Raw genomic sequence first — 144,179 nt, 5'->3', positions numbered from 1 at the left:
CCTTATTTCTAAAAGCAAAACAACATAGTTAAAAGAGTACCAACTCACATCATAACATATACGTGCTTAGCAGTGTGATGGGTGTGGTCATAGAAGACCCCTTGGGAAGTTGGCCACAAAATTTTGAGGAGAAAAGGGACTTCGAAGTTGCCCAGGAACTTCAAAGTCCTGGCGGGTTAGCCGGAGTTACACATGAGCCAACACTTCGAAGTTTAACACTTCGGAATTGCTACAGGGGAGAATTAGCTTAATGAAGTGCTGCATATACAGAGCACCACTTCATTAATAATCTCCTGACACGCTATGTACCATCCTCCCTTCGAAGTAGGTAGGTAGTGTAAACAAGCCCTAAGAGACTTATGGCACACAGATTCTTACCCTAAAGAACAGTTCTCATGTCAGGTAAAATCTTCAAACCAGAGCCATTCCTTTTCCTATGATTTGGGGTCAGCAGCCTTTCATAGCCCCCCCTTTTTCTTCATAAGGTATGTCAGGTAGATTCAAATGCAGGCTGAAGACAAAGGAGCTCAAAAATGCCCATTGCTTAAGTGGACTCCTCCAGGGTGGTAACCCTTTCTTTTAACATTCCCTTTTAGTGAAAAAACATTGAATTTCAAAAATGAACACCTGTACCAGTTGGCATGGTCACATGTCTTTCTAGACCAACTACCGTCCACACTTACAGAGCAAACTTGACCATTTACAAGATATTAGATGGACAAACCAGTAATCAGGGCCCCAGAGACACCATTAAAGCTATAAATTTAAAACATTTAAAACTATAAACAGACATATATTTAATATTCCTAATGTCACATACTAGAATGCACAAAACTAGAATGTTCATATCCAGCAGGTTACAATAGGTATTTTGTCCAAAACATCTGCAAATTATGCATATTTATATTCATAGCTCATTTTCTCTAAAGCAAAAGGTGTGAAATCAATTAAAAGCAGGTTAAACTGCTGTCTCTGTAATGATGATCATGATTTACCACAAACACGTACATAAAATTGCTCTAGATGGACTGCTTTACAGCTAATCCACAAAGTGGCTATGTCTACATGCAACCCTAAACTTGAAATAAGATACACAATTTGCCCTATGCAAGTTACACATCTCACTTTGAGCTTATTTCAAAATAGGTTATGTTGGCATTTATCACTGTTTAAACAGCACCAAATGGAAAAATAATGCTCTATTTCAAAGGATCCTTTATTTTTCCTGCAACTAGGGGTACAGGGATGCCAAAGTAACACACCCATTATTTTGAAAAATATTTTGAAATATTGGATGTGTTTCAAAGATGCAGAGTAGCTATTCTGGGATACCAAAATAACCCTGCTATGTAGATATAGGCAATGTGGCCCCGGTCTGAACTATTAATACATATTAGGTTGCTTGTGGTTTAAAGTTATCTTACTTGTTAAATTGTTGATGCCTTCATTCAGCCTTTTATCCATGGCTTCAATAACTCAGCATTTTTTTTCATCCATTTGACTGTACTTTTTTAATCTAACCAGTAAGAATTCTAATTTAATATAAATATTTATACCACAAACTGACATTAACTAAACACACAATACACATTTTAAGTGAGGAAAAATAGGTGGTTAAAATATTTGAAAGCATTCCCTTGATATTTTACCAATAATCCTGTATTTATTATATGCTGCTGTTTTATTAAGGATATAATGAGTGTATTTGCATGTGATACCTTGGGCATGCTTTTAACATCTCAGCTTTGAATTTTGGAAAGTAAATATTAAATTTTCTCTACACTAATATTTTAGAACATGTGCTATAATAGGCTTATTATAGGCTAAAATTTAAATTAGCTATTATTTAACTTTTCCTATTGACTCATAAATTTCTGATATACTTTAATGCCCACATTTCCAATAACCTAGAACAATTTGACACCATGAAAGTAGTACCATCATTTGTCTACCATGGCAATCATTATTATTATAATGACAGGTATTGTTTCTGGGCTGGAAAAGCCACCTTATACTTTTTTTTCTTTTCCAAGTACTGTTTGTTGAAAGATCCTCATTCTGAAGTGATTAATATGTCCCTGGCCATGGTCTGCGGTGTCTGTGTGGCTCTCCCCACATCTTAACGAAATAGCCTTAGGAACCAAGCATTTAAAATAAAAATCTACACTGTTACCAGTGGTGACTTTATTCCCTATCAAACCCCACTAAAATTAAATAGGATTCATAAGAATGTACTTCAAAAAACTTGTTTTAAAACACTGTATAGGGATAGGTAATACAAAGTATATAGGTGTAACCGTTTGAAAGGTCAGTTAATATGAATATTTATGAGAAACATTAATATTAATAGATTCAGGTTTAAAATTCTATAAGCTGATTGGTAGACTTAGGATGCTTCATTAATATACATAAAGGAATGTTACCTGGTTGTGGACCTGAGCTGACAGGTTTTCAAACAGGTCCGGACTAGCTCTATAGATTTGAGAGCAGACCCCAGGGTCAGTCAGTTGCACCGGACCAGCGGACTGGAGTGGACTAAGAAGAGCTGAAATCACTGAAGACAGAAGAAAGAAGGTGACAAGCATTGTGTCAGTCATTGCTCCCCAGCCGTCGTGGGACGCCGAAGACCAGAAGAGGACACGTGGAAGAGCTCCTGTTTGTCACCAGCTTTGAAGGCTCTGGTGCTTTTTACTGGAAGGTTTGTCCTGGCAGGTGACGCCGCTTCACAAGCACGTGCCCTGCACAGGGACAAATCAGAGCAGCGGTCCTGCCCTTCCCCTCATTGACCATAGCCAGTGGCTGGTGAGAGGAACAATAGGACGTTTTGCCACAGGAGGTTTTTTGTGTACCACGTCGGCCTATTTTCCTCCTGTCTCTCTTATTTTTCTCCTCTTTCTGTCAGGCCTTGCACAGCGCCATAAAAGCGCGCCTGTGCTGGCCATCTTTTCCTAGCTGCTGTGCCAAGAGACCTGCAGGCCCAGCGCCTGGACACGTACTGGGACAGAGGAGGTATCATAGACATACAGACTAAAGCCGTAGTAATTGAATTATTGTAACACATAATTATAATGAGTAATTTAATGTGTATATTCTACTTCTGTTGTTGTATATTCGCATGCTGCTACATGTGTTAAGTATTTAAATAGACAGCTGCACATTAGAGAATAGAAGGCTGGGACTGCCCCAGGCCTTATTTATTGCAGCTTATATTGTGTAATCCTAAACACTCTAGTTTTATTGTAAAGCACAGGGGGCTGTGTTTAAACACCAGCCAGAAGGTCTAAACATCCAACATATTAGAATAGTGAGTTGAATTATTAGCCCTTTAAGGGGATAGAATTGATAGTGAACTAAACAAAGCATATAATATTTATTAGTAAGATCTGCTCACCACTTTTTCGAGAGGGAGGTTGAGCAACCAGAGAAAACCCAAAGAGGAAGCTCCGGAATATTATTTAATTTTAAGATTTAACCCTTTAAGTGTATATAGGGTGCTGCAATAAAAGGCAATTCCAATAACAGAGGGTTGTCAAAATAGGCAGTACCAGAATAGGAGAAAACCCCCAGAGGGAAAACGCCGATTAAATAGAAATAGGGCTGTGCCATAAAAGGTAATCCCAAGAATTAATAAGGTCCTGCAGTAAAAGACTATTCCAAAAAAAGGAGTGGTCAAAATAGGCAGTTTCTAAACAGAAGTCACCCTTAGAGGGACTCCAAATTAAGATCTGCTCCCCCCTTTTCGAGAGGGAGGTTGAGCAACTGGAGAAAACCCCCAGAGGGCAAACTCCAGAGAAGAGGGTAGAGAGCTATAAAGTTCTCCCCAATTATTATAATATTATCATAAAGCTCTGTATTTTAATGACTTTCCCTTCACAGCATTCAAAGACGATACCATGAGAATCCAGGAGTTCTCCTTAAGTAGAAGGGTTTAGTTTAAGTTACTGCTTGTTGCAGTGTTGCTGCTTGTTGCAGCTTTCCAAGCTTAAAGGCTCTAGTTTTTAAATAAAAAACCTTGTGCTAAAGCTAGAAGTGTGAAGGAAATATCTTAGTCTGTAGTAATTTAGAACAACCAGCTCGTTAGCTCTTTGACTGCCTAGTGCAACTTCAGTAAATTCTTTGTGGCTCATCTTTAAAAAAGCCTTGGTTTTTTCTTTCAGGGGAGACCTGTGCTATGCAGCACCAGATCACACACCTGTAAACCCCATTGTGATTGGCCACCGTAGATATTGGCCAGAGAGGTTGGCTAAAACTCTGGGGGCACTCACTTAACTCCTTCTTTGGCCTTAACGGGGTGCCCTGAAGCGTTACCATTCAAAAAATTTTCATTTTTACAAAATTTTTTGTCGTGCCTCAGTTTCCCCACTTGCGCGACATATCACTGCTTTGACCGATACTGTTGACCCTCACTTCCTCTGCCATGTATGCAGTTTGTTTCCATTGCCTCAGCCTATACTGTCCTTATATTTCAGTACTAGGTCATTTGCTTCAGTTTAGGATTTCTCCAATGCAGAATGATTTTTCCTTCGCCAACACATTTTGTGAGGGTCATACACCAACACTTCTTAATTTTCCTTACCCTGATGTGGAATTCCTAATATCCAGAAAAATAAGATGATTATATCTTCTCTTCATATCCATCACTCTCATTGTTTGGTTCGGACTATCCACTCTTACTTAGTCCCCACAGCCACCATTCCCCACTAAGCTGATTCTCTAGCACTGCCTCAGTCCTAGAAAATCAGCTATTATTGATCACACACTTTAAAATCCTTTTTGACATTGAAACATTGTCTGGCTATACCAAATGAAGGACAGGAGACATATGATATGGACTTTCTCATGTTGCAACTTTATTATTAGATGTCTATACATGGGATAAAAATATGTAATGCAGGCAACACCATGTTCGTTCACTAGCACCACTTCATTATCCATCTAGGTCCACAGCTGGCCCTTGGCTTGGATCTTGCCATTCACTCCCCCTTAGAGTTAAGATGGACGATAAGAAAAGAGGGGTCCCTGCCAGATTAGTTATAGAAGCACCTCCTCACTCTTGTATTCCATTTGTTTAGCCATTATCTCCTTTTCTGTCCATTACCAGGCCATTCAATTGCTCACTGCATGTCTTCTCTATGAAGTATCTACACTGGACAGCTACCCCACACTCAACAAATAAGTTGAAACATAGAATATAACCCCTTACCATAACCAGTCCTCCCTGGCACCTGCTGTAGGAAAGACAAAAAGCAAAAACAAAAATATTTCACCTAAAACAATACAACAGTGAGAGAAAACTTCCTTCTCAACCTCCTTTGGAAAGGAACAACTGGTGCAAGGACAACAACAGGTCCTAGCTCAGCCTCCTAGAGAAGGGGATTCTAACACCAAGACTTGCACATTTTAAAACCTTCTGCCCTCGCATTTCCAGGGGATGAGTCACCAGAAAGGATAAAATAATTATTATTGTGCCTAAAAAAATACTAAGAAATTTAGTTTCACCATTTATCCTACATCCAGAGGTACCAGACTCTTTTCCTTGCATTGTTTGAATTCAGATTTCTCCATCTTTAATTGATATTAAAATAAACACTGACCTTTATTAAATAGCGAACTGCACCCTTTACGTGCAAATAACTGATGTCCAGCCAATCTATCGAGGAAAAAATTTCTGGCTCAGCAGCATAACCATATGGTGCCCGTCATCCCCAAAAGTGGCCCAGAGGAGGCAGCACAATGCAGAAGTTTCCTGTTTCAACTAACCTTAGGCAAAGAACAACTGCATTGTAACCTGCCTACTCACTCATGAAGAGTGTCTGATGAGACTTCTGATACACACTTAGCTTTCAGTGGCAGTGTTGTAAAGTCATGTGATTTTTTTTGTCAAAAGTCTGTCTGCTTCATTTTTTAAATCCTAATCTCTGCCGGGGTGTTGGGGTGGTGGTGGGACAGAGAGAGATTAAATTTTGTTGGCATTCTTAAAAAAAAAGACAGTGAAATGTACCAAAAAGTGAATAACAAATAAATACACTATGAAACTACACCATCTACTCAGGACACTCCCTACACAAGCACAAGAACAAATTTATACCAACACACCTCTACAGTCCCCTCCGGGGCTATTCTACCTACTACACAAGATCCACAAACCTGGAAATCCTGGACGCCCCATCATCTCGGGCATTGGCACTCTCACTGAAGGACTGTCTGGTTACGTGGACTCTCTCCTCAGACCCTATGCCACCAGCACTCCCAGCTATCTCTGAGACACCACTGACTTCCTGAGAAAACTGCAATACATTGATGACCTACTAGAAAACACTATCCTAGCCACCATGGATGTAGAAGCTCTCTATACCAATATCCCACACAAAGATGGAATAAATGCTGTCTGGAACAGTATCTCTGATGATGCTACAGCACATCTGATGGCTGAGCTCTGTAACTTTATCCTCACACACAACTATTTCAGATTTGGCGATGATATATACCTTCAAATCAGCAGCACAGCTATGGGTACCCTTATGGTCCCTCAATATGCCAATATTTTCATGGCTGACCTGGAACAGCGCTTCCTTAGCTCTCAAGTATCAGAGGGGTAGCCGTGTTAGTCTGGATCTGTAGCAGCAACGAAGGGTCCTGTGGCACCTTATAGACTAACAGAAAAGTTTAGAGCATGAGCTTTCGTCAGTTAACTCACTTCTTCAGATGAAGTGAGTTAACTCACGAAAGCTCATGCTCTAAACTTTTCTGTTAGTCTATAAGGTGCCACAGGACACTTTGTTGCTCCTTAGCTCTCGTGCACTAACACCCCATCTCTGCTTATGCTACATTGATGACATCTTCATCATCTGGACCCATGGGAAGGAGACTCTGGAGGAATTCCACCGGGACTTCAACAATTTTCACCCCAACATCAATCTCAGCCTGGAACAGTCCACACAGGAGATCCACTTCCTGGACACCACGGTGCTAATACACGATGGCCACATCACTACCACCCTCTACCATAAACCCACTGACCGCTACGCCTACCTTCATGCCTCCAGCTTCCATCCCAGACACACCACACGATCCATCGTCTACAGCCAAGCACTAAGATATAACCGCATTTGCTCCAACCCCTCCGACAGAGACAAACACCTACAGGATCTCTACCAAGCATTCTTGAAACTGCAATACCCACCAGAGGAAGTGAAAAAACAGATCAACAGAGCCAGACATGTGCCACGAAGCCTCTCACTACAGGACAAGCCCAAGAGAGAAACCAACAGAACACCACTAGCCATCACCTACAGTCCTCAGCTAAAACCTCTACAGTGCATCATCAGGGATTTACAACCCATTCTGGACAACGATCCCCCACTTTCACGGGCCTTGGGAGGCAGACCAGTCCTTGCCCACAGACAACCTGCCAACCTGAAGCAAATCCTAACCAGCAACTATACACCGCACCACAGTCACTCCAACTCAGAGACCCATCCATGCAACAAACCTCGTTGCCAGCTCTGCCCACATATCTACACCAGCAACACCATTACAGGACCTAACCGGATCAGCCACACCATCGTGGGTTCATTCAGCTGTACATTGACCAATATCATTTATGCCATCATGTGCCAGCAATGCCCCTCTGCTATATACATGGGACAAACTGGACAGTCTCTACGTAAAAGAATAAACGCACACAAATCAAATATCAGAAATGGCAATATACAAAAACCCGTAGGAGAGCACTTCAATCTTCCAGGCCACACAGTAGCAGACTTAAAAGTAGCTATCCTACAGCAAAGAAATTTCAGGACCAGACTCCAAAGAGAAATTTCTGAGGTACAATTCATCTGCAAATTCGATGCCCTCAGCTCAGGCTTAAACAAAGACTGCGAATGGCTGGCTAAATACAAAAGCAGCTTCCCCTCCCTTGGTGTTCACACCTCCAGATCAGTTGCTGGTAGTAAGCCTCACCCTTGCTGACTGAGCTAACCTTGTTAGCCCCACCTTTGCTCTGGCTTATTTATACCTAGCCCTGCAGATTTCCAAGACCAGCATCTGATGAAGTGAGACTGTGCTCACAAAAGCTCATGCTCAAAACTTTTCTGTTAGTCTATAAGGTGGCACAGGACCCTTCGTTGCTGTTACAGATCCAGACTAACACGGCTACCCCTCTGATACTTGACATATAGTTGACATATATACTTGACATATATATTTCCGAATATTCGGTTCCTATTATAAAATGCGGCAGTCTGACATTATGTTTCCTGAGCTATTCTCTGTTGACAGAGGACATGAATCTGCTTCACACCTAATTAGAGACTCTTAACTCTTTACTTCAAGCTGTAGCAATTCAGACTTTTAGCTCTGGAGGTCCCCAGTTTAGTTTGTTGAGCAAGATGGCAGATGTCACACTTGGGCCACATCTACTCTAGCAAGTTCCTTCAAAATATTTTTCAAAAGAAGGGTCAATTTCAAAATATCCAGCACTCTTTCAAAATTAAATCGAAAAAATGCAGTGCTCTTTCAAAAGCACTCTTTGGCTCTAGCCTACTTGGCCAAAACTCAGAAAGGACCATGCTAATGGCCAAATCGAAGAATACTAATGAGGCACTGAAATGAATATTCAGCACCTCAATATCATGCTGCTGCTTTCAAACATGCGTGGCTCAGCTACATCGGGGTCTTTTTCAAAAGGATTATGCACATTTTGAAATCCTCTTATTCCGACCAGCTGACAACTAATGTTTTGATTCCTGGCCTGTTCTTTTGAAAGAACAGGGACAGCGTTGAAGCTCTCTTTTGGAAGAGCAGATCACTCTTTTATCCACTTTTTTGTGTGTGGATGCACTCTTTTGAAAGAAGTTCTTTTGGAAGACATCTTCTGGAAGCAATTTTTCAAGAGATAGCTGTGGTTTAGACGTAGCCTGGGCATGCCAGAACAGTCCAGGTTGCTAGAAGCCAGTTACAGGGGCTGATACCCTAATAGCTCTCTGTCCGCTTAGAACAAATCTCTATTTTTCATATTGTTTTTGTTAGTGGCTGCATTTCCTAGTACAGTAATAACAATATATCAATATTTCATTATACAAAGAAATTTAGAATGAACAAAGTGAAAGTCCACCAGGGACTGCTAATATTGTTTGCGCACACAGTTGAGATTTAAATTTCTGTATCTGACATATCAGTAGTTGTTTTTTCTTTGATTACACCCAGAAAAACAGCACATGAAGAGCATAATGTTAGCTGTTGAATCATTGAATTCCATGTTTGATAATGGTCAAATATAATCAAATTGTTTTTATATTTTTCTTGTAATTTCCACTGCATAATGCTGAAATTAGGGCATATGAAATAACATATTTTTATGTTTCTTTGAAATGCAGGAAAACATACAAATACCACATGCTGAGATGAGTCAAGTATTTCACTATATTAGCATAAACATTTCTTTTTTGAAAACAAATGCATAAAAAGCACAGCAGGGTTGTAAATCTGACATTACCATGCAACACAGGGCTTTTGCTTATGTAGTATTAACATTTAACTTGGGCTCTGCAAACAGAAAGTCACTGTGGCCTTATACAGGTCTGTCTGCACAGACTCCATGCAGGATCAGGTCCTTGTTCCTTAATAGCATTTTCTTAAAATAATCTGCTTTTAGAACCATTTGGTAACATTAATATTCATTGTTGAGAAGGCATTCTGGGATCTATGTACTTCCCTCCTTCCAGATAATGCCTCTTTTGTACTTTGTGTTTGCTATTGCTCTGTGCATTTTAATTTCAAGTGTATTGCAGATTTCCTAATTTGATTGCAATAGGACTTCAACCCCTGTTTCTGGGACGCTGTTTCATCGTCCAGCGGATCTAATAGTCAAAACATGGTTTTCCCTTCATACTCCATCCAAGTTTTTCCTTTCTTAATTTAATTGCATTTGTGGATAATCTACACATCTCTGATAATTTTGAGGGGATATCTCTTAAAAACCTACTCTTTTATTGAAGTCTCTGTTTCTGGTCTTTTTTAATTTTCCCAGATCGGTTTAAGATACAGTTCTTCTGTGAAAAGTGGCTATTTAAAAATGACACTTGTTTTGTACTGCTTCTGGCATTTCAGACCCCATACAGGGTACATGTAATGGATTTTCCAGTCTACACAGTGTTAAAAGGAGTTTTATTTTAAACTTGTTCAGTACATTGAATTAAAAGTACAAGGAACTCAATTTTAATTTCAGAAATCCTATTGGCAATGCACAAGCAAAAATTTCAACAATTACAACCCTCCGAATCCTCCATCTCTAGAAAACACTCCAACAATAAAGCTAGACTTTCAAATTCTATGCTGAATTTGAGTGCTGGTAAGAATAAAAATAACATAATTTTTACTAATAAGCTGAATTGATTAAATTTGAAACAATTGACAGATAATAAGTGTAGAATCTCCATTTTTAAAGTTTTCTATCATCATTCCAGTAGTAACAGAAATATGACAAGATCAGTGTTTGGAGAGATGGAGTTATGCCAAAAATTAACTTGTTGTGATATTAAAAATGAATGCCTTTAATGAACAAGCTAATCAAAAAGACTTCAGGTTCTTACATCTTGGGCCATAACAATATAATTTGTCTTTAGATGATAGAGATCATAGATTAGCTGGTTTTAAGAGATTTCTGCCATCTTGGCCATGTCTACACTAGCCCCAAACTTCAAAATGGCCATGCAAATGGCCATTTCGAAGTTTACTAATGAAGCGCTGAAATACATATTCAGTGCTTCATTAGCATGCGGGCAGCCGCGGCACTTCAAAATTGATGCGCCTTGCCACCGTGCGGCTCGTCCCGACGGGGCTCCTTTTCAAAAGGACCCTGCCTACTTTGAAGTCCCCTTACTCCCATCTGCTCATAGGAATAAGGGGACTTCGAAGTAGGCAGGGTCCTTTCAAAAATGAGCCCTGTCGGGACGAGCTGTGCGACGGCGAGGCACATCAATTTTGAAGTTCCGCGGCCGCCAGCAAGCTAATGAAGCACTGAATATGTATTTCAGTGCTTCATTAGTAAACTTCGAAATGGCCATTTGCATGGCTATTTTGAAGTTTGGGGCTAGTGTAGACATGGCCCTTGTGAGCCATTATATCGTATTCAGAAAAATATCCCTTCCAATTTTGAGTCCTACTTGGAATTAAAACACTGGGATAGATTCAGATACAAGGATCTACATGTGACAATTGGGCATACACCTGCCTTTATCTCTTTCCTCCATCTAACCAACCTCTTTCTTCTGAGGGACAGAATATTCATTTACAGTCTGATAAATGTTACATCTCTTCCTTTATTCTGTTGACTTCTTACATATTCTCAATATTTAGCTCATTTGATCCTTCCATTTGTCTCTTGATGTATTTTCTCTTTGTGATTTATTCTGATGGTGCGTAATGTGCAGTCTACAGACCAGTTATGAGTACTCCTTGGAGGTCTGTAGAGAGTCAGCATGCCATCTGACTCTTCTTTAGATGCTTCTTCAAGTGCCTGCATATTGTGTAAAAACATTTAAAAAGCAAGATATAGTTTTCTAATATTACTTTTCTTATTAAGCAATGAGTTGTCACCAGGATACTTTATTATCTAAAATCAGCACATGAATATTTTCAGGAATTTGAGCTACCTTTGAGTAAATAATCCAGTCTTAAACCCTGCTAGTAAGCGACCAGGGAGCTTTGCGACCGGGTGCTCGCGACCAGGGTGCGTGCTAACAGGAGGGAGTTTGGAGAGGCTCTCCTGGAGGAGGAGAAGGAAGGAGCAAACTAAAGCACCTTGGGGTAAGTGGCTGCTTATATTTGGAGGTTTTGGGCTTGTGTGTTTGTTTGTTTGGAGTTTGGAGTTTGTTTGTTTGGAGTGCTGAGCTGAGTGTTTGTTTGTTTGAAAGGCCATGTGCTCAGGCAGGCAGGCAGGCAGTTGGAAGCTGATTAGGTTTGAATTGAAACACCGTGTGCTGATTGGCTGAGCTGTAGGCAGAGGGAGGAGCTATCAGGGAGGCCGAGCACTTTAACCCTGCTAGTAAGCGACCAGGGAGCTTTGCGACCGGGTGCTCGCGACCAGGGTGCGTGCTAACAGGAGGGAGTTTGGAGAGGGGAGTTTAGAGTGGGAGCTTGGAGGGAGCCAGTGACTTCTGTTGCCCTTAAACTAAATCCTTTATAACAACCTCTATCTGAAACATTTAATTAACCCTCATATATAACTAGAGTAGGAAATGGAGGCAGAAGCCCAGCAGCAGAGTGGGGGCTATCCTGTTTATTGTGTCGAGTGCAGTATGTATGACTACCTACCCTGTGGGCGGGTGGCGTATGTGTGCGCTCGATGCAAGGAGCTCCTGGCCCTCAGAGACCGAGTGCGTGCTTTGGAGGCCAGGGTGGCTGAACTGGAGGAGCTAAGGAAGGCAGAGGTGTTTGTGGATGAGACTTTCCGGGACATAGTAGGGCTGTCCCACCTCCAATCTGACAGTCCTGAGGCTGTTACGGAGGATGAAAGGCTCAGGGAAGGAGAGCAGTCAAGGGGAGCAGAGGGAAACCATCCCATATTTGGGACCCTCCTTCCAGAGGGTGATGTTGCATCCTCTCGTGCCGAGGATACTTCTCCGGGGGAGGGAGCGCCAGCTGTTAGGAAGAAGCAGGTTTTAGTAGTGGGGGATTCGATCATTAGGAATATAGATAGTTGGGTTTGTGATGACCGGGAGAACCGTATGGTGACTTGCCTGCCTGGTGCGAAGGTTGCGGATCTCTCGAGGCATCTAGACAGACTTATGGGCAGTGCTGGGGAGGAGCCGGTTGTCGTGGTACATGTTGGTACCAATGACATAGGGAAGGGTAGAAGAGATGTTCTGGAGGCCAAATTTAGGTTACTAGGAAAGAGACTGAAATCCAGAACATCTTTGGTGGCATTCTCTGAAATGCTTCCAGTTCCACGCGCAGGGCCAGATAGACAGGCAGAACTTCAGAGTCTCAATGCGTGGATGAGACGATGGTGTAGGGAAGAGGGGTTTAGATTTATTAGGAACTGGGGACACTTTTGGGGTAGGGGGAGCCTATACAGGAATGATGGGCTCCACCTAAATCAAGGTGGATCCAGACTGCTGGCATTAAACATTAAAAAGGTCATAGAGCAGTTTTTAAACTAAGAGGTGGGGGAAAGCCGATTGGTGCGGGGGAGCACCTGGATCAGACGGAGACTTCTCTTACACGAGGCTCCATAGACAGGGATTCCCTAGAAGTTAGTCAGATAGGGAACGTGGGAAATAATATATGGGTAAGATCAGATGTGAAACAATCGTGCATAAAAAAATCCAACGCGTCTGTGAAAGGCGGACATATAAATAGTGGTAGTTTTCTAACATGCTTTTACACTAATGCTAGGAGTCTGTCTAATAAGATGGGTGAACTGGAGTACCTCATATCAAAGGAGGAAGTTGACATAATAGGCATCTCAGAAACATGGTGGAATGAGGACAATCAGTGGGACACTATCATACCGGGATATAAATTATATCGGAAAGACAGAACAGGTCGTGCGGGTGGCGGAGTGGTACTATATGTGAAGGATAATATAGAATCAAATGAAGTAAAAATCCTAAAGGAATCAAAATGTTCCATAGAATCATTATGGATAACAATTCATTCCTCTAATATGAATATGGCATTAGGAATATATTACCGACCACCTAACCAGGACAGTGATAGTGATGCTGAAATGATGAGGGAGATTAGAGAGGCTATCAAAATAAAAAACACAGTAATAATAGGAGATTTCAATTATCCCCATATTGATTGGGTGCATGTCACCTCAGGACGGGATTCAGAGATTAAATTTCTTGATGCCTTAAATGACTGCTTCTTGGAGCAGCTAGTACAGGAACCCACAAGGGGAGAGTCGATTCTCGATCTAGTCTTGACTGGAACGCAGGATCTGGTCCAAGAGGTAACTGTTACTGGACCGCTTGGAAATAGTGACCACAATATAATAACTTTTAATATTCCTGTGTTGGGAAGAACACCGCAGCGGTCAAACACTCTGGCATTTAATTTCAAAAAGGGGAATTACACTAAAATGAGGAAGCTGGTTAAACAGAAACTAAAAGGTAGAGTAATTAAACTAAAATCTCTGGAAGCTGCATGGAAACTGTTTAAAGACACCATACTAGAGGCCCAACTTAAATGTATACCCCAAATAAAAAAACACAGTAAGAGACCTAACAAAGAACCACCATGGCTAAACAGCCATGTTAAAAAGGCAGTGAGAGAGAAAAGGGCAGCTTTTAAAAAGTGGAAGTCAAATCCTAGTGAGGAAAATAGAAAGGAACATAAACACTCCCAAATTAACTGTCATAATGTAGTAAGAAAAGCCAAAAAAGAGTTTGAGGAACAGCTAGCCAAAAATTCAAAAAACGATAGTAAAATGTTTTTTAAATACATTAGAAGCAGGAAGCCTGCTAAAAAAGCAGTGGGGCCCTTGGATGATAAAGATATAAAAGGAGCGATCAAGGAAGACAGTGCCATTGCGGAGCGATTAAATGATTTCTTTGCTTCAGTCTTCACGGCTGAAGATGTTACAGAGGTTCCTAAATCTGAGCCAGCCTTTTTAGGCAACAAATCTGAGGAACTCACTCAGATTGAAGTGACATTAGAGGAGGTTTTGGAATTAATTGATAAGCTGAATAGTAACAAGTCTCCAGGACCAGACAGCATTCACCCAAGGGTTCTGAAAGAACTCAAATGTGAAATTGTGGAGTTATTAACAGTGGTTTGTAACCTATCCTTTAAATCCACTTTGGTACCAAATGACTGGAAGACGGCCAATATAACACCAATATTTAAAAAAGGCTCTAGAGGAGATCCTGGCAATTATAGACCGATAAGTTTAACATCAGTACCAGGCAAATTAGTAGAAACACTAGTAAAGAGTAAAATTGCAAGGCACATAGAAGAGCACGAATTGTTGGGCAAAAGTCAGCATGGTTTCTGCAGAGGGAAGTCGTGTCTGTCTAATCTATTAGAATTCTTTGAAGGGGTTAATAAACATGCGGACAAGGGGCACCCAGTGGACATAATATACCTAGATTTCCAGAAAGCCTTTGACACGGTCCCACACCTAATGTAAATTATGTAAATTTATGTAAATTAGGTGGTCATGGGATAGGAGGAAAGGTCCTTTCATGGATCGGGAATTGGTTAAAAGACAGAAAACAAAGGGTTGGAATAAATGGTAAATTTTCACAATGGAGGGGGGTAACTAGTGGTGTTCCCCAGGGCTCAGTCCTGGGACCGATCCTGTTCAACTTGTTCATCAATGATCTAGAAAATGAGGTAAGCAGTGAGGTGGCAAAGTTTGCAGATGACACCAAGTTGTTCAGGACAGTCAAAAGCAAAAGGGATTGTGAAGAACTACAAAAAGATCTCAGCAAACTGAGTGATTGGGCAGCAAAATGGCAAATGTAATTTAATGTGGGTAAGTGTAAGGTAATGCATGTTGGAAAAAATAACCCAAATTACACGTACTACATGATGGGGTCAAATTTAGCTACGACAGATCAGGAAAGGGATCTTGGAGTTATAGTGGATAGTTCTCTGAAGACATCCACGCAGTGTGCAGCGGCAGTTAGTAAGGCAAATAGGATGTTAGGAATTATTAAAAAAGGGATCGATAATAAGACAAAAGATATCATACTTCCCCTATATAAAACTATGGTACGCCCACATCTCGAGTACTGCGTGCAGATGTGGTCTCCTCACCTCAAAAAAGATATATTGGCATTAGAAAAGGTTCAGAAAAGGGCGACTAAGATGATTAGGGGCTTGGAAAGGGTCCCATATGGGGAGAGGCTAGAGAGACTGGGACTTTTCAGTTTGGAAAAAAGGCGATTGAGGGGCGATATGATAGAGGTGTATAAAATCATGAATGGTGTGGAGAAAGTGAATATAGAAAAATTATTTACCTTTTCCCATAATACAAGAACTAGGGGACACCAAATGAAATTGATGGGTAGTAGGTTCAAAACTAATAAAAGGAAATTTTTCTTCACACAGCGCACAGTCAACCTGTGGAACTCCTTGCCCGAGGAGGCTGTGAAGGCCAGGACTCTATTAGGGTTTAAAAAAGAGCTTGATAAATTTTTGCAGGTTAGGTCCATAAATGGCTATTAGCCAGGGATAAAGTATGGTGCCCTAGCCTTCATAACAAGGGCAGGAGATGGATGGCAGGAGATAAATCACTTGATCATTGTCTTCTGTTCTCCTTCTCTGGGGCACCTGGCATTGGCCACCGTCGGCAGATGGGATGCTGGGCTTGATGGACGTTTGGTCTGACCCAGTATGGCCATTCTTATGTTCTTATGTTCTTATCCAGTCAGAAATAATACCATGTGGGTTATGGTAAGTGACCTTCACAGCACATGTTTAAAAGTTCACATATCAAATATTGGTAATTCAGTATCCATGTGCTATTTACATGGGGATAAAAATTTCACAAAGAAACTTGCAAATAATATAAGAATTTTGCAATCTGCTTATGTAAATTTGGGAAAAAGTGGAAGAAGGCATAATGGAACATTCATATGACCACTCAGTTCTGCTATGGTTTATCCAGTAGCTGCTCTGTGTCTCATTTTAGTGTTTTACTAGTGATGTTCTCTGTTCTGAGTCTTTCTTTGCTGAGATTGTTGAACCCTGGCTATTCCGTCTGTCTCAGCTCTATCTCCTCGTTTGTTCTCACCCACAAACCACCTGTGATTAACTTCCTTCCTTCCTTATCTCAGTCTTCCCAAGAACACTTCTATATACCTTTCCACCCAGCTATCAAAATAATCAATTCACCAAAGTACATGATGAATTTGCCTCTAGAAAATATTCATCAAAAATTTGTCTGTACCTCTACCTAATAATTAGGGTCAGGCACAATCCTGAATTAAAGGAAAGCACTATTGCGTTCCCAACATTTAAAGGGATCTTGCTTAGCTCATGCTGATTCTTTTGTAAGCATCATGGCAGCTTCATCCTCCCCTCATCAGTGCGGGTTTGTGCAGAGAGCAGAGAAGGTAAATGATCTTTTCTCCTTCCCAACCCTTTGACGTGTTGTGGTGTCTTTGGTGGAGCAGATACACAACAGTGTTCCATTTTCAATGTATCTACACTGCACCTATTCAAGGATGAGTCAGAATCTGACCTCAAGAAAGCTCCCCAGAGCCAAATCCTGGATGTAGTAGACAGTCCACGAAGCCAGGCTGTATACTTGGGACTATTTTATTTGATTTCCAATAATTCCCTCCTCTTCTTATCTTATCTCATTCAAGTGCAACATTAGCAATCAAATGAACTATGCTATTAGATTATGATTTATATAATGTACACATAGATCAGAATAACCTACTGGATTACTTTACAGAAAAAGTTTAGTTAGGTCAATAAGAGTTCAAAGATTAAAATCCACCCCCCATTTAATTTAATAAAAATGGCTGAAACATTCACATCTCTGACCACATAGATATGGGTCAAGCAAAAATATACAACAATAAGCTATCCGTATCAGGGAAAACATCTGTTTCTCCATAGACTTTAGAACTTGAAGGTACAGTTACCTCATCTGGTCTGACCTGTGTTTGGGTAAAGCATATCTTCCAGAATGACACACATTCTCTGAAATACAGGCTTCAACAGAAGGTGAATCCATTTCTTCCCTTGTCAGCCTTCCAGCATAATGAGGGAATATCTTTGACTGACCTAAGATTTCTGTTCTTATTTTTGTGGTACACTTTACCCAGATGCCATAATGTACAAGTTCTACACCTAATTAATCCTTTATTTTTCACTAGTATTTTTTTATAGAAAATAAGTCCTCTTGTTCTATTCCACCATCATTGCCATCATATTTTTTAGTTTATCTTAAAATCATGTGTTTAGATTGAACTGCAAATAAAGGAAGCAGGGAGTCTATTTTACCTGTTTTCATAGCACTAATCAATACCTAAATTTCCCCAGACAACCCCTCCATTCAGCTCCCACTAAGGCTTCCTGGTCTATGACCATCTTTTCCAGACTCCAGTCCCCACACACCTTAGACACATGAAATTCACTAGAGGGAGTCCTATCTGTTTACCTGGTGAGTTATGAGCAGCTTTCTAGTAGATGTTAATTTCACCAGTTGGAGAAAGAGCCTCCCTAGAGGAGCTCCCTAGAGGAGCTGCGTATTCTGTTTCCTAGGGAATATGTGCTGTAAGACACATTGTTCTTTCCTTTTTCATGCCAGCTGATTCTAAGCTCAGAGAAGGAAAGAAACCCAGCAAACTGTAAAAGAAAACTGTCCAATGTGTTTCCGTTATAACAGGTATGATATGCATATGCATTAAAAATTATTGGACTTGACTCTCATGTTAACGCTAGATTCAGTGGAGTTGCATGTTAGAGGTTTTAAACCAAATCATACCAGATTCCTTTATCAGTTCAGCAATCATAAATAGGATTGTTGCATGTTTAATGAGGGTTCAGTGGTATACGCTGTGGCATTCATTAATGAGATAATTTAATTATCAGACAGTATCCTATAGTGATATTTTAGCTGACTTATCTTTCAAGTGGAACAGAAAGTTTTGACTGTTGGAGCACACTACTTCCACGTCAGGAAAGAGATGAGACGACATTTGCTTGCCTATTTTAGTCTAATCCATTCATGCTGTACACATAATTTTGTTATTCACCTAAATAAAGAAGGATTAAAAGCAAAAGCAGCAGCCAAGTCCACAAGCAACAAGCCCTACTTCAGGATGCTGCTGCAACAGGACTCTAAGCTTGACGTGCCATCACCCTGAATCCTGTGCAAACCATGAAAAACATACTAACGAATCAGAAAAGTAGCTCTTTGCACTAGATTTATAAAGATGTAAATGTAGACACAAAATATGCAGTGATGGTGAATCACTTTCTGTTCATTCAGAGATTCCAAGAATAGCTGCTAGGTCTGAAAGCTGGGGTGCACAGAGTTGATGTGGCTTGGATGTGAGAGCGTATGACACTTTGATACACCACAAGCTTCTTAAATGTTTTAAGTATAATTATATGTTGACTTTTTGGAAATAAAATAGGATTATGTATCTTAAATACTTCTGAGACCTCATAGGAAGGTAATCAGACACTATATTTTCAGCCATCCCCAGTGAGATAGTGCAGTTCTACTATCTCCACTTTAGAGAGGGAGAATTGAAGCAGTGAGCATCTAAACCAATCACACAAAGTCCTGCCAGAACTCTGTGGTGGATCTGGAAATTAAATGTGGGTTTCCAAAGTCTCAGCACAGTGCTCAATTATTGGCCCATTATTTAGATTTCTTATTATAGAAACAAAAAAGGTTATATCAAGCAAAATTTATTTGGGAACATTGATAATAGTATAGATCAGTTGTTCCTTGTATTGCTAAAGAACTACATAGCTATTGAATGTATGTAGCTACAGAGATCTTTGTGATCATTATGGCACAATTTCTTGCATGACTATAGCTAGAAATTTACCCACTCAAAGACCACAAATATGCGCATCCCTGAACTTTGAAAAAATCCTGAGTCTGAATTCAGATTCAAGTCTTCTGATGGCTGGACAAAAATTGAAGATCTGAATTAAACCTAACTTTGGGACAGTGTAAACACAGGCTCTGACACTGCAGTTCAGGCATTTCTATAATAATGAAATTTGCACTTTAACTTTGCATCAGGTATGTTTCTTCTTCTTACCTTTTTTCTTACTTCATGGTTGAAGAAGGGAAGGTTCTTGGCCTTTGGATGGAGGAACTGGCTTGTAAATACAGGTTACCACTCTGTTCTTGTTCTCCATACAGTGATGAGAGCTCTCCTGTGACAAGCCACTTGCTTATGATGAAACTCATTGGCTTCACAAGAGCGACAGATGGTGTTTAAAGTCCTGAGTGTAACTTTAGAGCCACAGGCTAACTGTCACTCAATTAGACAGTAAAATGTTTTTAGAATAGATAAATATTCTCAGTTTAGGAGTGGTATCCGTGTCAATCTGTTTCAGCACAAACAACATGCAGTCCAGTCCCACTTTAATAATTTTTTAGGGCATTAGGGCATAAGCTTCAATGAGATGTAACTCACTTCCTCAGATGCTGAAGAGAAAAGGAAGGGATACGGAGGTAGGAGTGTGACAGCAGCACCAATAAAATCCAAAGTGGATGTGACATTCATCTCCAGTAGAGATGATGTATTAGCCTCTTTTTGGTGTAATATATCTTATCTCTTCATTTAGCAGCAATAGGTTTGATTAGATTTAGTTTTCCTATTTTCCATACGCTTCTTGGTCTCCACAAGCATTTTTGTGGCTCCTTCCTACTTCTGAGGTTTTAATGTGAGATCAGCTTCAAACCAAGGGTGCCTTTTCTTAAATGTAATTGTTTTCCTTCGTGTCTTACTCAGTAAAGGTGAATGATAAAGATGAAGCTTCCAAATGAAGATCATTGTAATTTCTGAGCATATGAATATTTATAATATATTAAATTTTATTATTTTATGTGAAATATTAATTTTTTAATTATATCAACATTTGGAACAGAGGCTGTTTCTACACTTGCACCCTCCCATTGTAGGTGGCGTGTTAATGAGGCAATTCTAAGCACGCTAATAATGTCCTAACACGTATATTCAGCACCTGGTTAGCATAATAGCGGCTGCACAAATTTTGACGTGCAGACTTCGAATTGCAGATTGACACTGTAGATAGAGGCAGCTTGGAAATAAGCTCCCTGCTTCGACATTCGCTTACTCTGATCTAGTTTTGTGGGAGGCTGCATCTGCACTATGAGATAAAATCATTTTTATTAAAATCAATTTCTTAACGCTGGGTTTTATCCATTCAGTTTTGGGCATCTTCACCTTCCCACATGATCCCCACAAAATCAATTTACTGCTGCCATACACAAGTAGCTTAAATTGAGCTTAATCTGAGTGCTGCAGCTGTATGTTGTGGGAACTTATCCCACGGTTCTTTGAGTCCTGTAGCATTCTAACTCCACAAGTAGATGTGGGTATATGATGAGATCTTCCCACATTTCATTGCCCTCTTTTCTCTATACGTTAAATATGTTTAAATAGGCATGAGTGCAACACTGAAACTCAAATGAATCAGTCAAAGTTACAGCTTGGGGCGGCTAATACACCCCAGACTACACACAGGTGTGGACCTGCCAAAGAAGATCCTCAGAACAAGAATATTGCTGATTGCAAGCCTTTCTTTGAAAACTGTGGTAATTTTATAGCTAGTAGATTGCCTTCATTGAAACAAAACAAAACAAAACAGCAGAAATGTAGCATTTTAAAGACTAACAAAATGCCTCATGTGACAGAGAGACAGCCTTGTTAATCTGTATCCTATCAAAACAAAAGTGCTACCTCGCTACTTTTTTGTTATGATAAAATGCCTCAAATGTTTGAGGCATAAGAGACTGCTGACAGATGAGGGCTTAGCCAGCAGAGGCACACCCACGTGGCCTCTGCAATGCCAGCACCCTCTTCTGCTGACACCAAACTCTCACGTGGCTATGGTAATGAGCTTTGGGAGTATGCAGATGGGAAGCGATTTGCAATCCCGAGAAGCTCACTTTGCATAGTTTTGCTGGCAGCAGCACTGGGCAAAGCACTGTGTATACCCAGCCAAAATGAATAAAGAAACCTTGTGTCATATTTCCAAACCTGAGTTAATATTTAAAACCAAACTTGAGACCTTTCTGAAAGAGTTTATACAAACTTTGGGGTGGGGAGGGTGCATAATTGAGTTAGGAAGAGATTATTTTTTCTTGTAACAAATTGCATTGACAATGTTCAACAATATTTGATCAAAATCTCCTGGTATTATGGGATACATCAGCAAGTTAATGAACTTGGAAGAGAATTACCATAGGTAAAAAATTCTCTCCCTTCCTGGCAGTGCTTCAGAAAGATTGGCTGTTAAACACAGCAGTGCCAGCTGCACATCAGTGGCATATGTTCTCTCACCACAGGATAGGATGACTGAGGCGAGTCAGCCACAGCACAAGGAGGAAAGAACACTGTTATTCCTTTGGAAGAGACCAAAGTTCCTTCTTGCTGTTTTGTAGATGATCATATATGCACTAGTATGTGAAGGAGCTTGTTTTGCCCCTCAGCTGGAAGACCAGCTATCCCCCTTTGTACAGTGATACAATGACCAATGCCCATTCTGTATTTCCTCTTGAGTACTGGGTTAAAATAGGGCCTTTTAGTTGTATGGGAGGAGTGGGGATCTAGGCCGAAACACATCTACATGGGCTCCGATGGAGCATCCCCTGGGCTGCTCCCTACCTGTACCTCCACTGGTGCAGTGTTCCACTCTGAGTCCTCTGGGAGATCAGGTAGTTGTGGGCAGTTCTGGCTGCTCTGGCATTTTCACATTGTTGGGGTAATGGACTGGAGACAGGCCTGTATGCTCCAGCAGGTCCAAGGCCTCTGGGTAGCTGGCTGATGCCAGTCTCACAGGCACAGGAAGGTCTGGGCCCTCGGGATAGCTGGCAGCAGGTCGGGTCAGAGGCATGAGCAGGTCTTGGCCATTGAAGTACACGGTTTGCAGCGAAGCAGAGGGCTCATGTGGATCCGGGAACTCTGAGTAGCAGGCCAGCGGCAGGCCCAGCTGCTGCTCTGGGCATTGGTCCGCATGGCTGGTGGGCCGATGTGGCCAGTATGGCAGTCTGGTGTGGTCCCTTTGGCTCCTGCTTGCAGGAGCCCAGCCAGAAGCCTCAGCTCGGCTTGGAGGCTATCCTTTTAACAAGTTCCCAGGCCCTGCCTCTGGCATTTCTGGTTGCAGGTGCCGCTTCCGGTGGGGTCAGGCACAGGTGCTCTGAGTCCACTCACCAAGATCTCTGAGAGGCTTCCTCTGCCTCAGAGTCAGGGGAAGGCCACTGCACCTCACTACGGATGCAAATCCCAACTTGCCCAAAGCTTGGAGGTATTTAGATCCAGTTGTCTTGTTCCAGACCCATCTGTAAGTTAAGTCACAGTTAATCAGAAGAAACTTGGAAAGGTTTAAATATGCCATATACAGATAGACCATTATTCAAATAACAAAATGTGGAACGTCCTCTCTTTGTCTCCCCTCTACCATATACTTCACTGAGCATATGTGTTCTGCTGTTCCTTTGTGCTTATTTCGTTTTGATTAACTACTCTATATAAAACATACCTTTTTCTCTCTCTTTTTATTGCTCTGTGTGCACATACACACATTCTTAATCTGCGTTTTTCTCTGAACAATATTGCTGGTGCAACACTCCTATCCAAAATACACATCCATGTCTTAATATTTGAAGAGCTGGATGATTTTTTTTTATATGTACACACACCCCCTTTGTTACAATGTGCATAAAGATACATAATTACATAATTACATAAAGATAACTAAGTCCTCCTAATGTAGAGGAAAGTTGTGAAGAGAATCTGTATTATGTTGTTTTTGTAGGCTTCTGTTTTGGCCTATTCAGGTCAATATTAGAATGTCCCATTGATTTCAGTGGTACATTATTTCACCATAGAACCTAGTTCTGTGTGTCAGGATGCACCCTGAAGTGGTAGGTAAACATAAAGGCTATGTCTACACTACTGCAATCCTTCAAAAGACATTTTTCCTCTTCTATAAACCTTCTTTCAAAAGAGCGCATCCACACCTAAAAAGGCAGATTGAAAAATTCATCTCTGCTCTTTCAATAGAGAGTGTCCACATATCCGCCAATCTTTTGAAAGAATGTGCCAGGAATAAAAAAATCTGGTACCATGAAGACTGCTCCTCCGCAAAAAAGGGCTCTTAGAGCATCTACACATGCTTTCTTTTGAAAAAAGCTTTTGAAAGTCGGCGATCTTCCTGATCAGGAAGCAGAAGAGGGCTTCTGGAAGAAGAGACGCATTCTTTTGATTTTGAATCAAAAGGGTGCATTTAATTTGTACATGCTCTGTGTATCAAAAAAGATCCATATTTTCCAAAAGAACGTGCTATTGTAGATGCAGCCAAGAAGAAAACATAGCTTCATTTGTCGCATAGCTCACTCCACTTGCCTGATATCAAGCAGTTCTTTAGCACCTCAGAGACTAAAAAAATTACTAGGTCATGAGCTTTCGTACGTCTCACAACCTAATAAATAAATTAATCACCAAGGTGTTTGTTGTTTGTGAAGCTATGGACAAACACAGCTACTCCTCTGCGGCTTGACTGATATGAGAACAAATGAAGCAAATGAATCTGATGACACAACAGGAAAATCTGCTTCCTGATTTAGGAATTTTGACCTCCTTAATCTTCCCAATGTACCAGTAAATATGGGACCATGAAAAAGTACATATCAGAAGATGACACTTCCAGCTTGGAGCCCTTCCTGACTCATAACTTAGTGTTAAATATGTCATGCAAAATACAGAGTGAATGATTCATGTGTGGGTGATTGTGGGTATTACTTCTCCTTGTTCCTTCAAAAAATGCTAATTAGATAAAAATAATAACAATACACCCCCTAAGCAGGCTTTTAAGGCATGTAACTTCTTTGGGAGAAAGGTATTATAAGAATAGAGAGCCAAATGCATTAGCTTGCTTGGTGGTGGGAATTAATTTGAGCACCTTAAGAAACCAGTGATGCTCTGCTGTGGGGATAATAGGATAGTGAGTTAGACAACCTCAATGTAACCAAGGCCTTGCTACCGTAGAACAGATGAGGAAAAGAGGAGTTGTCTATAGAATGGTGATCAACTTCTTTTTTTTGAGGCAAGCATTGTGTGGGGACAGCACAGAAGCTATTTGTGTATACTTTTGAAAGACAGGCTTATTGAAGGGAGTATATAGATTCTTATGCACTGGTATATAAAAAAACAGGAAGAGCTCAATACATGAAATGGGACTACTGGCAGTATGCAGATTGGCAATTCAGGTTGAATCTCTCTAGTCCTTCACACTCTCATCTGACAACATCTGTAATCTGGCATCACTTTAGTTTGCACTTATCCTGGGTGTGACCAAGTGTTCTGTGATCCTGTAAAGTTACATTACAACCAGCAGTCCTGGCTCTCAGTGGTCTGTGCTATTATTTACCTGTAATTTACCCCTGAATGACTTCCAAGAGTGCAGTAATCAGTGGACGTTTTAGTAATGCTTCTAGGTAATATTGACCTGTCACAGTATGGCAAATTCTCTCGATCGATATTGGTCAGGTCCCAAGGGTGCTGGACTAAAGAGGTTCAACTTTTACCAGGAAGTCCCAGCTCTTATGGTTAAAAAGTCTAGCTTGCAGCAAAAGAGCAGGTTACAAGCAGGCTATTCCATGAGACAGAACATCAGTTTTTTGAACCACTCCAGTTTCATCAGGGAATCAACTATGACACCTTTAAACTGCAGCTCCATTCATCCCTTAAGTTGTATCCTGTTTTCCACACATTCTGCCTAAAGCCTAAAATAGAGGACCCCTTTCTGAATGGGTTCCAACTGTCTCCCTTGCCAGTCCAAGTCCAAGGGCATGAAGTGAGTGCATATATAGCCCTCGCTATCCTGTGTTCTAATCTGCATAGTTTGAGATTCTACTATCTAACTATCTAGTGAGAAGTGTATAGGCCTGAAGGATGTTTCTGGGAATGCACTGATAAGGTTCAAATCGATGCCCCAAATCTAGTAAAAAGGTTTAATCATGACCACCCAGATAAACCAGGCCCAGTAACTGCCAGGAGAAAGAGTATGGATGAAGAGGGTGATAATGTAAGAGTCAGAGATTATAAAATTGATCTGGAGAGTCTCGGGTGGCTGACAGTCCCACAGTGACATCAGGAGGCCAGGTCGAGCCACAGTCAGGGAGACTAAGGCTGCATCTATATTATGAGATAAATTCAAATTTCACGGCTTTAGCTCTATATTAAAACATGACTGTCTTCACGTGTAATACTGTTAACTCAATTTATTAAGCCGCAATACTGATTACAAAATATCAATATTACAAGGTGTGTATAGCATCTATTTTGAATTTAAAATCTCGTGGAAGCACCATGTTCACGAAGAAGGTCAAAGTAAGCCTGTGAAGTTGTGATTGAATTTGAATTTGAATTAAAATTTGAAATGGGATTTAGCAGCCCAGACCTGCAAATAAAAAGAGCATCCATTATGAAAAAATCCTTTGCCCATCCTGTTTCACCACATCGGTAACCATCGCTCCTTACTGGTAGCAATTATCGTTAGCCCTATATAGCAGTCATGAGCACTTGGGGTTGTGATCTGACTAGCACTTCTCAGGCTCGCAAGAGAGCCCCCGCTTGGACCCACCCAGAGATTCTTGATCTCATTGCCATTTGGGGAGACCAATCGATGGTGAAGAGATTTCAGGTGGCAAAGATAAACACAGCCATCTATCACCATATGGCACACAAGATGCTGCTCCTGGGAGTCTATGCAATTCTGGGTGAAGGTTAAAGAACTCCGCCAAGCCTATCAAAAAGTCTGGGAAGCCAACCAGCAGTCAGGGGTGGCTCCATGGACCTGCTGCTATTATCAACAGCTACACATGCTTATGGGGAGCAACCCCACCACGGAGCCTGGACCGAACTATGAGACCTGTGGAGGCCCTGGTATGGAGTTCAGGGAGATGCAGGAGGAGCAAGGTGGCCTGGAGCAACAAGCAGGGGACAGAAAAGTTGTTTCAGACAGTCCAGAGCTCTTCACCATTGACCTGGAACCAGTTGCCTCCATGGCGGACACCTCCACAGCATTCCCCTCGATGACAGAACCCTCTAAGGCAGTCCCCTCCACACTGGCTAGCTCCACGCAGTCCCCTAGCTGCCTGTAGCAAGCAGTTCAGGTGAGTATTTATTCTGCATGCTAGAAGAGGGTTAGGAGTGGATATAGCTATAGGGTTGTGTATAAGTACAGGTCTGCTAACTATGCTTCCGTGCCCCTCAGAACAACATAATGTTTCTTGGGATGGAGCGCTTCTCCTTTCTGGAGATCTCCTTACGGGCCTCATCCAGGGACTCTTGTATTTTTTTCATGTGATTCTTGGGCAGGCCTGACTTGTTGCAGCTGCCGGGGAAGCACATCATGTCACGCCAGGCAACCAGATAGTGATCTGGTGTTATGGCACCACACAACATTTTAGCAAATTTTCCAGGCTTTTGGTCACGCAGCAAAAGTGGTGATACTTTTTCCATAACTGTTAGTTCTAGAAGAGTGATGCCTTCTTTGGCAATCTGAAGAAGCATGGGAATTTTTTTTTTTTGTAATATTCTTCCTTTCACAATGACCTGCAGCAGTTGGTGGGAGCTCTGTTCCCCATCTCACAATGCAGTTTGCAGGCTCTGTGGAGCTCCCCCCAACCAATGTCCCTTTTGAACCATTTTTTTTTTATTTTTCATGACTTCCTCTTGCCACACTGCTGCCGGGGTCTGATTTGCTTTTCCTATCCCATGTCCCCTTCCTCCAGCATTTATTTTCCACCATTTCTTTTTGTTTTTCAGGACTCCCCTGCTGCTGGTGTTTGCTGTGTTTTTCCCATGCCATATCGCTTTTCTCCTGCATTTCTTTGTATTTTCCTGGGCCCCCATGGTGCCCTGTAGCTGACAGGCTCCATTGTCCATTTCCCTTCCCAATCCTACTTCCCTCAGCTTTTTTTTTTTTTTTTTTTTTTTTATGTTCCAGGACTCCCTGGGACCACACAACTGCCAGGCTCTGCTGGCTGTTTCCATTTCCATGTTGCCTGCCAAGCACCATTATTTTCAGTTTCCAGGAATCCCATGTGCCACGTCCCATATCCCTTTACATCCAGCCTTTCTTTGGATATTTTTTTTCTTTACATAATTTTTATTGTGCATCAAACCCCCACACTCACCTGTCCATTTTTCACCGCCACAGTACACCCAGCCAGGACAGCTGGTGGCTGCCCCTGCTTTGCAGACCTCCCCATTCTCATCCAAAGAGGACAATTGCTTCTAACTTACCATGTCCACAAAGCAATGTACTGGGGAAGTGATGGCAAGTGACTGTATTGTGAAATGAATGCTTACTGTCCCATCCTTAAGAACCCATGTGTCCTTCGAAAGCATACTTTCAGTGATAGTACACAGAGGCCCATTCAATGGACTTCAAAGCACGTTATGTGAATTGTACCTTAATTTTGACCTTCATTTTCCAGACCCAGTGCTCAGCATTGCAGAAGAAACCAGAAGAAGCAAGAAATGCAAACAAAATCTGGTCCTGCAGCACATGAAAAACACTGCGGCAGAGTGCAAGAACCTGACAAAAGACACCGGTCAGTGGCATCACTGTACAGCTGAGTGGTGTCAGAGTCACGTAAACTTTAATGACAGAATGCCTGACCTCGACCTGCAGTGATTGTCAAAGATGAATGAAACTGTGACAAAGCCAACCAATGTTGCAGCAAAGCTCAAAAAAGGACATTACTGAGAAGATGGAGGTCCTATGCTGCCCTGCTGCAGCTGCAGAGGGACTTCCAACCCAGAAAGACATCAGCTGATACCCGTTGGCTGGAGTCCCCTAAGGAGAGGTCACCCACCCCCTGTCACTGCGGGAGGGAGGGCAAGGCTACCCTGCTGTTCCAGCCCCAAGAGCGCCTTCAGAAGGCTCTTCATACACCCTTGAAAAGGTTTCTGTTCCCAGCCACTTACACCTCTCGTCCCCACAAAATAAAATAATTCCTTTGAGCTTGGTGTGATTTCTTGTCCTTCAAGACTGTTGGGGGGAACACAAATCAAACCGGGCAGGTGTGGGGGCAGGCGAGTGCCACTGAAGGTATAGGTGGCCAGCGATGGTCCCTGGTCCACAATAGGCAATTGGCTGAGGGAACTGGGGAAGTGCAGGGAGGGTGAGTTCTGGGCAGTGATAGTCATTTGTCTGCAGCAGACACACAGCAGAGGATACCCAGCGGGTGTGGGGGAGGCTGAGTGCTGCTGAAGGCATAGGTGGGCAGTGAAAATCCCTTTTCCACCACAGATGCACACCTGAGGGAACTGGGTGGTGGGCAGGGGAGAGGGAGCTGAAGGCACAGCTGCCTGCAACATGCATTCTAGTTACTGCAGCTTAACCCCATCCCACCAAGTCAGAGCATTCATTCATTATGGCACAGCATGACTAATTGGCGTTATGGCAGAGGCATACATAGGTAGCATGTGCATTACAGATCATATTTCTTGAAGTGTCCCTTATTGCTGCAGCCTGAGTGTGGCTACTGGTGGATGGTACTGTATGCAGCTGCAAGTAAGCCTTGCCTATTGCCTCTGCTTCAGAATTCCAGATAGACGGGAAAGTCTCCTGCCTTGATTCACATATGTTGTGCAAAATAGCACATGCTGTAATAATGGTGGGGGACAATAGCTTCACAAACATCCAAATGGGTCAGAAAACATCTGAACCTCGCTTTTAAACATCCAAAGCCGCATTCCACAGTCATTCTGCATCTGTTCAGTCTATGATTAAAGTTTTTCTTGCTGGGGTCTAGGGTTTCATGAGGCAGGGAAGCAGACGATAAGTAGGGTCACCCACTATAACAATGGGCATCTCCACATCGCCAATCTGGATTTTCTAATCAGGGAAAAGAGTCCCATCCAGGAGCTTTCAGGTATAGTCTCGAATTTTGGAATATGTGCATATTGTGAACCATCCCCGACCAGCCAATGTTCCTGTCAGTAAAATAATCTTTGTGATCTACCAATCCCTGCATGACCATGGAGAAGTACCCCTTTCGATTAATATGCTCCGAGGCCAGGTAGGCCGGGGCCATGGTAGGGACATGCGTACCAGCTATTGCCCCACAGCAGTTAGGGAAGCCCTGGGCAGTAAAGCCATCCACTATGGCCTGTACGTCTCTGAGGATCACAGTCTCAGGAAGAGACTCTGACAGATGTCATGGGCCACCTCCATCACCACGGACCACACTGTAGATCTGCCCACCCCAAACTGATTTGCCACTGACTGGGAACTGTCTGGCACTGCAAACTTCCACAGTGCAATTGCCACTAGCTTCTGAGCAATTAAATCTGGCCTCATTTTGGTGTTGCTGTGCTTCAGTGCAGGCCCCAGCACATTGAAAAGTTCCATGAAGATGGACTTGCACATGCAAAACTTCTGTACTTATTGCTGGTTGTCCAGGTTTCCAAAACAATATGATTCTACCAGTGTGTGCTGATCTCTTGAGTCCAAAACCACCACTCCACTGTTCAGCAATGCAGTCATTGCAGCCACTAGCTCTGAATTCTTGGACCTCGGTTGAGACAATTGTTGAAAAATTCAAATTTTACATATAGCTTACATTGTTTTGCTTTTTGCCGTTTTATGGAAGTTTTTTAAAAATGAAGAGTTAAACTAAACCTTATTTAGTTTATTGTGTCCAGTACCACCCAAAATAAGTTCATGTCATCCTGTGATGTCAGTGAAAACTCTCTATTTCTTAAAAACTGATTGCACAGTCTGATCCATAGATTTATTGAATATGTTAAGTTTTCCATGTAATAAGCATGTATTTCATGCTATGTGCTGTAGTGTTTTATCTGAAAGAACACTGAAGTCTGTTCAGCGTGTAAGGGTTTTTGTCTTCCTGTTAACTGTCCTTCAGTTTAAAAAAGTAGTATTAGCATTTGCCTTAAGAGAGAGGAAGAGAGAGAGAAAATAGATATATGTATTGGTCGTGTCTACACTTAGAGAAAACTTCGAAATAGCAATGCTAATGGCCATTTCGAAGAATAAATGAGACACTAAAATGCATATTCAGCACCTCATTATCATGCCACCAGCCGCAGCACTTCGAAATTGCCACTTTTTGATCCCACATGGCTCATCCAGATGGGAGTCCTTTTTGAAAGGACCCCGCCAACTTCAAAATCCCCTTATTACTAACAGCATAAATATACATTAATGCCTTTGAACAGTTCCATGTTCGAGTCAGACTAAATTTAATTATAATAACCTGTATTTGAACTTACCCAAAATAAGAAATAAGTTCTTTATTTTTTTCTGTATGGTACCTTTGTCAAAGAGAATCCTGTTCATTTTTTTTTCCTACAATACAGCCATTATTCTGATCTCAAGATCTTACTTAAAAAAAAAATCCATACAGCATATGATTGCTCCTGTTCAGCAATTAAACTAAGTCATTGTAATGCTTTTATAAATACTAATTTATTTAATAAAATTACAAAAATATAAATATACATATATAAAAATATCATGATGAATCAACACGAACATTCTTTAACTCAATAAATATGGCAGTAATATTAATTTCTTTCTTTAAGGTGTACTTTTTCAGATTATGTTACAACACGGGTGCACAATGTCCCAGCTAATAATGTGATGCAAAGCAATTTAAAAAAAGTACAAGTTTTCCATCTTTTTAATATTAAAGGCACAAAAAGCCTTCTTTTAAAGTATCTTCTCACTGTCAATGAGAATCTTCCTTCAGGGTTTTTTAGGCAGAGAGCGTGAAGTATAGATTTTATTTTTTACCTAACTCAATCATATTCATTTATGTTGACTTACTGATTAAGCAAACCCTTACTAAGACAACACCTATTTTTTGTATTTTTTCCAAGTAAGAGAATGTAGGCCACTTTATCTAGTACAATAGACATCACCTCCACTAACACTGACCAAGTCAAAAATTCCTCTCTCAATCTCGGTCACTGTCGTCTCCACCGTACATGTCTGCCAACTTTTTAAATCGAGGTCCCCAGTCACTGAGGTAGTCATAATCTTGGTTGCCATCCATAGTAAGTGATTCCAAAGAGCTGAGTGAATTTGCTATAGAATCATTTCCTTCATACGCATATGTTGCTAGTGAATCGTAAGGGGGTGCAGTTGGGTCTAAATCATTTTCCTTTAGTCTTCTTTGAATGAACTCTTGGACATCAATGTTTTCCCACAACGGTGCAGTCCGCCTTATCTGAAATATAGTGTCTGGGATAACATCTCTTCTCATCTTACTCTCTTCTCTAGCTTCTGGATTCCTTAGGGTGCCAATGTCAAAAGCTTGGGTATCTTCTTCTCCACCTCCTTCATCATTGTATGTCACAATATTGTCCCGGACATCATCCTTTGAGAGGATCAAGGGTTCTTTCTTTCTCTGCCTCTTCAGTGCTGCAAACAGCACAACTAAAACTGAAAATAAATAGATAATAAGCTGCAGATGGTCAGGATAGGTGGCATTGAAATCAAGTTAATATACATTTTACAATGACCAAAGAAATGTATAACAGAGGGACAAACTACCACAGAACAATAATAATGTAAATGCTAATTCAGATAGAACAATCTTATATACCAACCTTACAGTCTAGTTAAAGAGAAGAAAATATGTTGCTGATTAGGATTTGCATTTTCAGTGTCATTCAGTGAACATTTTATCAGTCTCTTGTCCCACCACCCCCAGTTGAGAGGAGATTTCTTTGATAATATTCCATATTCCTTACAGCTTGGTTCATGTCTGTGCTGTACTGCTTTCCATACAGACATTTGGGCACCATTTGCATGAAGGTATGGCTACACCTGTGCTGCTGTAGTGCTATACAGTTGCTGTAGCAATGGAAGAGGTTTGTTATCCACTCCCTTGAGAGGCAGTAGCTAGACTGGTAGAATAAAATGTGGATTTAAATTGGCTATGAACAAATTCAGGATGAAAATTTCTGACCACCAGAAGAGTGAGGTTCTGGAACTCCTAACAGGAGTTGCAGGGTTGAACAACTTACTTTTAGTTTTAGGAGAGAGCTCGACAATAAGGTATAGTGTATAATGGATTGCTTTTACTGGTAGGGGACAGGGGTCAACAGTCCTGGGGCTGATATCCAGTTTACCTAATGTTCCCAAAGTCTCATGCTTCAGGGTTCAAGAAGGGATATTTTTCTTCCAATATATTTTGGGAGGTGTTCAGAGTTTTTGTTTGTTTGTTTTTTGTTTTTTGTTTTTGTCCTTTAACTCCTTCCCCTGAAGCATCAGAGATACTCATTGTGGGAGATTGAATATTGGATGCAGTGGGACAGTCTTCTGGGGTGTCCCCAAAACATTTTCTCTGTCAAATTCTTTGCTGGTTGGTTTTCCTCATATCTATTGTTTCTAGCTATGTCTAATAGCCACAAATTGGGTGGTAAAGAAAATTTCCCTGAGGTCAGGTTGCCAGAGGCTTTAGAGGTCTTCTTCAGCAGCAAATGAATACAGGTGACTTGCCTGCATTGTCTAGGTATATCTCATTTTATCTTTTCCCTGAAATTGTGGGGGCTTCATGCACTAGTGCACCTTGGTCCCTTCTGTTCTCTGACTTTGACACATAGTCTAGTCTCCGCTGTCCTGTCATGCTTTGGATTCATTTCAGCTGTCGTATTTAGTGTTCAGGTGCTGATGGTAGCCTGGAATATATAGGAAGACTACATGATCTGGTGGTCCCATACACATTAAACTCCATGACTGAGTGCTTTCTATGCCAGTACGTAGGTCAGATTAATTAAATCTCTCAGAAACACCTAAGGTTGGTTCAAGTCATAGCCTCCTTAGGTTCCATTTTCAAAAGTGACAGGCACTTAGGAGCCTAAGGTCATTTTCACAATATAGCTTCTGCTGGCATAGTTGTGCTGGTCACAGGTGTGAAGAGGTGTCATCTCTGACAGACATAGCTATGCTGATCAACAGCAACAACAACAAAAAGCTGTTATACTGGCAAAGCTGTGCTGTGGGTGGCATAACTTATTTCATTTGGGAAAGGGGACTGAAATAAACAAGACCAGCAAAAGTGTGATTCTCTATTATAGCTATGTCCACACTAAATGCATCTATTTGGAATAAGATGCTGGTATCCCTGTACTGGCAAGTGTTTCCTAGGTTGTAGTGGCTGAAGTCTTGTTGATTTTCAATGAGACTTAGCCTCGTAGGTGTCTGATTCACCTTTGAAAATAGGAATTACAGGCCTAAGTTACTTAAACTTTAAAAATTGTTGCCATAGGAACTTACAGCCATTAAGGCCAAAAACATTAATTTCAGTGGTTGCAAGACTTGGAATCTAGATTTGTGTTAACAACCACTTGTTTCAACAATAGATCCAACCACTTTAAGAAATACTAATACAGCAATAATAACAAACTATTGGACAGACTTCAAACGCTCTTAAACAAAGAGTTAATAGTCACAAACCAGACATAAAAACACTCCTGATCCACAAACCGGACAGCCAAAATTTTGATGAAGTGGGCCATTCTGTTAATGACTTAAAATTCTGCATCTTACTGAAGAGGAATTTTCACAACAGTCTTGAAAGAGAGACTGCTGAACTCTCTTTTACATTCAAATTCGACACATTAACATGTGGTTTGAACCAGGATGTGAATTTTCTGGGTCATTATAGGGCTTTTCTGAATACTTGGCTTAATCTAATTCCTGATCTAATCCCCCCACCACCCGTCTACTCTCTGATTTGCTCACCTTGATAATTTTTGTTCTGATTTGTCAACCTTGATTACTGTTTTTGGTTCTCTGTGCCTTAAATATTGAGTCTGTTCTGGTATGGCTATGGTCTGAAGAAGTGGGTCTGTCCCAAGAAAGCTCATCACCTAATAAATTATTTTGTTAGTCTTTAAAGTGCTACTTTTCTGCTTTTTTGTTTTGATAATATAGCAATCTTCACCTTTGGATGAAGTGGTTAAGCTGAAGTGTGAGCTACAGCATGAACTAAAAGACTACGACCACTAGATGGGATTCACAACACAGTCAGGTAATCTGTGGATCAGGTAAAGGAATGGATGCCTAAGTCACACTAAGAAGTAGGTCACACTTGTTCTCAGTGATATGACCCAGCTCTCTCACACACACAATAACCTGATCACTAATGTGTAAAAGGAGGGAAGGGCATGTTGAGGACAGATAGAACATGACCAGAAGCTATGTTCTTAGATGGGCTGCCATGAATGGAGATGGCTTGACAGTTCTGTTATAAATGTGTATGCAGCACCCATTCTTGGACTTTCATTTCAGTTTCCCCTTTTGCCAGCCACGAATAGTGGCTTACTCCAGTATGATCAAAAACAGATGTGAGAGTGAAACAGTATATCAGCAAGAAGTGCCCTCTGGTACTGTCCCATGCTCGTCACTGGCCCTTTTACTCTCTCACCATTGGCAGCTCTGCTGGTAGAATATAGCATTTATGCCAGACCCTACTGGAAGGACTGCCAACAGTGGGTGAGCAAATGAGGCAGATGACCTGGATTGTGGTGATTCAAAAGGGCTTAGGGCTTCCAGCCACTGCTGCCACATCAGCAGTGGTGGCCAGAGCCCCAGCAGGAGACATGGGCCCTTTGAATTGCCACCAGAGCCCCAGAGCTCCCAGCTGCCGCCACTTGAATGCCAGGAAGGGCTGGGTGGGGGAAATACCTTTTCTGCCTGAAGACCTGCCTCTTTCTGAAGGCCCAGACCTGCCCCCAACTCTTGCCCAAGGGCCTGACCTCCCCAGGCTGCAGACCACTAAGTCTCAGAACTTTCTTTCACCTCTGCTTAAGAACTGCACTTAAGAGAACCAGGAGCATTTATACGGGCTGTGAATTAGCACCTTTCACAGTCAGATGATCAATGAGGCGTATATAAGCGGTGCGTTGTAGTAATGCTGAAATATCAGCTTCTTCTGCCTGCTTCCTCTGCATTTTCTCCACTTGTCAACCTGGCATCCACGATCCTCATCTCTCTAACCCCACCCCACCAGTCTTCAGCCTCACTCACTGCATGTCTTCCGATGTCCCTGAGGTTGTGCCTCCTCTCTCTTCCAGTACTTCTTCCTCTATCCTCATCATTCATCTGCTCCATCCTTTTCTCTTTCCAAATGTTTGGTGGAAGTTATGCCACCTCCATTATATTTTATATCCAGAAAGTTTTTAACATATAAAATCTACCAATGATTTAACGACTGATGTAATTTGTTAATTTTATTAATTATCAGGAGCCAGATTCTGTTATCGTTACTCCAATGAGGGGTAATTAATCTGCTTCATTAAATAGGCACCACTTTTCGACTATGATCGTACGCTCCCTGAGTAAGGATAGCAGAATCTACAGCTATATCACTATAACCGTGCCTACATGTGCCGGCTACTTCGAAGTAGCCACTCCAACTTCGAAATAGCGCCCGCCACGGCTACGCGTGGCGAGTGCTATTTCGAAGTTGACATCGACATAAGGCGGCGAGACGTCGAAGTCGCTATCCTCATGAGGAGATGGGAATAGCACCCTACTTCGATATTGAATGTCCAAGTAGGGCACATGTAGCCAATCTGCGTCCTGCAACATCAAAATAGCGGGGTCCGCCATGGTGGCCATCAGCTGAGGGGTTGAGAGATGCTCTCTCCAGCCCCTGAGCTCGATGGTCGCCGTGTGCAGTGGCCCCTTAAAGCTCCCCGCCCCCTGTGCAGGAAGCTGAGAGAACATGCAGGCGTCAGCACAGCCACGCGGCCTGCCTGCACACCTCCCTGCAGCCCAGAGAAACCACCCTTGCTGCGATGGCCGCCCGGCAGCCCCCTAAGCGCCCCCAAGGGCACCCCTCCCCAAGGGAAGCCAGGGATCCCAGGCTGGCAGTCAGCCAGGGAAGAGGCAGCAGGGCCCCTCCTGGACAGAGGCCTAGCTCCGGGACCTGCTGGGGCTCTGGAGTGAGGAGGAGGTGCTCCAGGTACTGGGGAGCAAGAGGCGGAACATGGATGTGTTTGCTTGGCTGGCCGAGGGCCTGGCTGCCCGGGGTCACCCTGCCCGCACTCCTGACCACGTCAGGAGTAAGATCAAGGAGCTGCGGCAGGGTTACGCCCGGGCCCAGGATGCAGCCGGCCGATCTGGGGCCACCCCCGTCACTTGTCCCTTTTACAGGGAGCTCAGGGAAATCCTGGGCCCCTGGCACACCTCCTCCCCGCTGGCCGCTCTTGACACCTCAGCCAACGAGCCCCAGCAGGCCCCGGAGGCGGAGTCCGCCCCGGAGGCAAGCCCCGCACCCCAGGGGCCCCCCCAGGAGCCCACCCCTGGGATGCCGGAGGAGAAGGAGGAGGGGGAATCCTCCTCCAGTGACAGGGGGCTCTGGATCGCCATCCCGTCCCGGAGCTCCAGCAGGGTGTCCGCCCACAGGGTGTCCCCCGACCGTGGGAGCGGACCGTCAGGTATGTACCCCCCCAGTGCACACCCCTGGGGTTGAGGGGCGGGGGCAACAGACATGACCAGGGCCCTCCACATGCCCAGATGACCATGGCCCCAAGGACAACAGTGGCATGTCCCTCAGAAGAGTCCATCAGCCCCTGCCCCCCAGCAGGACAGCACCATGCCCCCCCAGCATGACAGTGACATGCCCCATCCCTGGGGATGGGGGAAGTGGAACCTAGGGTCCCCCGGCGGGGAGGGGGTGGGACCCATCATCAGCAGCAGCATCTTCCAGGGACAGGGATGGGTAACCAGCAGCAGAGGGGTGGGGGGACAAGGGCCACGGCTCGGGGCCCACACTAATGTCTGTCTCCACTCTTCTTCCCCCCCGTGTTCCACAGCTGCAACATCGGAGGGACTGGAGAGCGCCGGCAAGGTGTCAGTGGTCCCGGAGAGCCCACCGGGGCCAGCACTGCAGGCCAGCCCCAGGGCGGGGACGATGGCGAACCCAGCAACACCCCCAGTCAGCGACAGAACCCCAGCTGCTGGCGATCCTCCGGCTGCAGCTGGAGGTCTCAGAGCAGCGCCTGCGGATGGAGGAGAGGCACCTCCATCTGCAGGAGCGGGTGCTGGCCTGGTGCCAGGAGGCATGGGGGGGCCTTTATGCGCACTTTTGAGTGCATCGTGGACTACCTGCCCCCCCCATGCCGCACCGGCTGCCGCTCTGCCCGCCCTGCCTTCTCCACCTGCTGTCCCACCACTGTCCGCCACCGAGGGGCCATCCGCCGAGGGGGACCTGGGGCCTGCTGACATCTGCCGGCCATATCTGCCAGTCTGCCTGGCCCCCAGCCAGCCGTGGCCAGGGCTGAGGCCAAGGCGAGGGTTGCGGCCGCCCACCCCCAGCGCTGGACATTAGGGGGTGCAGGGCCCAGGACGTGCCTCCCCTCCCCCTTTGTACATATCCCCTTTTACTTGTGTTGTATATAGTTTGTATTAGACCCCTGTTATGTTATGATACCTGCCCCCCCATGTAAATAGTTCTCCCCTTCCTTGTATTCCACTGTTTTTTTATTATCCATATAATATATAATATTTATATTTGTTGTAATAATATAATAATAAGAATTCAACATTTTGTGGTTTCACGAACAACAGGTCTATTTTTATTTGCAAGAAAAGTGTGGGACAGTGCTCTTGGGTTCTCTGTGGTGTGGGCATAGGGGAAAGGAGTGTTGTGGAGGATGGAGGGGTGCAGTGGGGGGCCTGCCAGTGTTCACCCCACGGCCTGGTTGAAATGGGCCCGCAGGGCCTCCCGGACCTGGATCCCCTCGGGGTCCATCTGGCGACTGGGGGCAGCCGGTGGCTGCACGTCGGCCCTGCCAGCCTCCACAGCACAGCCCTGAAAGAATGCCTCCCCCTTGCTCTCCACCAGGTTGTGGAGGGCGCTGCACGCGCCCACAATTTGGGAGATGTTGGTGGGGCCCACATCAAGGCGGGTGAGGAGACACCTCCAGCGCCCTTTGAGGCGGTCAAATGTGCACTCAACCACCTGGCGCATGTGGTTCAGGCACATGTTGAAGTGCTCCTGGCTGGCTGACAGATGGCCCCTGTAAGGGTGCATGAGCCAGGGCTGGAGGGGGTACACCGCGTCTGCGACAACGCAGAGGGGCATGGTGGTGTCCCCCACAGGGATCTCCCACTGGGGGATGTAGGTCCCCACCTCCAGCCGGCAGCACAGGCCCGAATTCCGGAATACCCGAACGTCGTGGTTGCTGCCAGGCCAGCCAACAAAAATATCCAGGAAGCGGCCCTGGCTGTCCACCAAGGCCTGGAGGACCACTGAATGGTAGCCCTTCCTGTTCAAGAAGCGTCCTCCCCTGTGGTCCGGGGCACGGATGGGGATATGCGTCCCATCCAGATCCCCGAATCAATTTGGGAAGCCCAGGGTGGCAAACCCCGTGATGGCAGCATCCGGGTCCCCAAGCCGCACGAGCCTGTGGAGGAGCAGGGCATTGATGGAGAGGACGACCTGCAGGGGAAGGACATGGGACAGCACCAATGAGGTGTGTGCAGGGTGTGTCTGGCCCTCCACCCCCAGGGGTCCCCTCTTCTCCCCTCCCCTCCCAGGGCTCCCCTCCACCCCCAGGGCTGCCTCCCCCTCCCCATGGGTCCTCTTACCTCCATGAGGACAGCCCCGATGGTGGCCTTGCCGACGCCAAACTGCTGCTCCACAGATCAGTAGCTGTCTGGAGTGGCCAGCTTCCAGACAGTGATGCCAACCCGTTTCTCCACGCTGAGGGCACGCCGCATGGCGGTGACCTGGTGCCTCAGTGCGGGGGTGAGCCATTGGCAGAGCTCCAGAAATGTCTGCCGGCTCATACGAAAGTTCTGGAGCCAGCGGTCGTCATCCCACTCTCCGAGCAACAACCGCTCCCACCAGTCGGTGCTCGTGGGGTAGTTCCACAGCCAGCGGTGTGTGCGGTGGGGTGGGCGGGGGGCAGCAGGGTCTGGTGTTGCTTCCTCCTCCCCTGGGGGCAGCTCCTCTTCTGTGACTAAAAGGTGATCAGCTGCCTCCTGCATGGCACTGAGCAGGGTGAGCACTGCTCCTGCAGGGGCGGCTGTGTGGACCTCTGGCTGCTGCTGCTGCTGCTGCTGCTGCTGGGGGTCCATATCTGCTTCGCCGAGGTGTGCGTGCCTATGGCTCTGCAGACAGCGTGCTGTGCAGGCTGAGTGTGTCTGGGAGGGACCCTTTAAGGGAGCGGCTAGCTGTTGCCCCGGAAGTGCTAGTCCGCCCTGTGACCCTGTCTGCAGCTGTTCCTGGCACCCTTATTTTGATGTGTGCCGCTTTGGCATGTAGAAGCTCCCCCACAGCGCCTACTTCGATGTGGTGCTGCCCAATGTCGACGTTGAACGTCAACGGCACCAGCCCTGGAAGACGTGTAGACGTTATTCATCGAAATAGCTAATTTCGATGTAGCATACACGTGTAGACGTAGCCTATATGTCTCAAAGTACAGCTTAATAAAACAGTGACATTTACAGTCTAGTTTTCAGCTTTCTCCTGAGTAGTTGTAATAATTTACAGTCCACATTCAAACCCTGCTATTTGCAGGCAGTTAGTGTGGAAAATGGTCATATTAGGCAGCCTTCTCTAGTTGTCTGAACCAATGGCTTTCCAGAGTGATAACAGTCAATAAAACAGTGGCTAGCCCATATGAAATAAACTACGTATATAGGTCAGAAGGATGACTTACCTAGCAGAATAATGATGCAGAGGAGAATGGCAATCAAAGCACCTGTGCTGAGGCCAGCTGAAAGGAGCAAGGCCTCAGCATTACAGGTCTGCACGTTCCCTCGGCTGTCACAAGCACACACTCGAATTGTCAGTGTGCCGGTGCTACTCTGGATTGGATAGTCATTGTCAAATATTATAACTGGCAGGAGATAGGTACTCATTTTACTGCGGCTGTATCCATTTCTTCTAGTCAGAATCCCTGCTGTGTTATCTGAAGAGAAGGAGCAGAAAAACTGTGTGAGACAGTGTGATGTGGCCCTGGCATGGGGGAAACAGTGCCATGACACACGATGGTTGCCAACTCTACAGGAATGTCCTGAAGTTTCCAGGAATTAAAGATAACACCATGTGATGAGACCTCCAGGAATTCATATAACTAAAGTTGGCAACACTATGGCACACAGGAGCAGTCATTTACCTTTGTTGTCGATAACGGAGAAGTTGGGATGAACTGCAAATTCTGGCACCAATTCAAAGAAGAATTTGTGACCTCGAGGAGGCTCATCTTTGTCCACAGCACTAACCGTCTGAACCAGCTATAAAGAAAACAAAATGTCATTTCTTAAATGCTTCCCCCCCTTAATAAGACAGCTTTTTTCTTACAGTATATTATAAACCCCCACTATGCAATTATATTTCAAAAAGCCAGCCAGTGCCCAAGGATTAGCATGTTGTGTGGTGGTCCCATGCTAACACAAGTAGACTTTCTGTTAAATAAATCAGCTTTTTCATTTTTAATTTCACATCCACTTAACAGTCTACAAACAAGGTCCTTTTCCTGGCTGCAGCAGTCATCTCTCTGTTTTGATTATTTCTCAGTGTCTTATACTGATGTTTGAAGCGTGCCCTTCTGACCAATCCAGCCTCCTCCCATGCCCTCTCATGACGTTAGCAGCCATTTCACACACTGTGCTCTGCAAGCAGGAAGCATGGGTTCAGTTGCTAATACACATCTTTTTCTCCTGGACAAAGAAGGGTTCCTTTTGGAAAGCAGAAGACACCCCTGAAGAGTTGGTGCTAACATACTGGAGGCCGCATGTCGGAATATATATTGCCCCTCGCAATACTCAAACAGGAAAGTTCCTATAATAACAGGTCCATAGAGCTGCCCATAGTATTGACTCTTCTGCACCGCCATATTAAAATATTATAAAGCCAAGTACTCAGTTATTTTTAGCCTCATTTAAGATGTTGATTGCCTTTAGATAGTTAAAGAAGGCAAAGTTGCTGAAATGGGGAAAGTAAACACGATAAGGAAGAATGAGTTTAGTACTCATATTATAGTGAGCACTGTGTAGTTATGAAGTCACATCATTACATTTACCATCATATAAACTGTGGTAATTCATATGTACAGTAACAATGACTACTGGATTGTTCACATTCATTCACTGTCATAGTACCAGAGAAAAACAGCATGAAGAGCACGATCCTGCTGCCAGACTTGTGGTTCTATCCAAAGGCAGCAGCGCTGGGTTTAATCAGGTGTCAGCATTGTCAGTGACATGAGTAAATGAGTGAATTTCCCAAAGGAAGGACTTACAGCTGGAATTCAAAGAAAGACTTGTAATGGAATTTGTTTTATTGTTTCCTTGTGCTTGGGTAGGGAAATCCTCTGGCGCCTTCTGTGAAGATGGATCTGTTCACTTGAGGTTCTAAGTGTCTCCGAAGTGCAGAGAATCCTCTGGTTCAACTAGTTCAAAGGAGTTTGCTATCAAAAGGTGTATGCATGCAGGTTGTTTCATCAAGATTTCCAGAACATATGCATAGCATTAACTGCCCAAGAAAAAGCAGTAACCACCAACTAACAGCACAGTCTTGAGGTTTTGTAGCAATTGAATTAAGGACAATTCCCTTTAAACACCTTTCTAAATACTCTTTTCAAAGAGGATTGAAGGCAGTCATTCAACTTTCTAGTGTTATTAAGTACCTCTCATGTTTGGGACATGTAGCAGACACTCCTGACAATACAGCAAAGAAATACGAGAAAATATTAGGTATATGTTGGGTTGTGGAGTAATTAAGTTATTGTTGTAAATCAGATGTAAGTGAGAATTTGTCTGATCAATTTCCTTGATACTAATCCAATTTTACACTTGTGTTGGGCAGTTTGGAAAAAGGGCTCTTTTTGGTTTCCTGTCAGAACAGAATCTGTGAAGGAATTAATGAATGTCATCCCACTATATGATAATTGGAATACAGTTAAAGTAGGGCTATATAGTATTTCCTAAAAGTAAGGAGGCTCTCAGCATCTGTGAAGATCTCTATATTTGGAAAGCAAATATGATCCTGATACTTGAGAAGCTTTATACATACATTAAGATAAGTTCACACTCTGCAAAAGAGTTCTGTTTGCATGTCACTGAACCAGTAACTCCACTAGCACTTTATTCTTAAAATATTCCAAGTGTTGCTATCACTATCACTGGCAGTAGCAAAGATGGATGTGATAGTGAAGCCATGGGTTTAGGCAGCTACAACATTTTAAGCCACATGTCGAGCAAGCCTACAGTTGCAGAGCCATCATAACAGAAATTCCTTTGGGTGGAAGGCTAGCAGGGTATCATACTGACTGGAGAAATTTTTCCTCTTGCATTTTTTGAAGGTCTGAAAGAAAATGGGACAGCAAAAATATCAGGTAGAGGAGAAACTATTAGAATAGGTGCTGATATTTGTCCAAGTATTGCTAAGCAACACCCTGGGAGAAAATACCTAGTGAAAACACCTAGCAAAGCATTGTAGTTGAGTATCTGCACATTTTCAGGATGTAAACAGTTAGATGTTTGTAAGATCCACATATGATTCTCTTCATGAGCCAATAATGTGAAGAGAGGACAATTGTGGAAGAAATAGGGGAACCTAACGATGCTGAAAACTGATTGTGAGTATAAGGCTTCAGAGTAGGAAAATAAGCAAGCAAACCCCTTCTTACTTCTTAAAGGTATTGGCTGTGCTGAAAAGTGGAAGAACAAATAAAGGAACAAATAAAAGTGGAAGAACAAATTCAGGCAATATTTTCCAATTGGTGAACAGACCAAACAAAACAAAACAAAAAACAAAACAAAACAAAAATAGAAATGTAATTGGGATAGCTTTTGTAGTACTAAAATCACGACTAAAACAGACAGAAGTCAATCCTAGCTGGAGATATTAAACACAGTTCCCATGCTTATTTTTGGTATGGTAATAATATTGTAAAAATATAGGGTATAATCTTTCATTCTTCCATTTTGAAACTATTCTGGATTTTGAGACGTACTCATGCTTCACAGAGACTTCAGAGAGATGCCTGACGTTATGAGATTTATGAGTTTCTTTTTTCCCAAGAAAGCGACTGTTACTTGAATCATAACTGACCAATTGAGAAATATCTTTATTTTTGTTTAGTTGCCCATGTGAATGAACTTAGATTAAAAAATTCAGCATTACTGTCAGTGTTTCTACCTTTCTTAGGAGAATCGGTGTGAGACAGCTCATCAAGACTTATTGGCTAAATTCTCATTCTTGTGGATCACAAAGTTTTTCAAGTGTTGATAACGTAAATCTTCAGTACACTTCATTTTTCTATCCAGAAAAGAATCATTGCATAGCTGTTTTAAACAATATAGGCCAAGAAGGATGCCCTTTCTTTGTTTTGGGGAGCACTTAGGCTGAGATCCTGGGAGGTGCTTCGGTCTCTAAAGAGATTTCATAACTTTCAGGATCTGAAGTCTAAGGTACTGTGCATGAGTGAGAGCTCACAGACACGAGGTGGGTTTCTCAGTTGCATAGGTGCTTGACCTAGGGGTGATTGGGGTACTAGTTGGAAGTTGTTTCCATCATATACAGGGGACAAAATTGGGTTTGATGGATCTCAGTACTTCCACTATATAAATTCTTTCAGCACCCAGTACATTGGACCCCTGTTTACGTATCTTTCACAAAAAGCCATATTTTTTTTTTCAGATACTGCAGATCTTTTGGATGCTGTGTTGCTTTCTCCTCACTGCTGCAGACTCTTCTAATTGTAAATCATTCAACATGCTTTAGAAGAGTCTCTTACAGGCAGAAATGAAGTTTCTTTATAACCTCCAAGCACGTACTTTGTTTGAATCTGTATGGAAGGAAGAGGTTATCAGGGAACATGTAGCAAAATATTTGGGGAAAATATATTTACCATCATAGTTTAACAAAACCTGAGACAATCAATATTGCCAAGCATCCCATGGAGATCTGCCAAACACTCCTTTTCAGTATGTCACTGTCAGTATATATTGTTTATAATTATTAAACATGACACACACACTTTTGTGAAGTTTTCATTCATTTTGTTTAACGTAACTTTGATGTCAATCCCTGTACATTTCTTGAGGAGTTCTGAGAGGCTTATTTGCTTAAATAGTCTCTTTTAACAAACAAAAATGTAGTCCTGTAGCACTTTAAAGACTAACAAAATAATTTGCCTGAGTACTGGGGAGGCTGAGGGAACACGGCCCAACACTAGCTGAACGGGAACCCCTGGGCATCTGGGATCTCATGGGCCATTGGGTGGTAGGGGCATGGGGCAAGGGACAAGGGAGCAGGGGCCCCAGTCCCCCCTAGGTTGGGAGCCAGCACTCACAGGCCATCCCCCTGTCCCTTTCTGTCTCCACAGGTCCCTCACTTGTTAACCACCACTGCACGGAAGAGCAGGCCAAATTTGCAGGGAGCCAAGACACCGCCACATCACCCCAGCCATCCCCACACCACAGCTGCAGCCAGGCTTCCCAGATATGACTCTGGAAGGATGAGGAGGCAGCTGCCAACTGGGCAGTCATGCGGGAGATGACCAGGGTGCTTCAGGACTGGCTGGCGAGGGAGTGGGATGTGTGGGTGAGGCTGGCCAACAGCATGTACACGATGGCCCAGGACTTGGCCACTGACCTTGCCCAGCCTCCTGCTCCCTCACCAGCCCCTCCCGCAGCCTCCCCCCCAGCAGCCACCCCTCCCGCAGCTGCCCAATGTGTGGTGGACCTGGCACCAGCCAAGCACTTCAAGCTGGCCCAGTGGCTACTGGACAAGGCGGACACACCTGGCCCAGGCCCAGTGCCCTGCTCCCCGCACATCCTGCAGAGGCAGACCACGTGGCACCCCCACCCCACTCCTACCTCCCCATGGTTCCTGCCCTGTTGCAGCCCCACAGGAGCAGCCACATGGGCAATGTGGCTCACAGCCCCCCACACATCCAGATGACTGACCCTACTCCTATCCAAACCCCGCCAAGGTCGGTCCCCCAATCCAAGCCCCCTTCCCAGTTCAGCCTCGCCACCTAGGCCCCTGCCTCCCCACTGCTGCCCTTTCCCCCTGTGTGCACCAAATAGGTTACCATGTTCTGTTCTGTTTTGTGACTTGCTTTATTCCCCACATTAAAGGGAAGTGTGAGGGGTGTAGGTATGGTGCGATGTGTGTCTGGAGGTTTCAGGGTAGGCCCTGCATGAAGGCCCAGCACGGGGTCTCCAAGACCCTGACCCTATCCCTCTGTGCCTTGTGGCAAGGGGCAGTGGGTGGCTGCCCTTAGCTGGCCCCCAGGTCTGCAGCCTAGCCCTGGATAAAGGGCTCCCAGTGGCCCTCCACAAGGTTGTGGAGGGCACAGCATGCAGTGATCACTGAGGGGATATTCGGGAGGCTGACATCCAGCCTGGTGTGGAGGCTGTGAAACCTCCCCTTCAGCATCCTGGATGCCCACTCTACTGTGCCTCTGGCACGGCTGAGGCGCATGGTTAAAGGTGTCCTGAGCTGGCATGGTGCATCCCGTATAGGGTCATATGAGCCATGGGTGCAGCAGCTATGTGGCATCAGCTATGATGCAGGGGAGCATCATGACATCCCTGAGCAGGAGCTCCTGTGGGGGGACATATGTGCCACCCTGCATCTGGCACCCCAGCCATGAATTCCAGAACACCCAGGTATCATGAGCCCTGCCTGGCCACCCCATACACATGTCCAAGAAATGGCCACTTGCGTCCGCTAGGACCTGGAGTACCACCAAGTGGTTCTCCTTCCAATTAAAGTAGGTGCCCCTGCTATTGTCTGGTATCTGGATCACCATATGCATCCTGTACAGGGCTTTGAAACAACTGGGGAAGCACAAGGGTGGTGTCCAGGTCCCCCAGAGTCATGATGCGTCGCAGAAGCATGGTGGTGATGTCTCGGACGACCTGCGGGAGGGTGGGAGAGGAGGAGACATCCATGAATGTCTGACCAGGAGGCCCCCTGCCCCTGTCCCCCCACCAGAAGCCCCTACCCCCCAACAGGGGCTCTCTGCCCCCTTCTGCCCCCATCAGGGGCCTTTTGCCCCTTTCCCAGTCATCCCCTCCCCAGGGTGGGCCCATGGTGGGGACCGGCCATACCTTGATCATCACTGCTACGATGGTGGCCTCACCAATTCCAAATTGGTGGTTGATGGATTTGTGGCTGTCGGGATTGGCCAGCTACCATAGTGCGATGGCCACATTCTTCCACACCAGGAGTGCTGGCCAGTGGCTGGTGCTAGAGGATTGGAGTGAACCAGTGGCAGAGGTTCTCGAATGTCTGGCAGGTGATGCATAAGTTCCTCAGCCACTGCTTGTTGTCCCAGTCCTCCAGCACCAGCCAGCCCCACCATTCAGTGCTGGTGGCGTAGGCTCACTGGTGCCAGTTTGGGGGGACTGGAGGAGGAGCAGCAGGGTCATGGCCAGGGCCTGTAGGCTGGGTCCCATGCAGGCGACCTGGCCGTGCTGCTGGAACAGGGTGGAGAGGTCTTCATCCTCAGGGAATGAGTGAGCAGACATGGTCTCCAGTTGTTCTCCTGAACATGCTCTGCTGCTATCTGTTGTCTGTCAGCCTTGAGCACGTGCAGGCTGTGGGTGTTGGGAGGGGCCCTTTAAGGGGTCAGCTGGTTGCAAGACTAGAAGGGCATGTCAGCCATGAGACCACCCCATTCCTGCATCACTTCCTGGCCCCTTACTTCAAAGTAGGGGCTACTTGTGTGTAGACACTTAACTTTGAGGTAAGGAGGAGACTACTTTGAAGAAAGGGAGGGCGCAATTTGTGTGTAGACACTGTACTTCAAATTTGCTTACTTTGAAGTTATACTTCGAAGTAAGCAACTTCAAAGTTATTCTGTAGTGTAGACACAGCCAAAGTGTCATTAAGTTATGTGAGTTGCCTGAGGTCACTATGAATAATCAAAGATGGGGAAACTGTAAGGTAAGGTAATTGATATCTTTATTGAGACCAAGGCTTAAAATGTCAAATTTGAGAATCAACTCTAATTCAGATGACTCCCTCAGGAACAAAACACGGTAACACGACTACCTCTCTGAGTGTCTTTGGAATTTTCAAACACCAGAATTAACTTACAGAATAAGTTTTGTACTTTGCAATAAGATGATATATTGTTAAACTGGGAATGCTTAACTGTCCTGGTTACAGAATTTTGCTCTTTGCTGCAGATTACAGAATTGATTGAACTGTAGCCTTAAATATGCTTGAAAGATTTGAGTGTTAAGTGCTGGTAAATCATGCCTTGTACAAATTAACAAAGATATGGCATAACATTAGGTGGCTTTTAAAATGTCTATGCTGTTGTTTGTTTCTCTCGTTGGCTGCATGTGAGATGTCAAACATAAAAAAATGTTACTCTCTTCTGCTTATTGGCAAAGTAACTTTTTTTTAACTTCGGCCTAGGGCTGTGGCTACACTTAGGTTGACATGTTCAGTGCACATTCTGCACACCCTCCTAGAACAGGTATAAATAGATGGTGAGATCCTGCTTAGGTGAATAAAGACTTGCCAGAGCCATTGGATATATGACCAGCAAGGTGCTCTACATTTCCAACCAGTACCTCCCACACCTACCCTGCCGTTTGCAGGATGCTGCCAAAGATTTTTTCCCTCTTTCTTTCCTACCCCTGCACCAGAGCCTTTCACTGGTATGGTGTCACTACAGACTGGAGTGTATACACAGCCCATTTTCACATGTAGCTACCTGTACCCTGCATTTGCTACCACTATAGACAGAACCTAGAGCGAATGAGTCAAATCACAGATTTTTAGACTGTATTGTTTTGTGTTGTCATTTTCTGAAATTTGTTAACCCAGTGTGGCAGACTGCTGCCTGTAGGTGGCAGGGAGCTGATCGAAACCAGATATTCCAACAGGTGGACTAATGCTTTTCTATTCCCTGAGGAAGCCCAATTAGGGCAGGCGGCTGGGGCCTCGTTAGGAGACAGCCAGAGCCGCATCTAATCAGCACCCATGGCCACTGAGGCCCCTGACTTCCTATAAACCCCGCTCCCCCTCCCCCTCCCCCATCCCAGGCAGAAGATGGGGAAGGAGTTCCAAGTGCACAGGAGAGAAGCACAGAACAGAACAGAACAGGACCACGGGGAAGCAGTGGGGGAAGTGGCCCAGGGTGAAGTTGCTACATTGGGGCGGGACAAGAGCCCCGCCAGCTACCTCTTGTCCTCTTAGGACCCTGGGCCAGAGTCCAGGGTTGAGAGTGGTCTGAACTCCCTCCCACCCTTTCCCAGAGGGTTACCTCGCTGGAGCCAGCAAAGGCCTGCAAGGGTTCTGCTTTACCCCCATTCCAGACTTGCCTCTGATGAGAATGTTTTGCTAAGTGGAGACCCCTGCCTCTGGAAAGACCTAGGCAGCTAAGGGGCCACCGTGAGTCTCTGAGGCATAACAGGGAAGCTGCAGGAAGTGCAGGGGGCTGATAGGGGAATCTGTCACACTAGTTACATGCATTTTTGTATAAAAAATGTGCAAAAATCCTCCCTCTAATCCATGATAAACTGGGAAAAATAAACTGAAGGAGATAGTGTAATAGGAACTTTCCTTAAATGCACAGGAAAGAGGACACAAGGAGACTTTCCTACTAGGCTCCCCTTTGGGCAATATGACTGTATGCTAACCCCTGCAGAGGTCTAAGTGTTACACTGAGCACATCAATGATCAATCATATGGTAGCTGAGAAAGGAGAAGACCTTTGCAGAAGAATCTAGGAGGAACTGTCCTTAGGAAATCTTTCTAAAAGTATTTGTCCTTTGGTGAACTTTGATGCATACTGAAGGCAAATTATTGACTCGTCAGAAGTTGGCTCTTGCTCCAGATATAATTACAGGTTGAAACTCTCTAATTTGTCACTCTCTCATCCAACAACATCCATAATTCAACATGATATTAGTTAGCCAGATAACCACTTATTGTGGGTGTGGCCCAAGTTTCCTGTGGTCCCATAAAGTGTGTTTACATCCACCACTCCTGGCTCACAATATTCTGTGCTGTTATTTAGCTATAATTTACACCTAAATGTCTTATAACAGCTCAGTAAGAAATGCAAATGTTGATAATGCTGCTAGACAATATTCATCTCCCATGAACCAGCGAACTCTCCTTTGGTACTTGTCAGGTCCCAAGGATACCAGGCTAGAGAGTTTCAACCTATCCCAGCATTCAGAGAGGTATAAACCTGTTCATAGGTTGGATGATTGCAGAGTTTTAACATATCACTCTACTAAGTCAATGGCCATCTACCCATAATTAGGTTACAGGTCTGTATAACAATGCATGAGCTATACTTATCAATGGTGTCATGATAGTTATGCCTTTCCCTGTCCCTTCTGATCCTGTACACAAAATACAGACCAAATAAAGGAAAAAATTGACATCTTCCCAAATAAGATTAGCTCCATCTAATGTTTGAAACTCACAAATGTTAAGACAGAATACAGTACCAATAAATAAAATATTCCAGTTATGGATGAGTGTTGTTAATATGGCCTCAGGAAAGGCATTGGGGTGAGTTGATATCTTAGGGTTGAATTTTGCAATCCTTGATTCATGGTAAGGTAAAACTCCCTGGCTTCCATGAAAAGAATAGCTTAATTTTGTCCCTTGTTCAGATCAGGATTATGCACCAGCTCAAACAACAGTGATGCAGGAAACCTGTACACAAGAGATTTGCACAATAGCAGTCTTTATGCTTCTGAAGTGTCATCCCAGAGAAAGCAATGCTTAAAAGACAACAAGGATGAGATGGCAACAGGACCCTTCTGGTCTCAACATTCGCCCTCATACTACTCTGTGTTCAATCATACTGGATGAAGCAAAGGGTATATTTTCATATTTCCACATGAAAAAGCATATCTAGAGATGATACACTTCCTCAATGGATTGTTTCATCTCTGTCACCTCCAGGGTATTTCAGGTCTGTACTGCTGCCACCCTCTCTCCACCCCAGCTGTTCTATAAATGCCACAGTTTACCCTCTAATATTGGCTGGCATTGAACACAAGTATGTTAAGTTGGCAATGAGGAGGAATAATTGATATTTCTGGCTGCTTCCTGATGTGAATGAGATTTAGAAAGTGGTATGATTAATAGCTAACCTCAATTTAAAAATCTCTTAAAATTAACTAAGTATATTTATCTTTTCTGTCTAGCCCTCATGCTGTGATCATCAGCATTAAATGTACTGATGTGATGCATCAGGAAGCAATTATGATTCTACCAGACTGGCTGCTTTAGAAGAGCACTAATATAAGGTGGAACACAGTGGCTGGGTCTACACTTGCCCCAAACTTTGAAGGGGACCTGGTAATCAGTGTGGTGGGAGGTTGCTAGTGAAGTGCTGAGGTGAATATGTACCACTTCATTAGGCTAATTCTCCCCCATGGCAACTGCAAAGTGTCAGACTTCAAAGTGACGGCATGAATGTAGCTGTGGGCATTTTGAAGTGCCCATGCTTCTTCAACGTGCCTTTACTCCTCAAAATTCTGGGAAGTAAAAGCACTACGAAATTGCACAGGCACTTCGAAGCGCCCGCGGCTACAAGCAGGCCGGCTCTTTAAAGTTTGACACTTTGAAGTTGCTGCAGAGAACAGTTAGCCTAATGAATTGCTGCATATTCACCGCAGCACTTCACTATTAATCTACCATCACCATGATTACCATAGTAACAGAAAGGGAGCCGTGCTAGTCTATACACTATCAAAACAAAAAGCAGTCAAGTAGCACTTTAAAGACTAGCAAAATAATTTATTAGGTGTGGCTGTGGGCTGAAGAAGTGGGTCTGTCCCACGAAAGCTCACCTGATAAATTATTTTGCTAGTCTTTAAAGTGCTACTTGACTGCTTTTTGTTTTGATCATGATTACCATGCTCCCTTAGAAGTTGGAGGCAAGTGTAGATAAGTCCTGTGAGATGAAAAAGAGTATGTTATTATGTGCATTTTATGTTATTTTACAATAATAGTATTAAAATAGGCCGTAAAAATAGAGATTATTTGGACACTATTTATGTTTCAAAATATTCACCTATGCACATAAAAATCCATAGTAATATTCAGACATCTAAGTAAAAGTGACTTTATTTTTAAAGGTATTGAGCACTTCTAGTGTTCAATGAATTCAACTTAATAGAAGTTCCTATAAATGCATTTGGGTCTCTAACTTCAGATATACAGGTTTGAAAATATTGACTTGAATCCCCAACTCTCCTCAAGCCACATAAATGTGGAAATCTGATATCCCTGAATATGTAACAAGTAGGAGGCAATACTTTAGGTAATGGTACTTGATACAAATAATGTCTGTAACATTAGTACTGAATTTGTCATTTGGGGAACATAATTTCTGGAATTGCACCATATAATCTCAGATCTCATGCTAATCGGAAGGGGCATTTGAATAGCTAAATAACAGACCAACTAAAATCCACACATTTTCTCTAAACCTGCTGCGTTCATGTACAGCCAAATATAATTTGGTGGGGATGTGAAGGGAAGAATGTGCACTAACTAGGATCCACACAAATTTCACCAAAAGCCAAGTAAGGTCTTTAAACACTTCTACTATTATTTGTTCAAAATCTTGTACTAGGAAAAGATTGTTTGTGGCACATACAGAAATCTGTTCATATTTCAGTAATCCAGACTTGCTGATGAGAAGTATCTGAATATATTTCTGTTGAAAAATTAATTTACAAATTCTAAAATAAAACTACTAGGTACAATAAACTATAATCAGGTGAGATTTCTAAGCTCATTACATAGGTCATAACCCTTAGTTACAAATGGAAATTCATGTCACAATGGTGAAAACACCGCAACCTAATTCCTACCATTATTTTCATATTTTCATTTAATTTAGTACTGCTGTTACTGTATCTATTATTTGACTTTGCATCAAAAGTAATGAGAAGGTTTGTATGAAGAAGAATGATTTTGGAATTGAGGGCTGTTTATATAAACCAAGAATCATACTACACTTTCAACACACACATATGTTGATCCAATTAGTGATACAGCGTGGATCAAGTGAACAGAATGTGACTCATTTGAGACATTTGACTGCTCATCTTCCACCTCTTTTTTCACCTTTCCTTTACCAAAATAACAGTTGAATGTGCTTTGTGTTTTAATTATACTCCATCTGTGTTTCCCAGAGGTCCGTAGATCATAAGGGAGAACCTACACTTAGAGGATATTCCCCAAGAAGGGTTCAACTTTTGTTCTACCTCTGGACACAATCAGTCCCTTACCTTTTAATAACTAAGAAATCCATTGCATACTGAGACTTTTAATGCAACATTTCCAAGGAGAGTAAGAGTTTCTAATATAGACATAACTCAGTGAACCAGGGTGTTGAAACTGAAATGTCAACTGATCCCTGATAAATAGAGAGACGAGATAAATAAGGTAATATATTTTATTGGATCAGCGTCTGTTGTGATATTTATTTTGAGTTCCTTGCATGATCCTGAAGTATGTGTCCTGATTTCTTTTTCTTTCCAATATGTGGCAATATATGTAACTGGTCCAATTAAAAAATTATCTGACCTTGTCTTAATAATATCTTGGGAACTACACAACTACAACACTTCAAACTGCAATGGAGAACATTTTTTGTCATCTGAAACAACCTCTACAACATGAGGAAAAAGCAAGCAAATCTTAGCATGTATGTCTATTTTATGATTAAATTTAAGAAACAAACCATCATCCCCAAAGGACTCACATCTATAACCTTCTGTCTACCACATAAACATAAAGTTAGTGCCATGAAAGGTACATCATCCACATTTTCTCTAATATCCTGGTGTCATCATTGCTACATCAAACTTGCAAGCAATCATAATAAATAGAAAATTGTAACAGTTACAGTGGGGATATATTATTTCAGTATATTCATGATTTGTGTGTTTTGCTTCACTGAAACTTCTCTTCGCTTTTCTCCAAGATTGTAAATTATTTCCTCTGAAATTCTGTTTTAGATTATCATTAAGGGTGGATTGGTCCAGTTTTCATAAATAAAGAGCCACCTTGTGTGTATGCACAAATTCAGAATAAGCACAAACTGACTCTTAAACATGATCTGAAAAAAAACATGAGATTTCCAAAACTGAGTTTCTATGTATTTCAATTTACCTGTATGAGATCATGTAATACTTTGGTAAGCATAAACTCAAGAGGAATAATCTAAATTTATGAAATTATAGTGGCTTATCATTGACATCTATAAAAGAGTACTGTGAGGTCACTTATTCAATCATTACTTAGAAATAAAATATTGTGTATGGGCCAAATCTTTTATTCCTTGCCCAGTTGATTGGGAAATACAGCAGGATGATTTATTATTAATTATTTTAATCAAAGTAAATCCAGATTGTCATGGAGATATTAGTCTACTTTGTGTGCAATTATAGAAATTAATACAAAGAACAAGAGAAGAAACACATGAAGATTTGCTGGTACAGAGTAAATAAGAAAATTTACCTGTCCTGCTTTTGCATTTTCACAAACAAAACTTTCATAATATTTGGCAAATTCTGGTGCGTGGTCATTTATGTCTAAAATCCTGATGAAGACTGGTATCTGGCTACTTTGTTTAGGATTATCTGGAAAAAGAAAGTAATTTACAATTTGTCTCAGGAATGGGAGATTGGAAAGATTTATAGTTCATGAAAGAGAAGGGAAATTATTAAATATATTTCATCTGCTTCTATCACATAAAACATATAAATGTTACTATCATTACAACTGTGTTCAATTTTATATTGGTATATCACAATACAGTATTTAAATTTGAAACAGTATTTCAAAAGAAAAAGTTTTATATTAAAGCAAAACTATCTCAGTCTAAATTGATTTGCAAATACAGTAAAAGCCCAGTTACCCAGCACTCAGCTAACTGGCATGCCCAGCGCAATTGCCAGCTGGGGCTGGCTCACACAACTGCCACCGGGCCGACTAACCAGATGTGGCAGTCTGTCACAGCTGCCGCAAAGCTAGCTGCCTGATGTTTGGCTGGGGGCACAGAGCGAAGATTCCGAATAATAGAGCGTTTACTATAAACTCACTTTTAAAGTATCTAAAGTGTCTGGTTTGTCAGTACACTCCAATCAGCAGTAAATCTGTTTATGCTTATTTTCCAGTATTTAGGCTAAAATGGAGCTGCTCAGAGTAATCTGAGGGTATGGATAAAATTTCTGGGTCAGTTCAAAGCCCTGCCTAAGTACAAAGACAGGAAGGATGATGATCCATTCATTGATAATGTGCCACTGCAAGGATTCTCCTGAGCCAAACCGTAGCCAATGGGATGAATAAAGTAAAGCAAATATTGGCAATTGGGCCAATGTTTGGAAAAAATAGCTCACTTAAAGAAAAAAATAGTGTGGTTGCTCCTGAAAGATGTTCTATGTACCCTATGTGCTCAGCGCAGCCCATAAAGTGTCAGTTTCACTCATTCCAAAGGGAAGCAAGAAATTGTAAGGAGAAGAAAAATAGTGTCATAGAGCCCATTGCTTCATCAACAGAAGAGTGCCTCTGTTGATGATACAAGGTCAAATCTTCTGTTTTATCTGATGAAAAGGCAATACATTTCAAGGCCTCCCATTGTGCCTGGGGCGTAATTGGTCTCTGGGATAAGTTACAGCAGGCTGCAGCTTTAGAGCAATCCAATGTCTGCTTGTGGCCAAAAGGACCAGCACAGAATTTCTGGATTACGCTAACCATTTTCTTATATTTTCACATTTTCTTATTTTTTTTCCTCTGCTAGGGATTGAGGGGAGCAATGTACAATCACTATGTTGGTTCTATACCAATTTATGCAAGTGAAATAATCAGGAAGCTACTTTTGTAGTCTCTGTTTCTGGTGGGAAAAAGTGGGTAAATCAAGAAACGATAATGTTTTTGTTAAAAGTTACCCCATTGTGTTTTTTGCCTTGCTTGCAAATTATACGTGTAGTTGTAAAAAGCATGTACATTTGTTACAAACATGAAAATTTGACAATTGTAACATTCTCTTCGAATAAGTCATTGCCAACTCACTCATTTCAGTTGCTATAACAGTAATATTGTGCCAGGGAGTTTCTTCCCGGTCAAGTGGCTTTGAGATGAATAGAGACCCATTTCCTGAGTGGATGTTGAATATTCTGTCGAGGTCAGTGTGTCGATCCACAGAATATCTGTTAAGATATAATACAAGTGTTCATCATCCTCTTCTGTATTTTCCAGCTTTGCTTACTAACTACCATCACATGTTTTCAGTTTTACTGTAGATCAGGCTATCTCCACATTTGCAGTACTGTATAACCTAAGCCTGCCTCTACTTACTATAGGGAATAAGTAGTGTAGAGTGCTGTAAATACTGAAGCTTTGTAAACTGAAAGTACTAAGCATAGCCGTTAAAGCACTTTTGTACAGCAGTGTGATCATCGCGAAAGTGCAGGTAGATAGGTCTCTCAGTGCTTTAGGTAAACTGATTCCATGATGGGTGTGGCTAACGTGGTTCCCAGTAGTCTGGTTTACACAGGCATTTTACAGAACTGTAACTTGCTCATCTTGGTTAGGGGAAGTGGTGTTTTCACATTGCTGAGACAAAGATTTGACACAGTGACATGGTAATATATGCTTATCCTGAGTGAAAGTTATTTAAGATACTGGAACTTTCTTGAAACAAGGAGTGCTTGTTAGCATGGCATTTTAAAAGTCAGCCTGTTGACACTGGTCTTAAAAAAGATAGAATGGTTACACACCTGCACAAGGCAGTTACTCAAAATGAGTCATTTTGCAAAGCACATTTTAGACCCAAATTAAACATTTTGGAATCTTAGTGAGGAAACTCCAGGGGGATTGACAGAGTTGCTGGGTCCCTGAGCAAGGGATGGAGATGCTCCATGAGCCTGAAAGGGGTGGGGTCTTAGATCCAAAGAGCAGTGCTGAGGGCAGCCAGTCCTCTGTGCCACCTGGGGTGCCCCCCACACTCGTCCTTCCCCATTCTCAAAGCCAACTTCAGTTCACTTCTCTCAAACATTGATTTAAAGGCCCAAGGCTCCAGCTGCCTCTGCTTCTGTGGTAGTGGCAGTGCTGGCTGGGAGCCCTGGTCCCTTTGAAATTCCAGGCCCTAGGACAACTGTCTCTTCTCTTCTCCTAAATCAGTGGTCCTGGTGAACTCAGATAAAATTTTCTTTGTTAAGGTTTTCACAATGATAAGTGGTTTTGAGTGCTTCAGTCTATTGGGTGCTCTAGCTCAGACACCATCACAGAGATTTACTTTCAGTAACTCTTAAGCATCCACTCTTTTTGAAAAACTGAATGAAGAGTGTATACAACTTAGTTTGATGACATTGTTTTCCTCAAAAATGTGCACTTTCAGAATGTAAAACATTCAGGATCACCATAGTTTCAACCAGAAATGCAGATTAAACAGATTTCACAATTAGTAACCCACTAATGGTCAGTTTTATGCATGTCATTTTAGACAATAACAACAGATGTGGTAACAATACCACCGTAGCCCAACACTGAACATTTACCTCAGATATTTTAGTAACTTTCTCACAGTAGTTTCTTATGCAATATGATGAACAAATTTTCGTTTAAATATTTAAGAAGGAGAACATGACAGACAGTGGGTGTATCTCTGGAGGATTGTTTCATTCATCGGGCCTGTTTCTAAGTGTGAAGCAAAATTGACTGTCATCAACCATCAGGGACATACAGATGTCCAGTAGAAATACAGTCTTGAACTTTATATGAAAGCTTACCAACAGGGACAAATAACATAAAATGGCATTGCTCCATAATTGCTGTGAGTAAGACAGTCACAAGGCAATATGTGTTTGTTACAAACAGACATATATTTCCTTTTACCAACCCCTTTTGGAAATACATATTATAGTGTATTAATCCTGTTTGCCATGATCGGTTCTCCATGGATTTTGAAGTGCTCAGATTATTTCTACTTAATGACTCTAGGCCTGGTCCTACTTAGTGCCCTTAACTGTCACTGAGTTTGTTTGGAATTAAAGCTGCTACTTCTACCTCATGATCAGACCATATTCCACTTGTTTTGAGACATCTTGAAAGAAAAGTGAGCCAAATTTCTACATCTAATGCATTTTACACCATACAGGGATTGATATTTACTTTATTGCATTCTTGGTGGTATCTGGATCTTCAGCTATCACCTGCCCAATGATAGTTCCTTCCTTGGCATCTTCATCTACTTCTAATGTATAAGAACTCTTGCTGAACACTGGAGGTTCGTCTACGTCTTCCACGGAAACTTTGACTAGAGCTGTATCCTTAAATGGCCCCAAGTGGAAAAATCTGGGGTCAAGATGAGTGTTGGCTGCCTCCACTCTTAATGAGTACAGCATCTTGTTCTCAAAATCCAACTGCTAAGGATCAAATAATAAAAAGCGTGGTCAGTTTACAAAAAATATAAACAAATTCACAGCACTTAAGTAATAGGAGCTGGAGTTATGAGAAACCAGCATTTTCAGTCTTATTGCTATCTGAGGGACACCATAAGGGTCCTATACGGACATACAGAATTCATCAGTCAGCAACATATATCCCCTTACAGATGGCTATAAAGTAGGGGGCAGGGGGATCTTCACCTTATTATGTACAATGCAGCATGTTAATAGTTGTTGGGAAATTCATAAAGTCATTCCCTTCTTTTATATCATCTTTTGGAGCCATTAAAATCTGCTATACCCTACACACAAACTAATGAATATACTCCATATTGAAATATTGTAAATTGTATATTGTAGATATTGTATAGTGATGGAATAATGTCAAATATATCATCATTTGGGATGAGATTCCAGCGACTTGAAGGTTTAGCTTAAATGTACATAAAATTCTTTTTTTGGAACAATTGATCCAGACAATTAAAGGGGGAGATTTCTCATGAGTTTATTTTTGAATTTCCTGTTGAGGCAAGTGTAAGGAATACCAGGGTAGGGGGGAAGCTTTTTGTAATTGCATTCTGGTACATGAAACTCCAGATAAAACCTGGATGAAGTACAGAAAAATGAAGGGATAGAAAAGTTTTAGTAAGAATATTGTAAATTTTCTTAAAAGGTTTTGAGGTTTTGTTCCTGACAAACATTAGATTGACAAAAACAAGCATTTAGTCAAATTAAAGACAAATTTGATAGTCTGTAAGGTTATGTCTAGACTGGAGGTTTCTGTCAACAAAACTTCTGTCAACAGTTTTGTCAACAGAGAGTGAGTCTAGACTGCAGATCTCTCAGATATTCATTCAGTCCTATTTTTCATAAAAAGGAGAAAAAAACCCACTTTTTTCAATTCTTGTTATTTTCCAAATTGTATTGCTATTTTTTGACAAAACCATTTTGTAAATGTTGTCAGTCTGTGAAGCACAAATGAGATTGGACTTACGTTCTTGTTTAATTATGTATCTGCAGGCAAGGTTCACATTTAACCATTTTACTCATAGGAAGAAGTTTCCCTATACAGTGAATACAGGACACCTGGTAAAACTGCTTGTATTCAATTAAGTTCCACAGCAGTCATACAAATGTTCAAATTAGCATCAGGTTGACTGATCCCCTTTTAAAAAAGAAATACTCTTTTTAATAATTTTTAATACTGTTTAAATTCTCTTTAATAATCTTTGGATTTTTTATTTACCTTTAAAGTTTTCGGGTTCATGCAATGAGTGGTACACACGCCACCCCCACCAATGGGGAGAGATCACAAACACTAACATTAATATATACCTCTATCATAGGTAGGGGTGTGACTGAATAATACAATCTTTCCTGCCTGCCACTCTCCACTTTCCATGCCTGGCTGAACTCTGTAGGATGGACCCACCTCTCCTGCTACCTGACACTGCATTTTTCATGAGGCAAATGTGGTGTGGAGGCACACAGGGTCATATCCCCACCTCTCAAATTCTCCCAAGATTCACATTAGACTGTGGCCAGCAGCAGCTTTTTGGTACTGTGTGTGAGGGAAAGATGGAAGCTTTTCCTGCTGCAGGGAAAGAGGATGGAACAGAATAACCTGACCCATATCTTTGCAGAGCTCTTATCTTTGCCTGTTTTTTACTCCTTCCGCCAGGAGGCTAAAAGCAGCTTTTCCCTTTCTGCCCGTGTCTACATGTGCCCCAAACTTCGAAATGGCCATGCAAATGGCCATTTCGAAGTTTACTAATGAAGCGCTGAAATGCATATTCAGCGCTTCATTAGCATGCGGGTGGCAGCAGCGCTTCGAAATTGACGCACCATGCCGCTGCGCGGCGCGTCCAGACGGGGCTCCTTTTCAAAAGGGCCCCGCCTATTTCGAAGTCCCCTTATTCCCATGAGCTCATGGGAATAAGGGGACTTCAAAGTAGGTGGCTTCCTTTCGAAAAGGAGCCCTGTCTGGATGCGCCGCACGGCGGCAAGGCGCGTCAATTTCGAGGCGCTGCTGCCGCCCGCATGCTAATGAAGCGCTGAATGTGCATTTCAGCGCTTCATTATTAAACTTCAAAATGGCCATTTGCATGGCCATTTCGAAGTTTGGGGCACGTGTAGACGTAGGTACAGTGTTGAAAGGCAGTTCAAACCTCCATGTGGCTGCTGGTCACCAACATAACCCCCTCCTACCTGCACTATAGCCAAGAGGCAGGAGGTAGATTAAACCCTAAGGATTCTTTATGAACCAGAGTCCAGGGCCCCAGATTGTACAAGCTTCAGGAAACATAGCCAGAGAAGTATCTCAGCAGAGTAGGGTGGCTGGGCAATGCAGCAGCCCTTTGCTCCATGGAGACATGACCCAGGTTGGGTGTGAGGGAGAGGCACAGATGAAGAGGGCATTAAGCCTCTGCTCTTGGGCCTGTAGGTTTAAGGCATGAACAGGCTGCTTCAGATTGCTTTCCCTTCCCCTACCTCATGAGCTGCCCTATAGCTTAGCTGAAGGGCGAAGAGGCTGTTTCATGCCAGGGCTGCACAGGGCTTTGTACCATTCAGGGCTCTGCTTCTCCTGGCAAGAACCTCTGGGATGGAGGGTCTTGAGCTTTTCTTGTGCTCTGGCCTAGCCAGAGGCAGTGAGGGAAGGAAGGAGCCTGCTGGCCAGGCTGTTGGTGAGCTGAGTACCCTAACCAGGGACTAGTTCTCCCACAAGCCCTGTTCATGCTCATGATATAGAAAAGCAGCAGGGCTAAGGATGGGAGTCAAGGGGCAGAAGATGGAGAGGATGACAAGAGTGGGAGCACATAAAAGGCTGACGGGTGGCCAATAGATGGGGCACATAACCAGCTGCCTCCTGGCAACTGCCTACACTCACCAGCCACCACAAATCCAAGCCAGTGCTGGCTGGAAACAGGATGTGGGTGTGGGACTTTGCTGGCCTTGAGCTTGCACACAGTGGGAGCTTGCACACAGTGGGAGCTTGCACACAGTGGGATCCTGACGGACTGGCAGGGGGAGAGGCCAGCGTCACATCTTCCCCCACCACTGGCCTTGAACACCTATTTCCATGATCAGTCACTGGACCCTGCCATCCCTACTGGTGGGTGAGTGGCTGGCAAGCAGGGATCCAGCAGGGAGTAGAACATACTGTACTGATGGGGGAAAGAGAGACACAGAACATGGGACAATTTACCCTTTTTAAAGGAAAGAATTTGGGATGCCTGCAAGAGGGCTTAAATACATGACTGACTTGTTAAAAATGGGACATTGGGTCACCCTAATTATTCATATTTGCAGGGGTTCACATGTTCAGTAGAAAAACAATTAAGGTTAATGGGTGTAATGGTGTAATGGAAAATATAATGAGTTGCCCCATATGATCTGTCTCAACAGTCCAAGCACAAAGTAAAAACACTATGAACTGCAGCCTAGAAGTGGGATATTCAGATAACATCAAAATAGTGGTCAGTATTTTTAGCTGGCCAATTTCATTCCTGAAAGAATCACAGATCATCTGTGAATTCAAGCTTTGTATATTCTTTTATTATGAGGGCACTTATTGACATGTCATGTAACTATCAAGATATGATGGAAACGGAAGATTTGAAGTAGGCTCCAGGACTGAGATGAACCTGTCCTGTAGCTCTAGATAAGAAACTGCCCCATGGAGGGACATGAAAGCAACTGGAGGATAAGATATCTGTATTGTATTAGTTCTCTTTGGTGGTGTGAGTTCATCAAACTCAGGTCTTTAGGTAAACCTACAACATTTTGTTCACATCAGACCCTTGTGAACTACACTGTTCAGCTGTCCAAGTATTCATGGCTCTACTACCAAATTATTTTTGTGAGACTATCTTTGATAGACAGCAACCATTGAGAATATTGCTTTATGTGAAATGACATGCCAGAAAAATTCCCCCAAGACCTGGAATAACAATAACCGATCAAGAAAGAGGACAACAAAACTAATACAAAGTCTTGGCAGGTGACCCCATGTGAGACTTTCATTTGTCCTCCCACTTGAGGAAAGAAAAAAACTCAGCTTGAGTGCTAAGTGTAATAAAAAGAAAAGGAGGAAAAATAAACCTTTTTGATGGTTATAATCCCTTCCTGTGTGTCCTTGTCAGTGATGATATCAAATGTATCTGATCCATCCCCGTTGGAAATGCTATATTCAATCTCTGCATTTTCACCCACGTCGAGGTCATTGGCTTTTATTCTGCCGAGAGCAGTCCCAAGTGGGGCAGACTCAGGAGAGCTGAATTGGTAGGTACCTGGAAAAGTTAAATCAAACTTTTTTTGCTTAGTCTGTCATCTCTCTAGATATCAAAAGTCTTTTGTTTCCTCCAGAGGGTTTTTTTAAAGTTGCCTTGAAAGTTTAAATAGTCTAAGGAAAGTGCTCTTAGTCATCAGGAGTAAACTTTAAAACAAAGCCAACTTCACTGTCAACAAAAAGTTTTGCTGTTTGTTTTTTAATGAACGTGTGACACTTCAAAAGAATTTTGTACTGTATTCTTTATATACTTTTTCTTTTGTACTTCAGATAAAAGGAACAAAGCTAGAAGTACAATAATACAGCAATGATTATGACCCTGAGTAGTTAATGGTTTTATTTATTTTGTCTGTCTTCTACAGATATTTTCAATGATACCAACAGTTCTTTTTTCTCTAGCCTTCACAGGTTTCAAAACTAAATGGTTTTGAGGAAGACACTAAAATACAATAGACAGGGTTTTCTATTTTGAAATTGCCTGGAACAATTTTAAGAATTTTACACGTGAAATATGAGATTTCCATCTTAAAACATAATGAAGATATACTGTAAAAAACATTTGATACATCTAATATGTAATATTCCTGATAATTGCCTGAACTGTATCAAAGCTGTAAAAAATGTGCTCAAATTTTTGAATTAATTCCTTTTGGACATGTTTGTTTTAATGTCTGATTTTATTTTAGTGCTTGTGAACTCGGCATTTATATCATTATACTATACTCATGGATGCTATTGACAAAGAAATTTTAATGTTGCACATCTTAGCGCAGAAGTTAAACTTTAAATTTATCTTTTTCTCAGCCTTTGAACTAAAAATCTAAGTATAAAGTTATGATCCAACAGAACAAGAATAATATCATGAGTCTCTTGACCAACCACAATCAGAAATTTTAACTCAAATTTCAATAGCAAGATACGGAGATAATTATTAAAGCTAATATTGGGAAATACTAAGAAGTAGGTGTGAGAAATTTGCATTATGTTTGTGGACATTTTGCATGTCAATTTACTGAATAGTACCTATCATTTGCACAACTCAGTTACTAGAATCATATCACAAGTAGCTGATAAAAACTTGCACACGTCAGGTATGTTGTGAACCCAAGACAATCTTGGGGAATACTTTGTGCCTGAAGAAGGTAAAATCCCTTGTTGAGTGGTTTAAGAGCAGACGGACTGTTCAAGTTACACCAGCATCTAGCCAGTACAGCCTATGTCATTTGATGTGACTTCCCCTTTCCCTGATGTATCCATTGCCTTTCTCTACCCTCTCATTGTTTTGGTTTACTATGAGAGAGGAGTTTCTGAGTTTTCCCAAGTACACTGATCATAACAGATCCTTGTGTGGGCTACGTAAGGCTGAATGATTCTCTATCTCCAATGAAATGCACCTGAGTCACAGTCTGACTCATTAGAAGTGTCTTATCCTTGGAGGTTTGTGGGGGGAAATGGATAATATAGTATTATGCTAAACTGTGTTCGCTGTTAGATATTTAACTCTATAATTGAGTTACTAGTGGGCTGCTAACTAGTTAGGCTGCAAAATTCATGGTGCCCACTTACAACAGGCTGAATATTGTTTGGAAGGTAGACGTTATGACAAGCAGCCTTCAAAAGGCTCTCCTTTTCTATTTTCAGACTTACATAAACTTTTTGTGCTAGCAGTTGAGCCAGAAATCCTAAATGCACAGTCTTAGGCATGGCACTTCAATTTGTCCCTGTTGTGGGAAGTTCAGAAATACCAGGAGAACACCTTCTTTGGATGAGCTCGATTCTGAAAGCTGTCACTGTAACTGTGATGATGCCGGTGACCTTCATATTATTAGCACATGAGCTACTCAGCATGGCTTGGGGTATAACTCAGTTCCTGAAGTATTCTGTAATTTTCGTGATCATATGGTACAGTTCTGTAAAGCCTTTACCCTTTCCATAATTTATGTCGTGCATGGCTCAATATATTAGTTGAGGAGAGGAGCATTCTGGACTGGATGACTAGCTATTTTGACTCTATTCATCACCATGACATCTAAAAGCCTTACAAGATTTGATAGCTCCAGATAGTCTCTAAATCAGCCTGGATGTTTGTTCAGTCTTTGGCGTGTCCAATTAGAGTGCAAAAAAGGAACCAATCAGAGCCAAAGGCAGTAGTAATTTTATAATGTGGATATTTTCCCAGCAGAGGCTGAACTGAAACTGTGAATTATTTTCACACAGCCTACCAAGCAGTCATCAAGTGCTGATTTTAACAACTTTTGATCGTTGATTTATACCATCAGTCTAGAATTGAAGTGTCCATGGTTACATCTACCCTAAAGAGATCTTTTGAAAGAAGCCCTTCGAGAAAGAACTTCTTGTGAAAGAGTGCGTTCACACACACAAAAAAGTGCATCAAAAGAGTGATTTGCTCTTTCGAAAGAGATTGTCCACACAGTCACAGGTCTTTTGAAATAATGGGTCAGGGATCAAAAAATCAGGCACCATGAGGACTGATCTTTTGAAAGAAGGGCCCAAGGAGGATCTACACACATTTTTTTTTTCGAAAGAAGCTTTTGTAAGAAGGTGTTCTTCCTGAAATGGAGTGAAAGAGCACTTTCAAAAGAAGTGCCACATTCTTTTGATTTACTTTCAAAAGAACACAGCGTGTACATGCTCTGCACAATCTGCCAAATGAGCCCCCTTCTTTCGAAAAAGGTTTCATAAGAACTTGGTACTGTATATGTAGCCCATATCACATTTCACATCTCTGTACCATCCCGCTTGGTTGCCAGTTATACATGCTAATGATTTTCCTTTCAAAAATTTAATCATTTAATCAAGGACAAGATTATAAAAAATACTCAGCATATGCAAGTAGGGCCAGATTTTAGACACTTAGTCAATTTCTATACATGCCACTTTCGAAGAAAGTGGTATGCCAATAAACGTCCCAAAATATGCTAATGAGGCACGGATGCAAATTCCCCGCACCTCATTAACATAAGGTCACATGATTTGGAGTCCAGAAGATGTTCTTCCAGACTGCAAAACGCCATTTCGAAGTACAGCTCCCATGGGGCCTTCCGGAAGCAAGTCCTCCTTCTGGAGGCCCCTTCTGCCCTAAAATTTTCAGGAAGAAATGGCCTCTGGAAGAAGGACTTCCTTCCAGAAGAACCCCTCTGGGGCCAAGCTTCTAAACGGTGTTTTGAAGTCTGGAAGAACATCTTCCCGACTCCAAATCACATGACCTTATTCTAATGAGGTGCAGGGAATTTGCATCCATGTCTCATTAGTATATTTTGGGCTATTAGCATGCCACTTTCGAAAAATGGCCTTAATGAAGAGAGATATTCCAAGGATTTTAACTATCCATTAAAATCCATTTTGAAGATCTGACCTTTGAAAAAAATGGCCACTTATTTAGGTTCCCAAGTGAGTTGGAAATTGAGCTGTTCTGAAAAGCTGACCATGTATGTTACAATGAATTTGCTGTAACTAAGTGTAAAGTGTTTCAAACACACCACTGCAATAGCCATGGTTGTTGTTACTATTGTACTTATTTTAAGGGTTTGGGAAGGAAGTTTATTCTGCTAAAGAACAGTTTGATCATTTATTTACTTATTTATGAAGTGGACGCACATGTGCTTCAATGGAGTAACAGCATAAACAGAAACAGCAGTGAAGCTATAGCTGTGATAAAGTATCCCAGATAGTAATGGTTAAACAACTGTAAAGAAGCTGTTTGAAACACAACATAACTATTAAAGGAGCCATACTCTGGGGGAATCGTGGCGGATTGTCATTAACATCAGTCAGTGTGATGTTCACCATAGTCGTCCCTGATAATCCTCCCATCTGTCCTCCCATGTCCTTGGCTTGGATGACCACTTGGAACTGCTCCCTATTTTCTCTGCTCATGTCTGGCAAAGCAGTTTTGATTATTCCTTGGAGAAAAGAACAAGAGGGAAGGGGGGGGAAAAACATTTTAATCCCTAATTTTTTAAATGGATTTATGAAAGATTTACTGTACAGATGTTAATGTATGGTGAACAAATAAAATTGAAGGTGTTTTGAAATAAGACTTTTAATCTATGTCCAATTTAATGTGATTAAAAGAGAGAAATGTCGTAGTGCAATGATTCAGTGGTTGGACTGTGTTAAATCCATTTAATTATCCTTTTGATGACAAAAAATTTTACATTTGTCACATCAATAAAAGCTTTTCAGCTAGTTTCCCTTGCTATTATTTTGATAAGATTATTAGCTTCAGCCTTGAACTAGTCTCTGCATTATACCACTTCTTTCATCAACAGGGCAGAATTTGGTGTTATTCTGCATTCAGTATTTCACACATCAATAGATTCATAAACTTTAGTGTCTGAAAGACCACTGGAGTCATGTAGCTGGATGTATACCAGAGGTCACTAAATTATTTACTATTTTAAGTCCAAAATCTAAGGCTGAACTAAAGGCATAACTTCAAGGGAAAAAAATCTAATCTTGAGTGAGGGAGTGTTTGGACGGAGACTATCTCAACTCTTGATATTCTGTTCCATTAATTACCTTCCCTATGAATTGTATTATGCCATATTTCTGTCTGAATTTGTTCAGCTTTATCTTCCAGCCACTGGATTCTACTATGTCTTTGTCCACTACATTGAAGACCTTTCTTCTGAACCCAAGTAGAGAAGTATAGACTGTGATCAAGTCATCTCTTAATCTTCACTCTGTTAAGCTAAATATCAGGCCTCTCAACAGGAATTCCAGGCCCCAGACAGGACTGTCAATGCCCCCCACCCCCAACATGCATAATCCATGCCTTCATGGATGAGGTCCGCCTAACATTTGGGCAGCACTGTTCCAGTGTTGGCTGGTGCCCACTGAGCTACTGGCTGTGCTGTGTAGGCACACTCTTCTGGCACAATCAGGGTTTTCATATGCTCTACTGGAGGGCTGCCAACCGTCTAATCAAGCAACCCAAAGACCATTGTCCTTCCACCTTCCTCACCCCTTCTGTGAGACCCAGCTGTTGCTCACTCCATATCCTGTCTCTCTCATTTGCCTTTTTACCAGGTTGGGGTGTGGACTCTGGGAGGGTCTTTGATTTCAGGAAGGATCACAGGCTCTGGGAGGTCATTTGGGTGAGGAAATGGATGCAGGCTGTAACAAGATATTTGGGAGCTGGCTCTGGGCTGAATCAAGGGGATTTGCTACAGGAGAGGGCTAAGTGGGTGCCACTTAATTTGGGCATCTTCTGAAAGTGACTGGCACGCTCCTCTGCCAGCAACACCAAGGCAGGGGAACCAGAGGACCGCTGTGTAACACTGCCCATAGGCATCATCCCCACTGCTCCCACTGGCTATGTGGACCCAAGAACTGAACACAATATATTCCTCCAGTGGTCTCACGAGTGTCAAATACCAGTATAAAATAACTTCCCTATTCGCACTACTGTAAGAAAATAAAACTTACATTTTATGATGCTGCAGGTTCACTGCCTTAATAATATGGGGCCATATCACGCCATCAGTTTTCAAGCAGAAATCAAGGGGGTCTTCTGCTTAAAACCAGATAGATAGTCCATGTTCATTCTGAGCTTTGGATAAATAGCAAGTACTTGAACAATTTAATTAGCATGTTTATCAAATTGGGGTATAAATGCTTGAGTGAGAAGTATCTTGATCTCTGCCTGTATATCTGTAATTTTGACAAGTAAGATGGAAAGAATTGCTGACCTGTCTCTGGGTCCACAGAGAAATATGGTTGTCCCTGAAGGATGCTATACACCACTTTGGCACTGTTTCCATAGTTGGCATCATCTGCATCTGTAGCTGTCACTTGGATAACAGGAGTTCCTGAATAGGAACAAAGCAAAGAATCATATGAAATGAGATAATTTCGATCAGAAATCTGATGTAGATATTTTCTATTTATAAAATATATTTAATGGTAATATGCACAGCACAATCAAAATCTGCATAGAATGCATCAACCTAATCAAGTGGGATTCCCTTAATTTTGGTCTTCTTCAATCAGAAGTCATAAGGAAAACGTAAGCAGCTAGTGTAGAATACAACACTACTTCACAACAGCAATAGGCTTTCCCTCCAAAAGCCTAGTATATTCTAAGTCTACAGCTACATTTACAGGGATTTGTCGACAAAAGTTTTTATTGGAGGTATCTTCCAGCAAAACTTCTGTTGATGGACTGCAGACAACTTTTAGTATAGACATAGCCTAAAAGCATACGTTTACTGGCGTTGCTTATGGAGGCATTTCACAAATGTAAAGAATGTAAAGAAATGTATTTTGTAAATGTAGCAATGACATAATTCAGTTCCTTTCTAGCATTAGGTAGGTATGTTTATTTTTTTTCCACTTCAAAGTTGAACCTTTTTCTTTTTTTCCTTATGAAGTTCCTTATGAAGCACTTCTAGCATAACCCATGCCATACTAGAGATGAGACAATCAGTGAAAGGCAATAGATTAGAGCACAGTATTTGGGATTTATTTAGTGTTTACAGAGATACAGTATAAATAATGAACTCTAAATATTTATTTTTCATTTTTAAAATGTGCTCTAAATATTTACAAGGAGCGGATAAATTACACTAGCTGCTAATAGTCTCAGTGGTCTAAAATGACAACTGGCAATTAGCACAATGACGGGTTACTTTCCTATGCCACCTTTACTCTGACTGTACCCTTTTTGCTGGTAGTGGTGAACTATATGGAGGTAGAGCCTATAGGGATATTCCAGGTCTGTTGCCAAAATGTGGCAGCAGTGGGGCATGAAGTTCAGTGACTATTATTTTTATAACCTTGAAAATGCAGGTAGTCTCAAAAGGAGCTAAGAGGAAGAGACCATGACTAGAACTGGGAAAAAAGCTTTTGGACAGAACTATTTTGTTTTGTTTGTGCCAAATTGCTCCAATAAAAATAAAACAAAAACTAAATACAAAGGAAAACCCTTAAAAACTCAAAGGCTGCATCTACATAGCCCCTCCTTTCCAGAAGGGGTATGGTAATGAGCAAAAGAGAATAGTCAAATGAGGTGCGGATTTAAATATCTTATGCCTCATTTGCATATGCTCACAAGATTTCGATTATGGAAGAGCCCCTTCTGGAAGCTACAGAGCCATGGAGACGGAGCCCTTCCAGAAGGAACACTCCCTGCTGAAAGTCCTGTCACTCCTCAAATGTTTGAGGAATAAGGGGGCTTCAGAAGAGAGGGGTTCCTTCCAGAAGGGGCCCATCTAAACAGCTCTGTAGCTTCTGGAAGGGGCACTTCCAGAAGTGAAATCTTGTGGTAATATGCAAATAAAGCTTGAGATGTTTAAATCCATGCCTTATGTGAAGACTACCCTTTGCTCATTACCTCGCCCTTTCTGGAAGGGAGGGGGCTGGTTAGACATGACCAAAATGTTTTATTTGGACATGTTCTAAAGAAAATATTTTTCCAATTTGAAAATAATTTTAATGTTGAAACTATCCTTCAGTTTCATTTCATTAAAACCTTAAAAGGTCATAATAAAATAACACATTTTTGGTCAAACACAGCATTTCATTTGGTATATTCTTTCACTTGTCCATTAGCTGAAAAGTTTCATTTTAGGTCTACCAAAGAGAATTAAAATTCTCTTCAAACCGTCAACAAATAAAAAAAAAAGTAATTTTAACCCCTTTCTTCTCCACTCCAATCCACAGGCTCAGATGCAGAGGGGGAGCAGGCTACATCTGTGCACTGGGGAATTTGGGTAAAAATTCATTCTTTGCTGTTTTTGGAGAGAGGAAGTTGACTGCAACACACCTGAAGTATGGGAAACATTGTCTGGGTTTGCGAAAGGAAGGCAGAAATGATTTATAGCGGGGTAGGGGAAGGAGGATTGAAATTGCTGCAGAAGGTTAGGGGTTCAACTCCTGTTTGTGTGTTGACAAAGCCTGGCTCTGTAAATATTAATGTAACGGCAGCTAACAGTTATTTTCAATATGATTGCTGTAAATAAAGGCTCTATTGGTAAGTAAAATTTACATTAATTTAATCTGTGATTCATGAAAGCATTCTGTTGCTGTGCTGGTTAGATACTGTGGACTTTGTCTCTGGAAAAGATAACAAAGAGCTGTGAAATTTTGAAGAGACTCTCTACAGTACATCCACATCCTTTTTATAATAACAATCCAGAATTGCATGCAATACTCCAGATGTGGCCTTACCAGTGCCAAATAAAGTGAAGTAATCACTTCCATAGATCTTCTGGCAATGTTCCTACTAAAACACCCCAGGATACCATTAGCCTTCTTGGTTAAAAGGGCACACTGCTGGTTCATATCAATCTTATAACCTGCTATAATGCAGAGGTCTTTTTCTCCAGAACTTCTGCTTAGCCATTTGCTTCTCAGCCTGTTGCAGTGCTTGTGATGCTGCCATGCTAAGCAGGACTCTGAACTTGTACTTGTTAAACCTCATCATATCTCCTTTGGCCCAATCCTCCAATTTGTCTTGGTCTCCCTAGAACTATCCCTACCCTCTAGCATATCAACCTCTCCCCCTAGTTTAGTATTATCTGCATATTTACTGAAGGTGCCATACATCCCCTCATCCAGGTCATTAATAATGATATTGAACAAAACTAACCCCAGAGCCAAGGCTTGGGGTAGTCCACCTGATACCAGCCACCAACAAGTCATAGATCAGTAGCTGTCAAGCCTGACATCTTTCTATCCCGCTTTCTATCCACCTTACAGTCCCTATATTCAATCCATACTTCTGTAGCTTGCTGGCAAGCATACCGAGGGAGACTTTAACAAAAGTTTTGTTAACGTCAGGATATATTAAGTCTACCAACTTCCCCATGTCTACAGAATCTTATTTAGATTCTAATATTTGAAAATATCAGTCTACTTGATTTTCCAAAGTGTCAGAAACAAGATCAAGGTAACATATTCCACAGGGTTTAAATTTAAATGTTAAAAGTCACATTTGCACTTAGTCTAATGCTGAATAGTAACGGAGAGGTAGCCGTGTTAGGCTGTACCCTATCAAAACAAAAAAAGCAGTCATGTAGCACTTTAAAGACTAGCAAAATAATTTATTAAGCAAGGAGCTTTTTTGGGATAGACCCACTTCTTCAGATTTATAGCCTTACCAGAACAGACTCAATACATATAACACAGAGGTCCAAAAATTGTTATCAAGGTTGACAAATCAGAAAAATTGTCATCGTTGTTGGCAAATCATATAGAAGAGCAGAAAGAGGGGCAATGAGAGGTGAGGAAGTAAGCGTTAGGTCAAACATCAATGTATATGAAAGAGTCCTTATAATGGATCAGGTAATTGCTGTGCCTGTTTAAACCATGTGTTAATGTGTTGAATTTGAATATGAATGTTAGTTCTGAACATTCCCTCCATAGATTGTTGTTTTTTTTCTTTTTTTCTGCGTAACGCAAACTCTCAGGTCTTTAACAGAATGGCCCACACCAGCTGTTACTGGGACATTCTTTTGAAGACCCGAGAGTCTGCGCTCTGCAGAAAAGAAACTTTAACAACCGTCTACAGAGAGAATGTTGGGAACTAACTAACTAAACATTCCTATTGACAAAAGGGCCCCCTGGAATTTTTACACAGCTTTTATATCAACAGTTTCTGCTGACAAAACACATTTTGTGTATAGATGCTTTGCGAGTTTTGTTGACAAAGCCCTAGGTTTAGCCCTTAAGAAGGGAAATCAAATGTTTCATTCTGAAAAGATGAGAACAAGACATTGGCTGGGACATATTTTGATTGTAAATTTCAGCAAAAGTGATGCAAACTTCCTAAAAATTTCATATGACTCAAATCTGGACTTTGGAGTGAAAAATATTTTGGGCAAAAGATTTTGCTCTGATATAGTACTGAGCACTTGAATGTAGATTTTGAGGGGAGTCTCAGATGTTCAGCACCTCTGAATCTGGCCTGTTCAGTGGGAATGTTATAGGCTACATGAATGATGTGCCAGAAGATGGTAGATGTACTCTTACTGCACATACTCAAGAATAGACTAGGTAAAACATCACTGGGAATAATATAGGAGTAGTTTACAGTAAACGTGGTAAATAAATTCACAATATTACCATAGTATAGAATTTCATTGTCATATGGAACTCATGGGCTGTGTCTACATTACAAAAAATAACTTGGAGGCTGCTTACTTCAAAGTACAACCTCAAGGTGAGCAACTTGAAAGTTGAGAGTGTACATACACCCTACTTCAAAGTTAAACTTCAAAGTAGGGCACTACTTCATTCCTGGGAATGGAGTAAGGATTTCAGAGTTGGGCTCCCTACTTCAAAGTTAACTTCAAAGTAAAGGAAAAAAAAAATGTGTGTAGATTCTCTGGTGGCTACTTCAAAGTAGTGCCTAACTTTGAAGTTAATTCCTAGTGTAGACGCACCCATGCTGAATCACCACCACTAACGGATCATAGAAGCATATTTCTGGAATATTGATGTTATATCCCTAGCATTTATTTACTTCATTTAGTGTACACATCATAAAGGAAAGTATTAGTTTTGTCTCCGTTTGCCTCGTAGAAAACGCTTCTATTAGCAAAACTGAACAGTGTGGTTAAGTAATGCTATTTTAAAATGAAAACAGGTTTATGTAGCAACAGAACACCCAATAATGTGCAGACTTTCAGATTTTTCCCCTTACTTTCAAATTAATTTTAATGTCTGCATTAGAAGAAAAAAAAAACATGATAGACTTTAAGGGCAGAAGTTCAATTGTGTTTCTTAGCAATATTAGATCAGCATAGCTGTCCTGCAGCAGAGCTACTGCTAGATTCCTGCCATCACTAAAAACACATAGTAACTTTACTCTCTGAGGAGGCAGTCCCTTAGTACACTATAGAAAAAAGGTTCCTCAGCTTAAGTGAGGAAATCAGAATTTTGGCTTTTTGTTTGTAGGCTGTGAGTAGTCTATTTGATTTGTCCTTTATCATAATTGAACACTGGAAATTATTTTTGAAGCATCTTTGTCTGTGCTGTGTTGTATGTGATGCTTAATTATGTTAATTTATATTGTATTAAAATAAGTTGCAACATATTGTTTTGCATCACACTATAAAGAGATCTTATTTGCACACTTTGGAAACACTCAACAAGTGTAGGGGAAATCTGGTGGAAGGAGATTGCCTTTGTATTCTGTTCACAAAAGAGACTAATTTGATGTGCTTCATTTTAACATGTTCTTAGACAATAGTTCTGACATTTTCAAATTCAGATACCCAAAGTTACTCACAGAAATTCGAACTCAGGCATGCAAAATAGGTGGTAGTATTTTTCAGAATGGCTGGGCCACTTTAGCTTCCATTTGATTTCAGAGAGATAGCCGTGTTAGTCTATATTCTATCAAAACAAACAAAAAAACAGTCCAGTAGCACTTATTTTGTTAGTCTTTAAAGTGCTGCTGGACTGTTTTTTTTCTTTTCATTTGATTTCCGTGGAAGATTTGCCTATGAAAGCACTGCAATGTTAGGCCCAGGCTTTTAGAGTTAGTAAATAAAAGATGAAATATAATAGAACAAATTAAAATAATACTTAGATGTATGTTCATGTAACGTAATAGAACTATGGCTTTATCTTATTTTGGAATGAGTTTCTCAACTCACATATATTTAAAATTAGACTAGTCAATTCCAGTTATTGCCATAACTCCATAAACTGCTGCTGAGCCAAAATGCATGGAGACCTATGCAGAATGGATTTATTTTTTCATAGCAGACTCTCAGGGAGGTTAGAAGTTTGTTTCATAAAGTGTTTTTGTCTGCAGAGGTTAAGCTATGAATTTATGCGGTATGGAGGACTGGAAAAGGGGAGGAATCTGTGCTCCAAGACAACACAGAAGGAGAAATTATTGTTACCAAGGTAATCACCCCAAGTGCCTATAGACAGTATAGTGTTCTATTTCAAAGGTATTCTTTGACTGGCCCTGTTGTTGTACGATCGGGTGTGATGTGAACAGGGTTTGTTCAAGTCATGAGCAATTTCCACTGTAGGCAGTGATTCTTGACCCCATTTACTGCAATTTCCACCATTTACAACTCAAGAGTGGCCATTCCCTGCATGTTTATAAGGTACTGGGGTAGATAAGTTGCTTCTTACACCCTTACCCCTCTGACATCTATATTAACATGACCAAGCTTAATTGGAGCCATTATTTGAAATACCTACTGAAGCAATGGGTTAGTTATTTGTAGTACAGCTAGTATAAGGAAAACCATACTGTTAACATGCTGACTGCAGGTCACAGTCTTAAAACATACTTATAGTGCAAAAGGAAATACTAACCAATACAATGAATTTGTCCTTTACTATTTTCATAGTGCCAACAGGATTTTTAACTTCTACCTGGGCATCAATCAGAAAGGGAAAGGCTAAGGATGCCATTGCTAGCCAGATTATATTCCCTAGTATTCCCCTGCAGTGTCACCATGAGAGGTGAGAGAGAAGTGCTGGTGTGTGGACTTTAAGTCCATTTTATTTTTGTCCAGAGGTTAGAGTGCTATATTTGAACAAATACTCAAGGGAAGGGGAAGAAAATGGATACATCAAACAAATTCAGAGTCTGATAAAATTAGTTTTAACATGGATGTAATAGTCTATGCTAGTCAACTACACAAACTCTTTCTCTTTTATGTGCAGAAATCATGGAAACCACGGAAATAATTCCATATTATTTTGGGGAGATATGAGGGTTTACTAGCAAGTTCCATCCCCTATCCTCTGCTGCGCTGGTTTTCCATATGGTTCCTGTTCTCTTATATCAGGGATGCTTATAATTCAGTGGTGGGTGAAGTGATTCATGTTCATATAAAATTAGCAAAGCTCTACAAGAAGATCTGTGGCCCATCCATATGGCAGTAGTTCTTTGGGATATGATAACTTGGGATTTTTTTTTAATGAATCCAATTTATCATGGTTTTTCCTTACATGGTATGATCTCTCTCCTGCAGTCCAAAAATCCTTTTTGTAGCTGAAAAGCCCTTTTGATGTTACAGTAGGCAAAAAAAGATATGCATAATTGCATGTCAAATCTATGCAAGGAATTAAGACCTTGATTACAATCAAATCCATGAAGGAGGAGCTTTGCACCTGCACAAAGTCTTACTGAATTCCATGTAAAAGAGTCTGTCTGCAAAGAACCTGCAGGATCAAAACCTGTGGCTATAAATTCTTTGTAGCAGAGTCTTGTCATTTTGTCAGTAAAATGCTCTTCTTCTTGTATATGGGAGTGTATAACTTATTTTAAATAATAATAACTCTGGAAGAAATAAGCATACTTTGAGAATACAGATAGGACTAGAGAATAACATGGCCTCAGTGGATTTGTTTTCCTGTAAAGGGAACCAAAAATGAACAGATAAACCTGGAGTTTTCCCCAATGAAGACTATTCATCTTCAATTACAATTAATGCTAGCAATGAGTCTCATATAAATTGCTGATGATCAAGAAGTATAAGGTTATTGGGTAGAAAGAGTTGCTTCCAGAGTTGTATCAGTACCAAAACATGCTCAAATCCACTGTAAAATATATATGAATTGTTCTGCAAATTAATAAAAATGGAAATTAGTTTGTTTTCCTGCCTTAATTTATTTTAAAAAAATGAGCATAGAAAAGCCACGTTTCACTTTCCTGTGAAAAATCTCTCAAAATTTCTAAGAAATACTTGCGTAATGAATATTAAAGAATTCTTAATTAAAAAAACAGAAAAAGGTAAATATACATATTACATGCACGCAACTGACAAAACTACAGATTGCATCACTATATAGCAGATTAGAAACTTTTCATGTGACGTTCAAAATGCCAACTGTAACCTAATTTTCTCAGAATGGGTCATGGTAGAACATAGCAAGGTCATGAGGATAATATTTATTCCTTACTGTCTTGCACTTGATATGGGGGAAAAAAGTATTTCACTCCATACAGCATCACAATATTCCTTGAGGGAATTTAAAGATGCGATGCGTTTTAAAATATGCTAAATATTAGACACATCATCAAAATTATTCTTATATATCTTTAAGCAAATCTATAGATCTATAGATCTCTCAAAATTTATCAAAAGCAAAATCTGTTCTCTGCAACTTTTTTTCCTGTAAAATTCTATGGTCCCTGTATGAGTTTCAGATGTGAAATAATCAATGTCCTTCGAGTTATCACTCCCTAAGATGACATAATGGCTACGTCTACATGTGAAGCCTACATCGAAGTAGCCTATTTCGATGTCGCCACATCGAAATAGGCTATTTCGATTAATAACGTCTACACGTCCTCCAGGGCTGGCAACGTCGATGTTCAACATCGACGTTGCGCAGCACCACATCGAAATAGGCGCTGCGAGGGAACGTCTACACATCAAAGTAGCACACATCGAAATAAGGGTGCCAGGCACAGCTGCAGACAGGGTCACAGGGCGGACTCAACAGCCAGCCGCTCCCTTAAAGGGTCCCTCCCAGACACACTTGCACTAAACAGCACAAGATACACAGAGCCGACAACGAGTTGCAGACCCTGTGCATGCAGCATGAATCCCCCGCTGCAGCAGCAGCAGCCAGAAGCCCTGGGCTAAAGGCTGCTGCCCACAGTGACCATAGAGCCCCTCACGGGCTGGAGAGACAGCATCTCTCAACCCCCCAGCTGATGGCTGCCATGGAGGACCCCACAATTTCAACGTTGCGGGACGCGGATCGTCTACACGGTCCCTACTTCGACGTTGAACGTCGAAGTAGGGCGCTATTCCGATCCCCTCATGAGGTTAGCGACTTCGACGTCTCGCCGTCTAACGTCGAAGTTAACTTCGAAATAGCACCCGACGCGTGTAGCCGCGACGGGTGCTATTTCGAAGTTAGTGCCGCTACTTCGAAGTAGCGTGCACGTGTAGACACAGCCAATGAGGAAGAAAGGTGATGAGAATACTCTAAAGCACACCTTTTACTGCAGGTTTTTTGAAATTCATTAGGGTGTATGCAAGTAGAGACTTTTAAAAGAATCTTTAAAGCTGCATCTACACTAGCCACCTCCTTCGGAAGCAGCATGATAATGAGGCAGTTTGTAATATGCTAATGAGATGCTGATAGGAATATGCAGCACCTCATTCACATAATGGTGGCTGCATTTGATTTGAAAGTGCTGCTTTCGGAACGCACACCGCCCATGAAGACAGCGGCCTTTTGGAAGGACCCAACTGACTTTAAAAGCCCCTTCTTTCTAAAACAAAATAGGAAGAAGGGGATTTTGAATTCAGGGGGTCCTTTTGAAAGCCCCCGCCCATCTACATGGGCAGTGTGCATACTGAAAGTGGCAGTTTCTAGTTGCATATGGCTGCCATTATGTTAATGAGGCACTACTTGTTCATGTCAGAGCCTCATTAGCATCTACCTAAACCTCTCATTACCATGCCCCTTCTGAAAGAAAGGGGCTAGTGTAGATGTTATCTGAGTTTAGATATGAAGTGTGTGTATGAAGACACAGAGAGAGAGAAATTAGAAAACCCTCAGTTGCAGCAGTTCAATTTAACTAAAATGAATGGAGCTGAATGATAAATAAACAGAGTTTGACTTAATATTACATCTTTCCTTATTAATTGGATGAAGGAGGAGGATTGGTCTGATGTGTGTCAATGCACCGACTGTCAAACAACAATACGAATGAAATCTGATGCCAGTACATCTAAATGTTAAAATATGCCAGCTCAGACGTCGCCCAGATAAACAAGGTTCGTGATAACAATTGAGCGATCAGGGTTGGGTCAATAAGTTGGCTACCGAAAGAAAATTACAGCTAACACATATGCTGTCCATTGGAACATGGAACATCCAAACGCTGTGGGCAACTGGAAAATTAGAGCTGCTTCAGAAGGAGATGGAAAGATACTGATATGATATGCTTGGACTGGCACAGATGCGTTGGATGGGATCAGGAGAAATATGCGGTTGCGAAGTCATTTGGTCAGGAAATGAAATGAAGCATGAGGCAGGAGCTGGATTCCTTCTTAGCAAAACAGCTAGAAGAGCATTATTATGATACAAATCAGCGAGTGCAAGAATGATGGTAGCGCGATTCGAAGTAAAACCATTCAACATGTCAGTCATTCAGGTGTATGCACCCACATCGGACCGTACAGAGGAAAAGATTGAGCTATTCTATAAAGACTTGACAGAGACAGTGGAGGAGACACCGAAGAAAGATGTGTTGATCTTTGGAGGAGATTGTAATGCGAAGGTTGGAACAGATAATGAAGGTTGAGGGAGAGTCATAGGAAGTTTTGTATATGGAGAAAGAAACAAACAAGGTGACAAACTGTTAGAGTTTGCTACAAAGCATGAGATGGTGATCTGCAACACGAGATTCCAACAAAAGGACTGTAGGAAGTGGACGTGGTGATCTAATGATGGAAAGTTCAAGAACATGACAGATATGATTTTGATAAGAAGATGGATAACATCAGAACAGCAGAGCCGAACTTTCCAAAAAGTGGATATAGACTCAGACCACAGTCTAGTGAATGCAAACATCAAGATAAAACACAAAAGAAAATGTAAGACACAGTTTAAGAAAAGAAGAGATGTGGAAAGGCTATGTGAGGAAGAAACAGGGAATGCATACAGAACAGCGCTCAAAGACGAGATTCAGAATATCACTACAGAGAAAGACCTAGATATGTGAGTTGCAGGGTTAGCCATCACTATAGAAAAGGCAATTCAGCAGACTGTTCCAGAAGAAGAAAAGATCAATAAGAAGTGGATTACCCAGGCGACACTGAAGTTGGTTCAAGAGAAGAGAGTGTTGAAGATCAGAAGAGATATTTCTGAGTTGGAAGAACAGTAGTATAGGATGAAACGCAATGAGGAAAGGAAAGCAGCCAGAAAGGACAAGGAGCAATGGTTAGAGAAGCAATGTGAAGATACAGAGAGGTGTTACAGCAAATGTAAGACCAGGGAGGTGTATAAAACAATTAGGAATATTAATAGGAAATGGCAGCTGAAGCAGATGGCGATCAAAGATGAGAATGAAGAAGTGCTCATGAATAGGGAGAAGATTGTGCAGCAATGGATGAGATATTGCACTGATCTATACAAAGCACAGTTGGATCTGAGTGTCTCAGAGAAACTGATTGAAGAATTGAAAGAGATATCTCTCCTGAGCATTGAGACTGAGAGCAATATTTTGAAGGAGGGAGTAAAACAAAAAAAAACAAAACAGTGAAATGACTAAAGAACAACAAGAGCCCTGGAAATGATAAGCAGGGTTCAGAAAAGATAGAAGTACCATATAGCAGATATTGGAACTAAGACTGATAGAGGAGAAAGCTCAATGAAAGAATAAAAACTTATACACTTGCTTCGTCGATTTTCAAAAGGCATTTGACAGTATAGATCAGAAAGTGACTTGGGCGGTGTTGGAGTCATACAGAGTGGATAGTGGACTGATACAGTTGTTGAAGGATATCAATGATAATGCGGAGGCAGCGGTAAGAACATGCGGGGAGTTGGGAAGTTGGTTTAAATCAGGTAGAGGTACGAGACAAGGAGATCCAATATCTCCAAGTATCTTCATCGCACATCTGGAAAGAGCAATGGACAAGATCAGGGAAGAGGTAGAAGGGATATCTGTGGACAGGAAAAGAATTAACAACTTGAGGTTCATGGATGATATAGTTATCGTTGAGGAAGATGAGGAGAAGCTAGCAAATATGGTGCAGGTGTTAAGTGAAGATGGGAAGTAGTACAGACTGATTATGAACATCGATAAAACAAAAAGAATGGTTTTTGGAGATAAGGAAACAGGAAGGAAGATCAGTGTTGATGGTATTGAACTAGAAAATGTAGAGAAGTTCACATATCTGGGGAGCAACATAATGTATGATCTAGACTGTAAGAAGAAAATAGCAACTAGAATAGCAGAAGCAAGAGCGAGTTTGAAGGCGATGGATAAGACCTGGAAAAGCAAAGCAATTAGCAATGGTTAGAGGAGCAATGTGAAGTTACAGAGAGGTGTTACGGCAAATGTAATACCAAGGAGGTATATAAGACAATTAGGAATATTAATAGGAAATGGCAACTGAAGCAGATGGCAATCAAAGATGAGAACGAAGAAGTGCTCATGAATAGGGAGGAGATTGTGCAGCAATGGACAAAAAGCTGGACATCTTGAAAATGTGTGTATTCAGCAGCATATTGTATGGATGTGAGACATGGGTGATAACGAAAGATTCAAAAAGAAGAATATTGGCATTCAAAAGGAGTTGTCATAGAAAGATTCTGAGAATAGGATGGATGCAGAAGGTCACCAATGAAGAATTGTCCTAATAAGTCATCTCGCTAAGGTGCTGATGATGATACTGACTGAAAGATTAAGATTAAGAGGAATTGTATTGGAAGATACAGCCAAAAGAGAACCTGCTGCAGAAAGTTATAAAATGGAAGCTACAACTATTTGGACATATTTGCTAGAATAACTTATATTTTGCTTTTTCCTTTATGGATTATTTCTCAAAAGCCTCAGTTTAAATGACATTGCTGAGAGTTTTTTTTTCCCAATTTCCATTACTATTTAATAAACCCTCTGATTATGTAGGTTGGAAGGTACTACAGGATTTTCAAATTTTTGGACTCTTCACAGAATACATTTCTTGTCATATTTCCACTTTCCAATTTAGTGCAAATAATAATCACCTCCACCTATGTGCTTCTTTTGTGTTCTTTGGAATAAAGGAATTGTCATACAATGTCTGCCAATTGTTTCTTCCAGTATGCTGTAGAAACTCTGCGAGCAGCCAATAAAGGGCAAAAATCCCCATAATGGACAACAATAGAATACATTTTAGCTCCTATAAGATATTTATTGCCCAGTGGATTCCTGGTTTAATTCTACTCTGTTCAAATAAATAGATATTCCTTTTATCCTTCAAGCTTCTTCCTTTGAATTTGTTTCCCTTTGATTTTCTATCAGAAATGTTAAATAACATCACTCAGTTTCAGTCATAAGTGCTTCATAGTTTCATATACATTCACCATCTGCTATAAAAACTGAACAACCCTTGTGTGAAGTCCTGACCACACTGGAGACACACTCATGTTAGTTTCTCAACATGTAGAAGTATGTCTAACCTTCTGCTCATTTCTATCACCCATCTCGTAATTCTTCTTTTTCTTCAGTAGTCTCTATGGAGAGACTGGCTGACCAGAACAGCATATTCCAGGGATGAAATCATGGTCCTACTGAAGTCAATAGAAACACTCTCTGGCCATGTCTACACTGCCCCACCTCTTCTTCTTCAAATGTTCGGGTCTTCCAGAAGGGGGGTTGTCTTCTGGTGCATCCCCAAGGGAACCGTGTCCACACTCCTGTTTTGGAGTCTGGAAGAAGCTCTCCCCGATGCCAGATCTCATGGGATTATGCAATGAGGTGCAAGACATTTGAATCCAGGCCTCATTTGCATCATCCACTGCGCTTATTAGCATGCCACTTCTAGAAGTGGCACAGGGGAGGCAGGAGGGCAGTGTAGACACTGCATCTTTGACTTCCTTGGGGCCAAAACTTACTCCTCATTGCTTTGACAACCACTGTTTTATAGTTTGATGAACATAATTCTTTGCAAATCTTCAGTTTTCATTTCTGTTCCATTCCTTATTCAGCCAAGATATTTGTTTGATTTGTCTTTACAGCAATTGCTAGCTTGTCCCTAACATGACATATTAGTCTAGGTTTTTCAATAACTTTGAAATTTTTATTTGAATGCATTTACACAGTATTGAAGAAAGACTCACTGGTCTGTAATTCCTATATTCCTATATTACATATTTCACCCTGATACTACTTCAAAACGTAGTTACAACAATTATTGTCCTCCAGTCCTTCTGTATAGGAGTTAATTTCAAGGAGAATTTGCTTATTCTGTTTAGATATATCTACACGAGAGGCTTTTCCTGGCAAAATTGGGCTTTTGTTGGGAAAAAAAAACATTGAGTCTCAACACACAAAATATGCTTTGTAGACAGTTTGTCAACAAAACCCAGCACATCCACCAGCAGCATTATGCCTTTCCCCATTCAGGTAGAACTCCTCTCTCAACAATGTGCTGTTAACAACCCAGCCCTGTAGACATTCCAGGGCCCTTTTGTCAACAGACAGGTTTCTGGCTCACTGGGCAGACCTTTATGCAGAGCTTCTGGTAAGCTGTTCTGGACAGTCTGGCTGATCTCTGTTGAATCTGTCAACGGAAGTTTTGCTGGGAAATCCCTCCTGACAGTCACTTCTGTTGACAGAGGCTTCTCATGTAGACATAGACCATGTGTTTTTGACTAACTTACTCATTTTAAAAAAATATGCCTCTTTTTTAAAGTTCAGTACCCCTAAGTATTTAGTAAGGTCAGTGACACAAAAAAATGTGGTCAGCTTTACTTAGTGGCTCAGCAACACTTCCTTCTTGAGTTAACTTCCTTTTGCTACAGAGAACTAAGTTAAAACCAAACTCCCCTTTTTTATGCTCTTGACCCAGCTAATCCAAGATACAATCATTTAAGACATCAAGGACTACAGTATCCTGACATGTCATTTAACAAGCTGGCATGAAAATAGTTGAAGTCACCCACTACTGATGGCAGATTAGATTTTGTTGGTGCAGTAGACCCTCGCTTTGCATGGACTCTACTTACGCATTTTCATATTAACACGAGTCGAGTCTGGTGGGGACCTTGCTTTCCAGTATCTCACCTCTCCACTTACCCTGCACGGCCAGGGTGCTTTAGGAGGCAGCTCCTTGCTTGTGGCTGCCTGGCACTGAAATGCTGGGAGTGCTGGAGAGGCACAGCTGGAGCAGCCCAGGGCTCCAGTGCCGCAGCTGGAGCTGCTGCCACCCAAGCCGCCCCAGGGCCAAGACACAGTGTGGCTGGAGCAGCCCCAGTGCCAAGCTGAGCTGCAGATGGGGAGCAGGTGGCAGGGGAGCCCTGGCTCCTCTGCATGGCTGGCAGCTGGAGCAGGAGGCAACCCACCCTACTCCTAACCCTGCTCCTGCTTGCCTGTAGGGGGAGCTGCAGCTGCTGGCTGGAGCACAGACTCCAGCCACCCGCTTCCCCCAACCAGGGGAATTCGGGGGACTACCCTCTCCCCACCCCCACAAAATTTGATTTATGTGGAGGTTGCCATGTAGATTGGTAGTTTAGTGTACTTGCACATCCTTTAGTACTGGATATATCATCTGTCTGCAGTGTCGGTAACGTCCTATTAATATATTTACTAGACCTGATTGGAAAGTTTCTGCCAAAATGTATTTTTGGAGAGAGTATTGGGATAAAGAATAAAAGGTGACTTTTTCTCCCTGGTTTGTTTGTTTGTTTGTTTGTTTTATCTTGTTCTTGTGCTAGCATTCCTGCCACAGGAGACCTACATCCAAATAGATATTACTGTATTCTTCCAGTCAGAAATATTTCTCATTAAATTCTATTGAACCTTTTATGCATGGTGAAAGTTTTCAACAACTTGGACCTTACGTGTTCATTGTAAAGTTTGGAGAATGCACTGATTTTGTTATTCAACTGTGTTACACAAGGTACTTGTCTATAGCCAAAAAATATGAGAAGTCCTGTGGCACCTTATAAGTTAACAGATATATTGGAGCGTAAGCTTTCATTGGCAAAGACCCACTTCATAAGACACATTTCAATATATGCTTGTGCTCCAACATATCTGTAACCTACATAGTGCTACAGGTCTTCTTGTTTTTGTGGATAGCAACTATTACGGTTACCCCTCTGATATTTGTCCATAGCCAGACATTCTCTTATTCTGCTCTTAAGTTTCTCATACTATTATCACAATATTTATAATTTTTTGTTTTGAGTGTTTGCCTATTTTATGTAATTCTAACACCTTTTCAATTTCTGGAATGTACTGCTGTGATGATCTTATCTTGTACCCTTCTCCGTCTCTGCTATATTTTCTATCCTCCTCTTTACTGCCTGATTCAGCATTACCTTAGTAATACTGGCATCCCTAACAGATCTCTGTCGGACTTGAGTGCTTCTTAATAGCTGGTGATTTTCCCCCACTTCCTAATTTACACAACCCTTTTCCCTCAGAAAATTAGCATTGTCTCTGCCACAGGTTCCCAGTGCAATGCCTGATAAATTCAAACATCTTCTTCTCATCACCACACAGGGATTTTGAATTTGGCTGTGTATTTGGAACCAGACACATTGCTAAGAAAACTGCAGCTAGAAGCTCTGACCTTCAGTCTACTTTCTAATCTAATTTATCTCTCAGGACTTCTCTTCTGTACTTCTATAATTCACTAATACCAAGTATTTACCACAAATACTGAATGAGAGGCATAAATTAATTAAATGTATGGATAATACAAATAATGCTATGCTGTGATTATGACAAACATTATTTCAAGAAAGAAATGGATTGTTCTGTACAGACAGCAACAAAGAAAACAATATAGATGAACGGTAAATACTAGACACTGAAAAACAAAGAGATTATACCTACTTAAATGGCATTTCAGTAATGCACTGGTTACTGAATGTAGCCCAAATGAAGTACAGACCTTAGCAATATAGATGGAATGTGTGTCATTTCTAGTTGCACAGTCATTTTTCAAGTATTCTTGTATTAAAATATATCATGTATATTTTGGGTATGATTTCTGACATAATACCTTGCTTTTCTCCCTTATTCCTGTTTTGTCTGTGCCCTATTATTTGGCTTAAATTAATGTAACTTATGTAACTAGACTGGAGCATAGGACTATGCAGAGATGGCCTGGGTTCTCAAGATCAGTTCACTACCTTTTCAGGCAACCACATCGTATAATCCCATTAATAATTTTTTAAACTCCATTTTAGAACTAGCTAGGCTGTTTTCCTCTATTACCACTACTAGGAGGCTGTTCCAAAACATCACTGCTCTACTGGCTGGAATCTTCTAATTTCCAGCCAATATAAATCATGGAAAGTTTATACACATTTGATCTCAGGCCATCTTATTCCTTTACTCTGCATAGCTCCTTTCCTTCAGGACATATTTATGGGAAGCAACCGTCTCCCCTTTCAGCCTACTTTTTGCTGAGCTAAGCAACTTAAGTTCTTGCAAGAGAATCACCACTTTTACACCTATTATTCTAGTTACTGAATGGTTTGTAGGATCATCACATCCCTTGCTGACAGTATTTTGAATTATCATATTTTATACTGTCACAGTTTATCTAAATTTCACAACAATGCTCTAGTCTCCTGGAAAGTGTATTGCATCAAAGTATAGCACTGTACTACATCTTGGGGCTAGATCTGATTGTTATATTTATATAAAATATAAATATTGTCATCTAGACACAAGAGAAGTGGTCACACTTTCTGCATAATAACCTTTGTTTTCAATTCATTTACTTGAGGCCACAAACATCTGTAAGTAAACTGTTGCTTTTACTGCCAAAGTGCCCTATGTTCAATTTGTCTGAGGCATGTTCAGAGGTCTAGCTACTGCATCCCCATAGAATTATATTTATATTACCACCCTCACCACAGTCTTGGGATATTTCATAGACAGACACTTCCACTGTCAAGAAACTGGATACTATTTTGTTCTCTATCATTCCCGACTGACTCTAATGGGATTGTATTGATATGCAAGAGGTTAGAACTGGACACTTTCTTTTTGATGCCTACCTACCCCATTGAGGTTTTTCCTTTTGAAATAAAATTTAAATGAAAAAAAAAATATATATAGAAGCATTCTCTGAAATGAGTATCAGAGGATTAGTTGTGTTAGTCTGTATCCTCAAAAACAACAAGAAGTCCTGTGGCAACTTATAGACTAACAGGTTTTTTGGAGTATAAGCTTTTCCCAGGCAAAGACCCATGCATCTGACAAAGTGAGTCTTTGCCCAAGAATGCTTATGCTCCAAAAAATCTGTTAGTCCATAATGTAGCACACGATTTCTCATTATTCTCAAATCCTTATTTCTTGACAGGCTCATAAAAATAAACCTAACCACACAATTGGAAGTAATTGCATTTATTTTCTATTTTCCAAACTTCGTTAAGATAGACAATATTGGTATTCATTACAGCTCCTAAACTAATGTGGGAATTCACCTTTCATGTCAACAAAATGAAGTTTGGGTTAATACCTTCATACTTATGCCACTTTTGTCAAGGCCAGCAGTGAACATCTTGAAGTTATTTTGAGAACATACGTATCTGTCAGAAATGCTTATTGGTACTTTATTGTCACTCTTGGCAATGCTATTTTGCCGAACTGATAATTCAGATCATGACATTAAACCATGGTGATCAAGCAATAGATAAATCCACAAAATCCAGTTGCCGTGCTTCGTATGCGTGCTTTACGTCCACCTCTCTCTGTTGGAGAGATCATCTCTATTTGAGAAACAATAAGACTTTTAGGTAATTACGACAGCTTCTGATGAATGCTTATAGTGGCATGCTGTTAGCTAATGACTGAAGTATTCCATCACATAAACAAATAACAGAGAAATATTTTCTTCCAAGAATATATTCCTCACCCTACTACTCACAAGCACTTCATATTTGCCATTGTGAATAGCTGTTAAACATGTATTTCAGTCAGAAAAATCATCTTAGACTGCCATGATTATTCTTCTGTCTTCTCCCGCATATATTTTTAGATCTAGACAAACAGTCAGGCAGAGTGGCTTAGTGTGGGAAGGACTGAGCAAAATGAACTTGAGGTATTACTGTGAACACATTTTGTTACATAAATGATTTCTTTACTTACATATTTACATATTGTTATATGTAGCAATGGAAATAGTCCACTGATTGGAATACTAATATTCCTATACAATACTAGTTGGACATGTGATAGAAATGGTATTTTGAAGTGTTGCAGAAGTGGCTGGTAGTGACTGGGGAGACCATTGTTAAACGTTCCCATTTGGTTGTGATGACTTTAAAACAGATATACAGAAACCCATGGCATGAAAAGAGCAGAAAAAGTGGATGGAGATGAAACAAATAAGCAAATCCAGGTTTCTGATCAGCAATGATACATACCTAACCACAGGAGTTATTGAATGGATAGTCACAGAAGCATGTATTACTAGTTAAATACATCAAATAATAGCCTCTCAATTCTCCTCAGGAGGAACTACTTTTATCCTTGAATCCCCAAACGCTTCTTATATTTTATGTAAGGATAAGTTATACCTACCAACTCCAGACATTTCAGGAACACTGGCGGTGTATAAGTCCTTTGTAAATTTTGGCTCATTGTCATTGATATCATGTATTTTAATGATAAATTCAGATTCTGGCTCCACTTGTCTTCCAGTCTTTCTGTCTATAGCCTTGGCACGTAGTACGTACAGGGACTTTTCTTCTCGGTCCAATTTCTTTGCAGCATGAATATCTCCTGTATTTTCATCTATAATGAACAGACTGCCAGCCCCATCTCCTGTTAATATGTATTTTAAATTTCCATCTCCTTTATCTTGGTCAGTGTGTAGCTTCAGGGAGGTAGAAAAGAAGAATTCTATAAATATATGTATTGTTATTACAGACCAAAAAATTCAGCATATATGAATATCAGTACAAATGATGACTGTAATTGGGGTCAGCAGTGGTTATCTTCTATCTCACTGGTGGAAAAATTACAAATTTGAGACTCAGTCACACATAAAATATCTCTAAACAAGTTCACAGGGACACAAGGGCATATAGAAGACAATACAGTAACATTTATAATAACCCAAAGATAACAAAAAGTATGTGTCTTTCAACAGTCTGTCCAGAAACCCAGAGATGTCTCCTTATCAAAAAGAAGAGAAATCTAAAACTCTCAAGTTCCTTTTTGTAAGATAAAAATAATATTTTTGTGTAGAATAGAGCCAGTTGTTTTATGCAAGAGCTTGGTTTTAAGGGTTTAATCTTTCTGTAATTCCTAACAACACATGTAAAAGTTCTAACTGAAGATCTTTACAGTTCTGTTCCAATTTGTCGTGGGATTCATTTATTTCAGTTCGTGATTTACTGCCTCCCTTGACCTCTCTTTATACAAGAACACTAGGCAGTAAACTTTCAGAGCATTACATGGAGTTTAGCAGCTATCTTCCCGTTAAAATTAAATGGATGCCACATCGCTAAATCTCCTAGGGCTCGTCTACACTAGCCCCCTCATTTGAAGGGGGAAAACTAATCCGCCCAAACGGGGAATAGCAATATGGTGCTGTACTGCACATGCAGCACCTCATTAGCATAATTCCCTCCATGCAAACTCTGAAGTTGCTAACTTCAAAGCAGCAGCAAGCAGTGTAGCTGTGGGCACTTCAAACTACTCATGCAACTTCAAAGTTCCCTTACTCACAAAAAGTTTTGGGAGTAAGGGAACTTCAAAGTTGAGTGGGTACGTCAAAGTGCCCACAGCTACACTGTTTGGTGCTGCTGCTGCTTCAAAGTTAGCAACTTCAAAGTTTATGTGGTGGAAATTATGCTACTGAGATGCTGCATATGCAGCACAGCGCCTCATTGCCATTCCCTGATTGCATTGATTAGCATGCCCCCTTCAAAGGAGGGGGTTAGTGTAGATGAGCCCCTACTTTTATTCTTCTCATTTTAAAAGGAGGGCTTTGAAGTCAGAGATGAAATCCTGACCTTTTTTAGTTAATGAGACTTTTGCTCTTAACTTCACTGGAGACAGAATTTCATCCCAGGCTTTCACTTACTATCACAAGCAGCTTATATGCCCTCTGCTTTTCAATTTATTATTTTCACTGTTAAGTTTTTAGTTAGGGACAATTATTGTAATTAAATCACTGATAAATCCTTAAGATTCTTGAGGCCACATTCAATCCCAGTATAAGTGAATGCAATCTCATGGAAGTCAGTAAAGTCAGTAAAGTCATTTCAGTTTCCTCTGTTGCCCAGCTGAATCTGGCAATCCTATTTTCATGTCAAGGCAAGCCAGAATTCCAATTCAAAGTTCTAAATACTAAAATTTTCTACATACCATATGCTCTTTCATGCCTTGGCTTGAGCATTTTTCATCTTTGTATGTTATGCCAAATAACACTGTTTTCACGCAATGTTCATATTACTCAGGTTAAAGAGAAGTTGGTATAGTAACTTAATTTGTAAATGGTTTAAGTGATGCTAATAGCTATAATAATTGTATGCATATGCTTGTCATTATACTTATTTGTAAACTGGAAGTCATATACAGTCTCAATACTCAAAGATTGTTTCACTCACCTGTACATTGAATATCTTCAGCAGCCATTGGTTGCACTACTGTAGTTCATATCTATATTATTAAACTAAAATTACTGAAGTAAAATTAATTGTCAAATTAGTGAAGAATGACACTATATAACAGGACATGAACTAGAGAATTCCCACTTTCATCTTCATATCTTCTACATTGGTTTCTACCCTGAAAACCTTCTCCTTTTGTATGGGCCCCAGCCAGCTCCCTCAGTGAAAAGCCAGAGGTTACTTTGGCCCATTGTTCATCATGTGACTTTCTTCACTTTACTAACATTCCTTCTTGTTATCTATATTTAGTTCATGTGTCATTTCATTTGTGATCCACCAATGGTAAATTAATTTTTAATGAAAAGCAAACAAAATTGAAGGGACTGTGCATATCACCCACTTGGTATCTTTATAGCAAGTATATCACACTATTTTACTTGCATCTACTTGAGACCGTAAGGCCTTTGGAGAATGATTGTCTTCCCCTATGTTTGTATAAAACTCAACGTATTGCTTACACTCAATAAAAAAGCCAAATTAAAAGAAATTTTCTAATGGATTGGTTTTTTTTTCCTTGCTGGAAAATGACAACTTGGCAAACTGAAACTGATGGACTCCTGCTTGGATTCCAATCCACTAGTCCACTTATTTAGTGTTGTGGCAGACCCTGGGGCAGAGAAGATGGGACCTGGTGGTTTCTGTGATTCCAGGATCCTTATTTTCTCCATTACCTACCTGGCATGATACTGCGAAGTTTAAAACCCTGGACAAGCTCCAGTTCCTAAACTCCTCAGGAACCTGGGAGCTCAAAGTGCACAGGACGTTTGGGCAACATAGCATAACATTGTTGAAAGGTTTTAGAGCTCATTATATGAAATATTATGGACTTACAAGCTCACAAAGAAAGAGCTTAAAGATTAGTACCAATTTGGAAAAATCATGGGGAAGGGGATTTACAAAGAGCGAATGCAATTATCCAGTTGCAGATTTTATCGATTTAATGTTCCTCTTCTTCTAAAATAACATCATGGGATTTTTAGAGGCTTGATGTTGGCCTGAAGTAATGTCAATCTCAGTCTCATACCTCACCTAAATACAGCACACCCAGTTTTCATGGTCATTTGTCCAATATCGAGGCAGATGATATGAGCAATTGATATCACTACATCCGGGAGCACAGAAGTATTTTCATGTGTCTTCCATCCCACGGTAGAAAACACCTTAATAGGTAAAAGTTAGAGGGGGGTCACAGCAGAAGGTAACATGAAGAGAGAACACTAGCTGCATTTTGTTCAGGTACTTTGTATAGCTCATTACTGTGAGAATGCCTATAGAGAAGGATGAGATTGCTTGCATATATATTTCGTATAAAATTTTTCAAACTACTGGATGATTACACTGCACCTCCACTAAGAACCTTTTTGAGAAATGCTGGTCAATTCTTTTAACTTTTCTTATGCCACATAGGAACGTCATTCTAAAATTCAGTAACTCAGTGAAGTATTCATAGGAAGCGCTGAGCTGCTTTTTGTTTTCTGTTACAAAGCCCAAAAAGCAAGTGAAGTTTTACCTGGATGTACATCTTATTTTGCAAGTTATTTACAGCTCTGATTATGAGCTTTTACGTTATTTTATAGTAGGTCCATAATTTTCCACCCGGACATTTTTTTTTTCCACTGGAAACTGCTATTTTCTTGAAAGAGAAGTTTTTTGTTGGGAATGTGTTAACTTCAACAATGTTGTTCAGAAAAAAAATCATTTGAATAAAATGAAAATGTTGTATTTCAAACTTACCAGAATGGATTTTTTTTCCTTTCAAATTAGATGATTTTAAAATGTTTGTTGAAATGTTATGTTACGATACAATTAAAATGTTTTGTTCTAATTCTGTACTATTTTATAATATTTTAATTGATAGGGTTATGTAAAATTAAAAGTATTTGAAATCTGAACAAAGCAATTTTTATTTCAGTGAAATAAAATATTTTGACTTATAATACATTACTTGAAAAATAATTTTTTCAGGAAATTTTCACTTTTTGTTTTCTAATTCTAAATGAAGACAAATTTTGAAATGTTATAATTTCCAGATTTTAACTATCTCTATTTTATGATTCAGCTATTGTATCACATGAAGTATTTGTGCCACAGTAAATTTTTAATAGTTAAAGCATTGTTTAAAAAGATTAAAATATTAACTATTCATTTGCTTGAAGCCTATCTTAAAACAGCAGCTAAAAGATGTTTTTTTCTTTTTAAAGCTAAAATCCTTGCAAGTAAAGTGCTCTTTTTATTCTTTTTAATCAGGATTAGCATTGAATGTGCTTATTTTTTTTTGTTTTTTTTAATGTTTGCTCATACTGCCTCTTCAGTGTACTTTGATCCCACCATAACAGTATAGCTTCCTTGCCCACTCCTTGAACTAGTCATATATCTGTCAATCAGTTTCAATAGTGAAGTTGAGTTCAGAGACTACCTTCCTGCTAGGAAATGTGGAGAGACAATCTGCTCATTTCATGTAATCTGCCAGGCAGTATTTGATGTCCAGACATTACTGATTTGGGGCTATGTTTGAACTGGCAGCCTGTGACAAAGAGTTCCATATCCCATTGGCATTACCCTGTCAGTAACATCACTAGAAGTGAAATCTGCAGCTATATCACAAATTCAGCATCCTTGCTTTCTAACAAAAATTAAAAATCTTTCTACTTGCACTAAAAACTGCAGGAAAATTCACCTGCCTATGACATAATTCAGAGGACTCTTTCAGAATGACAGTTTTAGACATCATTATTGTGTTCTTTATGTTTAACAGTTATCTGGCTTTCTTTTTGAGATAAAATACTGACTTTATAAAAAGGAGCTGTGGAACCATTATCATCTAACTCCAGAATGTACTGCATAATTTTTGTTATAGTGGTTGCAGATAGTATTGTACATCTTCACAGCCAAATGAATCTATTTATAAATGCAGTTATACCAATGTACTCTAATTTCATCACAATTTATGCATGATTATTACATTATTGTTTATCTTCTACAAAATTATTTAGATATTTTAAATTGAAAATTGAAAAATGCTTCCATGACATTTCCAGATTCAGCTGTTCCAAAGGAAACCTAGAGTGGGTCTCATAAAAATATGATTTCAAAGAGGGATGTGTTACAAACACAACACATTGTCAAACTCTTATTAAGATACACATTTTTTACTAAAACCAAGTAATAATTTGTAGAAAATAATTAGTTCAATCCTGCCATTGATGTCACAAGTAATAGTGTTGAGCCCAATGAAAATGTCATCCCATATATAGTTAGGTATAATTCAGGAACATTTGCAAATTTGGTGTCATATGTGTGTGTGTGTGTCCATAAAAACAAACACAAAAGGGACGCTAAAGCACTCAAACTGGTATATTTTTTAATTTGAAGTAACTAATTTTTGATAAAATATTCAGCTCTGCCATTTATCAGTAGTAGAAATTAGTCCCTGTAGGAATATATAGCTTTATTTGGTCCTTTTTAACCAGTCAGTGTTTTCAGTAATTGAGAGCACCACCTTGACTAAACGTTTAATTGCCAGCTGTATAACTTTAAACACTGTAAGTTGTAGATTTTAAAATCTCAGTGACTAACTTTCAGTTCTGTAAGGAGCTTCAAAATATTTAATAAGAAAAGAGATAATTCCAGTTACAGGGGTGAGAACATTCATTTCTGATTCCAAATGTCTTTACCAACTCATTTATTATTAAACACACTGGCTATGTCTACACTAGCACCCTCATTTCATTAATAATCTCCCTACACCCTACTTACCATGCTCCCTTCTAAGTAGGGAGCTAGTGTAGACACAGCCTACATGTCCCAATATGGATTTTTTGTTAATGTGGGAAGATCCTTTACCACCTTTGTATTATCAGTACTGTAGACTACTTGGCTGTTTGATCCCACTGTTACTGAATACTCCATTTTGTGTTTCAGCAGTGCTAGAGCTCATCTACCTTCACCTGTTCCCTCTGAAAAATCCAATAGCTTGTAATGGAAAATGCCAACTTTTCCACAGTTTTTGTTTGTTGCACAACATCACTGAGGGAACTATAACACTTCTGTAGCGCTGTGAGGAACAGTTAAGAGATCCTTTCATGAGGCCCTCATTCCCTATTGAATTATTTAGTTTTGGAAAATCATTTTAATAGATCATTATTACTTTAACACTGTTACATGTCTCTGGATTTTATCATAATATTTGGTTTGCTGTATGAGCCTGCCTTTACTTGCCAGTGCATACAGTAGGATTTTGTGTGCTCTGATGTACAGTTTAACAACAGTGAAGTCTGGCTTGCTGCGCATAGATGCTGGACCTAGGGATTCCAGGCTTGCTGCAATGGCCCCTGACTTCAATTGGTTTCCAATATATGCAGGATTTACAGTTTGTCTCAATGGATCACAGCACCCCCACTATAAAATTGTTCAAGCAGCCCTGTTGCTGTCTGCTCTTTTTCTGCATTTTGGCAGCTCTGCGAGTGTTTCATTGCGTGCCCTGGTAAAATCATTTTGGAGAAGGAGTTTGGGGTTCTCAGTCAATTTATTTTACTATCTTCCTGGTCATGGAAGCAAAACAATAGGTAATTAAAGTGTCAGATAAGATGATTATTTTGGGTTAAATTTGTCACACATTTGTAGGGGAAACATGGAACCTGCAAACACTTATACTAGGGAAAACGAAGCTAAGCCCAAGCCCAAGATGGATTTGATTTTGTCTTTTCATATCAAGTATTTCAGCAATTTAGATATTGCTGATCTCAGTCATCTCAACATATCTCTGCTCATTTATACTTCATGTACCGTTTATATATTTGAATGAGGTCAGTCATTTCAGATGGATTTTTTTTTTCCCGAGCAGCCTTCTAGTTCCCAGTACATTTAAGATTGTCCATATGCCAATCTAACTTTTAGCATACAGAGTTTTCTGTATTGCTGTAGAGGAAATTTTAGGCTTGGTCTACACTGAACAGTTATACACGTGTCAGTAACAAGTATCAAAACCACATTGTGGTCAGTGTAATATTGTGACATCATCTGGCTCCAGGCAGGGATTACAAGAAACTTCACTGGGCCAGCAGACCCAGGGAAGGTGGAAGGGAGGGGTAGCTGGCTCTGTGCCTCCCTGGCAGTGGTGGGTCCTCAGGCAAAAGATGTGTGTTTAAGGACTAGCCTCTCCCAGCCATTCCTTCTGGGCTGCAAGGACTGCAAGGCATGCACCAGCATGGTTACCTCAGTGATTTAAGGATCTCCAGCTGCTGCTGTAGTTGAGGTAGCAGCAGTTATGGCTGGGAGCCCTGGGTACTTAATTACCTGGCCCTGAGGCAGCTGCTGTAGTGTTATCTCTACCTGTCACCCTGCCACGGGGGCCCTGGCTCTGGATGTTATTGCCTAGCAACACAAGGAGCTCAGGTGGGTCAAGTAAACCCTGACCATGAGGCTGTGCTCACTGATTTGACAGAAGGCCCCAACTTTCTCCCTCTGCATTCCTATTTAGGCATTGTAGCAACACCAGCACAGTGGTTACTTACTTCATTCTATGACCACAGCCGTACCAGACCTGCTTCCTAACCAGCACTTTCTCCAACCCTTGCCTACTCTGCTTCAGGCATAGTATCTACCTTCTTCAGAATTTCTTACCCCTGCCATTGGCTTCTCTTCTGACCATGCCTCTGATTCTGCCCTCTTATTTTACTCAGGCTGCTAGGCCTGTCTCCTGTGCTAATCATTATGTCATACTACTTGTATTTCTTGGTGACCTGTAACTATATTAGATTATCTGGAGCCAAGAAATTCAGTGTTATGGATGGTGGGGTTGGGGGGATGCAGCTAGGGGGAGTGCCTTTGGTGCTCACCAATGCAGAGTATCCCTAAAGCCATGTATTTTATAGATGTCATATTCCAGTCACAAATGGTCTATATGTAGTTTAGAGTGGATGCTTTGTTTCATGGGTGCATATACTTTTGCATTGGTGGAGAGACTATGGGTACATCTACACTGGGAGATTGCGTTGAATTTGTTGAGGTCAATTTCTTAGCACACAATTTTATATAGTTGAGGGTACATGTCCACACTGACACATGAAGTCAATGGCATGCATACCCACTAGGGTGGGTAGCTTCAACATTGTCAGCAAAGCCCTGTGGGTACCTATTCCACAGTTCCTGATGCCTCCTTGTATTGTGGGTTAAGCTCCCAGTGTCTGACATAATAAAAAAGTCCCAGAGGCGGTTCTAGATGTGTGTCTTCAGGCTCCCATTGTGCACTTATCTCCTCCACCTTCCTTGAGAAAGCAACTGTAAAAAGTGTTTTTGTACCCTTTTACAACGGGCACCCATGCAGATACCACTGCAAGGCAACCATGGACCCAGTCCATCTTTAAATTTTTGGGGCAAGTATTGTGAGCACCTCACACATTATGCTGCAGTATGTGTGGGGCCTAAGCAGCCTTCAGAGTGATGAATGCTCTGAGAAGCACATGGAGATACATGAATGTGAAACACTGGAGAGGAGAGATAGGGATATGCTGGATTCACTTGATGCTTTTTACACAGTAGAGCACCAGTCCTGGGGCTGTGAAACAAGCTCAGACTGGTAGGACCTCTTTGTTTTGTAGGTATGGGACAATCAGCAGTGTCTGCAAAACTTCTGGATGTGTAAAAGAACTTTCATGGAAATTTCTGAATTGCTTTCTCTTGCCCTGGAGCACAGCAATACCAAAATGACACCTGCTTTAGGCTCTTGACAGTTGAGAACTGAGTGGCAATATTTCTGTGGAAAGTTGCAATGTCAGACAGCTACCATTCAGGAGGGAATCAATTTGAAGAGGTCAAATCTACAGTGGGGGCTTCTGTCATCATCCAAGTAGCTAAGGCAATCAATATCCTTCTGCTGTGAAGGACAAGGATTTCGGGAAATGTGCAGGACACAGTGGATGGGTTTGCCACAATGGCATTCCCTATCTGCAGTTACATGGTAGATGGAATGCACATCCCTATCTTGGCACCAGACCACTATGTAACAGTACATTATCTGCAAAGGGTACTTCTTAATGGTGTTACAGGCATTGGTGGATCACAAGGGCCATTTCAATGAAACCAACTTGGAATGGTTAGAAAAATTGCATGGCACACACAACTCTAGGAATTCTGGTCTGCTCAGAAAGCAGCACAATTAAACTTTCTTGCCAGACTGGAAAATCACAGTTGGAGATATGGAGATGCTAATAGTGACCCTGGGAGATCCAGCTTACCCTGTGGCCCCCTTTTCTTATGAAGCCATAAACAGACAGTCTGGGCCACTCAGAAAGTGTTCAACTACAGGAGAAGTAAGTGCAGAATGGTAGTGAAATGTACATTTGGCCATGTATAAGCCAGGTTCAGGAGCCCTCTCTTTTGGTTGGACCTCAGTGAAAGCAATATTCCTCTTGTGATGGCAGCCTACTGTGTACTCCATAACTTATGTGAGAGTTAAGTGTTCATGCCAGGCTGGAGGGCTGAGGCCACCAATTTGGAGCAGCACAGACACCAGGGCAATAATAGAGTGCACAATGAGGGGTACTGCTAATTTGAAAAACAGCTTTATGAATGAATAGACAGTGACATGACAGGCATGTGTGTTGCTGTTAAGAATGTGTCCCCTGTATCATGTGTGCTGGACTGTAAGCCCTGAAAAATGTCCCTTATCATGCAACACAAACAATAAAGACAGTGTTTTGAGAGCTTAATAGTTTTTATTTAAGGGACAAAATGTAAAGCAGTTCATTGCAGGGGCTTCAGATGAAGGTGAGGAAGAGCAAGAGGCATTTTTCCATGACAGATGAAGGATTGTCATACTCCTGCTCTGAGAAATGTCCTTGGGAGTGGAATGGAAGGCTGCTGGGACTCCCCGTCCCTTCACTTTCAAGGATGCTAAGTAGTGGGCAGGGGGGCAGATACAGAACATGGTGAGATGGGCATGTGGCTGCAGTATGAGGTATCTCAGGACATCTGTTTGCTTCATCATCAGCTCCACATCTCTATCTGCTCCTTCCCCTGTACTTCATGCTCTCTGAGCACTCTACTTTCCTCTTGATATGCCCTTTCTGTCCTCAAGCTTGATTATTCTCCTTTCATTTAACTATCCTGTCTGTAAATGTGGCTTCTATGTGCTCAGGAACATGTCTTCCTGGGTTCATTTTCTCTTTCTGACCTATGTCTGTCTAACAGCTAAATGGGGCTGTGAAGTGGTGGTTAAAGGGCTCATTTTTGTTCACATTGCAACAAAACATATGTAAAGATCAGACATTAGGGAGAGCCATTTACTATAAATGAGGTAAGTTTTACAACACACAAAGTAATTTCATGAAAGAGGCTTGATGGCATACATTTTTGCTTTTAGGCATCCCCTGTGAAGCAGATGGTACACAGACATATAAAGGCACCTGCTTGATTCAATTCACTTCCAGTATGATGTCACAGACTGGAGCATGCTTTCAAGCCTGTGATCCAAAAAACAGTTTCTGCATCTGAGCATGCTGGAAAGGTGGGGGCATGGTGGCTTTCAGGGCTGCAGCAGTTGCAAGGGCGTTGGGTGCTTCTCTTTCCCCAGAACCCCATGTAAAGGAGTGGAGGGGACAGCCATGGCAGAGCAGCTTGTACTGTTGGGGAAGTGTGGCTCTCACAGTCACCACATGCCATCCTCTCACCCTCACTCCCCACAGGCTGGGGCACTGAGAGTTCCCCTTTCCCCAGGAGCCTGGGGAAGGGAAGTGGGGCAGGCATGGCAGTGCAGCATGTGCTATTGAGATTGTGTGGCTCCGCATGTCGTGTGCTTCCCCTTCTCCTGACTTCGCTGGGACAGTGAAAATTTCCCTTCCCCAAGGAGCCCAGGGAAGGAAAGGGAGGAAGGAGGTCCAGTCATGGCAGAACAGCTTGTTGTTATCACAGCTTATTCCTCTTTTCCCTACTTCCTCCAGGATGCAGTGTGAGGTACTAGCCTCCTCAGAATAACACACACTGATGGAGAATGCATACTGACTGAATGTGGATAGAAGTCTGGTCAGTGTGCTTCACTGCTCTGTGCTGCAGTGAAGCAAGATTACTTACTGCTGGCTTGGCATGGAAAGGTGTCCTATTGTGGAGGTTGGAATAAGGCAGTCCTCCCCAGAAATCTCTTGAGAAGGATTAAGGAGTATCTGTCTGAGAGTTCTATAGAGATGTGCATGACATATTGTCATTCTGTTCCCAGACATGTTAACAATTGTTGCCAGGGTCCCTAGCTGTGCAAGTACTCAGCCCACCACAGATCACACCCAATTGTCTTAACCCACTCATAGCATGATTAAATATAAGAACTCACCAGAGGTGCCCTACCTTCCATCAGGGTCTGGCTGCTATATGTCTTGGAAGGAGGGGATAAGATACAATTTTTTTCATTTAGATCAGCTTCCCCTTTTGCCTGCTGACCCCTGGTGTAGTTCTCCTCTTCCTCATCCACTATGTCTTCCCAATTGTTACCAGAGGCTGCCTGAAAAAATCTCTTCAGAGGTACCTTTGGACACTTTGGGGGCATTAGTTTAGCACCCCCCCACCCTCCAAAGATTCCTATGCAGTTGCTCATAGAAGTGACATGTTTGCAATGATAACTCAGCATATCTGTTTGTTTTCTTTGTGTTCTGGTATGCCTACCTAAGGTCCTTTATTTTCATGTGGCACTGCTTGCTGTCCCTGGTGTATCTTTTTCACACAATGCCATGTGAAATCTTCGAATAAATCTCTTATATGTCGTTTGATGCTCTAGCTTTTTCAGCATAGCTTCATCCCCCAACTAAGGCCCCAGAACTCCTGCACACTCTATGCTGGAGCTCATCTGCAACCCTGGGAATTCATGGCCAGATGTGCTGCTAAGGTGTGTACTGAGGTGTGCTGCCTGCTCCTCTCATTATGCTGGCCAAACAGGAAATAAAATTCAAAATTTCCCAGGCTGTTTCTGTCTACCTGGAGAGCAGTGGAGCTGAAAGTGGTGGCCACAATGGTCACATCCAGCATTGTGGAACACCGCCGGGAAGCCAGAAACATTGAATTTCACAACACTCAGTCTTCACTGTCTTAAAGTCAATCATGAAAGTTCAGATTTGGCACTGCTCCTCATGAAAAGCAGGAGAACAAAAACTGACTTTAGGCGCCCTCAAAGTTTGTGGAACAAACCCTGTAGTTTGGACTGATGACTTAGAAAACTGAGATAAATCAGCTGAATTTGACCTAATCTCTTAGTGTAGAACAGACCTAGGTGTCTCTGAGGGTCACACCTCTTTATCCTATGACATAATCACTACCTAAGTCTCAGTTCTGGTTGTTCACATTCATATTTTAAGGGTCCAACTGCTCATGAAAATAAGAAAGAAGGTGATGATAGAAAAAGACATGGTCGACAAATTATGAGACATTAAGGAAACTGCCATTACAAATACTGATAATATACGACTGAAATAATTGTTTGTGATACAACGTCCAGTCCTGGAAACCTCATGGAAAATATCTTGAGATCTAGTGACAGGTAGGAAATAAGCCAATGTCCCCACTGTAAAAATTTATATCTGCCCTTGAAATTTTAAGCAGTCAGTGATACTGCAGCAGCTAATATTCTACTACATTAATATTTAACTAATGTAAATGTCTAAAGACAGCTTAACAGCTGCAGTATGGTTCTGTGTGGATAGCAGTGGCACTATCCGGTTCACTTTTCTTTCCTATTCCTATGTATTTAAGCAAAAGTTTTATGTAGGTACTAAATAGTAATATATTCACCTGTCCTGAATTTGCGACATCAGTACTAACTTTTTAATTAAATATCTCCAATCCATGTGTGATAGTAACCTAAGTGACTGTGTATTAAAGAACCGAAATGACATTTACTTTTCTTATCTTCTGTTTTCCAGCATACGGTTCCTGTGTACAGCATGCCCGTGTTATATATTCTCGAGAATGCTGTTTTGTGAAATGTGCTGGCCATTCCTGCCTCAAGGTGTCAGTGGTGGTTATGCTATTCGGGGAGTGGTAAATCATCATTCTATTAGGAGTGGTTTAAGGAACCCCTGAGTTCTTTTGATGTCCATAGAATTTCATGAACTTGCTGAGGCTGCTTTCTCCTATCTACATTCTGGGAATGAGATCCTGGAGGTTGGTGCTGGCTCTCTCCTGTCTCTTACACTTCAGATTACAGGGTCTCTGGACCAACTCGGTTAAGGAGGCTGGTTCATTTGTTTTCCCTAGTCTGCGAGAACTGCATCCTAGAGCACAGGGTTTTCTCTTCTTTATTCATTTCCATGAATATATTCCTGAGTTGTAGTCTCAGAACCTACTGTACCAACCCATCAATGTTTTACGAGACAACCCAGATTTTGATTTGGTTGTCTCAGATCTTTGAATCCAGGCTCACCAGACAGGTTTACTCCATGTATCTTCATAGTTCTGAAATTATCATGTCATGACACAGTGTCAAACAGCCACTTTAGTCAGTTGTTGGAACAGGGTATGATGGGAAGTTGTACATTCATCATCACAGGGAAATTTCAGTGCAGAAATTGTTGTGTGGTATTCTACAGCCTGTTATGCAGGAAGTCAAACTGAAAGTTCATAACTGTATCCAGAAGATTGCTGAGAGGATTCCGCACAGAGAGGTCTACCATCGACATGGTCTTCTCTCTAAGGCAGCTTCAGGAGAAGTGCAGGGAGCAGAGGAAGCCACTCTACATAGCCTTCATCGACCTGACCAAGACCTTTGACTTGGTCAGCAGGGATGGTCTGTTCAAACTGCTCCACAAGATAGGCTGTCCTCCACGGTTACTCAAGATGATCCCGTCGTTCCACGAAGACATGAGAGGAACCATCCAATATGACGGCGCATTATCGGATGCTTTCAGAATCAGGAGCGGTGTCAAACAAGGATGCATGCTTGCTCCAACATTGTTCAGGATCTTCTTCGCACTCCTCCTGAAGCATGCCTTTGTTTCTTCAACAGAGGGCATCTTGCTGCACACAAGATCTGATGGGAAACTGTTTAATCTTGCAAGGCTGAAAGCTAAGTCTAAGGTACAGGAAGTCCTCATCAGAGACATGCTGTTCGCAGATGATGCTGCTGTAGTGTCTCACACAGAAGACCAGCTTCAAAAACTGCTGGATCAGTTCTCCAAAGCGTGCAAGGACTTTGGGCTTACCATGAGCCTAAGGAAGACAAACGTACTCAATCAGGATGTTGCTGAATCCCCATCAATCAGCATTGATAACTATACGTTAGAGGTCGTCCATGAGTTCGTTTACCTCAGGTCCATCATCACTGACACCCTGTCATTGGACACTGAGCTAAATAGGAGGATCGGAAAAGTGGCCACAACTCTGTCCAGACTCAGCAAGAGAGTGTGGAATAACAACAAGCTGTACACTCACACCAAAATGCAAGTCTACAGAGCCTGCATCCTCAGCACCCTCCTTTATGGCAGCGAGACTTGGACCCTGTATGCCTGCCAGAAAAAGAGGTTGAACATCTTCCACTTGCGCTGCCTCAGGCACATCCTTGGAATATCATGGAAGGACAGAGTGACCAACACCGCCGTCCTCAAGCAAGCTGGAATTCCAACCATGCATACACTCCTCAGGCAGCGTCGGCTCCGCTGGCTTGGCCACGTCCACAGGATGAATGATGGAAGGATTCCAAAAGACATCCTGCCTGGTGAACTAGCCTCTGGCAAAAGACCTCCCGGACGCCCCCAGCTGCACTACAAAGATGTCTGTAAGAGAGACCTCAGAGAGGTAGACATCGAGCTGGACAACTGGGAAGAACTAGCAGACGACTGCAGCAGGTGGAGGCAGGGGTTACACAAGGGCCTTCAGAAGGGCGAGATGAAGATCAGACAGCTAGCAGAGGAGAAGCAAGCGCATAGAAAGCACACTAAGGACTTGCCAGACACCCACCACATCTGCAAGAGATGCAGCAAGGACTGTCACTCTCATGTGGGTCTTCATAGTCACAGTAGACGCTGTAAATGAAGTCCTCAGTTGAAACTATAAAGGGCACAATCCATAGTCTATGCAAACTGAAGGATGCCTACTACTACCGGTTTGTCTGTATGGGTTTTATGAAGGATTTCATTCCTGAGGGCAAACTGTAAAAGTGTGAGTTAAGGAGGTAACAGTATGTCTTTAGATAATGACCACATGTTTTTCTGGCAGATATCTTGAGTTAAAAAATAAGCTATTGAGCTAGTTGGGGGTAGGGTGTAATTTGAGCTCAATTCATGGTAACTCGGTGAAATACTATGGCCTGAGATATACAACAGGTAACATTAAATGTTCCCTTCTGGTTTTACATTCTGAAACTGTGAGTATTAATCTGATCCAAATTTATAATACTTTCATTTAGCCTAATAGAGTCTAATTGAGATTATTTCCAAATCATCTACCCATGCCTACCAATGGTCATAATATCCATCAATGTTCTTAATTAAATAATATTTGAGATACTGATTTGAATTTGCATTTCCTATGTGCCAGGTGAGTGCTTCAAGAACAAGGATACAGATTTATTCACACTCTCTGATCCAATGATTATTCAACCTTTCTGTACAGTGTGGAAGAATTCAGTGGGAAAGACTGTGAGAGGCTTTCACCAGATTATCCACATCAGAGTGTCTTGTAATTCAGTAGTTAGGGCTCTTTTAGATGGGGAATTTATGTTCAAATAGCTTCTTCACAGCAGGCAGAGGTTAGAATTAAATCTAAGTTTCCTGTATTTTGTGTTAAGTTTCCTAACCACTTGTCTAAAAGTTATACAGAGACCTGTCCTTCTCCCCCACATTGTGTGAATTGTTTCAAAATATCCTTGGTATCTAATTAGAAAAAAAAATGGCTATTGATCAACAATGATCACTAGTTGCTATAATTATTTGGTGAATTTGCACCAATTTCACATAGTGGCAACTGGTACAGAAGGATACAAGGGTGCATAAGCCACATGAATGCACCCCATGTGACTGCTCACCACACCATCTCTAGCCTGGGAAAGGACTTATTCCCATCCTGGCCTGGACACATTCCACCTCTTCTCCAAAGATCCTACCCCTTTTCCTTCCCCTCTCCTGCTTCTTCTGTCCCCTGCTCAGCCAGGGTTGGCCCTCCCCTGCACTCACTGGTGGTGGAAGGTGGTGGAGAGACCTGGCCCCAGTCTGCTCTGTTCCCCTAGCTCGCACTGCATTGCTGTGCTACCTGCTGCTGGCTAGTGCACGTAGCAGTTCCATGCTTTCCACAAAACTTCTTACCTGAGCATTGTGGATGGGAGCTGATGCAGTGAAGCAGGCTGGGTCTGGGTCACTCTACTCCAAGGTATCACCAGTGAGTGTGGAGAAAATGTCATGCTTTTATCCCATCACTCCAGTATCCCTCCCTATACACTTGCTGTCCCACACCCTCACTAACTTTCAGCATGCTGGGGCACAGGACAGAGTGTCAAGTGCAGGCTTTTTGAGTGATTTGGGCTGCAGAAGCAGGACAGGAGATTAGCACTTACCCTGAGAGGCTCCCAAAGTGATTTGCTTGTCCCTCTGTTTGCAGTTCCAAAGCTGAGAGACAAGGGATCTCAACTAATACATAAGATTTTTTTTTCACCCCAAACTGCTAGATCTGAACTGAAAATAAGTTTTTGATGTAGTTTAATCCTGTTAGACCTGTAGAACCTAAATGCCTGGGAGAATGAAGTGGATTCTGTTTTTTCTTTGGCTCATTAGCCTTTTTGTTCACCGTGTTTCAATCAGTTACACTTGTCAGACCTGTTACTGACATTGAAGGTAGATCTTCACTTTCAGGAAGACTGATCTTGGTGGAGCCAATCTCTTGGAGTTCAATTTAGCATGCCTGGTAGGGGCACACTAAGTCAAACTTACAGGGCGCCTGTGTCAGCACCAGTATGCCTGCCCTCTGTTGAAAGAAAGGGAAGTCAACAGGAGTGAATCCTTCCATTGACTTCCCTTAGCGGAGAGAGCACGGAGGCCCAAATTAAGGTAGGTAGAGTTCAGCTACGCAATTAATGTAGGAATTGCATACCTTAATTTGATCTAATGTAGGTTAGAGCTGCCCTGAAGACTGACAAATTGAGGTTTTTTAATCCCACTGTTTTATAGATCTGCTGGTCATATTTCATTTTCTGTATCACTCATGTAAGGTGATTGCCAATAATAGGCTTGCATCAGTGTAATTGATTGGAATTTAATTAACAGTTCTACCAAAGATGCATAAGGAGGAATACGATCGAGACTAAATCATATTACAAACCATTCTAACTGCTGTAGATCTGCTGATTAAAAAAGTGACATTTGTATGTAGTTCTGGTTAACAGAACAACATACATTGTATAAAAGTTCCTGAATAACAAAAACAGAGATATTTAAAACAAGAAAAATAATCAACCATAAAGTCTAGGGCAGCTTATCATTGCCAGTGGAAGTGGAAGAGAGAGCGAGAACACATGATGTGCATTAGTGGTAATGTTTTAATTGAACCTGCTTCTTAATGATTCTAATGATATAACAAACAGCCAATGAAAATACTAATTACCCAAAACACATGCACAAATCAAAGAACAGACTGTCAGCTAAATGAACTCAACTGAGAAAGAATTAGAAAATCCACAGTTTTCTTGTCACTCTCCATCGTCCCCTAAGAAAGGGTTTTGTTTGTTACTTCCCATGCAATAGACAAGACTTCAAAACATTTTGAACTGATGTTGACTAAAGCCTTTTTTTTCACTCGTGCATTGAAAAAAAACTACACAAAAGAGACATATTTGCTATTCAGACTGCATACTTTTTCCCTCAACACACCAATGAGGTAGTCAGACACTGCAGTCCCACCATCTCAGATACACTTTCTTGAATGCAGCCTTGCTTTATTCTCTTCTTAGAACCTCGTCATAGTTGTACTACCTTTAGATGCTTGGACAAGACAGAGTGATAAATTGGAAGCTGTGACCATGTCATGGAGATGAGTGTTTTAAATTTGCAGGCTTTCAAACATTTACAGTATTCTCAGAGATTTTCCAGGTGAAGAAAGTCTCAGATCCTTTCAACCATAAAAATGTGCTAATTATGATTTGCTCCTGGGGTTAAATTTCTTTAAAGTTATCTGCTAGATGACTTTGCCTTTCACAGAGCAGTGTTAATACAGAGAAAAATTTAAGAATTCTTTGACATCCTGGTATTTAGGGATATATGGTCTTAAATTATTTCACAAAGACATTCTACCCGGGAGAATGTCTGTGCTTCATAGGCATATCTTGCTGCCTCTACTAGCAAGAGTGTAATAAGGAGTAAGTAGGGGGCCCAGGTCCCCCATTGACCCCTGATTGGAGCTAAAAGATTGGCCTTGCTGCCATGCTATCATGGACATTGTGAGCACATGCACCTACTTCCTCCAAGTACACTCCATACTTTTGCAGTCCTTCTGATGATCATAGATACAGAGTATTCCCAGCATCTGAGGAGAAGAACAGCAGGGAGCAGTGGAACCCCCTACCACTTCAGGAAGATTGGAGCCAAGCTTTTTGGTCTTCCTGGGAAATGCAACAGTAAGTTGGGGTCTGAGAATCCAAGAATGGCAGGACCACGTGGCAGATGCTGCTGTTCAGCCTAGCCACATCTCTGATTCAGAGCTTGGGGTTTGTGTATGTAGGGATGGAGGGAGGATATCTTGCAGGGGAAAGCAAACAATATGGTGGAAACAGTGCATTAATTTTCAGTGGCTTACTGATTTTGCTCCATCTTGAGACAGCTAGATCCTGATGTTTAGTGTATTTAGAATTTTGTGGGTACACACACCATTACTACTCCAGTGAGGTGGATGAGTAAGTAGTATTACCTCAGTTAGCAGATGGGAAAACTGAGATAGAGAGATAATGACTTTTCTAATGCTAGACAGTGAATCAGTAGTAGAGCTAGAATTAGAACTCTGGACACTAGTTGGGGACCCTGAGAAAAGGAGTTACACTCAATGTGTGGTGCAGACTTTTGTGACTCGTCCTGCATCACATGGGAACTGTGTGAGAGAGTTAGGAATAGAAGTGAGTTTTCTTCAATCATTCACCTGCTTTAACCATCAAGCACACCCTCGGTATTGTAGTAGTCTCTTTCTCTACAGCTACCTCAATTTCTAGCATCAATAAAAATTGATCCTATAGATAACAGCTTCATTCACTGCACAAACATGACTCATTTCCTGAGCAGGGAGTTATTTGTGATCATCATCATAAGGCATATGCACCCAGACCAATGTATGGTTTCACAGTTACCATTAAATCCTTCATTTCCTAATTTGAATGCTTCGTTTTTCAACTTGAGCAATTTGCTTTAACAGAGTTTTTGTATGTAATTTCTTATCGCTCTCTCTCTCTCTGTCCCTCTCTCTCTCTTTATTTATTTACAAAACTAGTCAAAAGCAAATTTGATTATGTGCTACAATAACACACTCCTGCTTCAAATCCCTGTGTCAGGAGAAGGGTTTGAACCCAAAATCTGGAGACTACAGCGTAAGTCTCTGCTTGGCTAAAAGGACTAATTCCATATAACTCAGCTCAAAGAGAAAGCATTTATGTGATGCCAGCAAGAGGCTCTGACCTCAGTACTAACCTGAAGTGGAATTTCAAAGTCCTACTGAAAATCATGGATGTGTAAGAATTCTTCCAAACAAGTTTGCTAGGATGTTTTATATTGGAATGTGTTGGATGATGTAAATCAAGAAATTGATTTGATTCCCCTTGCAACTGATGTTCATGTATACAAATGGGGAACACATAAAGAAAGTATTTCTATAATTTAGGGTGAATCTCAGGTTCCATTAGAAACCTGATATTAAACCTCACTCTCTCAGATAACAAAAAGTGGAATTTTTGCCTCCATATTGGTATTATGAACTCTAAGGTTGAAGTAGAGTTTTTCTATAAGATTTAAAATAAATAAATCAAAGGAAGGGGTCATAGCTCCAGACCCTTCTGGTCATAACCTAGGCAGAAATGGATGAATGCTGGAGGTTAATGCCCGGTGGTGAAGATGGTGGCACCAAGGCAGCTTCAGTTTCCTAGATTACAGGAGGAAAAGCGGAGATGGGGTTCAACTATCAAGGAAGGGGAAAAGTTTATCTGGATAGAGACTGGTTAACCTAGTGAGGAAGGTTTAAGCTAGGTTGAGTGTGGGCAAGTGAACAAAGCCCAAAGATAACTGAAAAACCTGAACCCCTAGATGAAAGCTCAGATTCGGGGGGAGTATGGGCCGTTTTGGTAGAGAAAAAGGAGAGAGAAGATAGAACTGGAGAGGGGAGCCAAATCAGTATTTTAAATGTCTGCATATGTTAGTGTGAGATGTATGGGGAATAAGCAGGAAGACCTCATATTGCTAGTAAATAAATACACCAATAACATAGTTGGTATGACAGAGACTTGGCAGGGTAAGATCGAATGATTGGTATAGAAGAATACAGCTTACTGAGGAAGAATAGGCAGGGAAAAAGGGAGGAGGGATAAAAGGGATAAAAAAAGTAAAAAATGATGTCATGGTAGGGATTTAGTGCAGACCACCTACCAGGAGGAAGAAGTATGTGAGACTTTCTTAAATAACTTTAAAATAATCCAAAGCACAGGCCTTGGTGGTGACTGGGAACCTCAATTATCCAGACACTTATTGGGAAAATAACACAGTAGGGCACAGATTACCTATTTAAAAAAAAAAAAAATTGGAGACATTTAAAAAAAGAAATTCAGAAGATGGAGCAAGCTACTCAGGAGAGTCCATTCTAGTTTTAAAGTGGAAGGTAACTTGAGTGAAATGATACAGTTCATGCTTCTAAGGAATGACAGGAAGAAAAACAGCAAAATAAAGACAATAGGTTTCAGTAAGGCAGGCTTTAGCAAACTCAGGGAGTTGGTACATAAAATTTCTTCAGAATGATCTAAAAATTAAAAAGAGTCCTAAAAAAGTAGAAAGTAGGTGAAATTACAAGGAATTTGTGTAAACAAAAACACTACTGCAAGGTGGGGGGAATAGAAAAAACAAGTCACAAAACAAGATCAGTCTAGACAGTGACATAAAGGCTGTGTCTACACTAGCCCCAAACTTCGAAATGGCCATTCAAATGGCCATTTCGAACTCTACTAATGAAGAGCTGAAATGCATATTCAGCGCTTCATTAGCATGCGGGTGGCTTCGGCGCTTTGAATTTGACGCGGCTCGCCGCCGCACGGCTCGTCCCAACAGGGCTCCTTTTTGAAAGGACCCCGCCTACTTCAAAGTCCCCTTATTGATGGGAATAAGGGGACTTCGAAGTAGGTGGGGTCCTTTCGAAAAGGAGCCCCGTCGGGACAAGCTGCACGATGGCGAGCCGCGTCCATTTCGAAGCACCGCGGCCGTCCACATGCTAATGAAGTACTGAATATGCTTTTCAGCGCTTCATTAGTAAACTTCAAAATGGCCATTTGAATGGCCATTTCGAAGTTTGGGGCTAGTGTAGACATAGCCAAAGGGTAATAAAAACGTAATACAAAATACATTAGAAGCAAAAGAAGGAGCAAGGACTGGATAGTTCTGTTACTTAATGAAGAAGGAGAAACAACAATAGAAAATGGACAAATGGCCGAAGTGTTTAATAACAGAAGTGCTTCATGTCTTCCTTTTTTTCTTTTTTCACAAAAGCTGGGTCTACATGAGCCCCTTCCTTTTGAAAGGGGTATGTTAATCAGCAGGTTTGAAAGATGCTAATTAGGTGCTGCAATGAATATGCAGACCCTCATTGCTCATAATGGCAGCCATGGTGATTCAAAAGTGTAGCTTTTCGAATTGCAAGACTCCCATGGAGATGGGACCTTCCAAAAGGACCCCCCAGTTTTTGAAAGCCCTTCTTCCTAACACCAGGAAGAAGGGCTTTCGAAAACTGAGGGGGGTCCTTTCAGAAGGTCCCATTTTCACGGGTGGCATGCGATTCAAAAAGCCACACTTTCGAATCGCTGTGGCCACCATTATGCTAATGAGGTGCTGCGTATTCATTGCAGCACCTCATTAGCATCGTTCAAACCCGCTCATTAGCATGCCCTTTCAAAAGGAAGGCGCTCTTGTAGACACAGGGAAAGAAGGTTGATGGTGATTGGGTGCCTAACATACTGATAGTCAGTGCAAATGGGTTAGGTTTAAAAGACAAAATAGGGGAAGAAAAGGATAATAATTACTTAGACAAATTAGATGTCTTCAAATCACCAGGGCCTGCTGAAATGTATCCTAGACTATTCAGGGAGCTGCTTGAGATGATAACTGAGCCATTAGAGATTATCTCAGAAAATTTGTATCGTATAGGACAGATTCCAGAACACTAGAAAGAGGCAAATATAGTATCTATCTCTAAAAAAGGGAAATCAGGACAACCCAGGAAATGACAGATCAGACTGCTTAGTTTCTTTAAAGATAATGGAGCAAATAATTAACAAATCATTTTGCAAACACTTAATTGATAATAAGGTGATAAGCAACAGCCATCATGGATTTGTCAAGAATAAATCATGTCAGATCAACCTAACAGCTTTCTTTGACACGGTAAAAACCTTGATCATGAGCATCAGGCCAGGTCTACACAGACCTCTGCTCAGCACTGCTGGCAGCAAAGCTATACAAAGTGGGCTTTGAGGGATTGCAAATGGCTGCTTATTTGCATACCCCCAAAGCTCATTACCATAGTCATGTGAGAGTTCAGTGCTGGCAGAAGGGGGTACTGGCACTGCAGAGGCCATGTGGACATGTCTTCACCAGCTAAATCCCCCTGTGTTGCCAGTGCCTTATGCCTGAAACGTCCACATCACCTCTGCAGTGCTGACATCCCCTTCTGGCAGCACTGAATTCTCATGTGGCTATGGTAATGAGCTTTGGGGGTAGGCAAATAAGTAGCCATTTGCAATCCAGAGAAGCTCACTTTGCATAGCTCTGCTGGCAGCGGTGCTGAGCAGAGGTCCCTGTAGACTCAGCCTAGATGTGTTATATCTAGACCATAGTAAGTCTTTTAATACAGTCTTGTATGACCTTCTCATTAACACACTAGAAAAATACAACCTAGATGAAGCTACTATAAGATGATTGCACAACTGGTTTGACAACAGTTCCAGGAAGAATACTTATCAGCAGTCCATAGTCATGCTGGATGGGCATAATGAGTGAGATGCAACAGGGATCAGTTCTGCATCTGGTTCTATTATATATCTTCATCAGTGATACAGATAGTTTCACAGAGAATTAACATAAACAATTTGCATATGATACCAAGCTGGGAAGGGTTGTCAGTGCTTCGGACCATAGGATTATAATTCAAATGACCTAGACAAACTGGAGAAATGAACTGAGGTAGATAGGATGAACTTCAGTAAAAACAAATGCAAAGTCCTTCACTTAAAATGGAATAAACAGGTGCATGTATACAAAATGGCAGATGACTACCTAGGAAAGAATACAGGAAAAAGGAATCTAGGATTCAAAATGGATCAAAACCTAAACATGAGTAAACAGTATAATATTGTAAAAAAAGCAAACATCAATATGGGATAAATCAGCAGAAGTACTGTCAGAATGACATGAGAAGTAATTCTTCATTTTACTCCACACTGATTGAAGCCTTAAATGGAGTATTGTGTTCAGTTCTGAGTGCCACATTTTAGGAAAGTTGTAGACAAATTAAAGACAATTTAGAGAAGAGCGATAAAGATGATAAAGACCCAGAAAACATGACCTATGAAAGATGACAGAAAAAATGGGTTTTTCAGTGTGGAAAAGGGAAGATTGAGAGGGAACATAACAGCTTTCAATTAACTAAAACATTATTACAAGGAGAAGGGAGAGAATATATTTTTCTTATCCTCTGATGGTAGGACAAGCAGTGGGTTTGAATTGCAACAAGGGTGGTTTATGTTTGACATAAAGAAAAACTTCCTAACGCTCAGGCTGGAAAGGAGATTATGAAGTCTCCATTACATTTCACAACCTCCATCACTGGAAACTTTGACACGCAGCCTAGATAAACACATGTCCCGGGTGTTCTGGATGGTGTGTGGCCCTGCCATGCGTGCAGGGGACTGGACTTGGTGACATCTCAATGTTCCTTCCAGTTCTATGATTCTATATTAAAAACATGGCTGTTCATCTGGAGCCAAAGAGTTTTTTAACTCTTTTGGACACTTTGTAGAACAAAAACAGAAAGGAAAGAGCATAGCAGAATTTCTACCATCGGGATTGGTGGAACTGAGAGCATATTATTGCTCACTGTGAATCTGTTTGCCATTGCAGTTCATATAAATATGTTTAGAAAGATTAGCTTTTTAGTTGTAAAAGTTGGTCAATATGGATTTCACTGTAAATAAAAAGGCAATGTTTTTCCATTGAAGGTTAATGAAAATTTAAAGATATTCAATGTAAGAAAAATGCTGCTTGAGAACTTTTTAGGGCTGGTTTTAAGCATATTTACATTATACGTGTTTACAAATGTGTGGTTGACAGTTTGTCTTGTAATGATTATAAAGCTTTTACTGTTTAAATCTCAACATCTATTGTTAAATAACTCTTGTCTCAGCTCCCCTTTCATCTGATTCCCTCCATGATTTCCCCCTCCTTTAAAATTAAAATAACAATAATAAAGTGCTTAAAGTTTATAATATTGCAAAACCCTGGAAATGTAAATTGATAAAAATAAAAATACTTTAGAAGAAACAGCAATATAATCAGTTGAAATTACTAAAACATATGACTGTAACAATGAATACTTATGGGAACTGAAAAAAAACACAGCAGAAATGTAGCACTTTAAAGGCTAACAAAGTGATTTATTCAGTGATATCTTTGGTGGGACAGCCCCACTCCATCACATCATTAGTATTGCCAGTACAGACTGACATTTATAAGTACAGAGGTCCAAAAATTGTAATAAAAGCTGACAAATCAAGTATATACAACTGAAGGAGGGGGGTGAGGGTTGAGGGATGTTAAGTGTCTTGCCTGAGATAATTACAGCCATTAAAGAAAGGGAAGCAGTCCTCGTAATGCGTGAGGTAATTGTTGTCTTTGTTCATACCATGTGTTAATGTGTCGAATTTGAATATGAACTCTAGTTCACAACTTTCTCTATGCAAACTGTTTTTAAAGTCTCTTTGTTGTAAGACGCAAATTCTCAGGTCTTTAACAGAATGTCCCACTCTACAGAAGTGTTCACTGACCGGCATATGTGTATTGAGATTCCCAACGTCTGCTCTGTGTCCATTCATTCGTTGGCAAATAATTTGCCCAGTTTGTTCCAAAGTACATAGTGGCAGGTCATTGCTGGCACATAATGGCATATATAATATTGATTGACGTACATGAGAATGAGCCCTTGATCTTGGAATTAACGTGGTTATGTCTGCTGATGGTATCCCTGGAATAAATATGTGAACAAAGTTGACAGTGGAGTTTATTGCAAGAAAAAGTTCCAGGATTGGTATTACTATGGTGTAGCCTGTGATTGTTAGTGAGAATCTTCAGTGGGAGAAGTAAAAAACCCAGACTGACCGGGCCATTAATCTGATGTTAAAAAAAACCAACAAAACAAACAAAAAAAACCTTATTGACAGGGCCAGACGAATACCCAGAAACCAGCTACTTCAAGATATGCCCAAGAAGATCAATAACAGAACACCACTTTTCATAACCTGTGGTCCCCAGCTCAAACCCCTGCAACTCATCATTAAAAACCTACATCCTATTCTAGATCATGATGCTACACTATGGAAGGCCCTAGGTGACGGGCCTGCCCTGTCCTATGGACAACCTCCTAACCTAAGAAAGATTCTTACTAGCAATCACAGGCTACACTACAGTTATATCAATCCTGGAACTTTTCCTTTCAAATAAATGCCGCTGCTAATCCTTGTGTGCCTCAACCAATATTATATATGCAATTGTGTGCCAACAATGCCCTGCCATTATGTACATTGGACAACCGGGCAAACTCTTCACCAAAGAATAAATGGACACAGAGCAGACATTGGGAATCTCAATACACATAAGCCAATCAGTGAACATTTCAATGGAGTGGGCCATTCTGTTAAAGACCTGAGAATTTGCATCTTACAGCAAAGAGAGGTTAAAAACAGATTGCAAATTCGACACATTAACACTTTGTATGAACAAAGACAACAGCTACCTCATGCATTACAAGGATTGCTTCTCTTCCCTTGATGCTCCTAATTATCTCAGTCAAGACATTTAACATCCCCCACCCCTAACCCCCTCCTTGAGTCGTATTGCAATTTTTATCACAATTTTTGTTGGACCTCTGTGCTTATAAAAATTAGTCTGTATTGGAAATAAAATTAATGTGATGAAGTGGGGCTGTCCCATGAAAGCTCATCACCGAAAAAAATCATTTTGTTAGTCTTAAAAGTATTACATGACTGCTGTTTTGTTTTGTTAGAATACAGACTAACATGGCTATCTCTCTGTTATTATAGCAACTGATTAGGGACTGAATGCTTGGTTGATTGGCATACAATACAGTGTTAAACTGACAGATTAATTTGGCTCGAGTGATCATATCACTCTGTAGCTCACTACATTTCAGTTATTGGTGGACTGATTCATACAATGGACAAGATTTGATATATCAGATGTGTACAGTCAGTCAAAGAAAAGATTTGATGTTCCTGACAGCTCCTTTTTTTTCCTTCAAGGTAACTATACATGAAGCCTTCGTGGGAGAAAAAAAAGTTGCACAATACCACCATTTGATGCAGACAGTGAAATTGCCCTTTGTAGCTATTTATATATTGATTTGATCTTATGGGTTTTGCACTCATGTTATCACTAGATTGGCAGATACTAGGAAACCACAATATAGTCAAAATGCTTCCCTTTTTCAGCATCCCTATGATGATTTAATCTATATGATTAAATATAATGCAATGCAGAAAATGTCTCAGGAAATGCTGTTCTCTTCTTCCTCCTTTTTTTATATGGCATATAATTGTCTGATCAGAGACCAGTGATACATCTGGAATTTTCTGCAGTCTATCCTCTAATGTTCAGTGGTTTATAGCTGCAGTGCTATGAGAGAAAGCTGAGACATTTTTCTGGAAAGAAAATCTGGTCGAAGATGAAGTGTAGCCCATCCAAAGTCTTCACTGTGTGTAATTATGTAGGGAAAACCCAAATTGTTTGAGCAGAGAAAAGGAAACGTTTGTTTTGGGGGATTTATTTTTGTTTTATTTTGTTTTTTTTGAAGGTAGCTAGCTGTAGCTGTACTGGGATTTGAACTGTTAGTGTAAGCTCTAGGTAGGTGGAATGGTGGACTGAGAATCAGAGGAGCATCTAAAATTACATGATAAATTACCTTACAGTTTATTTCACATGTATGAATAAAGATGCTGATATCAGCCTTGCAAAATTCTTGAAAAAACTTAACAGAGAAGACACAAATCTTCCTTCCCTACAACACTCAGATACTTACACAATTGTATGTACATACACATACCCTAGGTTTCTCTGAGACAGACGCCCTTATTTTATCATTTTTTGTGTGCATTACAGTAATACCCAGCAACCCCAGTCATGGATGGGGAACTCATTGTGCCTCCACATTTGAATGAAAGCCCTAAGATCTGAGTTCCAAATGTGGTTTTAAAGACCTTGCTTCAAGGAAATGTTTCAATGAAGTGTTGGTTGTAGAAAACTCAGATAACTCCCAATAAATATGTTCTAGAGTCGTTAGTAATTGTAATTTTTGAAAGGGCACACATGTTCATGGATTTTTTGGATTTAGCTAATACAGTAATTGAGGAAGCACATGTGAAAAAAAACCACCTTTGTTCCTGGTTTACCTTCTCTATACCTGTTGGTAAGGTAACTATTTCCAAGTTCCAACATAGCACCATTTGGGAGGTAATTACCAATAAGCAAGAGATCTGGCTAGTTATTGTGAGCCTAATTGTTAGAGTAAGAACAGAACAGGGTGAAAAATAAAATTAAAAAAACCCCAACAGTTACTTTTGAAATCACATTTGTACTCAGCTGACATAACTGAGGAAAAAAAGAGATTCATCTTGTTTTTGGCACTGGGGAAAACATTTCAAAGTTCTTTGTGGTAAACTGAAGCTTTGCTTGTCAGTGAAGCACTTCATGTGGTAGTAGCCAACCACCACCCTGTCATCCCTTCAGTGCCAGCCATCTTTCTCTTCTGATCTGTATAGGGAGCCCTGCTTCAGCTTTGTGGCTGAAGCCTGATAAGAGTACTGATGCCATCAGTGATTCTGTGTTCTGTCTCTCTGCTGCTCATCATAGCTGTGTCTACACGTGCACGCTACTTCGAAGTAGCGGCACTAACTTCGAAATAGCGCCCATCGCGGCTACACGCATTCGGCGCTATTTCGAAGTTAACTTCGACGTTAGGCGGTGAGACGTCGAAGTCGCTAACCTCATGAGGGGATCGGAATAGCGCCCTACTTCGACGTTCAACGTCGAAGTAGGGACCGTGTAGACGATCCGCGTCCCGCAATGTCGAAATTGCTGGGTCCTCCATGGCGGCCATCAGCTGGGGGGTTGAGAGATGCTCTCTCTCCAGCCCCTGCGGGGCTCTATGGTCACTGTGGACAGCAGCCCTTAGCCCAGGGCTTCTGGCTGCTGCTGCGGCAGCTGGGGATCCATGCTGCATGCACAGGGTCTGCAACCAGTTGTCGGCTCTGTGGCTCTTGTGTTGTTTAGTGCAACTGTGTCTGGAAGGGGCCCTTAAAGGGAGCGGCTTGCTGTTGAGTCCGCCCTGTGACCCTGTCTGCAGCTGTGCCTGGCACCCTTATTTCGATGTGTGCTACTTTGGCGTGTTGACGTACCCTCGCAGCGCCTATTTCGATGTGGTGCCGTGCAACGTCGAAGTTGAACATCGACGTTGCCAGCCCTGGAGGATGTGTAGACGTTATTCATCGAAATAGCCTATTTTGATGTTGCTACATCGAAATAAGCTATTTCGATCTTGGCTTCACATGTAGACGTAGCCCATATGAACAGGGAATATATTTTGGAGAATACTAATTGTTTTCTTAATGGAACCAAAAGGAATTGTAGCATTGATCTGAAAGAAATTTCCAGAACCTAATCTCCTTGCTGAACAGTAAGAAAAAACACTCGACAGCTGAATTCATTAAGAAAAAAGATAACAAATGTAGAAACTGATCACTGAAGTGTGTGAGTGTGTGTAAGTGAGAGAGAGAGACAGACAGACAGATGGACAGGATGGCTGCATCTACACTAGCAAGTTCCTTAAGAAAATCCAGACCTTTTTCAACAGAACATGCAGACCAGCTACACTGAAAATACTCTCTTACAATCCAAAATCAAAAGAGCACAGCTCTTCTTCCAGAAGCACTCTTCTGCTTCTGCATCAGGAGACATGACTCCTTTTGAAAGCTTCTTTCAAAGAAAAGCATTTGTAGATGCTCATGGACACTTTTTTCGAAAATGCTGTTGTCATGATGCCTTTTTTTTTTTAAAATCCTCGTCCTGTTCTTTTGAAAAAGCAGGGGGCTGTGTAGACACTCTGTGGAAAGAGTTGGTTGTCTTTCAATCCACTTTTTTGTGTATGGATGTGCTGTTTGGAAAGAAGGTTTTTCAGAAGAGATCTTCTGGAAGAACTTCTTTTGAAAGATCTCTGCAGTGTAGGGGTAGCAAATACATCTACACTAAACAGTTATTTCAGAATAGCTTATTCTGGAGTTTAGATTCCAAAATAAGATATTCAGGAATAAAATGCCCACACTACGGAAAAGCCCTAAAATAAGCAAACTTATTCCAAATTATTGTGTCCATGGACAATAGATCCTATTTCTGATTATAGCCACAGGGTAGACATACCATTAGCAATTAGAAAGGCATTGCAAACACTTCTAGCCACAAGATGCAACTCAGAAGGCAGCAGCCCTGTCTATAGTGAATCATGGTAGACTAAATCTGAAGACCAATGCGTAATTTTCATTTTTGTAGTATTTGAATGGCTACTTAGAAACTCCTTTACTAGGGCATTTATGCTGAAGGCTATGGCTAACCTGCAGCTGCTATTTCGGGATACAAATGTTATCATTATCTTTACATTTATCTATACATTTGTATCCCAAAATAGAAACCCCGCAGATAAACACCACTCAAAATATCAGAGCTGTTTTGAGCATGGTATTCCATTTCTGGTACCCCTCATCATGAACGAGGTAGAAGAAACCTTTCAACAGCTGCTTATTTCAAACTTTGGTGCCATTTGCATGGCACCAAGTTTGAGATTAGTTAAGTCAAAATAACTTACAAAACTTGAGTTGTGCAAATTGTGTAAGCTGTTTCAAGTTATAGCTACAGTGTAACCATAGCCTGTGGCTGGGTCCCCAGCACTTTCTGAAAACCAGGCCTTTTTAAGGGGGCTCTCCTATTTGCCATGCAAAAACTAAGGAACTTAAATTCAGTATTTACTTTGGGTAAAGGTAGGTAATTATTACAAATAGGCTATTTAATAATAGCTTGCTTTGAGTCCTTTCGCTTGTCTTTTCTGAAATAACATAGTCATTACTGGCACTTTAATATTTATATTTTTCTGCTGAATGCTTTAGGAATTGTTTGGATGTTTTCCTCAGAAATTTGTTTAAATGTAGACGTTCTTTTTCTGTTAGGCAATAGTGGATGGTGCATAAAATGCACATGAAATGCTTTTGGCAGCAAGAAATGCAGCAGCTAAATTGAACCTACCCATGATCATTAAAAAGTTAGTGAATGGAAAAAAGGGAAACTATAAAATCATTTAATACATTTTATAATCAAGATGTTGTTAGTTACTTGTGAGCAGCTCTCAGCAGCTCTCAACAGACCTTTTGTATAGCAGAGTCTACTTTGCACACATTAGTTAGATTCCAGTGGTGTAATGAAGTGGCTGCACTATTCAGTATTTCTTAGGACTGAAAAAAGAAAATAATATTGAACAGAAGATTATCAGCCCCTTTAGCATATCATTCAGATGAGAGCTGTACAAGCTTGTTGAAATTTAGAGAGTTGTGGGTGTGAGATTACTCTCTGCAGAGGCTGAACATTGAACTGAGACATAGAAGTTTATTGAAGAAACTGCTTAGTTCTCAGGTCTTTCCTGGATGGTGATGTTTCACCTTTCCTCCTGATTGTTTCACTGTTTTATTAACAAATTGTTTATAGTTCAATAGAGAATGAGATCATTTCTTTAGGTCTTTTTGATTACTTTATAACAATTGCATCTCTGTAAAGGACATCAACAGAACTGTTAAAAATCTACATGGATCTGATTCTCTATTAAGTTCTATAGGTTTTAGTGTAAATACTCAAGAATCCTATCAGTATGAATTCTCTTATATATAGGACTTCATATTAGTTTCATTAGTTTCATTTCCTGAGCCCCTGCAGAAAAGCCAGGGGTTTTACTGTATCCTTGCACTTGCCTATAAGCAGGTGTTGGGGGAGGGAATGTGAGTTTATGGAGACATTTTGTCCTTCCATCTGAAGGGCAAAAGAGATCTTGGGATCTGCTGAACTCAGTAGGTATGGTTTGTATTAAAAGTTTTTAGTGTTCCCAGAATAACTGTAAAAAATGTTGGACTCTCTCTTCTGTAAAGGCATTTGTGTTGGGATTATTGTGAGGAAATCTGTATCAAGTATGCATGTAGGTGGTAAAGAACTCATGGTGAACAATTCATTACTTTTATGTTTGAGAATTGTCAAATGAATTTGACACCTTTGCTCATCATTCACAAGCATTTGACAAATTTAAGTTTGTGGATTACTCAGATGACTAATGATTATTTGTCCTGGATGACTGGTCACTTTAGGTGGCAGAATAGTGTTTTTATTCCTGTTCAGCTAGCCTAGGCTTTAATTAGCTCTGTGATTCTGCTTACCTTATATTTGTCTATTTAATTGTAAATTCCTTTGGGCAAAAGCTGTCTCTTCATATGTGTTGTATATTATCTAGTAAAATATGGCCAAGACCTCAGCAGCAGTCTCTAGGCACTAACATAGTGTACTTGAGATGAAGAAGAATACAAAGGGTATGGTTAGTGTTGTCTGCCTTTGATCATTTCAAGGGCAAAGAATAGAAAGCTCCAGAAAGGAACTGAGAGAGAAGTGGCTAGGGAATTTTAGGACATTTAAACTTTTCCTTTTTGTACATGGACAAATGTTGTATTTGGCTATATATGTAGATTGCGGTAGGAAACATACTCGGATCTTTTTTTACCAAGGATATATGCCTTAAATGCCTTAAGTATGCCTTAAATATTGAGTCTGTTCTGGTATGGCTATGGTCTGAAGAAGTGGGTCTGTCCCACACAAGCTCACCTAATAAATTATTTTGTTAGTCTTTAAAATGCTACTTTACTGCTTTTTTGTTTTTAACCAATGGTGTGAGACATGAGAGAGAGAGAGATGGCATATATATTGACTCTTCTGCAGATTTACATTCTCATTTTCTCTTGCCACATCGATGCAAAATAATTTCAGGTGGCAGATGTGTCCTGCTTGTGAAAGATACACACCAATATGTGTTTCCTATCTGGGTAATTTACCCAGTGCCCTGCTTTTGGAGAACTGTATTAAATATCTCATCTATGTGTCCTTTTCAAGAATATTTCCTCTATCTAGAACATGTTAAATGAATTTCTTCTTCTTCTTCTTTTTCTATCACTCATCACCACTCTCCACTGCCATTTTCAAAAGAAATATAGTAAGAATAACTGGTAGGACATGCATGATCTGTTAGCATACTGTTATCTTATTTAATAGCCTCACCACGAAGCTTCAGGTCAGGGTAATTTGGGTAACTGTTGTGTTTTTGGTCCATCTGATAAACAACATTTCATAACCAATTATGTTGAATATATTTACTCATACCTGTTTTCTGGTACTTCAGTCACGTTTTACATATTTATAATGTATACAGGTTGTAATAAATGTATTCTTGCTTGGTTCTAACAAGGAAGGATGCGATCAGATCTTTGTAATAGCGTGGGAGTCCCCTGCTGTGTTAATATTAAATGGTGTCTTATTAATAACTGTATTTCCATCTTACCAATGCACACAATGAATAAGAGAGGTTATCATTGCTCTGAAGTAAGAAGTGCTTTGCACAAGGAAAGAATTTATGGAAGTAGACCTAAGAAGGACAACACTAACATGGATCATCACGCCTCTCTGGTAGAGACAAATCATACTGCTGTACAGAAATAGCAGTATCACTAATATATTTTGACTGGAAAAAGCAGGATTGAAAGGGAGCCATTTTGAATAGAACAGATGAAGAGAATAATCTTGACAGAATGATGGAGGGAGGGTGCATATGTGTGTAATGCTTGTATGAGTGTCATATTGCTGCTACGGCCCCGTTGCTGTAGGCAGGTGACTTGTCTTGACTCCTCTCATATGCTAATTGCAGAATATGAGATTCATCTTGTAGCAACTTCAGCGAGTGAACGATTTGGCCTTGTTGTTGTGTGGTATGATGTGATGCAGCAACTAAGAACACTGCTTCTCAATCTGTTACATAACTGGCCCTCCATATTCACCACTTTCCAGTTAGTACCTGTGTGCAGAGGTTTGACTATATTTTGCTTTGGTGTACTTGTTGTAGCCAATGATTTTAGTTTATTCTTCATTTACTTTATGATTAACCAACATTACACCATATATAAACATTGTATATTAAATAGAGTTATCATAGAATCACAGAATCATATAATCTTAGGGATGGAAGGGACCTTAGGAGGTCATCTAGTCCAGCCCCCTGCCTAACGCAGGATCAACCCCCACTAAATCCTCTCAGATAAAATTTTGTGAAACCAGAACTTAAAAATCTCTCTCGGTAATGCGTTCCAGTGCTTCACCACTTTCGTGGTGAAATAATTTACCCTAATATCCAACCTACACCCGCTACTCTGTAATTTCAGGCAATTGCTCCTTGTTCTGCCATCCTTCACTACTGAGAACAGCCTCTCTCCATCCTCTTTGGAGCACCCCATCAGGAAGTTGAAGGCTCCTATCAAATCACCCCTCACCCTTTTCTTCTGCAAACTCAATAAGCCCAGATCCACCAGCCTCTCCTCATAGGTTATTCTGTAGGATTATAGAAGTATAACATTGGCCAGTAGTTGCAAGGGATAAGTAATTATCAGATATTCAGGTAAGGAGGGCTGAAGCAGGATACCTGTACTTGTGGCCTGTTAAGATATTAGAGTAGCTATTTTAGGCTGCAGAAGCAACAAATGAGCAAAGAATGAGCTGATGCTGAAAGATTATGGTAGAACAGTTACCAAGACTTAATATTGACAAAAATGAACAATAAGAGTTTTTGGGTTTGGAGGGGTAGGGCTTGTTGTTGTTTTGTTTTGTGTTGTATTTCTTTGTTTTCTTTTATTTTCAAGATACACAGTATTCCCATTTCTCTAACACACATTGTAATATATCACTATGTGCATATATGTAAGGTGTCATGGTCAGAATCACTTAATGAAAAGAAGGTGCCCAAATTAGAAAAAAATGGGCACCTTACGGGATACTCTAGCAGGATCCATCCCTCTACTAAGGATCAATTGGAAATGCACTCATCAAACCTTAAAAATATAATAAGGATGTACACGGGACTTTACAGGATTTCTGTATGCATGAGTAATCAAAACTTTAACAAAACATGTACAACAGACTAGACTTTGTACTCATGAAATATATGTGTGGTCACTATCCTTGGTATTTGTGTTCCCACAGACACTACATCTGAAGCAAGTTACAGATGTGACTTTCACTCTGTTTAGTTTAAAGTGCAACCAAACCCTTGGTGGTATAATACTACATTGCAAAATTACAAAATTAACTTAAAGAAAGGCTATGCTATGAACAGTAGACATTGGTGCATGTGTGCATGCTCGCTCTCGCTCTCTCTCTCTCTCTCTCTCGCTCTCTCTCACACACACACACACAGAAGAACCTGGGAATTTCTGCTGCCCTGGGGATACTGCAGTTGCTGATGGGGATAGACTATATGTATGGTTGCTTATTGCCCCCACAATTACCACCAACTCTTTCACATGCTCATGGATACCCTTGATTTTATTTCATTGTTCTCCCTCCCTCTCTGCCAAAATATCCCTCCTTTCCTATCCAACTCCCAAGCCATAGACAGCTTTTAGGAGATGACCATGGAAACACTTCTGATGTGACTCCTTATGCAAATATACCCTCATACCTGTATTCATAACACGTTTTCTTTCTGTAAGCCTTGTGAACAAGCACTATCCCATCACTATTTAAAATGAGTGGCATAAGAATGGATGCTTGTCCTATGTGCTCAAAAGTAATTGAGACTCCATGAGGTGGATGCAAGTTACTGTGAAATAAAATGCAAGTGTGTTAGGAAGTAATTACAGAAAACTGATGTAAGCTGGTGCAGCACTAAAAATAGATGTGGATTCACAGGTATAAGTCAGGTCAAAATTTTAAGCGAAACAAAAGTATAATGCCCATCTATGTGCATTGTGACCATACATATTAAATATAGGTATCTTTTATGTGCAAATAGGTAGCACAGCCCAGTAGTCCAGTCCCAGCCAATTCCCAATAACACGTTGGTATGGCATAGGCACAATGCACTTATGTAGTTCTATATCATGCTGTGGGACTTATCAGAAATTGAATCCACTGTAGAGGAAAATAAATGCTAATTGTTGTCAATTATCTGATTCTTTGGCAAGAGTACTTACAGTAAGAGTTTCTGAATTAATTTAATTTTTTTTCTAGTAGAACTCGAAGAGTTCTTCGGCCTATATCATTCCATATTAAAGGAAGGCTGGCTAGGAATTCTTGCTGCCCATGGCTACGTCTACACGTGCAGCCAACATCGAAATAGTCTATTTCGATGAATAACGTCTACACGTCCTCCAGGGCCGGCAACGTCGATGTTCAACTTCGACGTTGCTCAGCCCAACATCGAAATAGGCGCAGCGAGGGAACGTCTACACATCAAAGTAGCACACATCAAAATAGGGATGCCAGGCACAGCTGCAGACAGGGTCACAGGGCGGACTCAACAGCCAGCCGCTCCCTTAAAGGGCCCCTCCCAGACACAGTTGCACTAAACAACACAAGATACACAGAGCTGACAACTGGTTGCAGACCCTGTGCCTGCAGCATAGATCCCCAGCTGCCGCTGAAGCAGCCAGAAGCCCTGGGCTAAGGGCTGCTGCCCACGGTGACCATAGAGCCCCGCAGGGGCTGGAGAGAGAGCATCTCTCAACCCCCCAGCTGATGGCCGCCACGGAGGACCCAGCAATTTCGACGTTGCGGGACGCGGATCGTCTACACGGTCCCTACTTCGACGTTGAACGTCGAAGTAGGGCGCTATTCCTATCTCCTCATGAGGTTAGCGACTTCGACGTCTTGCCGCCTAACGTCGAAGTTAACTTCGAAATAGCGCCTGACGCGTGTAGACGCGACGGGTGCTATTTCGAAGTTGCAGCCGCTACTTCAAAGTAGCGTGCACGTGTAGACGCAGCTCATTAGTGTCCATGAGTCTGAATAAAGTTATTCTCTCCTGATATATAATACACTTTGACACTTGACACCAGATTCAGTTATATAATACTTTTGTGAGACTTAGGTTTTTCTCAAACCAGACATTGCTAGAAGAGTTTAAAAATCATTTAGCTAACTTTCATGTTTGTCACACTTTGGGCCTGCTCCACCTTTCACATCATTGTAAATAAAACATAACTGACTAAAGCTGTGTCTACACGTGCACGCTACTTCGAAGTAGAGGCACCAACTTCGAAATAGCGCCCGTCATGGCTACACGCGTCGGGCGCTATTTCGAAGTTAACTTCGACGTTAGGTGGCGAGACGTCGAAGTCGCTAACCTCATGAGGGGATCGGAATAGCGCCCTACTTCAACGTTCAACGTCGAAGTAGGAACCGTGTAGACGATCCGCGTCCCGCAATGTCGAAATTGCTGGGTCCTCCATGGCGGCCATCAGCTGGGGGGTTGAGAGATGCTCTCTCTCCAGCCCCTGCGGGGCTCTATGGTCACCGTGGGCAGCAGCCCTTAGCCCAGGGCTTCTGGCTGCTTCTGCGGCAGCTGGGGATCCATGCTGCAGGCACAGGGTCTGCAACCAGTTGTCAGCTCTGTGTATCTTGTGTTGTTTAGTGCAACTGTGTCTGGGTGGGGCCCTTTAAGGGAGTGGCTTGCTGTTGAGTCCTCCCTGTGACCCTGTCTGCAGCTGTGCCTGGCACCCTTATTTCGATGTGTGCTACTTTGGCGTGTAGACGTACCCTCGCAGCACCTATTTCGATGTGGTGCCGTGCAACGTCGAAGTTGAACATCGACGTTGCCAGCCCTGGAGGACGTGTAGATGTTATTCATCGAAATAGCCTATTTCGATGTTGCTACATCCAAATAAGCTATTTCGATGTTGGCTTCACGTGTAGACGTAGCCTGAAATGGAATTAGTTCTGTTTTACACTGGTTGAACTGAAGGCAGAATCATGGACTTTATGCACATTGTCAGATCATGAAAAATCTCAGGTCTTAAGGCTAACACGTGGTATGGGGCATCTTTATGAGTCTAATACAGCATTTCTGACTGTTAGTGGGACTTTTAGGCAGTGCAAAAATTCACAACAGAGCATGGTAGAAATGCCATGCTCTGTGCTGTAAATTTCTCAGAGATGTCCCTTCCTTCATAGATACATATTATTTTTTCTTTTTCTTTTAAAAGAGAGAGAGATCCACATTCTGATCTCAGATGTATAAGGCTATTAAATCAATCAATTGGCTCCACACCTGTGTAACTGCCATCAGAAGTAGCTGCAGTTTCCTCTGTACTGGTTTTCTAAATAATTTTTCAAGACAGAGATTTCTGGTTTTGTGAAGGCCTTGCCAGAAAACAGGGAACAGCAGAGGACCTGGTAAAGTACAGCTGAGGCTGCAAATCTGAAATTCCTTGGTGTGAGGGTCATCAGGAAAGGCAAGAGGCCAACCTGGAGTCACAAAGATGTAGGTGGAATTCAGGGATGCGTTTGTAGCTAACAGCTGGAAGAGAGCTCACTTTTAAATAAGAACTCACACCATTAAATAAGAATTTGAATTTGTTTTCTGGAAAAAGACTAAAGTGCTTTTTATCTTTTTCCCCTCAGCCACCATTTTTAATAATATGGTGTATCTGCTGTGTATGGTATAATTTTCATTTTTAATTAATGGCATTTTATGTGCATCTTCTGGACAATACATCTCTGTGTAACTCCACAAAAAGTTGGGTGTCTCTCAGAAGCCTGTATTTCAATTATTTCCTGTGATATTTATCCTTGACAACTAAGCACAGACTTGAAATAACACGGAGATTAAAACACTCTCACAAATGTGTGTTTATGTAACCAGGGATTAGTGCTGTTTAGGCTGAAGTGTCCTCATTTCATCATGACACTACTTCATTTCCGCCTCCCAGTTCCTAACCCTTTCAAACTAAAGTACACTGTGTTTGTTTTGCTTGAATGCTAAAGAGAAAATAAGACATATTTTATGTAGGAAATCAAGTAAAAAGAATTGTGAAAAATGCCACTTGTCAGATTTGTGAATCCTATGTGGCTTTCTCATACAAAGCTTACCTTGCCCACGTACTGAGTGTCCGGACCTGTGTACTCCTCCAGCAAGAAAAACTGGTTCCACATCCAGCCACGTTTGGTGCGGTGGAAAGCTTTCCCGTCACCCTGTGCCAACCCCAGTATCCTTCCATTTTGTAAATACTTGTTAGTTCTTTTGGGGAATGCTGTCATGTGAACCATTTGAAGAAAACCAGTCCAGAACAGAAATGGCAAGCAGTAGCAAGTCCTCATTTTCAGTGAATTTAGCAAGGATGCTGCTGGGCCCGATGTTTCTCCTGTTTCACCAGGAAAAAAAAAAAACTCTTCAAAAGTTGTGTTTCACTTTTAAAAAGACCTGTGAAATGGACAAAAGTTCAGCATAAACTGTAATGATCTCTAGTTCAATATACTCTGTTAGGGTACATTTACAGACTCATTGTTAAAACTGCATTCTTGACTTAAACTTGAGGTTGCCACAATTGTACTTGCAAATCAGAAAACTGCACACACAAAAGGCCACACAGCGAACAGTCTGATCTATTGTAAAACCATGGCATTTTAGTTAGTTACTGAGGTAATTGCCCATACAAATTAATTCAATTTTAATACCAAGCTGTTAAATATTCTCCCTCCTCCTCTCCCTCCCTCATTTCCCACATGTATGATTTCATGGACAAATAATTTAATCAGATGATAGATTTCTTGATCTTGAAAGTTAATCAGGCTCTAGTAATTTAGAGACAATATTAAGCAAGGTACTAGAGGCAGTTCCTAGCTGCCACTGTGATGCTGAGGGAGGATCCACAGAATGAAAATTTCAGTTCACTCAGTCACATGGCTTTGCCCTAACCTATTTCTATCCCCACCTTCACTCTCTGAAAAGTGATTCCAGAGACACTGAGATCAGTCGTACACAGCAATTCATGCTTCCTCTCCACCCACTACCTAAATGTTCCCTTTGCTTACTCAGTGAAATGGTATTAGTTCCTCTCCCAAGGAACCTGTATACAGCTGCATGTAGGATTTATTCATAGGAGCCTAAACGTTCTATTTGCCCCAGTCTCTAAATGGCTGCCTCAGGGATTGAGCTTACAACCCTGGGTTTAGCAGGCCAATGCTCAAACCACTGAACTCTCCCACCTTCCCTAATGTAGTTGGAGAGGCACATCTCCTAGAACTGGAAGGGACCTTGGGAGGTCATCTAATCCAGTCTCCTGCTCTCTTGGCAGGACCAAGCCCCATCCCTGACATCTTATGAAGCAAAGGGGCTCCTGAAGGTCCCCTGAACTGGGATGAATTATATTTATTACACAAATTCTGTAAGATCTCTATGCCCAGAAATCCCACTGGCACCATTTTACATCTGGAGTCAAGCTGATCCGCAAATGTCTCTTCAAACACCCTTCCCACTCATCACACAAAAAATAAATCAAAAGAGAAAAAACATCATTTTTGTTTAATTTTTCCACATAACATTTCAGTTTTTCAGTGAAAAATAAAAAGCCCCCAAAACTGGGCAAAAGTGAAAAACTTTCAGGTTGAAAACCAAATGTTTAAATTGGAAGTGCCATGGAGATGTTTCTGGGAGTTCTCCTTTGGATGCCTCTTGACCTCATCCTCTTCTATAGTCTGAGCTCCCTGACTCTATTACAGCTCCCATGTAACTACATGGATTTTTTCTTGAACTACAGGAGTTCCATTGCAATAATTCATCAGTGGAGAGGTGGTCGGGCTTGGGACCCTGCCCCAGTAAGGAAATTGAGGTATCTGAACTGCTGTGAGGCATAGTGGCAGCATATCTGAATCAAACTTCTAGTTATCAAGTGCTTTTAAGAACATAAGAATGGCCATACTGTTAAAGGGTCCATCTAGCTCAGTTTCCTGTCATCTGACAGTGCTAATGCCAAATTTCCCAGAAGGAATGAACAGAGCAAGTTACCCTCAAGTGATCCCTCCTCTGCCACCCATTTCCAATTTTTAACAAACATAGGCTAGTGACACCATTCCTATCACCCTCCTTGAATTTATCTAGTTCGTTTCTGAATCCTGTAAAAATCCTGGTTTTCACAAATCGTCTGGCAGGGAGTTCCACAGGTTGACTCTGTGTTTCATGAAAAATACTTCCTTTTGTTTGTTCAAAACCTGCTACCTATTAATTTCATGTAGGCCATGTCTACACGTGCCCCAAACTTCGAAATGGCCACGCAAATGGCCATTTCGAAGTTTACTAATGAAGCGTGGAAATGCATATTCAGCGCTTCATTAGCATGCGGACGGCAGCGGCGCTTCAAAATTGACTATCCTTGCCACCGGGCGGTGCACCCAGACGGGGCTCCTTTTCCAAAGGACCCTGCCTACTTCGAAGTCCCCTTATTCCCATGAGCTGATGGGAATAAGGGGACTTCGAAGTAGGCAACGTCCTTTCGAAAAGGAGCCCCGTCTGGACGCGCCGCGCGGTGGCAAGGAGCATCAATTTCGAAGCACCGCTGCCGCCCTCATGCTAATGAAGTGCTGAATATGCATTTCCACGCTTCATTAGTAAACTTCGAAATGGCCATTTGCGTGGCCATTTCAAAGTTTGGGGCACTTGTAGACGTAGCCTTAGAGAGACTTAGTTTTTGTGTTATGGGAACAAGTGCATAATTGTTTGTTTTGTTTTGTTTTGTTCTATTTTTGGGGTGCCTTTTTTTGGGGTGGAGAAATGAAATGTTCTACAGAAAACAGTTTTCACAGAAGAATGGTTTTAGTTGAAAAACAAACTTTCTGTCAACAAACATTTTCGGTGGAAAATTTAGAGAGCTTAATGATTAGACAGTTAGACCTGATTCTTCACCACACTTGTCTAGTACAGTTCCTTGCATCTGTGGGGAGTCCAATTTAAGTCAACAAGCCTCTGCATTGGCATGGGGATCCTCCAGCAGGATCAAAGCTTAGATGTATTTCAGTAACTTCAGTCAGAGTTTTATCTGAGAAGGAAGTGAAGGTGTGGAATATTTATCTCTCTGTAACATCATGTTTTAAAAACAAAAAGAAAACATTTTAATAGGTGTCTAATTTATGCAGAAAATTATAGTTATAGTGCAGGAAAATTCTAATTTTCTTCACTTCTTTTTTATTGAAGAATCAAAGCACACAGTAAATGAACTCTAATTTGCATGAAATCATGCATGTACCTAGATCTCGGCATAAATTAGAGAACATAGTTTGTTTGAATTTTGTAGGTATATTCAATATCTCATATTCCCTGTTAATCCTAGTATGTTCCTGTTGAGCTCAGAGAACTATGGAAGAGTTCTACTGTGGCTAATTTAGTACCTGTAAATTCCCAACTTTAAGTGGAAAAGTTTCTCATAATAAATAGTGTGGTACTATAATTCAGGGTCAATTCGTTCAAATCTAACAGAGTGTTTATTCGTAAAATAAATCATTTATTTTGTTTGATGTGACAAACACATTTCAGTTTAGTTTTAGTTATCAGCGACTCAAGCTTGCCTGAATTGTTTTAATGGTACAATTTCTCATCAGAAAATCCTAGTTTGTTGGAAACACAAAACTTTGAGAGAAATGTTTAGTTTTGATGAAACTTTAATTGGTATTGGAGTGTATTGGAAGAGGGAAGGTCAAAATAACAGAAAATGAACCCAGAATAATCAATAGGCCAGGGAATGCAGCACTTCCCATCCCAGGATTTTAGCCTGAGTCGCCCATACAGACCTGGAGGGCAGCAGGGACAATCACAAGGAGCCAGGGCCTGCTTCCTCTGTCTGCTCAACAGGGCAAGAGGCAACCCCACAGGGCCAGAACCAGCTTCCCCAGCAGACTCCCACCCGATAGCCAGGTCAGAGCCAGCTTCTCCTGGCAGCTCTAGGGGCTGGAGCCACGTCCTAACATGAGTCAGAACCAGCAGCCCCCAGCAGCCCCATGGGACTGGCTTTCCCCTGCAGCCACCCAAGGCTGCGTGGAGGGCAGCATGGGCATTATCCCACCAGCACCACTGGATAGGGCCACTGGTCTAGGATCAGGTGGGGGGAGCAGCCCAGTGGGGAGAGGGTGGCAGCTTGTGGCCAGTGGCAAAGAACCTTCCCTGGTGCATTACATCTCTTTTTCGGGACCAGTCAGGTTCCAGCCATGCTGGACAAGGAAGATGCAACCTCCACATAGCTGCATGAACATCTCCAAATATTTTGCAGTGAAAAGATATATTTAAATGTATCTTAATTAAGCCACAAGAACAATACACAGCATTAAATAAGTTTCTGTTTAAATTTTGGACAAAAGTGTCTTGACAAAAACTAGGAAATACATTTTACTTTAAGCTATGTCTTATTTACAAGACATTCCCCCCCCACTCCATTTGACTGCAGTGTTGTTGTTGAAGTATTCAGAATATTAAGAAGACAAGATGGGTGATGAAATAAATTTTACTTTTGAGCTATATGAAGCTCTAAATTTAGCTTTTCCAGACCTGCAGAAGAGCTCTGTGTAGCTTGAAAGATGGCCAAGAAAGTATCCAATAAAAATCCATCTTGTCTTTTTTTTCATGTCTCTCTCTCAATATACTTTACTTATATGCATGGAATAGAGGGGCCTCTGGTTTTTAACAGAACCCCTATACATCAACATATCTGTAAACAGAGAAAGTGTCTTCTGTTTACGTAGCGTGCTTCTCGTATTGTATTCTTGTTAAACTTTCCTTCCAAATCCACCTACTATATGATCAAAAAATATTAGAAACTGGGCATCAGACAACACGTTTTCGCCAAGGCAGAACCTTTGCCTAAGGGACAAGTCTTATGCCTCAACTATCTAGTAGGGAGTTATCCGTATGCTCTCACCAACAGCCAGGTTAAAGATAGCTGCTCTAGGAAGTACTGGAATGGGGAATTCAATTCTGCAAACTGTAATTATTTTACAGGATATTCTGGAAAGACTGTCTGCTCCCACATTTTAGTCCTGTCAAGGCCAGCATTAATAAAGCTGTTGTGAACTTTTTTCAATGTGGTGCTGCCCTCTAGTAAGTGAATCACTGGGTTTGGTAACTGGGCAATAGGGCTTACTTGTAGTGTCATCAAAGGCACAGGAATCTAACTCTTTTTGCATAATGTGTAACGATATAGTAAATGTATGCGTTGTCTGCAGAGTTAAATTTGTTATAACAATGTGATCATCCTGTCCCTCCTGAGCTCAATGGCTAAATTTTTTTTGGGCTTTTACTAAAAGCAACAAGCCATGAAACTAGGAGGGTGGTGAAGCATTGGAATGGTCTACCCAGGGAAGTAGTGGAGTCTCCATCCCTGGAGGTGTTTAAGTCTCACCTTGACAAAGCCCTGGCTGGGCTGATCTGATGGGTTTGATCCTGCTTCAGGCATGGTGCTGGACTCAATGGCTCTTTTAGGTCTCTTCCAGCTCTATGCTTCTATGATTTATGAAGTCTGAGACTGAAAAGAAGTTGTGTTTGTTTTTCTTCTACCTTGCGACAGGTGCTGAGTCAGAGTTTATATTACAGCACATATGCAGGATCTATTGCTTGATTTCTCCCCCCTCACCCCCCGCCCTGCCCATCTCTTAGTCTATCATTCGTTTCACACAATGGTAAACACTTCCTCTCTTTCCTTACATAGGAGTTAAAAAGATCATGTATGACACTATTCGTATATTAGACACTGGAATGCACATACTGTGACCGGTGGCCTTTCCTCAGGTTGCAAACTAGTGACATCTGATATTTTCAAGGGTAAAAAATGCTTTTTACAATTTGAGAAGTCTGTGAAAGTAATATGCAATCATGAAAATCTTCCTTTGCAGTGAGTGAGTCCGATATCAGAATCCTAAGGGAGTTCCAGGTAAGTGAATTACCATCATATGAAAGACATAATTCTCCCTATTACATTAGCAATTGAAAAAATGGTATTTTTAGAGCCTTTTGAATGTAAAACATTCTATTTAGATTCTTGAGCTGTAGTATGAAATAAGGCCTGCTGGGATCAATAGCAGGGGTTTGTTAGCAATGATGCCAATTTAAATGTTACTATAGCAATCACCATGGTAATGTATTTAATTAGTGCTGCACAGTCACTCGCAAGCAAGATAGGCATCTATTCTAACCTTCGGCAACTTTACAATGCAGCACGCAGAATAGTTTATTTCATTTGTTAACACTGAAATGAAGCTCCTTTCCAAATCAAAGGATAAAAATAATGGAATATAGTTACATAAGCATAGTCCATCATATTTCATTTGGCATAAAGTGTATATTTATCTGCAGCAGAAGCACCAGATATTTTTCTCAAGTGTCTAAATAAAAACAATGCACTTCCTGTTATTAAAGATCAAAGAACCTACAAAAATGGGACACGTTTTATAAAGGCTACCCTGCAGTATGGGCCTGTTTTTGTAGACTTCACTCATATGAGTAGTACCTCTGGCTTTGACTTCAATGAAACCACTAACATGAGGAAATGGGATCTGAGAAAGGTATGACTTTTAAGAGCAAGATCTTTTTAAAACTTCATCTGGAGTGTACGTCGTATATTTTCCCCCCTCCAAAATATAGAGTTGGGAAAATACTGAAGTGAACAAAAAAGGGAAAAATTAAATCAACGAAACAGTGTGCACTAATAAATCTAGCTGATGTCTGCCAAATCTAATGGCATTAGCAGAATACTTTGGGGGATTTAGGGAGATACAAAAGTAGAATTCAAATAGATTTACTGGAAGTTATCATTGATGGTGAGCATTAATGATCTAGTGTTATACCCAGTGGGATTAGATGAATATTGCTATTCTGCAGCAAAAGGATTAATGGATGAATGATTCCAAATAATTAAGGACCTGATTTTGAAGAGCTCAGCACCTAAACTTAAGGTCAGATTTCCAGAAGAGCTCTGATCTATTTAGCTACTTCAAGCAGGGCCAGATTTAAAACAAAACAAAACAAAACAAAACAAAACAAAATAAAACACTCAGCAGAACAAGCTCCTTTTTAGATCAGAACTGGTCAGTAATTTTCTGACTACACAAGCTTTTTCTTTTTTCTCTTCTTCAGAAAATGACAACTGACTGAAAATAAGATATTTTGCAAAACAGAATGGCTATGTCTACACTTCTTCGAAGGGGGCATGGTAATCAGGGTGATGGGAGATTACTAATGAAGTGCTGCAATCAACATGTTGATTGCAGCACTTCATTAGGCAAATTCTCCCCCGTGGCAACTGTGAAGTGTCAAACTTCGAAGTGCCGACATGCCATGTAGCCAAGGGCACTTTGAAATGCCCATGCCACTTCAAAGTGCCTTTGTTCCTCAGCATTTTGCTGGAGTAAAGACACTTTGAAGTAACACAGGCACTTCCAAGTGCCTGCCGCTACACGGCACGCAGGCACTTCGAAGTTCGATACTTCGAAGTTGCTGCAGGGGAGAATTTGCCTAATGAAATGCTGCATATTGAATAATGAATATGAAGCACTTCATCAGTAATCCCCCATCACCCTGATTACCATGCCCCCTTCAAAGAAGGAGGCAACTATAGACAGAGCCAATGAGATCTTCCTTGACAGTTAAGTACTCTGCTGGGAGATGCAGGGACTTGAACTTGGGTTATAGACTTAATTGTTCTCTCTGACCCAATGGCTATTTATTTTTACAAAATGTAACAGCTTTAACAGGAAAGACTAAGAATATGTCTATGCTTACCAGAAGATCGACTTGTTCAGAGTCAATATTTCCGAGTTCAATTTAGCATGCCTAGTGGGGATGCACAAAATTGAACCATCAGAGCTCTACAGTCAGCCCTGATATTACTCATTGTCTCAGGAAGTAAGGGAGGTCGATGGGGTAGTTTCTCCCATAAACCTCCGGCTGTGGGGGAAGTCAGAAAAATTGATTGTAGGGTTCCTCTATTCCAACTATGCATTTTTTATGGCTAGAATTGTTTATCTTAGATTGACTTTTCACTCTCGTGTAGACCTGGTCTGAGATAGTGCTGCTTAGGACACATGATTGGTATGTGACAGATTTTGGACTCCTGGCCCAAATCAGACAAATGGGTCTTATGCATTCTATGCCATCTGGAGGTGAGAAGAATGCCTCATTCTTTAATTATCAGAGGTAGCCGAGTTAGTCTGTATCTTCAAAAACAACAAGAAGTCCTGTGGCACCTCGTAGACTAAGATACTTTGGAGCATAAGCTTCTGTGGACAAAGACCCCCTTTGTCAGATGCATGAGTGGAAACCCCTGTGAAACACTGCCACTCATGCATCTGACGAAATGGGTCTTTATTAACGAAAGCTTATGCGACAGAATAGTTGTCAGTCTATAAGGTGCCACAGGACTTCTTGTCATTCTTTAATTGTGAAACTTTTTCACCATGCTTTTGAAAGCGTTAACTACTCAATGTGCCACTAATCTGTTTTAAGTAGATGCCTCCTTACTTTATCACTTAATGAGCGATGAACTGATTTTGAAAAACCTGCCACCTATTGTGAATTCTATGCTGTGTTGAAATAGTGTAATGTCTGTTGAATTCATGTCTGTGTCCACATCTCTAAGCTATTAAATCTATGATGAATGCAGTCATTAAAATAAATATTTATGTTATTATTTAAATTAGAGAGAGTTACAGCTATATCTAAAAATATCACAAAACGCATGGGCACTTTGGGTGGATATACGGGTTAAGTTCAGGCATGGAATATGCTCACTTCTTTGCTTATCCAATGATTCAGACCCATGGTACTAGAAAATCCACCTGGATGGAATGTGTAGAAGTGTAAACCCTGTTCCACTGAGCCACTATAGCCCCATATATGTGTAAAGGTGGCAGGAGGACATGGTGATGCATGTCTGATAAAACCTCATAGAAAGGGCTCTTGTGGAATTACAGCTGTGATTTGAACCTGCTGTCCACGGGAGTAATTCCTAGAGGAACGTGGCAGTGAAATCACCATTCCTGGCCCCCTCCAAATCCCTTATGAGGAGTGGAAGGGTAAATGAAGTACATAGTAGTTACTGGCATAGACTTGACAGAGCTCCGCCTTCTGAGAGCTGGGGTTATATTAAGTTTTTAAAAAAATTGTTTAACATAAATATTCCTGAGGCAGTAGACTGGTGAGTCACAAAAGGGAAGCCCCTTTTTTCTCTTTTTTTAAGGACCCTTAACTGCCATTAACAATCCCTGTGAGAAGGTCATTTTTTCATATTAGGCATGAGGAAAATAATGATTGTGTGACTTTTAATCTCTTAAAGCAAGGCCCTTTGAACATGCTCCTTTGATCTTTTAGTGTTGATTTTACTCCAAAGGGAACATATTTCACTCTTATCCCATAATTAAGCAAACCTATATCAGTATGCCATATTTTTTATTTACAAATACCAAAAATTTTATGGAGTTTGCAGAGTAGTCTTCAAAACCAAGGGAAAAAAAGTTTTTTGTTTTTTTTTTTCATTAAGGCTGTTGATTGATCATATTTAATTCATGTGATTAACTCAAAAACTAATCATGGTTAAAATTAACTTAAACAATAGAACACCAATAGAGATTTATTAAATATTTTGAATGCTTTCTACATTTGCAAATCTATCGGTTTCAATTATTCTGATTATTGTACGCACTTTATGTCTATTTAGGTTACAAATATTTGCACTTTAAAAATGGTATTTTTTTCAATTCACTTCATACATGTCCTGTAGTGAAATCTTTTTGTTGTGAAAGTGCAACTTACAAACATAATTTATTTTTGTTTCAAAACTCCACTGAAAAACAAAACAATGTAAAATTTAGAACCTACAAGTCTACTCATTGCCTTTTCTTGTTCAGTCAATCACAAAGAAAAGAAAATGTGTTTACATTTACAGGAGATAATGTTACCTGCTTCTCTTTTACCTGAAAATGAGAACAGGCATTCATGTAACATATTTGTTGCCAGCCTTGCAAGGTATTTACATGCCAGATGGGCTAAATGTTGGCATGCACGTTCATAATTCACCTATCTTTCCAGAAGACATGCTTTTGTACTGATGATGGTCATTAAAAATAATATATTGCCTCCTTGGAAGAGAACTGTGTGTCTCCCTTTCTGTTTTACCTGCATTCTGCCAAATATTTCATGTTTCATAGTCTTGTATTATGATCCCACATACGTTCATTTTAAAAACACTTTCACTGCCAATTTGAGACAACACAAAGACCAAAATGAGATTTCTAAAAATAGCAATGACACTCAGCTCACAAGAATCTGCAGTGGTGTTCAGAATCTCAGAGGGATAAGGAGTGGAGCGTGGATTCAGATGTCTTAAAAGAGGAACACTAGGTTAGACTTCAAACTGGGTGTGCTGGGGGAAGGTGACCTAAGCTGTGAGGTAGGAGAAGTGGGATACTGGGAAGAACCACAATAAGGAAGGTGCAACAGAGTAGGATTTCTGATTGCTACTGAGACAGTAGAGCAGTCAGCTAGTTATCTAAGGTATCCATACACAAACACAAGAAGCCAGGAAAACAAGCAGGAAGAATTGGAACTGCTGAAACTTTCAAACAACTATGATTTCTTTGGCATAAAGGAGACTTGGTGGGATGATTCACATGACTGGATCACTGTCATGAAAGGGTATAAAGAGTTCAGGAGGGACAGGTGGGAGTGAAAAGGAGGAGGAGTTGCAAAGTATGCAAGGGAACGTGTACACAGCAGCCTTTTTTCGAAATAAGCTATTCTGGAAGAACTATTCTGGAAGGTTGCATCTACACTACAGTCCCCTTTCAAAAGGGAAGTGGAAATGAGGCAAATTGGAAATGCCAATGAAGCACTGATTTACATATCTCATGCTTCATTTGCATAATCACATTTTTGGAAGGACAGTCAAAAGATAAACAGCAGTGTAGATGGGGTTTATTTGAAATAAAACCCTGTTTTTGAAAGCACCCTTCATCCTAATTTTTTTCAGGAAGAAGGGTGCTTTTGAAGGGGTGCGCTATTTCAAATGAATCCCATCCACATGGCTGCCGTTGGCTTTCAGATATGCCTTTTTCAGAAGCCAGATCATGTGGGAATATGCAAATGAGGTGCAACATATTTAAGTACATGCCTCATTTGCATTTCCAATCTCCTTTATTTGCATGCCCCTTCTGAAAGTGAGGGGCCATGCAGATGCACCATGTCTAAACAGTGCCTATTTCAAAATACGAACCATTCCTCACGCAATGAGATTTACCAATTTCAAAATAAGCCAACCACTATTTCAAAATTACTTTGAAATGACGTTTGCATTGTGTAGATGTGATGATAGCTATTTTGAAATAATGGCTGTTGTTTCGAAATAGCTGTGCTGCGTAGACCTAGTCTAAGAGAGCAGTATGATTGCTTAGAGCTCCAGGATAAGATGGGAGAAGAGCAGTTGCAGATTCCTTCCATCTCCCACCTTTGGGTAATGGATTTAGCAAAGCTGACACTGTGACACCGTAACACTGTCTTTACTGTCATATAGTATAATGAGAGAATGTTGGGTAATTACAGACCTGTGAGCCTCTCATTGATCCCAAGCAAAATAATAGAACACACAGAGGATTCAGTCAATAAAGCATTAAAGGAGGATAATATAATTAATGCTATCAGCATGCTTTTGGGGAAAATAGATTTTTGTCAAATGCACTTTGTATATATCTTTTTTAGGGTTACAAGTTTAATAATAAAAATAACAGTGCTGCTATAACATACACTTTTTAAGGCATTTAGACTTGGGACCACATGAAATTTTAATTAGGAAAGCAAATTAATATAAAAGCAATGTGGTAAATATCACATGAACTAAGAGTCATCTAAAAGGCAGGTCTCAAAATGTAATTGTTAAAGGCAATGTCTACATTTGCCCCCTTCTTTGAAGGGAGCCTGGTAATCAGAGTGATGGGAGACTACTGATGAAGTGCTGCAATGAATATGCAGTGTTTCATTAGTCAAATTCCCCTCTTCCGCAACTCTGGAGTAAGGCACTTCGAAGTAGCATGGGCACTTCTAAGTGCCCATGGTTACATGGCATTCCAGAACTTCGAAGTTTGTCACTATGAAATTGCTGCAGGGGGGAATTTACCCAATGAAGTTCTGCATATTCATTGCAGCACTTCATTCGTAAACTCCCATCACCCTGATTACCATGGGCCCTTTGAAGAAAGGGGCAAGTATAGACATAACCAATAAAGAACCACTGAGTAGGTATGTTACTTGTGGGATGGCATGAGCTCCTGGTCCTCACTATTTAATATTTTTGTGCATGTCTTTGAAAAAAATCATTAAACCTTTACTGATAAATTTTTCAGAGTGCATGAATATTGAGGCAGTAGAAAATAATGAGGAGAACAGAGTGAGCAATTTGGGCTGCTTGATATTTCTTCTGTAGGGCCAGCTTCAGTGGGTGTATGGATGGTGGACTCCACTTTGGGAAGAAGAGGCACTGAAAAAAACAGGGGAATCATGGATGATATGCCGAGCATGAGATCATAATGCAGTGCTATAAGCTAAAGGACTAATATGGTTATTGGAACTACAAACAGAGGAATCTTGAGCAGAAATGGGGAGATTATATTACCTAGGTAATTGACATTGTTCTCACCATTAGTGGCATAGTGTATCCAGTTCTGACATCCATAATTCAAGAACTTTTTCCTATTAATTAGAGGAAGTCCAGAGAAGAGCCAGGAGAAAGATTAAAGTAGAAAACTTTCCTTATGGTGAAAGACAAAAGGAGCTGAATATATTTAGCTTAACAAAGGGATAGCCAAGCAGTGACTTGTTCAGTTTGTAAGCTCCTAGATGAGGTTGCTCTAAGCTGTCCCTGGAACTGACTTGGCTCCTTGACGTCCCAGGGTTTGGAACAGTGCAAAGTGTTTAATGCTACATTTGTCCCGAGTTGTCTCATCCACTGTGACAGACATCTGACACAGTTGAATATTTGGGTGTATGTCTGCCAAAGAACTCAGCATATTTATTAAAATAGCAGTAATGTAGGCAGTATTCAAAAGAGGCTAAGCTATTGTGTACCATTTTCTCTCTCTGGAATCTTGATAGTAATGTCATTCCATATTAAAATTTGAGTTAAATCATCTACCAAATCATTGCATGTTGAATAGTAACAGAGAGGAAGCCGTGCTAGTCTATACACTATCAAAAGCAGTCAAGCAGCACTTTAAAGACGAGCAAAATGGTTTATTAGGTGAGCTTTTGTGGGACAGACCCACTTCTTCAGACCATTCTGGTCTGGCTATGGTCTGAAGAAGTGGGTCTGTCCCACGAAAGCTCACCTAATAAACCATTTTGCTAGTCTTTAAAGTGCTACTTGACTGCTTTTTGTTTTCACCAAATCATTGTTTTGATTACTTGAGTATTTGCTTTGCTTTGTTACAAATAAGTAACAATGAGGAAAACTTGTAATAGCTCACAAAGGTCACCAACAATAATTCATAAAGGAAAATTACAGTATCTCAGCAAATTCCTATGTCAGACAGTGTTAATAGCAGTGCTGCTTGTACTCCTGTGGCACAGGTTTTTTCAGCTTTTCTCACACTCCTTGCTGCCAGCTTTTCTATTTCAACTGCACAAGTTCAGATGTTTGTTTAAGCTCATTCCTGCTAAAAGTGCCCCATTGATAACTCTCAGCAAAGAAGAACTGTATTTAGCCACAGGCTTAGCACTCATCCTACTAGAGCAAGCTTCTTACACTCCCAATCAATGTCCCACTTGCCACAGTGATGAAAGAACTTATAAAAACCTGTATAGAGAGTTATGCTCCAATTCTGGCCAGGTGGGACTAATTCTAGGGATGAGGTAATATGTCAGTCTTCTTATCCATTTAATCCTTGGCCTCTCTGCTGAGACTGCATTTAATTGTACTGATATATTTTTTATGACTTGGATACCTGCTCACTACCACTACCTCTTTCAGCTAGCCTGCCAAATAGGCTTTCAATGACAGCTGAAAACAAATTTTGGCTATTGACATCCTGAGCCAGCTTTGAACTAGTGGCGTACAGGACGAAGGTTCTGTATGTCATGTTGAACTCCTAGCTCAGGTTCTGAGTGCCATTACATTATTACACACCTTCCCATCTGTTTAACCAGTATGAACCCCCAGAACACCTTTACTTGGTAGTGTCACTCAAGATTTATGTGGCACCTTGGAGCTAATAGTCAAATACAACAAAAAGCAAAGGAAATGACTGCATTAGATCCAGTTTGCTGTCTCTGACACCTAATACACTTTGGAATACTCAGGTTCACATCCCCCAAAGCAGTGTAGTTGCTTTGCTACAGCTCACCAGCATAATTGAGCCCCAGAGACATCTTAATTCGCCAAGAGAGGATCAAAATAAAGGTGATACCCCAGAGATGCTGAGCATTTGCACAGCTCAGCCTTCCCTAAGTTACATGCATTCGCACATTCATTTGCTATAGAAAGACTCTGCAAATAGGATAGATGCAGAAGGTCACCAATGAGGAATTATATAGGAAGATACAGCCAAAAGAGAACCTGCTGCAGAAGGTTATGAAATGGAAGCTACAACTATTTGGACATATGTGCAGAATGAAGGGTGAACGAAAAATCAAGACCCTGGTATTCGGCATAATAGATGGTTTGAATAGGAGAGGCAGACCCCACAGAAAATGATGTAGTAGATTGGTGCAGAGCTAGTCTACAGAAACTAAGCTACTGTGCACTGTATAGGGAAAGATGTGAGGAAATAGTGAGAGAGGCATCAGACACCAATGGGCACTGAGCCCATGGTTATTGATGATGATGATGACACATTCATTGATCACCAGCCATACCAGGTTAGACACAGCATGGCAGAATCCTACTCCATCACTCTAATCCTTACCTGTGATTATGGGGCCTTGGCTACACCCAGGGTATATCTATGCATAGCTGCTACAGTGACACAGCTGTGATGCTGACACTGTGGCACCATACTGCAGAGTCTTTGGATATCTACTGAAAGATTTTTCCATCAATCTAGTTAAGTTACCTCTCTGAGATGAACTAGGCAGGTAAGCCTAGTGGTAGCGCAACCTGAGTGTGAACTATTTTACCACCCTGAACAATATGTCTAGGATGATTGAGCTTTTAAGTGCAGATCAGCCTTAAGACATTATAGGTGGGTTAGCCCTGTAAAAAGAAATAGCAGTATCAAGGGACTGCATAGGTAAATGCTAAAAACAGTCTTTTCCCCACTTTCAATGGGAAAGGTTTCATTTCTGTTAAGTACTCTGGTGATTTCAACATCCTCAGTGAAGTCCTAATTTTTTTTTAAACTACGGCTATTCCTTAAAAGTGGTAAATTTCCTCTGTGTAAGAGTAAGTCAGTTGAGGGCCAAATGGAGGCAGCTGGTCATGAAAAATAAAATATTTTAATCTGCTTGAGCACAATAATAGATAATATGGCATTTTATAATAAATATTACTTTTAGATAATTATTAGTCAATAATAAAGTATATTGAAATGTTATTGCCCTGTTGGCTAATGTTTTGTGAATTACTCACAAGACAGAAGGTAATGATAGAGTGACATAATCATAATGATGTAATGTGCTAAAAGTCACAGTATATATATCTTTAACATTGTTTAATGATGACCTTTAATTGTTCAATGGAGTAGTAGTGTGGGCTCATGTTGGGCTAATAAAGAGTGATGAGCAAACCTTTTAACATGTAGAGAAAATGTGTCTTTATATTTATGCAAACATTCTGCACTATGTCTACACTAGAGAGTTTTGTCAATGTTTTGTTGACAAAACACTTGGAGCGTCCACATTCCCAAGATGTCCTGTTGATGGTAAATCAACAGAATGCAGCACTTCTCTCAACAGCATTCTACTGTTATCCCATTAGGCAGAATGCTCTGTCAACAGAAAGCCAGTCTGGACATTCCAGGGGGTCCTCTGTCAACAGATGGGGCTTCCAGGACACCTTGCAGATCTTTCTGCTGTGCTTCCAGTTGGCCACTTTGTTAAGAAAGCAGCCAGGCAGTCTGGCCACTCTCTGTCGATGGAGCGGATCGCTCTCTCAATTCGTCTGGCAGTCTGGCCGCAATCTGTTGACACAAGTTTTGTCGGAATATCCTTCTAACAAAAGTGTCTGTTGACAATTTGTGCTAGAGTAGACATAGCCTATAAAAATAATCAGAAAGCAGAAAAAGAAAAGTTCACAAGGAAAACAATGTAAATATTTTAGTTGACACTCACATTGGTTGAAACTTTTGAGAAGAAACAAGGTCAATTATTTTTCTAGGGTTTTGTTTTTGTTTTTGTTTTTTGTTTGTTTTTTGGGTTTTTGATTTTTTTTTTTTGCAATACAATGTCACGCTCCAGTTGACACATATTAATAGAAAGTAGGAAATTAGTGAGCCATTTTAAATATAGAGCTGTGTTGATATTTATTGCAGCAGTCTCATATTGTACTGCAAAACCTCAGAAACTAAAATGCAAGTTAAATATCAAATATAGGTATTTTTATATCCATGCTTTGTTAATTCATACCACTGTATGGGGGTGGGGAGACTTGAAAAAATGTGAGCGGAGGTTCTTACTTCACTAAGAAACTGTCCCTTAGTTTAAATGATTAAGCTCTGATTTAATTTTGAATTTTTTCTCTTTAATGACCTTTTTTTTTCAACAATATTCTTGCTTAGTTGCAAGCAGTCTATTAATGTAATTTTTCAAGGGACTCTTCCAAAACTGTTTGAATCCTGCTAATCTTTCAATCTGGCCATATTCTATCACTCTGTATTAGCCTGCTTCCCTCCCCTCTATTTATGTTTTAATTATGTAGCTGAAGACAAAGTATTAAGAAATAGAGAATATTTGCCTTTTAAAAAGATTTGGCCTGAAAGATAAATCATTTTAAAATGTCTCTCGATATATATTCCCTTGATACTGTTATTTTGGAATATTACACATACCTTGCTGAAAAAATAAAGAGTTGTTCATGAAGATCTGTTACTATACAATTTTACCATACCCAAATATTTTAAAACATTTAATGGAAAATGTAGTCAAAATACTAAGTGGCAAAAGCATGTCTATTTTTATTCAGTGAATAAATTATGTGTGCATTATGATTACATTTTAAAAGAAAATTTTATGAAAACACGTGTTTTATTCACTGTGTTTTCCACTGTCACTAAATAGTATCTCAGGAAAAATTAGATGCATGTATAATTGTTGATGCAGAGAATATATGGAGCTTTCTTACAATTAAACACTAGATATGTGCAATCCAAAAGAGGGAGCCATAGTATTATGCTTTATTTTTCAATTTTACATGCTTGTCAACTTGCATATGTTTTTTGTTGAATTTTCAATGTAAACATGTATTGTGCTTTTGACATTTTTATTTTAATGTATTTATATACACAAATAACACAATACTGATAATTTAAGAATTAATAGATATAATAGTTTTAACTAAAATTCTGTGGAAAAAGTCCCATTGAATGTCAAACATATTTGAGTGAGAGAGAAAAATATTACCATATTATAAGAGAAAGGACTAATTGGTTCTGGTTTCTTGATTCCACTGGACTCTTCTTAGGTGTCTTTGAACAGTTCACTTTTCCTTTTCCTGTCCCAGTTTCCCTTTTATGAAGAGGAGAAGTATCATGCTAAGCTACTAAACACTGGGCAGTGTGTGTGGCCAAAAATATTTTGTAGAGAACTGTTAGATTTTTTTTTTATGGAAGACACAACTCAACCATAAGTATTTGTAATTGTAAAACAA

The 144,179-nt window shown here is 41.1% G+C and overlaps 1 protein-coding gene across 2 annotated transcripts; it reads right to left on the bottom strand.

Annotated features, from left to right (window-relative positions):
• Nucleotides 1-31,681: 31,681 nt before the first annotated feature.
• CDH9 (cadherin 9) lies at nucleotides 31,682-126,678 on the bottom strand. 2 transcript variants are annotated; one of them, XM_074985951.1, is made up of 11 exons: nucleotides 126,451-126,678; nucleotides 87,663-87,957; nucleotides 68,158-68,277; nucleotides 66,199-66,366; nucleotides 62,257-62,444; nucleotides 57,881-58,134; nucleotides 55,781-55,917; nucleotides 54,227-54,348; nucleotides 40,869-40,986; nucleotides 40,410-40,661; nucleotides 31,682-32,169 (listed from the first exon to the last, which is right to left on the bottom strand). In XM_074985951.1, the coding sequence occupies exons 1-11, from the start codon at nucleotides 126,676-126,678 to the stop codon at nucleotides 31,682-31,684; spliced, it is 2,370 nt and encodes a 789-aa protein (XP_074842052.1). The 2 variants fall into 2 exon arrangements, with proteins under 2 accessions (XP_074842052.1, XP_074842053.1); XM_074985952.1 differs by lacking the exon at nucleotides 68,158-68,277 and having other exon boundaries at nucleotides 126,451-126,528.
• Nucleotides 126,679-144,179: the final 17,501 nt, after the last annotated feature.

This window comes from Carettochelys insculpta, chromosome 2, assembly GCF_033958435.1.
Source record: "Carettochelys insculpta isolate YL-2023 chromosome 2, ASM3395843v1, whole genome shotgun sequence".
NCBI lineage: Eukaryota > Metazoa > Chordata > Testudines > Carettochelyidae > Carettochelys > Carettochelys insculpta.
This window is presented reverse-complemented; position numbering and strand designations above follow the sequence as displayed.

Bases quoted from the DNA above. Each gene is read 5' to 3' on its own strand.
- CDH9 (XM_074985951.1), bottom strand. From the start codon at position 126,678: ATGAGGACTTGCTACTGCTTGCCATTTCTGTTCTGGACTGGTTTTCTT. The intron at 87,958-126,450 runs GTAAGCTTTGTA...ACCTCCCTGAAG, and splicing joins ACACTCAGTACGTGGGCAAG to CTACACACTGACCAAGATAA. The intron at 62,445-66,198 runs GTATGGCTCCTT...TAACTTTTCCAG, and splicing joins TCCGCCACGATTCCCCCAGA to GTACCTACCAATTCAGCTCT.